This window comes from Wolffia australiana, chromosome 1 (assembly GCF_029677425.1).
Source record: "Wolffia australiana isolate 7733 chromosome 1, ASM2967742v1".
NCBI classification, from domain to species: domain Eukaryota; kingdom Viridiplantae; phylum Streptophyta; class Magnoliopsida; order Alismatales; family Araceae; genus Wolffia; species Wolffia australiana.
The window spans coordinates 25,452,303-25,596,481 of record NC_135835.1 but is presented as its reverse complement, the minus strand read 5'-3'; the positions used below and the strand labels follow the sequence as shown (position 1 = coordinate 25,596,481).

The 144,179-nt window shown below is 38.6% G+C and overlaps 3 protein-coding genes, 1 long non-coding RNA gene, 2 other non-coding genes and 1 pseudogene across 8 annotated transcripts; 4 read left to right on the top strand and 3 right to left on the bottom strand.

Annotated features, from left to right (window-relative positions):
• The first annotated feature begins 22,404 nt into the window (after window positions 1–22,404).
• Window positions 22,405–23,277, top strand: LOC144716845 (AT-hook motif nuclear-localized protein 17 pseudogene; annotated as a pseudogene).
• Window positions 23,278–63,928: 40,651 nt separating this feature from the next.
• Window positions 63,929–65,202, bottom strand: LOC144712407 (uncharacterized; the record flags this gene model as incomplete). Its single annotated transcript, XM_078586665.1, has 1 exon — window positions 63,929–65,202. A coding segment is annotated over one exon (1,179 nt), but the record flags the coding sequence as incomplete, so codon positions are not given.
• A 6,560-nt stretch (window positions 65,203–71,762) lies between these two features.
• Window positions 71,763–73,538, top strand: LOC144716839 (uncharacterized). 2 transcript variants are annotated; one of them, XR_013585008.1, is made up of 3 exons: window positions 71,763–72,107; window positions 72,176–72,413; window positions 73,228–73,538. It is a non-coding gene; the product is annotated as an uncharacterized LOC144716839 (long non-coding RNA). The 2 variants fall into 2 exon arrangements; XR_013585007.1 differs by lacking the exon at window positions 73,228–73,538 and having other exon boundaries at window positions 72,176–72,506.
• A 21,783-nt stretch (window positions 73,539–95,321) lies between these two features.
• On the top strand, window positions 95,322–95,427 carry LOC144714035 (small nucleolar RNA Z161/Z228). Its single transcript, XR_013584213.1, has one exon. It is a non-coding gene; the product is annotated as a small nucleolar RNA Z161/Z228 (small nucleolar RNA).
• Window positions 95,428–95,581: 154 nt separating this feature from the next.
• LOC144714041 (small nucleolar RNA Z162) lies at window positions 95,582–95,677 on the top strand. The gene has a single exon (XR_013584215.1). It is a non-coding gene; the product is annotated as a small nucleolar RNA Z162 (small nucleolar RNA).
• Window positions 95,678–109,336: 13,659 nt separating this feature from the next.
• LOC144712392 (ferredoxin-dependent glutamate synthase, chloroplastic-like) lies at window positions 109,337–127,307 on the bottom strand. Of its 2 annotated transcripts, XM_078586656.1 has the most exons (33): window positions 126,820–127,303; window positions 124,838–125,150; window positions 123,360–123,802; window positions 123,014–123,145; window positions 121,494–121,592; window positions 121,258–121,328; window positions 120,958–121,054; window positions 119,840–119,932; window positions 119,068–119,213; window positions 118,727–118,886; window positions 118,174–118,284; window positions 117,879–118,094; window positions 117,400–117,557; window positions 117,133–117,262; window positions 116,431–116,489; window positions 116,181–116,286; window positions 115,910–116,006; window positions 114,932–115,047; window positions 114,503–114,700; window positions 114,299–114,409; window positions 113,540–113,779; window positions 113,370–113,468; window positions 112,971–113,066; window positions 112,423–112,620; window positions 112,285–112,359; window positions 111,603–111,731; window positions 111,308–111,406; window positions 110,956–111,098; window positions 110,757–110,850; window positions 110,440–110,678; window positions 110,096–110,174; window positions 109,930–110,013; window positions 109,337–109,841 (listed from the first exon to the last, which is right to left on the bottom strand). In XM_078586656.1, exons 1-33 carry the CDS (start codon window positions 127,066–127,068, stop codon window positions 109,683–109,685), a joined length of 4,839 nt encoding a protein of 1,612 aa, XP_078442782.1. In that variant the 5' UTR covers window positions 127,069–127,303; the 3' UTR covers window positions 109,337–109,682. The 2 variants fall into 2 exon arrangements, with proteins under 2 accessions (XP_078442782.1, XP_078442778.1); XM_078586652.1 differs by having other exon boundaries at window positions 112,285–112,620; window positions 126,820–127,307.
• Window positions 127,308–139,635: 12,328 nt separating this feature from the next.
• On the bottom strand, window positions 139,636–141,249 carry LOC144710619 (pentatricopeptide repeat-containing protein At1g08070, chloroplastic-like). Its single transcript, XM_078584463.1, has one exon. It carries the CDS (start codon window positions 141,247–141,249, stop codon window positions 139,636–139,638), a length of 1,614 nt encoding a protein of 537 aa, XP_078440589.1.
• Between the last annotated feature and the right edge of the window lie 2,930 nt (window positions 141,250–144,179).

The following is a 144,179-nucleotide window of genomic DNA, read 5'->3' as shown; positions in this document are numbered from 1 at the left end:
TAAACCAATATATGTAAGAAAATATGAATATGAACTAGATATCTGATGTAGCCCAGGCTGCGTCAATATCTAATGAATTCAACTTAGAAACCAACCTAAAATACCCTGATTCAGGTGGTTGGAGCTTGGAGGCATCAATCACCACTTCCTAGCTTTGGTGTGTGTATCCTTCAACTTTCCTCTGTGCTGGTGCAGATCCGGGTGGTCCAAACCTCCTTCGTTGTTGTTCTAGGAACTATGAGCAGTCAGAGTAGTGTCACACCCCTCCTCAAGCTCTCACCGCCACTGGAAGGGTCCTCTACCATCACTTAAAATCTCGATTGAAGGATGATAAAAATTAAGGCTATGGTGCTCCTTTTAAGGCGTGGGAAGGATCTCCTAGGGATGTAGATAACATGGACTGGCCATGGGGTCCTCCTAGGCCATTCGATCACCTGTGGTGGTCCCCCTTAGCTGGAAACTGCCATTTGCTCAGAGTAGGATGATGAGCAAGGGCGGTGATAAACCAAACTGCCCCTGCCATTGGCTGTCATGTGATAAAGAGTGAACGGCTGTGATTAAATTGTATCAGTGGATAATCTTTGAATTTGGTATACCCCCAAGCCACGTCAATCCTCATCACGTCTTGTTGTCCCCATCAGCCCTTTCGGAAAATCTGATTCACTCGTCACGTCCCTGTCAGCTCCTCTTGAAATTTCTATAAAATCTTAGAAGTAGATGTGTAGTAAATAAGTTTCATTTATTTTAGCATGAAAAATTTATTTTCCATGCAGGAGATACCCCAAAATCCTGACACGCATGTGCAAAGTCAGGAGAAGATTGTTCGCTTGCTTTCTATTACATATAAGAGAAAGTGTTAACATCATTGAAAACTTATTCCAAAAAAATTATGATTGGAGGGATACAAACTCTCTTATTAGAGCTCCAAAAATGATATGGATCAGTCACACAACATCATGACATATTAGAAGATATGATATTTAACATCCATAAATATTTCCTCTTTGTTGAATTTGTTGTTACCTGCATAAAAGTTACTTAGGATCTCAATTAATATCCAATCATATCATGCGGACCATTACATTTCCCCACCATTACCATATCTGATTGGTAAAAAATCAGGATGATATTGGTATATAAAATGGAAGGGATAGGGAAACTATGACAAGGCTGATGAAATACCCAAAATGTATCCAAGGATGTAGGGTACCATAGATTAAGTGAATTTAGATATGGATGTTTAAATAAATAAAAGCTGTCATGATAAGTCCAAATTTGGGATTAAAAGGTGACATGCTAAGTCAATCTTAGGCACCTAATTCTGTAATAATAATATTATTATTTTTACAATATAGGAATTATATGTTATGCAAGGGAGTTTAGAAAACAAACTTGTACACTATTTGTTTTATAGGATTTTATTATTTTTAAGGAACTTAATAAAATTAAATTAAAATGAAATAGGATAATAACGAATAATATTTATTTTAGGTATTTTATTTTAAATTTATAATTTTTGATGTATCAAGTATAACTTTTGCGTGGAAATTCAAACTATTCTTGATTGGTTCACTGCTGCAGTTCAACAGCGAATTGCCTTCTCCTGGAGTATTTGGCAAATTTTGAGCAGGAATTTGTTAAGCCTAAATATGTTGTGCTTAATTTGCATTAATAATGTCATTAGGATTAAGACATAAAAATAATATTTTTAGGAATTATAGGATGAAAAAGGGTTGGGCAACAAGGAATCAGTAATCCAACAAATATCTTTTTTTTAACAGATGAAAGAAAAGAGAGAATGAAACAAATATTTACATCATTTTAATGTTTCGAAGCTAATATGGATTTTATATGTGTTAATTTTCTTTCAGAAAAATATTATATGAAAATTTAATAGCTTTTGTAATTTTATTTTAATTTTTCTTGAAAATTCTGGAACAAGTTCTGATCAATCTAGAGATAAACTGCAGAATGGAAATTGGTGCAATGGAGTTAGAGTAAAATTTCAAAGTGATCATTCTGAAATTTAAATAAAAAATAAGAATTAAATTCTAAATTCAGAGAGAGAAATATGGAAAGCAATCTATAGCAAGAAATTAGAGAAATATTTGAGAAAATTGGTTTCCCAGCCGAATTTATAATGGATCCATGTATGTAAAATAATGCTGCAGTTGAGGAAACTGTTATTATAATTTTATTTTTTTATCATGATTTTAAATGTTGTATGATGAGCATAATTATAAAGAATACTCCCAAGGCCCTTCCATGATGCCTAGGCCTTGGACTTTTGGTGGCATTCAAGAAATAAATCAACACATTAAGAAAAAAGTTAAAATTTGAGTCCAAGATGCAAGTAAATTTTGGTTAAGAAGCAATTGTGTGCTTCCTGACCAACTATGGTTGGTGCAAGTATCTAAGGTATTTTTCATTATGTTACCAGTATTTTATAGCAATCAAGCCATATGGACATGTAGAGGGTCAAAAGGCTCGCCTACCCTCAACATTAGAGCCTGATCCGAACCATTTGATCTCCAAATATCTTGATTTGAAATTAGATTAATTTCGGCGGCTGGATCATATTGATTTCTTCTTCATGTGTGGGATAACCTGATAAAGATTCCTAATGAGATAAAATCAATATTATTACTTAAGTCAGTAGATATTAGAATTTTTATCAATTTCAGGCAAACATCACTTGATGCACATTTTGGGGGTTTTTCAAACTAACCCTGTTTGACTTCTATGTCAAGTATTAATTATTAGTGATGAATATTTTCATGTCTAATGGATACTTTTAAAGCTATTTCTTTAGGCTATTGATATTCTTAATTTTAGGGTTAAAATTCTTCATTGGTGATTGAGATTATTCAATAAAAATATATGTTTAACCGTACTTAAAAATATGTAGTTAGTGATGAGTACGGATCGTCTCCATAGGGAAAGATGATTGATGAATTACGGTCATATACTAGTGATGATCAATGAGAGGATGATGAAAAGAATATTCGAGTACATGAGCTAGTGATATCAATTAAAAATACATAAGTTATAAGTTAATTTAATTTAAAGAGAAAAGTAAGTGCACATGACAGACATGAAGATGGATGATGGTATGAACTACGATAGTGATTGGATGTGGAGTAGTACGGTGGCGAGGATGAAAAGACGGGAAAAGAGAGTAAAATGAGAGTGGAAGTATGATTATAAACCCTAATTATTTTAACTATAGTGATGGAAAAGAGACAACGTAAAAGTCGAAGACACTTACCTTAGATCCTTACGTTCCTCCAAGATCACGATGATTTACGAGTGCCAGTAAGCTCCCCCTATTTTCAAATGCTTCTTCCCATATACTCAGGACACCAAGAACACTCTTGATCGATCTCAAAACTCACTATCTTTCAATCAGCCCACAAAAGTAGGAAGCAAGTTCAAGATGAATTTCACAATGATCCAGGACTCCATTTATAGATCAAATGTATGGATAGAAAGAGGAAGGGAAGACAAAGCAACACTGAAAATTTCAGCTCAATTGGCATTGTAGACCAGAAGTTATGGCCGTTTGAAGTTGGAGCAATCCTAGCCCTTATTTTTTCTCTCCTCATCAGCGTCCTCGTTTTTCGTGCAGGGTAAGAAGTCAAAGCACCTTATATTATGTGCTTTTTGGTCTTCTGCGTTGATAAGCCAAAAATAGGGATAAATTTTATGCAATTTTAAACCCTTGTCGCTGTCAATTTTAGCTTATATAATAAAATTTATAACAACTCTACTTAAGATGTGTAGTGATAAGTACAAGTGTCATCCAAGGGAAGCTAGTAAGGAATCCAATTGATGTTCTTCTTGAATAGTTTGAACCTAATTGGGGTTAATTTAATGTTCAATAGAGATTAAATCCACCTAATTAGATGAGAGATTTCGAAAGGGGGGTAGAAGAGATGAGAGGAGTAGATGAAATAAGGGGCTCTAAGTTGAATTAATTGATCCAATTGAAAGGATCAAAGAGTTAAATTAGAGAGATTAAGAAGAAAATTTAGAAGTGTTTTGGTTGGTTCTTTAGGTTTGACAATTCAGTAATAACTACTCTGTTGGATAATGAAATGGAAAATTTAACATCCTAGAATGTTAACCCTTTTTATAAGTTTTTTCATAGTTTTCTTTTATATGCACTTGAAATAGCTAGGAAATCTCTCAATTTCCCCTCTAAATCCTAGTCAGGGCTTGTACATTCCACTCAAGCCAAGCGATTTAGAAGTTCAGACAGGGATCAAGAAGAAAGATTTAGAAATTCAACTAACAACATCCAAAATACACCAAAAGTTCAAATACAAAGAAGGAAAAAGTACCAAATAGGTTGATCCAAGCTGGAGCTCCTCTCTGTTTTGCAGCTGTGATAGAGCACCATCAAGAATGATCCCCTCCTCTCGAAATTCGGCTTTTATACCTACGTAAAATGGTAAAATTACCATTTTACCCCTAATTAGAAATTAATTTTTATCTATCAATTTAGGCTTGATTCGATAATCATCTCAATCAGACTTTTGGATCAAAAGTTATGAATAAATGAATTTAAACCAATATTACCCATTGGATTTAAACCATTTATTTATAATTTTTTTCTTTTAACCACTTGTTGAGGTGTCGTCCTCTCATTGGCGGTGACCTTTTAACTTCTTCAGCCTGGTGCATTCTCGTTGCACCATGTACCCCCTGGCGAAAATAAAAAAGAAAGAGAAAAGGTGAGTAAATTCAGGGCTGTAAATTTTGGCGTTTGTTCGCTGCGATATCCACTTGCAGCTCGCCACATCACCGCCTGTGCGTGCGCTTTGTATGCACCACACGGGCGGTAAACTTACCGCCCAGTGGCCACTATCACTACCCGCCGTCGGATTCTCATCCGACGGCTGTGATGAGGCCACGTCGTCGTCAACGAGGGTCATCCTGTCATTTTACATATCAGTCCTTTTTAAAACATAAAATTGCCGCCCGACGCCGCCCAAAAATAATTGTGTATATACCCCTTGCGCATTCTCTCTCCTCTGGTTTTTCCTAAAACATTAAAACAAATATTAAATAATTGCAATAAAACCCTAGAATAATTTAAATGGTATCTTTACACCTGCAACCACAACTGAGAGCTGTTTTTGAGGGCATCATTGCAATAAAAAATTACGAAAAGCCCTTCAAAGATAAAAAATAATCTTAATACTCATTTTTTCCTTATAAATAAACCTTTTTTTCTTTAAAAAATGCATTTCTTCCTCAAATAAATCTCAGAAAAATCCTAGAAAATCCTAAAAAATCCTACAAAATTCTAGAAAATTCTAGAAAATTCACTGATTCATCCCGGTACTAATAAATCTCAAAATTAAATATTAAAATTTCCATTTTCATCCAAAAATAATTATTTCAAGCTCAAATAAATCCCTTAAAATTCATAGAATTAATAAAAAATTAGGGAAAAATCAGAAATCACTTGAAAACAGTATTTTCATGTAAATAGATGATAACAAATCCATTTTAAGCTCTTTAAATGCATAAAATTGTGCTAATAACATGAAATAAAGACCGAAGTTAGGGTGTTATCATGCGCCCGTTTGTCTTTTTCCATGCACGTGCTAGAGAGGAGAGAAAAGGACAAAGAAAGAGAAAAAAGAAAGAAAAAAGCTGAAAAAGGAGTTTCTTTTTGGGCTGATGTGGTGGCGCATCAGCACGCACCGCATCATCCTTTCTCTCTCTCTCTCCCTCTCTCCTTTCTTCTTCTTTTCTCTTTTTATTATTATTATTTTCAATCGTGTGGACGTGATTGCGCCATGTCACCCCTACGCCAACTAAAATAAGAGAATCATTTAATAATGACAGCAATCATCGCTTCGCAAATTGCAAAGCGATGATTGCCTTGTTAATGATTGGGTGCTGCCAATCATTAACTCAACTAATGATTGGCTGGCGCCAATCTTCATATAATGACCTGATTCGTCGCTGTTCGACAAATTAAATGGAGACACGTGGCGGCACAAAATAAAATAAAAAACTAAAAAACATTTATATAAATAAAATATGAGTCCAAAAATATATATATAACTATATACGTCGACCAGATGGTCAATATTGACCGAGCCGACTCGGTCAATATTGATCAAGTAGACCATGCTGACTCCGACAGCACGCACCGTGAGGACTTGGTTGGCCCCGTGCTCAACCGTGCCCACGTGACTCCCTTGACCGACATTGACCAAGGTGACCCCCTGGTCAAAGTTGACCAAGTTGACCAATTGGTCAACTCTAGACCAGTGTTGCCCAATGTCCCCAAGGACAAGTCCCACTCCTCCCAGACTACCCCCGGCGTCAACCTTGTGCATATTGACCACTTGGTCAACACTGCACAGATTGACCCATTGGAGTCAACTAGAGTCACTTTGACTGACTTGGTCAACTCTGAACAAGTCAAAAAAAGTGACTCGAAAGAAATGAACCGACATAACATGGGATCTCGTGACCACCCCACCCCCACTAATGAGGTCCCCCACACGCAGGTCGTAACAACCTCAACGATGACGTGGGCATCGAGAGTGGCGGGCGCCACTACTACACAACCTACTACACTTCCCAAGCCCACCCTCCCCCCTCTTTATGACGATACGATCCCCCCGAGAGGCTACATTGACTCTGATGGTGTACGCTTAGTTACCTTCTCTAAGGAGGAGGTAACGCGAATGGCCGCGCCATTCGCTTATACATTGATCGGGCGGTTCACTACGAAACGCCCGCTCATAGATGATATCATGCGAGTCTATTTAGCACCAGGGCATTTTCAGGGTCAGGTGGTCATTGGAGCACGGAACCACAAGAGCGTCTTTATTCGGTTCCAGCTTGAGGCGGATTTTAGGAAAGCATGGAGCCGCACTACATGGACAGTCAATGACTCCACGATGCACACCTACAGATGGACAACAGAGCAGACAGGGCGCTCACATGAACATTTCCCCCACTCAGTCCCAGTATAGATCGGATTTCCTGGCCTACGTCCTCACTTATTCACACCCTCTGCCTTGGAGTCTCTCGCTAGTGCGGTAGGCACTTTTATACGAGTGGACAAGGACGTCCACCTCTTCAGTCGTCCGGGCTATGCGAGAGTATGCGTTGAGATCGACTTACTCTCCCCCATACATCGCATGATACTCATCCGTAATGGGGACGAAATGATCAGTCAACCTATTGTCTACGAAAACCCCCCGCGATTTTGTACGCACTGCAGCGTATTAGGCCATACTCTTCAGACATGCCGCCAGAAGGCAACGCAGGCTCCTTCGGCCACAGAGGAGGAATACCTCCCACCTATGGATTATAACAACTACATTGTCACCACTAGCCCTACCAACCAAGGGCGACGTTCTTACAGGAAACCACCATTAGCCCCACACCCTGTAGTGACATCGGCGCATCCCTCCGTAGTATCTCCTCCCCCCCTCGAGCTACTACGACAGCTCAGCCCCAAGTGGCTAAAGCTGCCGCTCCGACTTCCCAGTGGGTGAAGAAGGGCGCTGCGAAGCACCCCAAAACCCCACAACGGGCCAGAGATGTCCCTTCTCGTAAGGGAAAAGAGGTTAGTTCCACACCATTGACCTCGAACACTTTTGCCCTTGTGGATGTACTCGAGGAGCCTCATACTAGGGACCTTATGACGGATGGACGTACCTCTCCCCCTGCCTGTCCTACCACTTCTCCTAGATCTACCACCGACCTTTCCACGTCCCTCCCTAGTATATCCTCCCAGGTTTCTCCTACCGCTTCGCCTCGCCACTCTTCCCCTCGGCCTACCTCTTCGTGTCCCTTGCCCCCTTCTCCACGTCACTCACTCCCCCGCGCCACACCCCTCGTCCACTCTACATCTCCCCCCTCTCAGTCCTCTCCACTCGCCCCATCACCTTCTCCACCTCCTCCCTCTCTCCCACCCCCCGATTCACCCCCTACTTCCCCCCCGCCCCCCCATGATCCTTCAGCACCGCCTGATGACCCACCTCCCCCCACTCCCACCCACTCACCCCATCCCCCCGCTCACACACACCCACCTCTTGATTCCATACCCATCCCCACCTCCTCCCACATACCCCCCTCGCATCACCCATCTTTACCCTCAGAACAGATGGAGAGCTTGACAAATTGTCAAGCCACTCTCACTAGTTCGGAGGACAAGTACAGCGAGACAAGTGGTCGGGATTCCACCGAAGAGGAGGACGGGGAATCCCTCTCGGAGGAATCGGATATGGGTTCACCTCCTACCCGCACATCGCCGGATGCATCATCTCCTTCACGTCAGACGTACAACACCCGCCTCGGTGCGCCACGCGAGCCGATAGACTTATGATACCAGCCTCGTTTGGAATTGTAGAGGGATTGGTAACCCTCTCACCCAAACTCACTTACTCTCTCTTATTCATAAGCACATCTTAGGCATAGTGGGGCTGCTCGAGCCGATGATTACATCGGACCAGTCCCAATTCATCGCGAGGAAGCTCGGGATGGATCATGTCTATTGCCATCCATCGAATAAGCTTTGGCTTTTCTGGAAGCAAGGCTTTTCGATTGCATTCTTGGCTGAAGGGACACAGTATGTCACCTTTGACGTGCTGCATCCCCCAAAGCCCTACCTATTTACCATTGTGTATGCTCCGCATAGACACACCGAGCAGGAGGCCCTCTGGGAGGAACTCGCTCACCATATCCACTCTCACTCGCATCTAGTTGATCTACCTTGGCTTATAGCCGGAGATTTCAACTGCATACGGGACGCTAGTGAGCGCCAAGGGGGCTGCCCTCCACGGCTGCGCTCTATGCATGCTTTCAATGACTTTATACACGACACTTCCTTAGTGGAACCGCCGACCATAGGAGAGAAGTGGACGTGGTGCAATGAACGTCAAGTGGATGCGTGTATATACGAACGGCTTGACCGCTGTTTTACTAATAGTACCGCATTGATGCATTGCAACCGCACGGTGGAGATCCTCCTGAGACTTTATTCGGACCATACACCGATCCTCCTTGTTACAGACTCGAGTCATCGAGTCGGTAGACCACCATTTCGATTCCAGACTATGTGGTTGGAACATAGTGATTTCCAGAGCTACGTATGTAGTCATTGGCACGGATCGATCTCTACATCTCCTATGGAGAACTTCAGTTATCAGCTCAGGAACCTCAATCTCCACCTCAAATGGTGGAATCGTCATGTCTTTGGAGACGTCCACTCACCCGTTGAGGAACTTAAAAAGAAACTGGTCGATGTTGCCTGACACCTACAGGAGTGCTGGACAGATGACATGGGAGACTATCAGCTCCGTCTCAGAGAGCAGCTGGAGGATGCCACACGACGTCAGGAGATTTTTTATCTCCATAAATCACGTATCCAATGGCTGCGAGAGGGCGATAGGAACACGCGTTTCTTTCACGCTTCGATCCGCCACAGAGCACGATCGAACTATACGACCCTACTCGAGACGCATGACCAGGACCTTGATCAGCTAGCAGGCGTAGGGGTGGAGTATTATCACTCCCTCCTCTCCTCGCAGCCCATTGTTATGAGCGAGGCCATTCTCTCCTCCATCCCCTCCTTGGTGACAGACCAAGAGAATGCACTTTTGCTTGCCCCCCCGACGCGACCGGAGATCAAAGAGATAGTCTTTTCCTTGGGCCGTAACAAAGCCCCAGGACCGGATGGATTCACGGCCGAATTCTATATAGCATGCTGGGATGTTGTCGGCACTGACTTGGTACTAACTATCAAGGAGGCGTTCCAACGAAAAGTCTTTGCAAGGAGTTGGAAATCCACTTTTTTGGCGCTCATTCCAAAAGTGGATACCCCAACTTCCTTCCGTGACTTTCGTCCGATCAGTCTTTGTAATGTGTGCTATAAAGTCGCATCAAAGATCATTACAAACCGACTTGGATGCTTCCTTGATAGACTTATCTCGCCTGAACAATGTGGCTTTGTCAAGGGTCGACAGATCAATGACAGCATCACACTAGTACACGAGCTAGCCCAGTCGATAGACACTCGTATTCCGGGCTCCAATGTCATCATCAAGCTTGATATGGAGAAGGCCTTTGATCGAGTTGAGTAGAAATTCCTCCTCGAAGTGTTACGGCGCTTCGGATTCACGGATGCATTCATCGCACTTGTTGATGCTTGCATTAGGGAGAATCACTTCTCCCTCTTGATGGATGGAAATTCTACTAGCTTTTTCACGGCTACGCGGGGACTCCGGCAGGGTGACCCCATTTCACCTACCCTCTTTATATTGATGGAGGAGGCCTTTAGCCGATAGCTCACACGGGCGATCAATCAGTGGGATACTTCACGAAGAGGGGCTGCCCGATTCTTTCGCACTCCTTATTTGCTGATGATGCCATCTTATTTCTTAATGGATCTAAAAAGTCCATTAAGGAATTTATGAGTGTCCTTACAGTGTACGAGCAAGCATCCGGCCAGCTCGTCAATGCTTCAAAGAGCAGCTTCATTGTGGGCCCCTCCACCACTATGAGGCGCTCGGAGATCATCCAGCATTTCACACCATACTCACGAGGACAACTTTCGTTTGACTACCTTGGATGCCCTATCTTTCTCGGCCCTACTTGACATCATTACTTTGATGCCGTGCTAGGCAAACTGAGAAAGAAATTGGAGGGATGGAAACTTCGTTTCCTATCCCCAGGAGGGCGCATCCAACTCATCCGACACGTCCTAATGAGTATCCCACTACATACCTTGGCGGTACATTCCCTGTCTCTTACGGTTCTCCGCTCTGTGGAACGCCTATGCGCGCGCTTCTTATGGTCTGGCCACCTTGAGGGAGAGAGGCGTCATCATTGGGTTTCTTGGGAGAAAGTGTGTCAACCGACGGATGAGGGGGGTCTAGGGATCAGACGCCTCTCGGACGTCCAAGACATGCTTCAAAAGAAACTTGTTTGGCGCATGCGAACCACTCACTCCCCATTGGGGACTTTTATTCTAGCCAAATATGGTGAATGGGCCCGGCGCGAGTCTGATATTAAAGGCTCCAAGAGGTGGCGGACGTGGCAGCGTCACTGGCTCGAGATGATTCATGTGACCCGTTGGCAAATCGGGCAAGGAGACATTAGCGCGTGGTATGATATTTGGCACGCCGACGCGCCACTTGCTTTCCATCCTCAGTTTGTACCACACCACGTGCACCTCACTGTAGCCCAGTTGCTTAGAAGCAACACACCCCACCTCTGGGAGCAGCACGGTCTCCCTTGGACACCTTCCTCGAGGTCCAGACAACGCCCCTCGACTCTCATTCTGATGATGCTATCTGGACTCTCACACCCCATGGGACCTACACGTGTCGCTCCTCTTGGGAGCATTACAGCGAGAAATTCCCCCCACAGGCCTGGGGTTCGCGCATCTGGCATTCAGCGATTCACACGTGAGTCTCCTTTTTCTTTTGGAGACTCATACACCGAGGCCTCCCGATGGATGATCGCGTGACTCGCATAGGCTATTCCCTTAGTTCACAGTGCCATTGCTGTCCCACCCACCCTCACGCGGAGACGGTTGACCACCTCTTCTTCCACAGTGAGACAACAGTGGCATGCTGGCGTCTCATTACCGATCGCCTTCGACCTCTTACCCCGTCTTATGGTGTTGGCAAGTTTATCCTCTCGCCAACTCGCTCTGTACGGAGCCCCATCCTCCCCATCACCATAGCTTACCTGCTATGGGAGATTTGGAAAGGGCGAAATTCCTCTCGTTTTGCAGGTACACCCATGCGTGCAGCGGACATCATGAGACGAGTTCAGTAGTGGCTTCGGCGGATTCATCCTCTTCTGCCCCCCCGAGTCGGCCGATCAGAGTTCGCGTGTAGGCTCCTCCGCTCCATTGGGATCTCGGTGACCCCCGCTGTGACCCGCATCCAGTATCGAGTTATCCATTGGCGTCCACCGTCCATAGGCTACCTCAAACTAAATGTAGATGGTGAGGTGAAAGGGAACCCGGGGCCCGCCGGAGGCGGAGGCATCCTCCGAGATCACACAGGGAGTTTCCTTTTTGCCTTCTCTTCCTTTTATGGTGTACAAACTAATACGGTAGCCGAGGCTATGGCGATACGTGACGGTCTCCTACTCTGTGAGGAACGGAACATTCATAATATCGTCGTGGAATCGGACTCACAGCTATTAGTTGATATGTTTCGTACAGGCACATGCTCTCAGTGGCGACTACATCGAGCGTGGAGAGACATCACGCGGTGCCGCTCGCGTATCGCGTGCTTTCGTCATCAGCTGAGAGAGGGCAACCAAACAGCTGATGCCCTCGCCAACCATGCGGTACAAGCTTGCACCCCCACTTCACTTTTCTATTCTTGGCAGGAGCTTCCACCCATGGCCCGAGGATGCCATCGGCTCGATCGTCTTGGCCTGCCCTCCCTCCGCACACGCCGCCTCTGCGTGAGGACAGGCCCGCGAGATTGGAGGATTGCCTGGAGCGCTGGCATACGAGGCATGGACCACGCCTGCCCCGACTAGAGCGTCACTGCGCACTACTTCCAGCACACATGACGACGGCAAAGAGCCACCCCCACTAGAGCGCCGCCAAGCGCTACAACAACCTCGTGCAGCCGCCCTAGAGAGACGCCGACGTACACTCTTCCCCTAGCGTCCGTGAGGTACCACCTATGTATCTTTTCTTTTCCCTAACTATGGGCGTGGACGAGTGGGATCCGCGTGTAATTGGGATATATATACTCGATCCACGCCCACAAACATTGAAAAACACTACACTTTATAAATAAAATCTCCCTGGGCGGCATCTAGGGCACGGCTGGATCGGACTACATGCACAACCCTAGGGTTGGCCGTACCCGGCACCGTGATTTTTGCTATATATATATATATATATATATTGACTCCAAAAAATCATATCTTTCCAATTTTAATGTCGGAAAATTCCAGAAAAATCATATTCTGTCTCAACAGTTATATTCTTTTAGAATCTATTGTTAGAAAAATCCTAGAAAAATAAAAAAATCAGAAATTCATTCTAAAAATAGATTTAATCATTTTAAGCTTGATAACATGCAAATATGAGTAATTTAATGCAGATAAATATGTATATATGGTCATATAAGGTACTAAAAATGCATGTTATCAGCTATTGAGTCAACCTGGTTTAAAAAGTATTTCTAAGTGTTCTTCCATTGCTCATCCTTTTGTTGCAGAGAAATTGCATGATATTGCGGAGATATAGAGATACAAGTTTACGAAGAGACATTTGGTGGCTCATGACACTATTAATCCACCATTTAAAGTTTCATCATCATCTCCATTCATTTCCCCAAAATATCCTTTATTTTGAATCTCTTGACTATTGTTGAGGTTTTTGTGTTTTAATGTACACTAAATTACATTAACATCATGAATTTATAATTAAGAAACTAATTTATAATTAGAGCTTAAAATATTTTAAGATTATGTTTTTTAAATGTGTTAAAACTATAAAATAAACTAGAATAATCATAAAGTACTTGGGAGGATGAAAAATGTTTTTTAAAGTTTCTCAAAATAGTTTTAAAGTATTAAAATTTTATTTTAATACTTTAAAATATTTTAAAAGGTCATTTCATATTTAACGTATGTTGAAATTATTTTCAGAAGCCTTAGAAAAATTTTTAAATGCTTTAAAAATATTATAAACATTTTTCTGAATTTTTTAAACAATTAAAAGTATTTTAAATAGTGCAAAATTGACTCCTAAATAAATTTCTGGCATTTTAGTTCATTTAAGAAGGGCCCAATAAGGCCTAAATGGGCGGAGCCCATTAGTTTAGTATGACTCGACGGCGGATTTAACCAGTTAAATCCGAGGTTGGGTCCGCTACTAAAGTTTGAATTAAAAATACATATATATATATGGGGAGAACGAGATTTGAACCCAAGACCTCCGTCTCAGTAATGAAGCGATTTACCACTGCGCCAGAAGTCATCTCTTAGTGTAGAAATAAATTATTTATATATAATGTACTTTGGACCCGAAAAATCGAATTAGGAAATTCGATTTATTCCAAAGGTCGGGTCCGATGGTTGACTTTCCAAAATCATTTCTTATTTCTAAAAATCGTATTTTTTCCGACTTTTGAAATTCCTATATTAAACCTAACTACTTTAATTAGCATTAATTACTATAATTAATTTTTTAATTAAGGAAACTTTCTATAAAACTTTGAAAAAATCATAAAAAATTAATTACAGCTCCTTTTGAGCTCAAATTTTTTTTGAAATTCTCAGAAAATTACAATCTACCCCTCTACCCTTATAAATACCCCTTCAGAGAAAGGGTTGAGGCATTCTCTTTGAAAACCATCTCTCTTGAGCTCTTTGTGTGTGAAGAAAGTGCTCCTCTTTGTGAAGTTATTCCCCTGCAATTGGTGTGGCTGTGCTTCTCTACTCATAAGGGAAGTTTTTCATTTTGATCATTCACTCATTTAGTGAAAAGGTTGATAGATTCCTTCACAATCATAGTCTTAGTGGTGATTTTTCATATAGTATTGTGAAGGATAGTGGAATTTTGATCTTGATCTTTTGAAAGAAATATTTGAAGTTGATTTCTATGATCTGAGAGAGATTTTTGATAGTAATTTGATCTGAGATTGAAAGAAGATTTGATTCTTGTGCTTGTGATATTATCATATACTCATCCATCATTGAGTGCGGTGATTGACTGTTGAATCAGTCACGGGGAGTGGCATTGTTTTCCTTTTTACTAATCTGAGCAGGTGAAGAAGATTCAGAAGGCGCGGAGGTGACGTGGGTGGCATCAAGGACGTGACGGTGACGAGAGAAGTAGGCGTACGAGGAAGTGCTCGTGACGGTCTACCCGAAGGCGTTCGGGGTTGAAGCTCGTGCACCAAGGAACGAGAAGTGCCACCGGAAGACTCCTCAGCAACTCCGTAAGTTGGGTGAGGGTACCTTACAAGGGAGGATCCTTGATAAGGATATCCTGAGTCCTAGTTTGGACTCGAAGGGGGACCTTGGATTGACTCGATCACTTAGTGGATCGAGGAACCAAGTAAACTTGGTGCCTTAGAGAAAGGAGGTGAGAGTTAAAACAAGGAATCATTAAAAGGTATTTAGATAATATAAAATCAGAAAAGCTAATTTACCCCCCCTCTTAGCTTCCAACAACTATTAATCCACCAATTTTGTACCATTTGACTGATCTATAATCAAAATATTTTCCCACAAACCCTACTCATTATCCCTAGATTCTAAACATAAAATTTAAGAAAAGTTTTTTCATTGCACTTTGTCCTGTATCATTATAAGAACTTTCCAAAATTTTTTCTAAATCAGAATTTCTCTGAGTGATTTAACCAATGCCGATCCCCTTGACCTGGTACTGTTTACGAAAAGTCTGCTTTTGCCACAACCAACTTCTAATGCTGACCACCCAAAAAGTACCTTTTGATCTTTAGATAGATTTGACGCATGTCAAAATTATGTGGTTAATACCATGTTATGTTTTATATCTAAAGTCATATCAAATGTATGAAATTTAGGGTGCAATTTTCAAATTGTCATGTCAGCAGCTCAAGAACCTGATACCCCTAGATCTATCATGAAGGGCATACCTTCTAATGATTTCAGGCTTGAATTGAATAGTATAGATTTCACATTGAAATATGAATGTGTCGGTCAGCATCTAGACCTAACATATAATCATTCAATCTGATTGAAGAGAAGAGCAAAGGCGTCAAATGCTCGATATGGTGTGGACATGGTGAGAGGCAACTTTTTATTCCTTTGAAGATTTTCAATGGCATGAATCATCTATCATATGCATTCACAATAATTTTCTTTGGGACAAAATTAGACTTATAAGGTAAAACTAGACTAGAATAGGAGGGCCGTGGATATAGAGAAGTATTGTGTGGTGTTGGGTTCTACTAGCCTTGATTTGGATGAAAACTTGGGACGATTAGAAGTGGAAGCCTTTGAACAAAATTGAGACAACATCATTAAATCAATGAATCAAATTACATGTGCACAAGTTGAGTTTCTCATATGTGAAACCTCTTGACGTATCTACGTGGTCCATGGCATGTTGAATCTCCTCCCTCACTATGAAGAGCTCTGTCCACACTCCATCGTTGTTCTTATGTCGTCCCAATTGCATTGGGAATGGAGAGGAGATAATGGGAGAAGGGAAGATGGAGGAGAGTCATGAATACTTTTGGCCTGGGAGAATTTCATTCAGGGCCTTTCCCTATATATACTAAGTGGGTACTTTTCATCAAAACCTTACACTTTACGTATATCTTTCGAGGTCTGAAGACTATTTGCATGTGACCCTTTATTGGCCTTTCAAATTAATTAAATATAGATTTGTTTATGTCCTATTGATTTAACCCAACTGCTAGGCTGAGTCTCTAGGCCCTACGTTGCTAAGCTACACATTGTGATCTAGAAGATAAAAATGAGTGTGTATCGACTCACTCATAGATCCAATTTGTCATTGGTTATTGTGTACTTATGGACCCTCATCCCCTTGAAACTCCAAGGGTGACTTTGGGTATGGTCAATTGTGAAACCCTAATTGGTCATCTGACTTAGTACTGTTTGTAAATCATCCAAGAACTGTTATCTAATATTTCACTACCCTAGCCAAGGACTTCATCACATCATCTTCTTTGAGATGTTACCACTTCTCCAGAAGGTAGATGATCCTATATTGACCACTCGACCATCTTCATAAACTTCTTGATGCACCCAAACTAAGACTGTTTAGAATCCCATGATGGGGAGCTTGTATGTCATAGACATAGTAAATTGTAAATCCCATAAGCTAGCTTTGGTGTCTCAAGTATGAGGACCACTTACACGATTGTAATGTGAAACAACCAAATCAATTCAGTGACCTATTTCCACTAAAGAGCACCCACTATATATCCTATCCCCAAACTAATGGCTATGGGACGTGCCATACTCATCATATGATTGAGACTATATACTGTTATTCTATGCCGATACTTTGATGTCCTTCTCGAGTATCCTTTGAATAGTAATATTTAAATATTTGAGATATCCTTATTATGATCTTCCTTATCCTGATCATGGATTCATGGATTTCATTATATGAATCACATGTATATTATAATGAATACATTATAGGTATGAGCATAGAATGAGGTATGAAATGTTTGATTGGTTGCTGGACGCATATTTTCTATCATGAGGAAGACATGAAAATTTTGGTGTGTACCTGATGAAAATGAAAAAGGATGGATTTAGAGATACCGGTAGACATACACATATAAATTCAAATAAAATTGATAGTATCAATTGGGGGAAAGGTAGAAAGATGATAAATGATATGTTTGTGGTTAATCCTAATGTATGGAAAGCTGGAATGACTGTGACTGGGAATGAAAAGGGTGCATATATCTAAACTTGTATAATCACTAAGTGGTGAGAGTATGATGACTATTAAAAGTTGAATTCTGCAATAGAGAATATTCAATTTCCTTTTCCTCTTCATGAACAAGATATTAAAGTGGTTGGTTTGATAAAAATTGCTTCTGTTTTTGTGAAAAGTTTGGGTTCGATAAAATTATTACCTCCAATTTTGTGACACTTAAATTTTGATGAATTTCATTCAATAGGCATGAGTGCCAACTTATTTTGATTATGTGGTGAATTCTTAGAGGACTAAGCAAAGACTACTTTTCCGTTGAGATAAATCACAGTTCATGGTGTTGGGTTCTAGAGGCCTTGACATGGATGAATAAATGAAAACGATTCATAGCGGAAGACTTGAACGAATCGAACAACATCAACAAAAACATTAAACGAAGTACCTTTCCACAGATCGCATTCGTAATTTCTTGGATCCCGGAGTGAGATGAGTCGAGCTGCTCACGTGTGCAGCCTCTAGACATATCCACACAATCCTTGACACGTTGAATCTCCTCCTTCTCCTTGACGAGCCCCGTTCTACCTCCAACATCGTCGTTACGCCATTCCGATCGCATCGGGCATGGAGAGAGGGTATGGGGAGAGTGGAGAAGAAGGGGAAGGCCCCTGAAAAATTCTGGCCTGGGTGAATTTCGTTCAGGGTAGTTTTCATAAAACCCCCAAAACTTAAGTATATCTTCCGACGTCCAAAATACCATTTGCGTGTGACCCTCTAGGCCCATGTATCAGTCTAGTTAACGAGTCCAGCGGCCCAATAACCTTTATTGGCCTTCATAATTAATTAACTATTTCAACATATAGATCAATTAATGTCGGATCAATTTATCATCATCGATAGGTCGAGTCTGCGACACGTCGGGTGCCAAGCTACACCTCGTGTCCTAGAAGATACAAAGGAGTGTGTATTGACTCACTCATGGAACCTGTTCATCATCAGTTACCGTGTATGTATAATCCCTCATCCACTTAATGCTCCTTGGACGACTTAGGGTATGGTCAACTGTCAAACCCTAATTGGTCATCCGAGTTAGTATTGACACATTCGGAAATCATTAGGGAACTCTTCTCTGATATACCGAGGGTGGACGATCCCATCTTGACCACTCATCGCCTTCATGAACTTCTTGATGCACTCGAACTAAGACCGTTTAGAACCCCATGATTAGAGAGTTGTTGGCCATAATCAAAGTACAACCATTCATCCACAAGATGTCTTTGGTGTCTCGGGTCTAAGGACCACTTACACAAGTGTGACGTGAATCAACCTGATTAATAGTTAGGTATAATACCATTCAGGGATTCGTACGGATTAATTCATTGAACTCTTTCTGCTAAAGAGCACCCACTATCTATCCTTAGTGTCTCCACACTAATGGCTACGGGACCGGCCATACTCATCATATGAGTGAGGCTAGATAGTGATATTCGATCCGGATACTTTGGTGTCCTTCTCACATATCCTTTGAATAGGAATGTTTAGAACACATGCTTAAAGACTAGCGATCTCCATATTATGATCTCATCATAATTCACTAAGTCCGATCATGTATTCATGGACCTCATCATACGCAGCACACGTGCACTATAATGAATATGTTTTATTAATGAACATGGAATGAGATGTGGAATGTTTGATTGGCTTGCCGACCACATATATTTATCCCATGGTTGGGGATCGAATATACTCGGACTCCTAGTATCCATTGAAGGCTTTGAAGCCAAAATTTAGCTTATTCAGGACCTCCCTTTATCAAACAACAAAGGCTTTGTGTGCCAACTATACATTTTCGTTGGCACATTGGATCTGATTTATTATATTAAAATAACTTATTCAGAGAGGGGAGTCCTACTTATAAAATATCTTCTCCCACGTCCCTTACAGCTTTTGGCCTTCTCATTCTGAATCATATTTATAATTTTGAGAATCATTTCCCTTCTGATTACACATATAGTTTGCATATACTAATAAGAGTTATTAAGGTTAGTCATGAACACTATTTTTACCAAAATACTTTAAGCCAAAAACTAAATAAAAAGCTAAAACTGAGTTCACCATATAAATGGAGAGTAACAACATCTGGGCACTATCACTAAGCATATGTAAATCCATATTACCAATTGAAATAAATCCAATGAATTGGAATCTCATAAAAGTAAAAAATGGAATAAAATTATTTAGAATAAACTGCTCATACCTTGTATTGTTTTACATTATTTATGTGATTCCATCTTACAAGTGTATATGATTTCAAATATTATACAAATTTTGAGCTAATCATTGCAAAACCAAAAGTATATTCAAACAATTCTCTAGCACCGTAGACTACAAAACTGTTAGCTAATGCTTTTGTTTTGTCTTATGCACTTTCAATTAACGCATTGGGTACTCTCATTCGTAGGGGACTGTTGAGAAAACATGAGGAGAAATACTCATCAATAGAACCACAATCATGACTATCATATCAATCGTAGAAGTAATCACTATCAGACCTATCATACTAATTTTTATAAACCACATATGGATTTTAATTTTGCTTATCAAAAAGTTTTTCCCCCTGCTAGAACCAATAATGGTTAATGTTGGACGTAATCTCATGGGCCCTTTTCTATTGATTAATATCACTAAAGCTCAAACCACCATTCCGATCCTAATTAAAAAATATGATATTGAGTTTACTTAGCATGATGGAAGAATATTATCTCTAACACAAGGTGAAGTTGTTTTGTGTCGCCATCAATATCCATCAACCAGATGTGCAGTAATTCTCTCTCTCTCCATTCTTTCTTTCTCCTCTCTCCTTCCTCTGTCTCATCTATTTCCTCACTATGTCTCTCTCTCCTTCCTCTCTCTCCTCTATTTCCTCTCAATGTCTCTCTATCTCCCTTCTCTCTTGTCCTTCTCCCTCCTCAATTTCCTCTCAATGCCTCTCTCTCCCTTCTCTCTTTTCCCTCTCTCCTTCTGCTCCCCTCTCTCTCTCTCTCTCTCTCTCCCTTCTCTCTTTTCCCTATCTCCTCTATTTCCTGTCCATGTCCCTCTCTGCCTCTCTCTTTCTTCTCTCTCTTCCATATTTTCTTCCTCTCTATCCTCTATTTCCTCTCTATGTCTCTCTCTCTCCCTTCTTTTTTTCCCTCTCTCCTTCCTCTCTCTCCTCTATTTCCTCTCTATGTGTCTCTCTCTGCCTCTCTCTCCCCTCTTTCCTTCCTCTCTCTCCTCTATTTCCTCACGATGTCTCTCTCTCCCTCTCTCCCCTTCTTTCTTTTCCATCTCTCCTTCCTCTCTCTCCTCTATTTCCTCTCTATGTCCCTCTCTCTCCCTTCTCTTTTTTCCCTCTCTCCTTACTCTCTCTCCTTTATTTCCTCTCTATGTCTCTCTCTCTCCGCCTCTCTCCCTTCTCTCGTTTCCCTCTCCTCTATTTCCTTTCTATGTCCTCCTTCCCTCCTCTCTTTTCACTCTCATCTCTATCTTCTCTCTTTTCTCTCTGTCCTTCCCTCCTCTTTCCTCCCTCTTGCTCTCCTCTCTTTCCTATCTCCGTTATCCTTCTCTCCTCTCTTTTCCCTCTCATCTCTCTTTTGTCTCTCTGTCCTTCTCTCCTCTTTCCTCCCTCTTGCTCTCTTCTCTTTCCTATCTCCGTTATCCTTCCCTCCTCTCTCCTCCCTCTCGCTCTCCTCTCTTTCCACTCTCCCTCATCCTTCCTTCCACTCTCCTCCCTCTCGCTCTCCTCTCTTTCATCTCTCCATCATTATTCCTTCCTCTCTCCTCCCTCTCTCTCTCGTCTCTGTGTCATCCTTCTGTCTTCTCTCCTCCCTCTATCCTCCTATCGCTCTCCTTTCTTTCCTCTCTCCATCATCCTTCCCTCCTCTCTCCTCCCTCTCGCTCTCCTTTATTTCCTCTCTCTGTCCTCCTTCCCTTATCTCTCCCTTCTTGCTTTCTCTCCTCTCTTACCCCTCTCTTTCCTTTCTAAACGCTCTCATCTCCGACTCCTTTGTTTCCTCTATCTCCTCTCTCAGGGACCTTCCCCTTCTTCTCCCTTCTCTCTATACCTCCTCTCCACTCCCGATGCGATTAGAACGGTATAACGACGACTACAGAGGGTGAACAGAGCTCGTCAAGGTGAAGGAGGAGATTCAATGTGCCATGGACTGGGTGGATACATCTAGAGGCTGCACACATGAGCAGCTAGGCTTGTCTCACTTGAGGATCCAAGCAATGATGGATGCAATCCGTGCACATGTGCTTTGTTTCATGTTTTGGGTGATGTCATTATGATTACATTATAGGTCTTCCGGTGCATGGAATCCTTATGTTCATCCAGATTAAATCCTCTAGAACCCAACACTCTCTCCTATATTTCTTCTCTCTCCTTCTCATCTCTCTACTCTATTTCTTCTCTATCTCTCTCTCATCTCTCTCATCTCTCTCATCTCTCTACTCTATTTCTTCTCTATCTCTCTCTCTCATCTCTCTACTCTATTTCTTCTCTCTCATCTCTCTACTCTATTTCTTCTCTCTCATCTCTCTACTCTATTTCTTCTCTATCTCTCTCTCTCATCTCTCTACTATATTTCTTCTCTATCTCTCTTTCAACTCCCTTCTCTATTTCTTCTCTCTCATCTCTCTACTCTATTTCTTCCCTCTCATCTCTCTCAACTCCCTCCTCTATTTCTTCCCTCTCATCTCTCTCAACTCCCTCCTCTATTTCTTCTCTCTCCTCGCTTTCCCTTCTCTCTCGCCCCCTCTCAACCAGACAGAAATTTCAATTGAGCGAGGGTTGCCCGCGCAGTAAAGAAGCAAGCACCCAAACGAACACCGCTTCCCCTGCACCCCAACACCCCCAAAGTTAACACCACACTCCTCCCCACCATCTCAACGCCTTATAAATACCGCAGCAGCCCCCTACAAAGCCAAAAAAAAAAAAAGAACGAAAAACTCCAACACCCTTTCCATGGCGGAAGAGCTCGACGGCTCGCCGGGCCTTGTCTCGCTTCGCCGGACGACAACCGACGACGACGAAGCGCTGACGCCCGCGCCGAGGAAGCCCCGCGGCCGGCCGCCCGGCTCGAAGAACAAGCCCAAACCGCCGGTCGTGGTCACGCGCGAGAGCGAGTCCGCCATGCGCCCCGTCGTGCTCGAGCTCGCCGCCGGCTCCGACGTCGTCGACTGCATCTCCGCCTTCGCCCGCCACCGCAACGTCGGCGTTTCCGTCATCAGCGGCGCCGGCGCCGTCTCCAACGTCACCCTCCGTCGTCCCTCTTCGTCCTCTCTCCCCCTCCTCGGCCGCTTCGACTTGCTCTCTCTCTCCGGCACTCTCCTCCCCTCCACTCTTTCTTCTTCTTCTTCTTCTTCCTCGCCGCCGTTTACGGTCTCTCTCGCTGGGCCACAGGGGCAAGTTATCGGAGGGGCCTTGGCTGGGGGATTGGTGGCCGCTGGGCCTGTACTGCTGTTCGTTGCCACCTTTGCCAGCCCGGAATATCAGAAACTGCCCGTTTCCGGGGAGGAGGAGGAAGAGGAGGAAGTTAGGGCACACGTGGCAGGTTCTGGGGAGAAGCCCCCATTCAAGGAGGAAGTTTTGCCCTGGCCTGGGCCTGCCATTCCTCACCCTCACCAGCATTTCTGAATTCTGAGAGAGGGAGTGAAGAGTTTTGTTGGAGAGGAGAAAGTGGAGTTGTTCTCTGATGTGAGCTTGATTGTTTCCTCTTCCTGCCAGGTGATGGGTGGTGTAGTATAAAATGAATTTATGTTCTTTGTTAGTCCTTGGGAAGAGGAGATTACATGGAGATTGTGATTGGTTTTCTTTTTTTTTTCGCAACAAAACTGATAAAGGGAGTGTGTGTGCCATGCGAAAAAGAGAGCTATTAACGCACAGCATTATCAGCTCTCAGATAACTTTAATCTAGAAAAATACATATGATTAATATGAAAACTGCATTTTAAGGAAATTAAAAACTTAAGCAGATTAGCTGATTTGCATCTCCAGTGGTACTGTTGGACTGTTATACTGCGATGGTGGCTTTATCCATCATCCTTACCTCTCTCTCTCTCTTTCTCTCTCCCTCTATCTATCTCTCGTTCTCTTTGTCGATCTCTCATTCTTTCTATCCCTCTCTCTCTATCGATCTCTCTTTCTCTATTTCTCTCTTCCTATCGATCTCTCGTTCTCACTATCGATCTCTCTTTTTCTATTTCTCTCTCTATCTATCCCACTTTCTCTATCTATCTATCTATCTCACTGTCCCTTCTGCGTATTTCAGAAAGCCCCTAAATTTCTTCACATTTTTGGACAGTTCAACATCTTCCACATGTTTTTGTTATTTTTTGCGATGAGGGAGAGAGAGAGAGTGGGAGAGAGAGAGACAAAGAATGGGAGAGAGAGAGACACACACACAGAGTGGGAGAGAGAGAGAGAGTGGGAGAGAGAAAGAGAGAGAACGAGAGTCTTACAGTTTGACAAGTGTTGCCCTTCAAATCTATTGGCATTACTCTATCTACTGTTCCAATAGCTCTCTTTTTCGCATGGGCTAACGTGTCTTGTTCAACAGTTCAACGTTGGACGTGGACAGCTGCGAGCTTCTTGCTCTAGATCCCCCAAGTGTAGTAAAAGACGGCGCCCAGGCCTTCCTTCTCGGTCTAATCCTCCGACTGTTGTCACAGTGTAGGCCTGACTCTTTCTTCTGTCAGTCGACGACTTCAGCCGCTAAGGATCTACAACAAGATACAAATATTGAGGAAGAGAAAGAAGAATTGATTGCGGGCGTTGACGAAAAGTGTCCAGTCTGGGTTTCTCGCAGTAGCTCAAGTGCTATTAAAGATAGAGTAGAACGGAGCGGAACGGCGTGTCGATAAGCATCCGTCTCAGAGTCTGCTGTTTCTTTCCGTATCTGTCTGAGGGTTGGACGGGATGGGTCTTTCGTTCAGTCACCCGTTCGTCGTTCCTTCACGAACCCTAGAAACGTAGAGAAAGACAAAGACCTCGAGATAGAAAGAGGTCGGAAGATAGAAAGACAAACACGGCGGGGATATAAAGGGGAACAGTGATTTCTATCTGGCCACGGCAACCCTTCTGATCTCTGTCCACTTCTTCTAGATCTTTCTTTCTCTTTTCATTTTTCTCTCGCCTTTCTACCTTGCCTTTTTATTTATCTCTCTCTTTCTCTCTCATTCTCTCCCTCGCTCTCACTCTCTCTCTCTCTCTCACAGTCTCACTCACTCACTCTCACTCTCTCTTTATCTCTCTCTCTCACTCTCTCTTTAGCTCTCTCACTCAGTCACTCACTCACTCTCACCTCTCTTAATCTCTATCACTCTCTCTCTCTCTCTCTCACTCTCTCTCACCTCTCTTTATCTCTATCACTCACTCTCTCTCACTCTCTTTATCTCTCTTACTCACTCTCTCTCACACTCTTTATATCTCTCACTCACTCTCTCTTTATCTCTCTCACTCACTCTCTCCATATCTCTCTCACTCATTCCCACTCTCTTTTTATCTCTCTCACTCACTCTCACTCTCTTTTTATCTCTCTCACTCACTCTCACCCTCTTATTATCTCTCCCACTCACTCTCTCTCACTCACTCTCACTCTCTTTTTATCTCTATCACTCACTCTCACTCTCTCTTTATCTCTCTCACTCACTCTCACTCTCTCTTTATCTCTCACTCACTCTCACTCTCTCTTTATCTCTCTCACTCACTCTCACTCTCTCTTTATCTCTCACTCACTCTCACTCTCTCTTTATCTCTCTCACTCACTCTCACTCCCTTTTTATCTATCTCACTCACTCTCTCTTTATCTCTCACTCTTGCTTTCTCTCTCACTCACTCACTCTCTCTCTCTCTCTATTCCCTCATCTTTCTCTCTTCCCTCCTCTCTCCCCCCTTTCTCTCCCTCTCTCTCTATCTCTCTCCCTCTGGCTCTCTCTCACTCTCTCTTCCCCCTCTCTCTCACTGGCTCTCTTCCTTTCTCTCCCTCTCTCCCCCTTTCTCTCCCTCTCTCTCACTGGCCCTCTTCCTTTCTCTCCCTCTCTCCCCCCCTCTCTCTCTCTCACTCTCTCTCTCTCCCTCTATCTCTCTCTCTCTCTCTCTTATGCGGCGACAGTCACCCGCGGAGGTTGACCAACGTAAGCAACCTCAACTTGCATTTCACATCATGCACTCTTTTTCTGTAAGATGTTAGTGCAAAACAAAATAATGAAATGAAGTGACTGCTTCCTTAGAAACCTTTCGCTTAACCGCATGAGCTGATATTTCTCCATCATATATAATGACATGAGCTAGAAAAAATGTTGAAGAACCTGGTATTTCTCCTGTTCGTTTAACCCAAATCCTGGTTCCTAGCTACTTGATGAAAAAACGACCTCTTTCGAAACGAATTCTAGTGATGGCAGAAGGCTGTTCCTTGCGTAATCTGAGGCCGTTAAAAGTTTATGAATGCCCCATACTCTGTGTTTATCCAAAGAAATATTTCTAGTCCTAGTACAGAATCTTTCCACAAATGACGACTGCTTTAATCAGAAGTATCTCTTTCCGATACCATTGTGTTCCTCAATTGACGTGATGAAGACCATCTATCTCTGATTTAGTGTGTTAACTAGTCTCATCCACTTAATATATACCTGCAGTTGTCTTGCCTTTAACTAAATCGATGGATAGATGTAAAGTATGAAGGAAAAAGAGAAAGCAGGAGAGAGAGAGAGAGGAGAGAACGAGAGCAACTTTGTTATATGGGAGCTCCAGCAAGGAGGCGTAGAAGATCCCGTGGGGAGTCCAGAACGGTCGTTGCAGTACACAAAATTATTCTGGTCTGGCCTAACGCGATATCTCACTCTCACTATGTTCCGTTGTACCTATGCCCTGAGGAAGCAAATTGAATATGATGTTGGACAATATGAACCCTTGTCCATCCCCATAAAGCATTGGGATGACATTGACATGGATTTCACCATGGGCCTTCATCCAGCAGCCAATAAATATGATACCATCTTCGTGGTTGTCTACTAATTCTAAAAAATGCACATTTTATCCCATGCCAAAAAATGATATACTCTTCTCACTGAGATGGTAAAACATATAATTTGGAATCAACCCAAAAAATCTTGTATTCAGATGAGTATAGACTCTTGATGTGGGTCAAGCAAGAAATCCGAGCAAATATTAAGTAACATCAAGTAATATTAATAAACTATTATGTGACGGTGATCTGAACGGGCTTGATCCTAAAGAACGGGCTTGAATCCAAAAGTTAGGGATTGAGCAATGACAAATAAGGGAATGACTCTGATATCCCTAATTTAATGAAAGTAGGAGGTTCAAGAACAATTACTTAAAGTGTAAAACAAAAGACCTATAAGATCACACAAACACTCAGAGAAAATCAATAATTATCGTTAACCAACATGTCTCTTAAAATTAAGGTAACACAAAGTACCTCGGAAAAGGGAGCCAATAGCTTGATTATTCTGATGTTGAATGGCCTTTATTGATGTTGATCTCCAGCTCCACAAAAGGGTTTAAAAGAAAAAAAGGGATGGAATAATATGGATAAGTTGGAATCAAAAGAATCAGGTTGATGAGAGAAGATGATTATGTGTAGCATGGAAAGGGTGGAAGAGAAGGGATGAATATGAGTTGACAAAATAAATGGGTTATGTCGAAAGTGGGGATGAAGAGTATGATAACTAACATTATCTAATTCCACTGATATGATGAATATGGCCAATCCTATCGCCATTATGTGGAAATACTAGGGATAGATAGTCGGTGCTCCTGAGGGAAGCAGCTCACTGAATTGATCCATATGAATACCTAAATGTTATTATATCTCAAGATCAATCAAATTGATTCATGGCATAGCAGTATAAGTGGCATATAGACCTGACACACCAAAGACATCTTAATTACGACTTACAAATTCTTATTCATGGAATTACAAATCATCTTATTTTGGGTGTAGTGAGAAGTTCACAAAGATAGTTGAGTGGTCAAGATGGGATAGTACACCCTCTATAGATGTGATAACGTCCTTGGCTAGGTAGTGAAATAAGGGAGAATTAGTTCTCCAATCATTTCCCAAATGCATCAGTAATAACTGAGATGACCGACTAGGGTTTGATGGTTAACCATACCCTAAGTCAAGGGGATAATAAATCATACATACTTGGGTAACTGATGAAAATAATATTCCATGAGCGAGTTATCATACTCCATTGTATCTTCAAGGGCACATGGTGCGGCTCGACATCCCACGTGCAAGTGACTTAACCGATCGATTTGGTTTAATTGATCCTTGATTAATCAAACTACAAGTGATATTTTTTACTAATGAGGTCATCCCACTAAAGCTTATTTGGCCAATGAAGTTATTAACTCGGTGGATACATGGGTATCAAGGGTCACACGCCCAAGGTTTCTAGATGTTGGTGGTTATACTTTAAGTTTGGGGGCTTTTATTATTGCCTTTACCACCAGGATGTTACTCTTCTCCAAATAAACCATTTCTTGCAATAAATATATAAAAGGTGTTCTTACAAACAAACTCGTGGCCCTTTTAAAGGAAAGAAAATATACAATTAATAAAACCAATGAAACATCAATAGTTAAAAGAGAGTGACAGAAAGAAAACATGGGAGCAATGGTAAATGTGGAAAAGGTCAGGAAGATCTTGGATGAGAGAGTGAAAGAGCAGAGAGAAAAAGAGAGAATAGGTAGAAGAGAAAAGTCAAAGAAAGTGGTTGAGTGAGTAGAGCTTAAAAAAGTAGGAAAGGGAAAACAAAAGAGAGAGAGAGAGAGGATGAGGGAGTAGAGAAGTAAAATGTTTAAGTATTTCCCATCACCTCCATTTCATAAGATTTTCATATTTCAAGTAAGTTTGTGTATTTTATATTTAAACTGACAGACCCCTCGTGTAGTAGCTAATTTTGTACTGAAGTGTTCATCTCCATGATACAAATTAACCGAACCTTTTAACATGATTTGTTTTTTTTTCCTTTTTTATTTTTTTAAATTTACCATAAAACATTATCAAAGAAGGAAATTAAATTACTCCTCACACAGAAAGGTCTGTGTCACACCTGAGAACATAAATAAATTATAATTTAGGGAGCCCTGCCCATTGTTTGATTCTACATGAGTCAGAAAGTATGGGGCCAGGCCACTTTTTGGGTCTTTAACTTTATCACCTCTTTCATAACCTTACCTCAATTGAAGAAGAAGCAGATGGAGCAAAGCTTTGGCCATTCTACTCTTCTCAAAATGAGAAATTTTCATGTGAAGATAAGTAGGGGCTTGTAGTTTTAATTGGTTGAAAGGTAACCCTCATCACAGTGATATTCTAAGTTCAAGTCCTACTAAGCCTACCATCCCTATAATGACAATTAGGGACAATATAGACTTTGGATTATATTTTACTTTGTGTGGTTGGAATTCATGCATAGGGTGAAGGGTAGACTTGGATGCAAAATCAGTAGACCATCATGTGTTCTCTTTAGCCATAGATCACATCCCTGCCTTTCAAATTGATAGTTAGGACTTATCTAATGGGTTGATTTCAATAATACCTTAATCTTGATTTGATAGAAACGGAGTTAGGACCACATGTCACATGGCACAATCCATGCCCCTTATTTTCATATCTTGGTGGCATTGAACATTCAGGGGGGCCTCCCAAAATAACATTAAATTTAATAGTTCAAATCGAACAACCAAAATGGCATCAACCAATAAGCACGAATCTGATAGAGTTGTTAATTGCAACAAGCTAGTTTTACTCGAATTGGGATTTGCCGGTTCATTCTGAGAGATTTTAAGGATGACCAAAATAATCTTTCCACTTTAGTGTTGATCAAGGGTCAAGATAATATCCACATTGTCATGGGAAGGAATGTGGATGACTCATTTAATGGTTTGACTACACGTCCCAACTCTATATGAATAATTGATTTTAAAAGCTAGCTAATTTTTTTATTTTCAATCAGGATTTATTTGGTGAACTTGATGTACTAGTTGTACTGTTGGTCCCCGTAGCTGTCACATTGGCCACATATTATTATTATTGTTATTATTATTATTATTATTGCACCAAAGCCATCAAATCAGTTAATAAAATAAGTTTATGATGGCATTGTGTCCTTCCATGTTACCTTACACCCACCACGATCTTCATCGTTGAATGCTGCATCAAGGGAATCCATGATATTAATGGAGTGGATTATGACAACAAGACATATAGGTTGGCCAAGACAATTTGGATGATTTGGCAGATATGACCTTGCCAAGTTAGCCCACTAAAGATGGTCAGCCTTATCTACCTGACCCAATGGATTGAGGTTAGGTTGATTTATGACACACAATAGACCAATACCAAGTTAATTCAGCCAACATGACCAAACCTGGCGGGTCAAGCAAATTGACCCGACCATAACTAGTTGAATTCAGCTGATGGACCTAGCCAAACTTGGTTGGGTTGAATAAGCCAACCAAACTAATCGAGTCAACCTCATTGGTCATGATATGGGTGAATAAATAGACCCAAATTATACAGTTAACTATGACCAATAGTGTTGATAGAGGTCTAGTAGAGATCTCCAATTAAGCTCAACCCAAATAGCGCACGTAGACTATGCACTTCAACTTCTCCTTCATCGGTAGAGTGAATTAGCCCAACTTAGTCCCTATCATCTCATGCTATTGACTTGATGAACCTGGAAGATGCCCTTTTTCTGCACTCACTAGTTACACATCTTATGCTAACCTATCTATCCATGGTGTTGGGCTTTGGGCTATACAATTCTTTTGTGCAATGATAGTTATGATTGATACCAAATAGATCAGTAGAACACAACACATAAAGTGTAGTTTCTGGTAAACTTCTTCTACCTTTGATTTTCTCCCTTTAGAGATTTTTCTGAAGTCATTCACGTGTTGGGCCTGTAGAAGTATCCACACAATCGAGGTGCTCCTGGATCTACACTTCTTCATCAGATCATTTTGATGCTCTTGTAGATCTTATTACCATCAAGACACTCTTGATATATGAATGTATAAAATGGGAAACAATAAGAGAAGGGGACACCCATCTGTCAGCTGTCCCTCTCGAAGTTAAACTTTACTTAAGATATTTCACAAAAATCCATTAAGTAAAACTATATCCACCAATGCACCTCTAGGCCCATGTATTATTCTAGTTAATAAATTTAGTGGACCAATACAATTATTAGCCAACTTTATATTAAATATATTAACATATTGATTAATTGACTAAGGATTGATTAAGATCATTAGATAGGTTCAGTTTCCAACATGTGGGGTGCCACGCTGCACTTTGTGCTCTAGAAGATAATGTAGTGTTTGAACTTTCTGATTAAAACTTTACTATCATATATGTATAATACTTCATCTGTGTGAGATGAAAAAATGACTTGGGGAATGCTTAATCATTAAAGCATAATCCATCATTAGGTTAGTACTTATGCATTATAGGGACCATTATAGAATGCCTCTCCAATATACTCACAACCTTACCATGGATTTAGCTGCACCATCTTCCTTGAGTCTATCTCATCTTATACTAAGGGCAAAAAAATCCTTTCTTGACAACTTAATCACCTGTGTGTGTTTCTTACTATATCCGAGCCAAAACTTGTTTGAATCCCATTGTTAGATCCTCGTAAGCCTTAGTCAACAAATAGTTGTATATCCATGACATGCCCTTAGTGTCTCAAATCAATGTATCGTGACATGAATCAACTTTATTGATGTTTAGACGTTCAAAGATTCATATGAATCAACTCAGAGAACTCTTTCTCCAAAGATAACCCACTCTCTATCCTTAGTGTATCCACACCAATGGTCATAGGATCTTCCACACTTATCGTATAAGTCACATCAGATATGTTATTTTATCTGAATAACTTGATGTCCATCTTGACTATCCATCAAATTTGAATATTTAGAATACATGTTTGAAAACTGGTGATTATTGTTTTATGATCTCATCACAATTCACTAGGCTATTCCAAGTATTCATAGAATTCACTAGAAACATCACTTGGGAATAATACATAGTAGATACTTCATTCAATTAACTTCAACAAAAACATGGTTGTATGATTGGCTTGACAGTCACATAATATTCATGACACAAACCCTTTGTCTAACAAAATCTTGCCTCATGATGTCTCATTACTTTTTTCATCAAAGTTATCTTTATGTTAGATGTGGTTAGAGGTTCACCCACAATCGAGACCTTGAATTCACACCTAACTAATGTCCTAGGGTCCTCGAGTTACAATAACTTTGAAATGACTCCTTACCACCACATTCCATGGATTACCTTAGCCCTCTCTATGCTTCAACAAGCTCCATGAGCAAATATATTAAATCTAGTAAGTTGACACATGTCTCATTGTCTAAATATGAGGTTTCACAAATGACAATGCCTTTTGACTATAACTTGGTAGGATATTTTGTCGCCAAATTTCTTCTAATCTATGGCATAGTAGATGTGCATGTAAACTCAACAAACTTTATGGGTCAAGTTGTCATAGAGTCTAACATCCAGTGAATCATATTTATCAGAATTTTTAAGAGGCTAAACTTATGTAGGCATATATCTGTCATACCTTGAAGATTACCAAAAAAATAATCTGCACTTATTATCGCAATCAGACATGTTTAGTAGCTTTTGAGACTACAAGTCACATTGTGTGATGGAGGACCATCCAGACGATCGACTCGTCACCAGCCACCTCGCAGAGTCTGAGCCAACATAAAGAACCCACACTTCCACTATCAGGTTTGAGAAGCGGCATCATCATCTGGCTTCGTGTCGAATATCTTTATGTAAATTTCTTTTTTTGTCGTCTTTGGATTGTGGGGAGGCCCCTCCTGCGTGAGTACTGGCCTCTCGCATGTGTTTTCATCTTAATTATGTTAGCTGCCATCTTTAGGGGGAGGAAATCCATGTTGGGCTTCTTCTCCCCCTAAAGAGTCCTTTTAAGGGGAAGCCAAATAGGCTTTCCCCTTAAAGGGGGCCCAATTGGGCACCTCACAACTGCCTCTCTCCCTCTATAAGTGGGGGAAGGGGTGGACATGGGAAAAGAGACTTGTCTTGTTGAAAATTCCAGATCTCATTTTGATTAGTGGTAGTTATTGTGTTGTGTTGAGGAGAAGGAAGGCTCTTCGTCATTTTCTTCATCAAGAGTTTCTTCTTCGATCGTGAAGAAGACTACGGACAAGTGGTCTTCATTTGTTTCTCATTCGTGTGAATTTCGGTGGTCAAGGATTTAATTCGACCCCCCTTATGCTCATGGAAATAGCTCCAAGAGGAGTAATCTGCGTTGAGTATTGTTCCTCTCCATGCCCCTCCATTTTGTTCAGTAATCGATCACCATTGACAACAATCGTTCCATGAAATATTGAAAGTTCTCTTACAATCACGTGGAAAGAAAGAGCATTGAATCTGGGGTCATCACGAGTGCTGAATAGTTGAATTGGCTCTCCATCAACCGTGATCCCAACAGTCTCCCAATCGACCATCATTTATTTCCCAACCGACCACCGATTTCCCAATCAACCGCTGATTCCCAATCGACAACAGGCCCTCCACTGATTTCCCAAATCAACCGTCACCGACCCAGCTAAATTGTTGCCCTTCCAGTCATTGCATTTCACACCCAGAATCTTTTTCGTGTTCCCTATTGTGAAGCCGTCGACGATTTCTCACAGTTATCTCCAGCATCTTGAAGCTCCATTACTAAGTTTGTCTATGCATTTCTCCTCATGACGTTCGACGAGAGGGACATATTATTTTGATTGTATCAGTGGCCCTCCAACGGTGTGGCACCCATGTTTCGTGAAAACTACCATCATAAGATCTCATCTGGCTTTTGTGGGATATTGCTCGAGCGATCATTCCTCGACTTATGAACTTTGCGTGTGATACATCTGTATCAACCACTGCGGTATTTCATTGCCACAATATTTTGCTTGCACACCATCGCGGTCGGCAATCCTCAAAGTTGATAGTCAAGCACTACATCGAAAATCATCTCTGTCCTCCTGTTGATCCCTACGAGTTGACCTTGTTTTGCCTATATGACTGGAGCCAAGTTGTTCAATGCTTCTTTGACCATTGCGCTGAACGTATATGGGTCTGATGTCAGGCCCCAAATCACAGGTCACTTTCTTCTCCCTTATTTTGCAGATTAATTATCTCTTTTAGTGCCGATCAACGGTTCTTTTGCCCCGAGTGAACTTAACTGTGTTAAACTTCGCCACCATTCACGTGTTAAGTAAATCTTCTTGACGGTGCTGGACTAATGTCACTCTCGGTGATAGTGCGGACGCTCATGGGTGGTGAACATCCCCTACATCGTCGTCCTCGATCCGAACAACCGGGTCATTGGGAGCTTGTCTGTGTCATAACCCGTCAAGTGCGATCCTACCGATTACATCTCGGATCGTCCGACGATCGTCATACTTCTCAATATTTGTTAAACTATACGCATCATTTCGCATGCTCATTTTGTGTTTGTGAATGATCTTTTGTTGTGTAACATGATCCGAACGAATCCGACCGTCGTGTTACATCATTATGTCCCTTTATAAATTAGGTCCCTAGGCATCTACCTACATCCCTCTCACAACTGATGTTCTCGAATCATGAGTGAAAAAAGTGTACAATTAATTCAACTACCCAAGGTATGTAAAAGTATTGGTCAACAAATATATTCAAATTCATGCATGCATTTTATCATTTTGAAGTTCATATGTTGTTTGGAACATGGAATTAGTATATATATTTCTTAATATGTGATCAATAAATTCCAGTTCATGCATCAATTCACATATTATATGAACTTTTCTATTTGCATCATGAGTAAAAATTATTGATTGTCAAAAAATAGAAAAAAAAAACAGTAGAGAAAATGTGTTGAACCCGCGAAGGAGCAGGCATGCTGCAACTTGATCCACAACCAGATTGCTAAAGGACACAATTGCAGCCAAAGCCACAACCCAGTTTGACTGTGAAGGGCTGTAACAACACCCACAGATGAACACAACAAGCACATGGGTGGAGGGTAATTATTATCAGCCCCACGTGCGCATGTGCGAGAAGGTCTTTCTTTCTTTCATTCTTTTAAATTCAAATGGTATATGGCTTTTGCTTTTATATAATAGTGATGAATTTTTAGATCTCTCGATATGGGATTGCTATAACTAGAAGTTTCAGAGGAATGCGGCTTGAGCAGAACAATCATTTAAAGTGGACTAAGCATGTGGATTGTCGCATGAAATTGGATCCACAACCTGATTGCTAAAGGGCACAATTTCAGCCAAAGCCACAACCACAGTCTGACTGTGAAGGGATGCAACAACATCCACACATGAACACAACAGGCACATGGGTGCAGGGTAATCACTATCAGCCCCATGTGCGCATACACGGGAAGGTCTTTCTTTCTTTCATTCTTTTAAATTCAAATGGTATATGGCTTTTGCAGTTATATAATAGTGATGAATTTTTAAATATTTCGATATGGAATTTCAATAAATAGAAGTTTCAGAGGAATTCTCGTTGAGCAGAAAAATCATTTAAAGTGGACTAAGCATGTGGGTTTGTCGCATGCACATATCATAGAACAAATTAAATTTTGGGCTTCGCACGAACCCCGACCAAGCCCGTGGCCGTTGATCATCTTTAATAAGATCAAACTGTCAGATTTCAATCTACTCATTATAATAACCTTCTATTTCTTTTAGGCGACAGATCAACAATGAGTGCCGACGCGGACCAAATATGCAAGCCCACGTGGAGATCAGAACTGATGTGGATAATGATGACTAGGAGAGGGCCACCAATACTTAAACGGGTCCATGTCTTCGATTTAATCGCAGCTATTGAACCCCCAAGACACAGATTGAACAATCAAGAGGCAAGATCAACTTCTTCTACCCCTCACCATTGTCTTCATCACCTGCGATCAAACTCTAGCGACAAGAAGGTGGATCTCCACTCAATCCCCACCGCAAAGCAATGGTCGTAGTCCCATATCAACCACTGATGTCTTTGGCGCATTCCTGTCCTATAAAATCAAATTTTCTTGCCCTGAACAATATCTTTCTTACCGAATTCAAATATGAAATGATGAAATTTAAAATGGGGGAAGAACCTCCTTCTCTTTTCATTTTCTCTTGGTTCGTTCATTCAGTGGTCATGACAGGCCTGTGACCTGATCTTAGGCCCCTAACTAGGCGGCATTCCCTGCCTAGAGGCATGTGTGCTTATTGGGAGGGTGTGTTCGCGTTGTAGACTCACGATATTAAAGGACCGAGTCATTATGGGTAGTGATACCCAAACCTGATCTTTTAAGCTATCGCCTATGTATGTGGTGATACACTACAGACAGTGTGCGTGCCCATCCACACCCAAGGGGGGACGGATCAGGAGAAGTCTGCGCGGGCCGATAGGCGTGAGCGCGTGCCCGCTTAGCGCCGTGCGCCAGCGCCAAGCGCCACGCGCGGGCACCATCGCTATGCGCGAGCACCAAGCGCCGCGCAGGAGCGGGAAGTGCTGTGCGCGTGCACGAGACGTGCAAGCCGGGTGGCATGCCATGGGTGTAGCGTGCGGAGTTGTGCGGGGTGCCGCATGGACAGCGCGTGCATTGCATGTGCGAGGCGCGAGGTAGGGAGACATCCCGCCAAGAGACTAAGGCATGTGGCACACTGAGAGCGCCGAGGGGGCATAGAGGGCGCGTAGCACTCATGCGGGTAGTGCTGGGAGCGCAGCCCCCAGCTTGGGGGCGTCTAATGCGGCAGTGTCGCGCAGACTGCGCGCGAAGGTGTTGACACGAGTGCTGGTGGCATTTGTGATCGTCAAGGCTGGGGTGGCATGTGTGATCGCCACGCCCGCGGGCGCGAGGTGACGGCCCGGGGCACATGTGTAGTGGCAGAGTGAGCGTGCGCGTGCAGAGCGGTGGCCTCGAGGTGTAGAGGCGACACTACCCAGGTGCAAGGCGCCACGTCTTGTTCATTTTTATCCCCCATGTAATTGTCCCAACTACGATGTAACCTTTCATGATATGAATGCAATGACCCTATTCCCTGACGGGGCTGCGTTCCCACCATCTCCTCTAACCCCTTCTATGCAATCTTAAGCATTTGCAAAGACTTTCGCTGCAAGAGATCAAGGCTGCTCAGTGTTTGGCTCCAAGCACTAAGGCCGGCACACGCCAGATTCGAGCAAGAGACCTAGTTTGGGATTTGACCGTGTGACACCTGAAGAGAGATTGGTGAGAGAGTGATAGAAGAGGAGAGACATCATGAGTGAAATACTTGGAAGAAGAGTCAGGTGGAAGAGCATCTAAATCCGTGGGCGACTTGAAACAGAAGAGTGTTCTCATATGTCAACGACTATCGGGTAGCATAGTTAAAAATTTCTAAGATTGGAGTTAAACTTAGGAAATTACTGCACACTATAAGGAGCCCAAAGTTTTGCAATTTCAGAAAAAACATATTTCTTCTATGCATTTCCTCGAACAGTTGATCCACATTAATGCCTAAACAAAACTTAATTCAAAATTTCTTACATTTCTAGATCAATAAAAAAATCTCTAAAAATACTTAACCACTATAAAAAATTACATAGCTCATTTGATTGATTTCCTAGATGTAAAATACACAAAATCATTTGTGTTTCTTACCAAACGATATAATCATTATCGTTCAGTCACGCATTTTGTCGAACACTTCATAATCCTAATCTTTTCAAAAGGTTTATTCAGAATTTTTTACTATAAATCAAAATTTAAAATTTTGAAAAAAAATTTACATTAATTCTCTAATCTAAATAAACTATCATAAAACAATTTTTTTATTTTTAAATAAAATCAATTTAATAAATTTCATTTACTAAAGCCCCTATAGATTATCTCTCTCTCCCGTAGACCTTTATACAAACACCTAGTGGTGTTTTTTTCATTTTTCTTAATTACTGCTTTGTTATCCTTGTTTCTTGCTAATCTTAATTTCCATAAACATCTCTTTATACTCTTCTTAACCATCTTTTGAGGTTTGTTTCACATTTTTCTATCTAGAATTCAAATATCAATAATCATAAAATTACTTATGGTTATTTTTATCCTGGAAATTCTTATCCCTGTCTTCTAATTAAGTATTTAATTGTATTTCTAAGAGCCAATACCTAAGTAGATGACCTTACTTCTGATATACATCTCTGAGAGAGATTAAAAATGAATGGACAACAACAACACATTTAAAATTCATTTTTTCTATATCATGAAATTGTACCTATTAATGCCTCTCCAGCTTATGATATGGGTGAGAAATTATGATGAGATGGTCCATCATCTCATTGTGTGCAGAACACACTGTATGGTGCACATTCTAGAGACTCTCCCAGTGACTATGTTTATTTTTCTCTCTCCCTTACTGATAACATGCATTTTTAGTACCTTAATGGAACAATATTTGCATGCTTATTTGCATTAAATTTATTACATATGCATGATATCAAGCTTCAAATGATTACACTATTTTTTAGAACGATGTTCTGAATTTTCTGCATTTTTATGTATTTTTGGGGATTTTTCTGACAAAAAATTATAAAATATATAATTTTTTGTTTTAAAATATGATTTATATGGAATTTTTTGACATTATATTTGGAAATATATGATTTTTCTAAGTCTAAATATATATTTATATGTATTTTTTGGACTTTAATTTTATTAGATATGAATGTTTGAATTTATTTTGAACATTTTTGTTTTGTGCCGCCACGGGTTGTTGTTTGACTCATGAAACAGTGATGAATCAGAACTAAATATAATGATTGGCGATAGACAATCATTTAACATAGAAGTCTTGTTATCGTAATTACTAAAGTCATAATTGCATTTAATGACTAAAACACTGATTTTCTGAATTTTTTGGCGGAGGGGCGACGTGGACAAATAAAAAACATACTCACCTTTTTTTGCAATAAATGTTACGTGGACCAAGGCACAAAAGGACAAAATACTATTTTGTCTTCTTCCTTACTCTCTCTCTCTCTCTTTTTGTGAAATGGTCAACATAAGCGGCTACACCTATGTGTCGCGCGACAGATGGCGCCACGTGAACACGAGGCACTCAGCTGTCACTCTCCTATTTGCTAAAAAGGGGGACCATGCTGACATGGCGCACGATGACGCATCGCCATGTCAGCTGCGAGAATGATTAAGTAAAACTATGTAAATGTTATAAATATACAATGATTCTCTTTTTTCTTTTCCCCCTACATGTACACATGGCATCTGTGAAAAGTGCGAGCATGGAAGACGAGAGGATGAGTAATCTAAAGGATTTGACAGTTCAACCAAAAACGAAAAAGATGAACCGTCAGAGACGATGAAAAGGAGAGAGAAAAATCAAGGGCTAGGATTTCTCTAATTTTAAACCGTGATTTCTGACGATCTATAGGTCCAATCGAGGAAATTTTCAGCACTGGTTTCTCTCTCCATCCTCTTTCCGTCGATATCCTCTCATCTATTATAGAGGCATAAATCACTATGAAATTCTTCTTGAACTTGCTTCCTACTTGTGTGGGTTGATTGAAAGTGAGTGAATTTTGAGATCCATCAAGTGTGTTCTTGGTGTCCTGGGTGTGTGGGAAGAAGCATTAGAGAAGAGAGGCAGCCTACCAGCACTCCTAAATCCCCGTGATCGTGGTAGAATATAAGGATCTAATATAAGCATCGTTGCCTTACGTTACTCTTTTCTCAACATCGTCGTTAGCTTAATTAGGGTTTATTATTATATTTTCACTATTATTTCACTCCCATATCGCATTCCATATCAATATCGTATATGTTACTTCCTCTACATTATTATCGTAACACATCGTGTAATTATACTTTTACCTCCTCTTTTCTTTGCTAATTTTACGTTTGAATTATAACTATTACATCCTTTGACCTGATTTCACTATTTTGCTTATTATATTCTTGTCTCTATATTTTTGCATATCATTAGTCAACATAGTAAGAAAATTAAATCCTTAATCATCGTTTCCTATGGAGACGATCCATACTCATCACTACCTTAATATTCCTTAGTAAGTTCGGTTGAATATATATTTCAGTGAATAATCTCAATTACTGATGACAAATTAAAACTCTAAATTTGAGATTATCACTTACTCTATAGTTAGTACATCCTATTGGCAAGGCATGTGGCATAAGGTCATCACCCAACTAAACTTCCTTTGGCTATCAGATAGGTGGTACCCATATCGACAATTCCCAGCTTCACCATCCCTCACTCACACCAGCCCTTGCACAGCCCTAGGTGGTTTCTACCTCTATCTTCCCCACATATAGAGATTATCAATGGGTACAAATTGCACTAATAAGCAACCCAAAACACTGAACTAAGAGCAAAGAGGCTTCACATCTTGTTCCATCTTCATGTAAGGGAAAACAGGACTTTCTCCATACCTAGACAAAAATGCATTCACACTCCTAGACTCATTAAATGAGATTGGTGGTTTAGTTTGCATAAAGGCTGAATAAGGACATAATAGGAAGACTTCCATATCCCTTTTGTGCTCATCCCCTAAAATCCCACGTCCCCACAATCCCTCTCCCGTACATCCTTATCTTGCTCAACCTGGGGCTCACATCCTCACTTCTCCCTCTCTACACCATGTCTTCAACCATTAGTTTCATGTCCACTAGCTCCCCTCAAGCTTACACCCCACTATTCAAGTCTCCTAGGGGCGCCATGAGCCTATGATCAGCTCATAGAATATCCATTTTTTAAAGAGGAAATTTTGAATAAAAAATTTCAATAGCAAGTCTTCAAAAACTTCCAGAGATTTTAGACCAGATTAATTGTTAGAGTTACTCACCTTCAATATGCTGTCTCCTCCAACTTAACACACTCACATTTTTTATGTATCTCATAAACATGTGGTGTGTGAAGGTCTATGGGAGGAATTAGATGAACTCAATTTAGGGGTGTTTAATTATTGTTGCTGTGAACCGAGTGTCAAGCAATAAATTTTTAAGCCTCACTTAGTATAGTGCTTAAGGGTTGAACCTCACGGAGCCTAGGTATTGAGATTAGGTAATTTCAATGGTGATGAGAGAGAAATATCTATGAGTATAAGAATATGATTTTAGGTGAGAGATAGATAATTGTGAAAGTTGAGACGATGACAGAATGTAGAGATTGGTTAGAAATATAATTAGGTATACTAGAAGGTGTTTTTAGGGTATTTGGAAAGAGTTTGATGAAAGGGACAAAAAACTAAGAAGAGACACAATGTGAGATAGTTTTTTTGTGTTTTAGTGATGCAATGATAAAACCAAACTAGAATAAAAATCAAATAACAAATAGAGTATGAAATAGAACTAAATAAAAGCTTAGAACAACCGAAATTGTTGCACAAATCCCGTTGTCACGTGCCAATCCTAGGCCGAGCGATGCTAGACTTGCTCCGGTTGCCTCCTTTCTTGAATCTTGCTTCCAGAGTCACTCCCAAGCATTAGAAAATATTGGGAATGGGCCTTGAACCTCTACGCCTCCTTCTGTTAGCCTGATGATGAGAAGAGAACAAAAAAATACGAAGAGAGGGAAAGAAAATAGAATGTATAGGGTTTAGAGGGCCTTTTGGTCATTATATTTTTTGTGAAATATTTTAGAAGTCAAATTCATGATCGAACTATATCAAATGAAAGATAATGTCATAGGGAAACTCTCATAAAAATTTCATGTCAATCGGATAAGTAGCAAAATATATTAACATTTTAATTAGAGTTAATGTAGGTCGTTTGATCATTTTTTTTATCAAAGGTCCACCGATAATGACAGGTGTCGCACCCTGATTGGGAGCAACAATGTCCCTCTTCTTCAAGGTCAATGGCGGCTTTAACGTGGACCGTCTGATCATAATGATCGCGATCGGATGGTCCACAATTGTCCGACTTAAAATTTTGTAAGTTTAACTAAGCGGGAGGGGCGCGTATGACTATGGCCATCCGATGACGGTCAGATGGCATGGGCTGTTGACATGTGTCATGTGAGAATAGAGAGAAAAAAAGATAGTATCATAAAGAAAATTGGAGTTTCAACATTGATAAAGTCAGAGGGACTTTGCTTAAATATTTGTCACAAATCTTCCAGCAAAACGGCTCTCGGTCGGTCGTTGTAGGCGCAAATGTCCAATTAAAATAGTTGTAAAGTCCAAATAGTAACTACCATTTAAAGAAGTATGGGCAATGTATGGTCGATTTAATCCCATATGGAAAAAAACTAAAACCTCGATAATATTATAATATGGAGTCTGTTTTACTATTCGAAAACTTTGAAAACTCTGGCATGCTCAAAGTGCCCTTCTCACTCTCACATGATCACTCATGTGCACCACAGGTGCACACAAGTGTGCACCATCTTCGCCACCTGCAAGTCCACATGGCATACCTGGATGCTGACAAGGCTTCAATATTTTAAAACCTTTCATGGAAAATTACATAAAACCCCCCATTCACTAAAATCATCATAACTTTCTCATTTTTAACTCCTTTTGACTTCAAAATTTTTTCATTGGATCGAGAATTTGATTCTCTATCTATCTGAATCATCAAAATTCTCAAATCATGAACAAAATACTGATATTTTTATTTTTCATCAAATCCTATCTTTGGAGACTTAATCATTGGTCCGAATACATAAAATGCACCGAATTGGATAGGATCGACTCCCTAAATTTACGGATCATTCTAATATGAAAAGATGATCCTGAATTATGTGCAAACCTGATTAGGCAATGTGCCAAAGTCAATGGCATTTCTGATTGGGCAATGTGCCGGTACGGTTGCATTCGTACCATGAGCCATTTTCATGTTCCCTTGCGTTCAAATACTCATGAAAAGAGTGAGGAAGTTTACCACTTGACTTCTGAGATGTCAAGTGGGGTAAGTTTCACAAAATAAGTTTATAATTGCATTAAATCATGTATTTTAGGGTCAGGATGCAAAATTCACATGAATTCAGTTTTTCATCTTAGAATTGGTATAATTCTATGATTTCAGGATGAATTACTACCTTAATATGACATTTTGATGCATGTATGCAATGACAGATTCGTGCTTATCAGAACTCACAATAGCAAATTCAGGATTGCCATCAGCTCAATGTATTCAATGCTCTATGAGACTTCAACTGCATATATTTAGTTAGAGAACACCAAGTTTGTCCATCCCATAGGGCTTGATACATGCATGTATTCAATTACTTTATACACTAGACATCATTACTTGAGCCACCTACTGCTAGTGGGATCTATAAACGGTGAAACTAGCCCTCGGTTGAAAATCATATGTACAAGGCTCTAGATAGTTGTTTTATTAATAGCATTGCCCAGATAAAACAATATATTATATTTATGCTTCTACCTCATTATTACTTAAGTGAATTACCTCCTTTTGGAGAAAATCTTAAGTCCCTAAACCTCATTTCTAGTTCTAGACAATGTAGCTTTAGCATGAAACATTAACACCTTTGTGCATCATCATTATTTATTAACATAAGAAACCTCAAACTCCAACTGAATTAGTGGAATATGTATTTATTTGGAAATGGAGACGCGCATGCACAGGTAAATGACCTAAAGAAAGAGCTTCGTATGATTTAAAAATAAGTTTAAGACTCTTGGTCTAATACATATCGATGACATGATGCAATGACATAAATTTTAGTATCTCAAAATCACATATTTATTGACTTAGAGAGAGTGATGGAAATATAGGTTTCTTACACATTAATCAGACATAGTTAGGATCTCAATTTATTGTGCATTTTAGAACTAATAATGCAGCCTTATTTGAGAAATAATTAGGATCACAATTGACTGTTAGAGGTTGGCACTGATTCCTTCCATAGCCTACTTACCTTGAAAATGAAGGTGACGATGAAGGAAATATTCTCATATGTTCCACACATGGGGATATTTAAAGGAAACACAACCCGCAGGATCATTCCTATTTGAGTGGAGATCAAGGGAAAACTCTTTTCACTCAGGATGATTATGGCCTTGAGCATGATGGCTTCTCATCAGACTTTTAATATATTTGTGGATATCATTGGCAATGACTTTAATCGATCAACAAAGTATTCAAACAAAGTCTTTCAAAGAAGATGGAATTCCAATTTACTTTTAATTATCTTGATTTGGTTAACCATATTCAAATTTTGATATTTTTTATCCACCACTCCTTGAAATCTATGATATAGAGTTTTGAATAGAATTATCACCAAATGGTTTGGGATTTTCTTGGATGGACAAATTTCTTTTCAGGAGAATGTTTTGGTCAAGGGTCCCAAATCTATGACAATATTATAGTAGTATAGAAACTAGCATAAACGCTAGATTGCCACATTCCTAGATCAATTTTCGTAAGCCAACTTGACATAGAAAAGACCTTTAACATAGTCAACTAAATACTCCATTAACCTTTGATGAATTAAAAACCAGCCAGTTCTTCATTTCCACACGAGGGTGATCCTATCTCAACCATGCTTTTCATCTTGATGGCAGAAGTTCCTTGTGTATCACCAAAAAGAGTGATCAATCAATGCCTTATACAGCCATATAATTCAAGGATTTACCTCATTATATCACACTATCTTCCTCATTGGATATACGCAATACATTACGTGGCTTATGAGTATGAATATTGTGTATGAGGAGTCCTCACGTTGGCTGATCCTTTGGAAAGTAGTTTTATCCTCTCATCTATCTATCTATCAATCTATCTATCTATCTATCTATATATGATTAATCAATCACTACGATCCATCTTATTCTTACTCCCTTTTTCTATGTCTGTTTCTTTGTATATCTTTCTAAAAATAATTTGCATTTATCGACTATATTCCAACATCATAATTTCCTTCAATAACCGTATCGAGCTCTCATATCTTACATCAATTAAACTTTAACTTTTCTAACTGAAGATATATCATACTAAGAATAGTCTCTTAACTAGTATCTCTCTAAATTATTACTCTTACAGTTTAATAAGAATCTAAAAATACTTATTTCGCTACCTATCTTAATATTTCATTATATTAATGTAAGTGGATTTCATCACCCTAAGTATTTACTACCTCTAATATCTATAAAAAAGTATAATAACCATAGTGATAGTATAAAAGTATCTTATCTTAAAGATGTCGTACATTTACCTTTCTCTAGTTCTTCCTAACTCTACTTATCACTTTATATTATATTAATTTCTATTTAACTCTATTTACATCATTATAATTATTACCTATATTTTCACCTTTTAATATCTTATTTATTATTACTTCATCCATTTTTTATTGTACTATATAACAAGTTTCTTTAACTATTTGTATTATCATCTTATTCTTCTTAATCCTAAATCAAGCATTGGATCTATTTCTTAAGGCCAATCACCACCCATCACATTGACTTGTTGAAGTTTGGGACTTATTAGTGTATCAGCCACCGTTTACGAACTCACCAACTAGAAAGTACATTTTCACGTTTTCTCTCAGTTCACCACATAGTAGGACTTACCTTATCAAGCATGTGTTAAACAGCACGTTGAGAACCTCCAAAAGTGTTAAACACATCCTCATCTTCGATGGACCCTGTGAGTAGTGCATAACATGGGGTTTTTGATAATTGGATGCGGATAGATCAGGATAGGTGTTGTCTACATAATTGGATGCAATGCCGTTCAAACTAGGTGAGGATGGAAACTCTTCTCCTACATGCACCAGCGCCTCTAATAGAGGATCATCTGTTTCAGGCATATGAGGTCTACTCCATGAGCTCCTAAGGTATGGCTGTTGTATGCCTTTTTACTTCATTGTGAACTAAACAATTGGGGTCTGTGTGAATTGTAATATTTACACTCACTGCACACCTACAACTCTTGCAAAGATTAAACCATAACATATTTAAAACCCTTTTTTGACACATATAGGTCATGGATTAATAGGTTTATCAGCACCACCCTAGGGTCAGCCATAGTCGACATTGGGCTTTTGACAGTTGAAAAATGTAATTTATTTTTATATCTATTAAATTTACAGATATAATATATTTTATTTCTTCAATACATGTTTACATCCTTAAATTATAGGCATATTAATTCATCTATGAAATATTATGTTTTCAATAAAAAAATATTCTATATTTTGCATAAAATGAAGTCAAACCTCATCTCAAGATGCATTAGTGTCCTGCCTAAAAATGTAACATTAGGAACTAAGTAAGGTATGTTGGGTTTCCTCCTTCTTGATCAACACTACCAGAGATCTGAGAAGATCTTCTCACCGCTCTAGTCACATTAGGAAGTGAGGGTTATGGAGTAGAAGAAAATGAAAGGGCACCAAATGAGAATGTAATATGGGTATTTTCATTTTTCAACTCTTTTCCTTCGTGTTGAACATATGTTTTTCATTACATATCTCATCCATCATCCAATCACTCCTATGCCTCATTTGAATGATGAGTAAGGAAAAATTTTAAGATAGGGGCTGACTTGGCATTTTTTGGAATTTATACTTCTCTCTAATATTTTTAAAGTTGGTTTTTTAGTTTTTGATTAACACCCACCACTCTCTATATGTGTCTCCCTCTTTCTCTTGGTCTCCTTTTCACTCTCCAAGTTTCTCTCCATCCTCGCTCCCTCGGTGTCTCAATCTCAATATCTCAGTATCTCTTTGTTAAATATGAGAAGACACCTCCACCTACTAATCCTCCAGCACAATCATGGAGTACAATGTCATGATGTTGAAGTATGGTGGCAATGCCGCCAATGTTTTTCTCATCTTCAAGAACCTTCCCGCATGGAGGTTGGAAGCTCAAATATTGATTTTTTATAGAATAACTATTGGGAACCCATCTTTATACCTGGGACCCAAGTGTATCACTCGATTCATGGAAGTCTTATGCAATTAATTTCTATCCTCTTACTTTTGTCATCCTTCTATGTTATCATGTACTCATGGTCTTCTGATATTTCCTCTCCATATTCCCTCACTCTTGTGGTCTCTACTGCTCTTAGTATTTCCATTTTCTGACATGTTATTAGAGCCACTCCTCTTGGAGACCCAAGAGGACTATGAATTAGATGATGCAATTGTGCAATGACCCCAACGACAAAGAACAAGGTCACTAGAGGGAGTTGTTAAAACAGTTCTCAGCCATATCTCACCGTGAGGTCTGATATAGTGCACACGACAAAAGTTAGAAATGCTACTTCCTGCTGTGACACATTGTCTACATTTTGTGAGATGCATTTTTTATGAATAAAAGTTTCCATGTAGTAGTAATGCTATCACTTTTAACCACCCTCTCTCCCTCCCCTTCTCTCACATACCTCCCACTCTCTTGTTTATCTGTCTCTTTGCCTTTATTTATCCATCTCTCTCTCCCTCTTCTATCTCTCTCTTGGCCTCTCTTTATCTCTTGGTCTCTCTGTGTCATCATTTAAAATCCATCATCATCATCATCCATGATGACAATCCCATCACATCGCCCTTGTAATACCCTCTATCATGATTACGCCATCTGCCACTAGCACCTCACCATGGCTTATGTCATGTCCTTATTAAATGTCTCCTGTTATTGTGATGAATGATGTGACAGATGATGTCTGGATTTCCCTAATTGGAAGTATCGTATGATAATCCAAAGGCCCAAATCTTCTTTGACGACTCAAAGGCAAAGGGCCCAACCACATGTGTTATGTAGCAACACTTTTTGGTGGTATGCCACAACCTCAATTGTGAATTTTCACTGAAATAAATGTGTGGCCCAGAATATTTGAATTATTATTATCCTATTAAGCTCTCATATATCTTCTCTTCGTAGCAAAAGCACCCGCACTGACTATAGTAAATAATGTAGTCATTTTTGTTTATTCTTATTTAATTGACTCTCATTTAGACTTGGTAATTTTCATCTTGGTGAGGATGGCAGATTTTCACTGACAAGCCAAAAAGCACCAAAAGTGTAGGATGCAATAAGGAACATGCTAGAAACTTGATTTAAACCCTAATGTTCCTAGATTTAGACTTAGAGAGGTGTACTTCTAAGAGTTTCTCATCTAGATGTATTGGACCAAATCATCACTATTTTCCCAATTTCTCTTTGTTGTTTGTGTGTCACATTTCTCCATAGATTTATCCTTCAATGCTTAACCAAATATCATGATTTTTTATTTAAAAATATCTTCCTTAAGTTTTGATTATTTTCTTTTATATGACACCAGTGAATTTTCGTGGTTTGATCCCCTATAAATCTTCATTAGACAATCATATTTGCATCAGAGTCGTGATCTTTTACCCTTTTCTTTCTAGGATCATATTTTGACACTTGATAATAGGAAATTAAGGATTTTCTTACATTATCTATCTATACTCTTTCACTTCATTCTTGAGTAATTCTTTGACATTTATGGGAATTCGTAAAATGCGTAATTTTTTCAATGCTAACTTTGCCAATTCCTATAATTTATTATCTTGTCTGAGAGTTCTGATCATTATATAATAATTATCCTTTCTTTTTTTATTTTAAAATATAATTTTAGTATATTTATATTTCCATTCCTTCATTAATGTACTAAAGGACAACTGCCAGGTCAACATTAAAGCTTTCATTTTTCCATTGATTTTCTTCTTATTTCAAATCGCGAAAACCATTATCATTTTTATAAAGTGTTATGGAACTTTAGTTCAGGAAATGTAAATATTTTAAATTCTCCCTAAAAAACTAATGAGCCGACTTTGTATATGAACTCATGTTAGTATATTTTTGCATTGATTTTCTGTCCTGATTTTAAATATGATTTGATATGTTTTGACTTACTTATATCATAATAGATTACAATTTAATGATTGCCAATTTTATATAGTTTGAAAAAGTCAAATAAATTCACAAAGACAACCTTTATCATTTGTGGATTTGACACATATAATTCTACTGAATATTAAATACCTTTTAGTCTGTTTGTAATATTAGTTTTTAACGATAAATTTGGGAGCTAAATTAATGCACATCTTATATTTAATAACTTTAATGGCCTGATAGTTTTCTTGGCCCACTTATTAGTTAAATATACCTGTGTGTATTAATTAATCAATGATCAATTTAGTCTGATAAGTAGGTTGAATTTCCTACCAGTGGTGTACCAAGCTACACCTTATGCTATAGAAGAGAATGAGCACTGAGTTAAATCTCTCATGCAACTTCATTAAATTGGTAAACGTATATGTATAAACTTTCATCCATGCGAGACTCTTTTATGACTTAAGTATGGTGAATTATTAAACCTTAGTCAATCACTCATGTTAGTACTGATGCATAATTGAGATCATTTAAGAATATCATCTCTAATATCTCTAATATCTCTACTAACCAAGCCAGGGATTCCATCCATCTTCTCCTTGTGTCAATATCTTCAGTCCTCACCTTGTGCCAATCTTCTCATGGTGTCAATATTATACCAATGGGGATAATCTCATCATAACTACTTAATCACCTTCGTGTATGTCTTGCTATAGATGAGCTAAAACTAGTTTGAATCTCATGATTTCTCTAAGGCTTCATGTATGTCATGATGAGCACTGAGTAGGCAAAGCATAGCCCTTTGAGCACAAAATGTCTTTGGTATATCAAGCCTTAGATCTACTTACATGACCGAACATGAATCCATCTATTTTCCATTTAGATATCACATCATTCACGGATTTGTACTGATCAATTCAGTGAACTCTTTCCTAAATCCTTGAATTAATCTGGGAAATGGGGATACCATGTTGTCAGTGAATTTGACTGTTTCCATTATAATATATCCTATAAAAATGATCTCCATAATCAAGAAAAGTTACCTTAAAATGTGTTTTGACTTCTGATGATAACATAGCTCGTTCAATAAAACAATTGCATCATTCTTCTCAAACAACAAATGAATATATTTTGGGATACAAAGAAAAAGGCCAAGTAAAGTGATGAATTTATCCAACTACAATGCTTCATTAGCGGCTTCAGCTATTCCAATATATTTAGATTTTGTTTTAGAGTCTTCCATAGTGCTTTACCTAGAACTCTTAATGCACACTATTTCTCCTTCAATGTGAACCAGAATTCAGATTTGAATTTACTATCATCTTGGTCTGATTGGAAACTTGAGGTATTGTAACCCTAAAAATTAAATCTTCTCCACCATCAATTAGAAAAAAAATCCTTAGCCCATCTGAAGTATTTGATGATACACTTTATTTTTCTAATGTGTTATTATCCTAGATATGCCTATAATTTACTTACGAAGAAAATATACTACATCACTAGTTTATAATATTGAATTTTTATGAATTAAATTTTCAAAGTATAAGGCAATTTATCCATCATCCCTATATTTTCAAGAGTCTTAGGTGCACACTCATTAGATTAAACCACATGTCTCATTGGTATAAGACTTCTCTTGGAGTTCATGCCCCAACTTTTTTATAATTGTGTGTATGTACAACTATTGGGATAATACTAGTGACCTAATCCATCTATCTCTATAGATACATATTCCCAGATACTTCATGGAGATGTTCTTGTACATACACTCCTTTATGAATCAAAATATTTGGAATATAATCCACATATAAAATCAATAAAGTGATTTCACTGATCTTTTTGTACTCAGATATTTATTCTTCTTCCTTAAGGGCTAGCGTATAGACTTTACCTGTAGAAATATGTCAAACGTATCAATCCGGATGTCCTACCTTTGAGTGATTTACAAGGCTTGTTTGTGTCTCCTTGATCATGTTATGGAATTGGTCCCTCAACAAATGAGGTACTATTTGTGTTTGGATTTAGAATTTCTTATAATATAATTTTCCTTCCACTATTTTCTTATTGTAAATATTCATCCTCTAAGAAGACTGTCTTATTTTAAAAAACACCATTGATTCCAAAGGGTGATAAAAGTAATATCCAGATGTTTCTTTTGGCTATCTTACAAATATACATATTTAAATCCTGAGTTCTAACGTGTTTAGGTTGTATCTTTTTATATGGACTGGACACCCACATACTTTAATAAACGTAAAGTTGGGATCTAAAATAGGGGTCCCCTATTTTTATTTTCATGAGGCGCAATTTAGGTACCTGAGCCAACAAAATATGGAAGCCCCCCCATTTTCTCCCTGTACTATCACTAGGTGGTTAGGAAATCAACCAGTTCTCCTAGAAGAGTTGAAGACGAATTTCAAGAGAAGATTCATCATTCAAGCTGTCTTGTTGATGTACATGAAGGGCTTGAAGATACTCTTCCAAGGAACCAAGTGAGAGTGGAATTTATTTCACACACGGTGATATGATCATTGTTTATTTTATAGATTAACTGTGCTTTTTTCATACAGTTCATAAAGTATCATTTATAATGGTCAATCAGTCCCATACAATCCACACAAAATACTTGGATGTGGGATAAGTATACCATCTAGAATCATGGGAAGGTTTTGTGATGGGTTCCTACAGATAACAAAAATACAGGTGAAGAAAAAAGGAATGATAGAATAAGGCATGAAGAGGATTAAAATATAGCGTGGAACAAGAAAAAATGATTTTCTGCTCAGGGCTTCAACAATTTCCTACCTTTCAAGTGATCAGGATTTAAATGAATGAAATATGCGCTCAAAGTAACATCTAATATCTATCTAACATTCACTCACCCTCATCACTCCTTCACATAGTGTTTTCACCTTTTCATTTTTCAACCTGTAACGTCTACTAGATATCCTCATTATTTCGGAAATATCATTCTTACTATATATTGTCAGGGTTGGTATCATCTTGAAAGGCTCATGATGCACTCAAAGTGTCTTGAATTCACTCACAGTAGACCACTAGTCAAATGAATTTATGAAGATGGAGTTCTTATCTTTTATCATTATCACCAAAAATAGTAGCTCCCAAATAAACATGATGTAAGAATTTTCTAAGCAAGTATCGCAAGAATTTCACCCCCTTTAGAAAATTTAGATGTTCTTTAGTGCATTTATCAAGTAAATAAAAATTTCTGAATACATAAAATAAAGGTTACTATTTTTCATCGGGCATCGTTTATAATTTATTCATAGTCGTGATCTGCAGCTCAATACCACTCACCAGGAGCTTAACATCTGGAAAAATAACACTGATAAAATAATGGGAAAGCATAACAATTGTATGATAAAAAATAAAATTTGAAAAATAGTTTCAGTATATTATATTCAGTAATCATTAAAAGGAAACAAAATAAACAATAAAGAATAGTTACTTCATGGCTTTAGACATACAGCTAAGAGATTGTCACTAGCCATACGACAAAATTATATTTTAAATATGGTTTCCAAAATACCTTTCTCCAGAATAAACTTTTAGTATTCCATGCTAGAACACTAGCATGGAATATTGATAAATAAATTTCAAAAAAAATCTTAAAGCTAATTAATGGATTGATATAACTTGTCATTAAAATTGTATCTCATTAATCAAATTCAATTTGACTTTCATGTCTATGAAGTGATTATCATTATTATTATTGGTTAACAAATTAGGTATATATTAAATAAATTATAATCCAAATTAAGCTTTCGTCAAGCATCAAATGGAAAAATATGCTTCCAAAACTAAAATTTGCATTTTTAAAACAGCAGCATCATTTCTTTATTCAATAATTAAATTAATGTCACAAACTATTTCATCATATCATTCCAAAGATATTATGTATTTATTTTTTCCTCCAAATATGATGTGGACCATGATAGTAATTATGATAAGGGTGCATGATGATTTAAAGGAATAATTTTAAGAATATTTGTAGAATTTTGAATGAAATTTATTTATTAGTTGTCCGTTTAATTTTATTCATTCTCAGTTTAAATTTTAAAGAGGGAATTTTCTTGTCCACTTGTCCTTCTTTCAGCTTGCCCATGTCTTGCTTACTTGTTGGAGATTGAAAACACACAGCTTTTGTTGACAATCTGGCTAAGAATCTCCACAGTTTTCCCTTCAAAACAGCAAAACTATACATAGTTCTTCTTCTTGATCATCTTTACAACATATGTAGAAAAAATCTGGAATTTTAACAAATCTCTACTCTTATTTCATGATTTGTTTGGGTGTTCATGTCATTCCCCTCTTCTTTATCTTTCATAAGTTCTCCATCCAAATAATGGTCACTGAAACATGCATGGATGGATTCAAATTTCAATCTCCTTCTTTATATTATTCATATTTTTTACTTTATTTTCAGCCTTAAATCTATCATTAATTTACAAAAAAAAAATTTAATGTCCACATTTTTTAATTCGAAAGATATTTTCTTAAAGTGGTTACATTTGCTAAAGTACTAGGGATAAAGAGAAAATATCCTCCAGATGATCAGATATTTTTGAAAAACATTCTCATGTATGGAAATTACTAGAGTCAGGATATACATGTCTAATACAAAATTGAAGTTATTGGATTACTAAAGAAATTTTACTTGATATCCTTTCTATGCCTATGATCATACTTTTTAAAGTAATAGTGACTTTAAGGAGAATCATAGAATATCACTTTCTATTATTAATAATATGAAAACAGTTTATTTATATTTAGTAGATTTTTTCCATTTTTTAATTTTTTAATTTTTTAATTTTTTAATTTTTTAGAAATTTTCTTTAATAAAAAAATAAATTAAATTAAAGTTAATTTAATAATTCTTAGTCTTTCAATAAATTTCTACGGAAATTGGGGGTTATATGTCTTATAATACAGCCTTGATCGTTGTTTTTAGTTTTCCTCCAATATGAAAGGAAATTCCAAATCATGGAGCTAGATCCACAAATCATGCCTCAGTTTGACTGTCTCTGGAGAGGGTTAAGTTGGGCCTTGTTCCTCCTTCAATACTAGGCCTGCTATTTGACCCATGTTGTGGATTACACTTCTCCTTATTTCCCATAGGCATCCCGTCAAAGATACATTGGATAAATTTAATACATAATGAACCTAATCATGTGTTTCAATATAAATCAAACAATCCTGTATGAATAATCCATTTTCTTCAAGAAAATCAAGTGGGGTAGGTCTCATGAACCAATAAATTAAAAAATTATCACTCAATAGGTAATTAATGTTTTTTCCCCTCATTTTTCATAAAAATGTATAAGATGTATATAGAAATAAAACTAGATGATTATATAAACATATATTATCACCACTATATATTTGATGTTACTCAGTATTTTTAAAAATAAATATAATATTCCAAATGGGTTGAAGTTTGGCCTTTGAGTTGAATTTTTTGATAGAAAATTTTAATTATCCTTCATGAATCAAAACCACTATTGGGAGTAAATAAATATTTGATGACTATTAATTTTAATCAAAATATCTGAAGTGTTGAGGAAGATTTTAAACTTTAGAGCATGAAAGAGGGAGGCAGATCTATCTTTGAAGCTAATCATGGTATTGGTATATATGATAAGTGAGAATAGATGATAATATCTTAAAGGGTCTTCCATTTTCTTTCAAAAGTCTCAGGATACAGTTACAGCATATTTTGAGCAAACTTTTATACGCACAATTTCCTAGGCAAAAAGGATCGAGTTTGAGTTGTAAATTTGAACAAGGATGAAGTTTATATGTTTTAAGCCTCCTTGTTAAGTTAAGCTCAATTAGTAATAAATTTAATTGTAAGTCTTGGTATAAAGTGCTTTAGCAGCCAACCTGGTGAAACCCTACCTTTGGTCTTCTCAGATAGATGTCGTCACCCAATTTTTCCAAAGGGATGAGCTAATATTGTTGAAGTCCAATGTTGGAACAGTCCATTTCTTTACCCCTTGTATCTTACCACTATTAATGTCTAGACATTCCATTATGATAAGCCACTTAATATAAGTATTATTCATAAAATTATTAATAAACCTCATTCAATGGATAGTGTCATTGAATTGTACATCATACTTCAAAACATATTCAAAATTAAAATGTTTTATTTATAATTTTTCCCCATTATTGGTCATAATGATGATGGCAAAAATTATAAGTGGCCATCATACATCAAATTTGACCACTTATAATTTTGACTATCAAATAAAAATCTGAAAAAGAGTGAAATTTAAAATATATCATTATTTTATAAACATGAAATGGCAGGATAGTATTTTATACGTGCCGAATGAAAAACCAGGGATTAGCATATCTTATGATGGATGAACAGTCATTAATGAGGCAAATGATTTCATCATTATGTCATGGGGATGCCTTCCTGTAATGAAGTTTCCATATCATTTTAGATGTCATTTGGAATTTCCCTTCCAATCGCATATACGGGATCTTTTCAAGGAACATCATTCGTTGATTCTAACATCATTTAGGGTCCCCATTAATTCCACAATGATAGTCAAAATCCCTGCCAATATCATATAATGAGTTGCATTCTATGATAACTTTACAATGTAGTTTAAATTTTTCTGAATGAAGTGTTATTCATGCAATTTAATATAAAATTAAATTTATTATCCTAAATTCATTAAGTATCAGAAATTTATGAAATAATACATCAGGATTACAGATAGACTTTTGGCTTAAAGTTATGGTATGAAAGTCAATCAGTGATTTCTACCATAGATTTAATTTTCTGTATTTCAGCTTTCAAACAATCACAAAAACTTTCTCAGGCCTGAAGTAGAATTTTCAAAAGTTTTTAAAGAACTGGTATCTATCGCAGTTCAAGAAATTAAAGGTGAAGCTGTACAAGATATATATAAATAAATATTTCCATTAAATGTCTAACATTGTAGATCTTTCCATTTTCAATATCCCAAAGACATATCGCCATAATATTTTTCTAATACCCTACTTCTTATGTATTTTCAGATGGGTTGAGTTAACCTGGTTGATTTGAAGCCCACAAAACCTAGTCTGCCAACCAGCTAAGACTGGCTAGTGATCCATAAGCCACCAAGGTCATCAACAACCGTCTATATTGATTCATAAGCTGATAAATCACCAAGTGAATAAAAATTAAGCATTTCATATATTTATGGTTTTAATAATTTAATTATTAAAAAGTATACAAATCAATAAAATATTTAAAATAAAAAAGAAATCATAAGTCATTGTAAAATACAGAATAGTTTTAAACTTCATTTAAATGCATATTTCTATTTAACAATGTAATGATAGAACTTATAAAAAAATTATAATGGTTTATCTAATTACTTACAACATGCATGAAATCAATAAAATCAAGTCATAAATGGTTGGAAATAAAATTTGAACGCATATATGATTATAATCTGGCCATCCCCATGGAATGGACCATTGAATCTTCGTTTGTAGATATTCACAGATTGCAAAAGCATTTCCTGGTCATGATACCAAAGACCATTCTTCAAGATCCAGATACAGATATAGGGGCTACTAGTGGCTCATAACTATAGGGCACATAGGTTATATACCCATAAGTATTGTGTCTATTACTGATGATGGGAGCCAGGACTGAAAAGGTTCAATAAAAGTCTAGAAAAAGATGAGAATGATAGGAAAATTAATATCGTTAAGTTTAAAATGCATTTTGGGAAGATAAATGCTTGCCACAAATATATTTTCCACTTATCTATCTCCCCACACCAACAAGGGATAGGGATTACCTGCCTACATGGGAATATTTAAAATTTTGTATGGAAAGTATAGATTAAGCACCATTACAACTATCCAATAAGTTATTCAAAATGGGGCATTAAGGGGTAAATAGTTGGTTGGCAAGGACTTCTCTATCTTACATTACATTTACATATCATATTTTCTATGGTTTTCTTATTTGTTATGTACTTAAGAGTACAATTATATATTATTTCATTGTTTCAAAGTCTTAATGGTCATAAATATAAGTTCTTTATTTTTCAAATTTATTTCATTAAAGTTTTAGATGGCGGAGTGGGGTGAAGAGAGTTTGGGTTGAGGTGAGGGGATGGGATGGGTACGGTAAATGAGATGAGTGTGGGCTGGGATAAGGATGGGGTTGTTCGGGGTTTTGGTGGCGAGATGTGATCATAAGGTGTATAGGGGGAGTCGCAGGGGCTGAGGGTGGGTTGAGGTCAGGGTAGTGGGATGAAAAGTTGATGGCATAGGATGGGGATGCGGTGGATTGGAGTGAAAGTGGTGGGATGCAAAGTTGATGACATAGTATGTGGATAGGGTGGATTGAAGTGAAAGTGGTGGGGATGCAAACTTGATGACATAATATGTGGATGGGGTGGATTGGAGTGAAGGTGATGGGATGGGGTGTGCCTAGATTGGGTGTTGGGGTGGTGGGATTTGATGACATGATAAATGTTCCCATAACTCCATGCATTTGAAATCAATTTAATCATATATAATAACTTATGTTTCAAATTATTAACTAGATATTTTAATATTTATGAATTTCATATTAATCTCATTTAATACATATTTTGGTAAATTTCAACTATCCCTTCTTCAGTTTTAATTCAAAATTTTTTATTAATAATGAATATTTTCAAGAATCATCTGTGCCTATATTTTCAAGAATTAAATGGGATTATTATAAATAATCTAGAGCATTAAATATGATCAATTCCAAGTCCTAGATTGCTTTTCTAATCCCGCTAACTTGTATATTGAATAAGATTGAAATTCAAATGATGGAGCTCTTAAATAATGAAACAAGATGAATAAGTGTCATGGAAAAAGGGAAATTGTAGAAGGTAATTTAAGCAATCATTCCCATGTATGAATATTATATTCTTCTCTCTCTCAGTACTTTATTCTGGATGGGCTCTAGAAGTGGCTAGCAAGAAGGACACGAATTATGTTTGTCCAGCCCGATTGGCATAAGTGTTTTGAAGTATTTATCATTTTATCATCATTTTATTGTAGAGAAAAATGCATGATCTTAGAAAGACACAGGGAACCAAGTTTAGGAATAGGCATTGGGGGACAACACATGAGAAAAATCACTTTAGTAACCTTTAATTACATTTTTACCATCATCCCCATCCATTTATCTCCTTTTCTTTCATTTTAATTGACCTTCTCTCTCTATGGATCTGTTTTCCTCCATTCTCTCACTCAAATTTAACTTGATCTCTCTCTAGAGTATGAATTACAACTATAGTTTATGGGATTAAAATTTTATTAAAATCTTGTATATTTTCTCACACATATATGGCATTGTCACGCTACTATTGTCTATGTGTGCTTATCACTAGAGTTGCGTGTCCACTGCACCCTAAAGCTGCACTTATAAAAATCAGGAATTGGGGATAAGTACAGATTTATGCTAAATTTTTTTCTGATTTTCCGAACAAGCATATAGTAAGTTTGTATCCATATGTATTCAAAAAACTGAACTTTGCTTGATTCGTATTTTTTAGGATTTATAGTTATTTTTTTATAACTTTACCTTACTAATGAAAGAAAATCACTGAAAATTATAAAAATAATTCTAGAATGCTGCAGAAATAATTATTGACTTATACCAATTCTTATGAAAATTTGATTGAATAATTTTAGGAATTTTGTGAAATTTAGATTAAGAAATCCTAATGAATTAAAAAAAAACCTTATTTGACACTTAAGCAGTGTGAGCTTATGGTATATAATGGTGCACATGTCAGTTTGAGTGAAGTGAGAGTTTCAGATATATGTATGCGAGTCGTAGTGTGGAACAAGAGAAGAGATTACGCCACTTGGAAGTAGAACTGCATGAGCATATGGTCAAGTGGTAACTTTCCTTCTTCTTAATCAGAACATAGATCTGTCAATCGTTTGCTCTTGAACTTCAAGGATGGACCCAACTGGTAGTTTGAACAAGAAAATCACTATGTTAATTTTAATTAAAAACAAAATCCTAGGGTGCCTTTTTAGAAACATGGGAGTTATATTCATATATCCAAGGCTGTGAGTGTATAGAAAAATATAAATGGAATTTACATTAAATTTTTTAGCCCAACTCCTATATCTTAAGTTATTGTGTTGGAAGTAGGGGAAATTTGGGCTCTCTATTATTTATCCCTCCTCCTCAATCCACGTCACAGATTTCTGCCTTGGTGGGAGAATCCCCAACATTTTTAAAGATTTCCTGTTGGAATATGTGTTTAAAATTATGCTTTGATCACAAGCTGACATGTGCCCTTAATTTCATATCAAAGTGCTACTGATTCACATAAAATGTGCATATTTAATGATCTGCTAACACATGTCCTTGAATTCAATAAAAAGGTGTTGATTCTAGGCCTTGGTTGAGAGGAATCTTAAATAAATCATGTAGTGGAATCATTAAGGCCATTAAAACACAATGATAAAATTATTCTAGTGTTGTTCAAATTCTACATTTCCTAGTTCCTTGAGGGAGACGTGTTGAGTCGATCCTATGTCTAGCATGTATACATATCCATGCAGTTCTAGGCATAATTAATCTTATAATTCATCTCAATAGTTACTATTATTTTGCCACCATTATTGTAATGGCATTATAATAACGTTCAGAGTGAGATGTCAAGGGGGAAGGCGGAAGAGGGGTGAACACATGAACAATTTTGGTATGGGTGAATTTTGTTCAAGGCTTTCTCACACTTATACTTTGGAAATTTTCATTAAAAAATCAATTACGTTCAAGCTAGGATAGTTTGGAATCCCCTGAGTTGAGACTCATAGGTTGTATTCAAAACACAACCGTCCATCTACAAGATATCTTTCATTTCCAGGTGTGAGGACTACTTACACAAATATGACGTGAATCAATCTGATTGATGATAGTTATAATACCATTCAAGGATTCATTAAGATCAATTCAGTGAACTCTTTCCAAAGAGCACTAACAGTATGTCCTCAATATCTACATATTAATGGCTACATGATTGGCTACACTCATCATACGAGCAACACTAGATGATGTTATCCTATTGGTATATTTTGATATCATTATTGAGTATGCTTCCACCAGGAATGTTTAGAACACGTTTAAATTCTAGTGATATCTGTATTATGATCTTATCATAATTAGTTATTGCATCTGTTTATGTACTCAATTATAAGCAATGCATCCACATTATAATGAATATGGAATGTGTCATTGGATTGTAGGCCATGTATATTTCCAACATCATGACATTACCATAATTCACTAAGCTAGATCAACATGAGTATCACACCTCCATTATAAAATATATACATATATATATATTAATCATGAATATGGAATAAGACATATAATGTATTATTGGCTTGGCAGCCACATATATATTCATCAAAAAGTGCAAATGACTGGCATGAAAATATTTTCTTCAGCCATGTAGCCAATCATGTTCTACCATGGGTCCGAGAAAAGGATAAAAAAATAAAAGATTCAATGTTTGTAATTATAACATGTGAATGGTCATATTAAATATGCTAGGTGCATTCATTAGAAAACAAGGAAATTTTCAAAACAATGAATGTGTTTATGTGTTAAATTGTATTTGTTTGAATTTTTCTACATGCTATGCATTATTTTCTGTATAAGGAGATTTGAGTGATGTGTTATAATCTTTGACTATAAATATGATTAGCAGGTGCAATCATTCACATCACCCAATGATTAGCCTCTGATATGGTCAAACTTGATTAATAAAATTATGCCTTTATACTTGTTTTTTACAACACATATTTAGATTTTCACTAGCATTATTCACCATTCAAGGATAAAATGAGAAATTTATGATTTACTCTCCTATGCTCTATTTTTGTATATTTTTTATTGATTTTTTATACTAACCCCACTTAGAGTTCTTAGAGTCATGTGGATTTCTCACATGTTCTTGGAGTTTTATTTTTAAAAAAGGACTTGGCTAAATACAATGGCAGATTTGGGATACAAATGGGAGGAAAGGAGATAATAAGAATATGCCCAATGCACAAGAAGCCTACTTTAGAAGCCCATTGAAATCTCCTAAAGGACTAGGTCAACTAACCCACAATTTGATTTTAAAGGCATGTTTTCAAATATGGAAAGGAGAGAACGTGGGTCCAGGCTGGAAATCAAGAAATCCTAGCCCTCAAAATCCTTGGAATTAAATCCAATGGTTGGGAGAGTTAGGGCACTTCTATTTATTCTCCTCTTGAGCGCCATATGCTCTCTTGCCAACAACTGGCTTAAGAGCTGTTGTGCCTAGCTCAACTGCTTGGCTCGCTTTAAAACCATTTTTTCTTTCTTCTCGCCCCCTTTTATATATTTTTTAATTAAATTTTGATTTCATCAGTACAAAAAATAAACTAACATACTAGTGAGAAGAATTAGACTCATTAAATTAAATAATGTTTTCAATAAGAGTTAATGGGCTTGTAAATTATGCAGAAATAAAATTAAAATGAACCATTTAATGCATGAAATAAAAATCCATATAAAATTATAAGCAAAATGATCTTAAGATAAGTATGCCTTTATGACTACTCATGGAGGGGAATTCATGTTATCATGATTGATCATTAAGATTTCATGTTAGGAGACGTTTCATTCCATCATCACCTTGCATATGAAGTAAAAACAACTATTTTGTGTACATCCTTTTGAACACAATCCACCTTTGAATTCAAGAGAAATTGTTATTTTTGTCGTCATGTACTATTATATGACAATCAATTCTTCAAATGTGATTATTGTAAATGACACATATCTATTTCAGATAATATATGGCGTAAGTGTTAGCTGTGGAGATTAGTATTCATGTTTTTTTTGTACATTGATAATGTTGTTATTTTTAACGGGAGACTACAATTTCACTTCTTAAGATTAGATGAAAATTAGTTTATTAATACTCATGTTTCAGTCTTGTATGTGTGACTCAAAGTGCGTTGACTTGTATAGGATTTTTTATGTAACTTGCTAAAAATAAGAGTATTTATAATCTAATCTGTATCTAAAATAAGAAGTGAAATTTGGAGTCTCTTTAAAAAATAATAACATTACCAACGTAGACAAAACCACATTTTCTTGGACAATCGACTCTTATGTGTGTTTATTTTGAATTCTGGTGACTTTCATTTGATGTTTGATTTTGGTGATCAGGTCTCGATACACTATTTGATTTAACAAGATGTTCTTGATAAAACTGTGTAAAATAAATTATATTCGGGATTTCAAATGAAATATGCCGCTAGGTATGTTTCTAGTTTCTACGACAATTTTCACTTGGAATGTTTTGTTCGAGAAGTACACCCTCTTGCAAAGAGTGATATAGATATCGAAAGGCTATGAATTTCACAATCTTTTGACATCAGATCCTTCCATTCAAGAGTTAACTTAATTGAACAGACCGATCCAGATTACATATCAATCCAGCAAAGCATTAAAACCAATTTTATGTACTTCAATTCATTCGAATTAAGCATTTAATGCCTTACAATATCTCAAATAGGGTATGATTTATATTCACCTTCAAGTCTCTGAAGCATAGATGTACCTTATCCTGTAGTAGTTAGCCGACAACTTCATTGAATGACTAGGCTTGAAATCTAGGTGTCGCCCGAAAAAAAAGAGCGAGATTTCCGCATTAACAGTAAGTGAATTTTAGAGCTTCTGATTAAGCTCATCTGAATTCCTCTTTGAAAGTTAAATCACGTCAATTGTCATTCAAATTGTAGGAAGCCCAGGACGCAAACTGTAGAAATTCAAGTAATGCGACAAATGATAGATTCAGAAGAAGAAATAGCGAGGTTCAGAGGCACCAAACTGATACGTCACGGTTTGAACCAGCCATATTCTGCCCACGGACGGAAGAGACTTGGAAATTCACAAGTCTGAAGTTTTGAGAAAGTCAGAAATGAAGTAAACAAGAACGCTGGAAGGGACTCAGATACGACTAAGACTCCTGTGGAGAGAACCTATAAGATGGGCTCTTCCCTTGTTAGGAAATCGTTTCCCTTGATTTATAGTTAATGCCGAAGATTTAATATTACGACTTGATAGTTCATCATATAACTAGTTAATAAGATCAAATAGACGTTCCAAATTATTCTCTCATAAAACTGGTTTGCTTCGGGGATTTTAACTTCAGAAAATTCTCAATCACAACCAGCATATTATGTTATCACCTTCGGGAGATATATTAAACAAATACTTGAGGCATACCTTTCGGCGACTTTAGATATTCATGTCAAACGATAAATGAGAGACTCCGAAAAGAAATAGCGCGGTTCAACGAGACCAACTGATGAGTTTTCTCTGCTCAGCGTAAAGAAGAAATATGGAGATTTCAAAATCCAAATGATTGAACGCAACAATGCTGTCAGATAGGATTTAAACTCATGTTGAGAAAACCTATTGAATGGGTTATTCCCCATTTCGTGAATCATTTCCCCAGTAAGTAAACATTTTTTTGTTTACAGCTCATTATCATATGATATCTACAATCCTTGTTTGACCTTCGAAGGCGTTTAGCAGCAGATACCATACTTTTAGTAAGAAGTAACTTGTTCTACTGTACAGTGGAATTGAGTACTCAAAAATGGGAAAGAAAGTATATGCAACACCGACTAGAGAAAAAATCCAAGAATTTCATGAACAGATCATGATAAGAAATTCGTCACTTAGGCACAGGATCAACTGTACGTATTTCTGAAAAAAAGCCAAGAAAACTTCGATCATACTGAAACCATCAGCAATATTTTCTGATTCGATGGCCAATTTTCGCCCCCCCAAAATGGTTACCATGTCCCTGGGAGAATTATATTATGACAAAGAAGTCGAGGAGAAAACTATTTACCTCAATTCGGATTGCCCAAAAAAATCAACAGATTTTTGTAGAGCCTGGTGGCCTATCCTGTAGAAAAAAACTGCAATAGAAAACGGAAGAAGATATTACTGAGATATCAGTGAAGAGCGGCGATTCATATGACGTGGACAGACAGAGAGCAAGTATTTTCTCACCGTCGTTGGAAGATCACCAACTTTCATCGATCCCCCGAGCTCTGCACTAAATGTTATAATCTACCGAGAGTCAGTAGTTCAAATAGCGTGACGATGGAAACGAGCAGAAGTCTCGCATGGATACGGAGATATAATATTGTAAGCAGTGAACAGTGAACAGTAGACATAAAATAAGAGAGCAAGGCAGAATGCGTAGAAAAAAAGATAGATGGCCCGACTAAAATAAAAACATAGAGCAAAGAAGAAAAAGGTCGAGGTCCGTGTATAATACGCAATCCAGTGAAAACGAGACGAAGACCCAACAAGAATCGCACTGTAGTGTGAAGCCAAGTTGCACTCTCCGGATCAAGGCGAAAGAGATTGACAGAGATAGGAAGATAGAGAAAGGCGACGCTTGCGTATGTCTTTGAAAGCAGATGATAAAGTGTGTTGGGGGGGGTAACCAAGGAGAAATCGGGAAGACGGGTTTTTACTTCAATTTCCGCGCAGCATCTGACGATAACGAGAAGATACAGTACGATGATGAATGAGGGCCATGCAGTTGATCAGTTGATGGGTTTTCCGTAGGGCGCGGTGCCTCCCACGACAGACCCGCCAATGCCCGCGGAGTACAAGTCGGCGCCGCCCCGCCCGTAGCCGCCGAGGTGCAACTCCGAGATGTTGGGAATTGCCCCGCCGGCGACGTCGTCGTCGTTGCCGGCGTCCTCGCCGGGGCCCTGGTCGTAGAGAAAGCCCTTGAAAACGTGGCCGCTGATCTTAACCACGGCCTGGTAGGCGAACTCGTCGACGCCGTCGTCCATGTTGGTCACGCGAACGCACTTGAACACGGCCGGCGCGGTCACCTGGCCGGGCATCCGCTCGAAGTTAGCGCGCTGGCTCGAAGCGGTCTCGAAGCTCCGCGGGGGGGTGGCGGTGTTGGACGTGGAGCCGGTGGCGGTGCCCGGCTCGGCGGCTGAGATTAAGCGCGGCTTCTTGGCCGTGGAGGTCGAGCCGGAGGACATCTGGCGGTCCCTACGCTGCGCGGCGGAGACCCAAGTGCTCCTCACATGAGTGGCGCAGTCGAAGCCGCGGCTCTTGCAGCAGGTCCTGCACCGTCGAAAGGCGCAGTCTTTCTTGGCCTTGTTCCCGCAGTCCTGGCACGTAACGACGGAGGAAAGCGCGGGAGGGTCGAGAAGGCCGGCTGGCTTGGGGAGAGAATAGTCGGGGACGTTGTCTAGGAAGAAGGGCGGGGGAGGGAGGATGGCCTCGTTAGGGTTCTGGGCCACGACGAGGATGTCGGCGAGGCCATAATTGAGGGGAGGGGGGAGCCTGGGGGCGGCGGCGGAGGACCATAGCGCGCCGCCTGCCCCCTCGCCGCCGCCCCCGCCATTGAATCCGAGGCGGAGGCCCTCACCGCGCGCGGCGGCGGAGGACGCGACCCAGTCCGCGAACGCCCCGCTATCTGATGGAAGCCTCCTTCCGGAAGCCACAATGCCGGGGCGCTTCTCTCTTCTTCTTCTTCGTTTTCTTCTTCTTGTGTAGCTTCTCTGATTTATTCTCTCAAGTTTGCGCAGGGAAGAGGGAGAGGAGGGGAGAGAGAGAGAGAGGGGGAGGTCATTTATGCTGAAACTGATATTGGGCGTCTCTCCGACAGCGGAGAAGGCTGCCTCCGTCGAGTAAATTCCTTGTTCCCCGTCTAGTGAGAGAAGCTCGCAGACAAGGGGCCTTCTGAAATTCCCTCTCTGTTAAATCTTCACGATCCCTAGAGACTCATCCGTATTCTCTCTCATCTATCACTGGATCTGTTCTGTGCATGTGTCTCTCTAACTTGATCTCTGGGCCAGTTCAGCTCTCCAGGCGGCATGCCCTTCCCCGCCCCCCTGCAGCCGCTGCCGGCTGACCGGGCGGCTTCCTCCTGCTTACTCCTGCCGCGCTGCCCTTGCCGCTAAAACTTCTGCCCTTAACGCCATAAGAGCTACGAAATTTATTTCTCTTCTGGCCTCCTCAATCTCTCTCTCTCTCCTCTCCTCCCCCCTCTCTCTACTTCTCTATCTCCCTCTCTCTCCATTCCTATTGACTTCTCTCTCTCCGTCCCTACCGATTTCTCTCTCCCCTTCCCTATCGACTTGCCTCTCTCATTCCTTGTCTACTTCTCTCTCTCCTTGCTCATCAACTCCTCTCTTCCCTCTCTCTCCTTCCATATCTATTTCTCTATCTCTACTTCTCTCTCTCTCCTTCTCACTCTCCTTCACAATCTACTTCTCTCTCTCTCCCGCTCTCTCTCTCCTTCACAATCTACTTCTCTCTCTCTCCCGCTCTCTCTCTCCTTCACAATCTACTTCTCTCTCTCTCCCGCTCTCTCTCCTTCACAATCTACTTCTCTCTCTCTCCCGCTCTCTCTCCTTCACAATCTACTTCTCTCTCTCTCTCCCGCTCTCTCTCCTTCACAATCTACTTCTCTCTCTCTCCCTCTCTCTCTCCCGCTCTCTCTCGTTCATAATCTACTTCTCTCTCTCCCGCTCTCTCTCTCCTTCATAATCTACCTTTCTCTCTCTCCTTTCCTTCACAATCAACTTCTCTCCCCCCCCCCTCTCTCCCCTTCACAGTCTACTTTTCTCTCTCTCCCTCTCTCTCTCTTTCACTTTCTACTTCTCTCTCTCCTTCACAATCTACTTTTCTCTCTCTCTATCACTATCTACTTCTCTCTCCCTCTCTCTCTCCTTCACAATCTACTTTTCTCGCTATCCCTCTCTCCTTCACTTTCTGCTTCTCTCTCTCTCTTTCTCTCCTTCACTGTCTACTTCTCTCTCTCTCCCTATCTCTCTCCCTCAATCACTCTCCTTCTCTATCTACTTCTCTCTCTCCGTCGATCTTACTATCTACTTGTCTCTCTATGTCTCTCTCTCTCACTAGTCCCCACCAGCCACCAACTTGCTTGCTTCGCCCGCCACTGAACATGGCCAATGCACCAATTATCTCCACAAATCTTGTGGTTTAGGAGAAACTTCGCTCTCTCTTCCCTAAACCTTACCCAGCTCAGCTTTCTATGAGGCTAGAGTGAGAAAATATCGATAACTCAAAACTTGGATTTTCATCTTTTACTTCGTTTACACTACTACAAGCTAATCCAGTATCCACCACTGATAGTTGGGTTTATGCAAAAAGGTGAAATGATTATCGGTACGAGGATAAAATATGTCAATACAATCCATTTGACATGACCCATATCAAGATTCCAGCTAGGACTCTACGAACATTAACTGCCGCGTGGAGGAGTATAAAGTACAAACCATCATTTAAAGTCCCGTAGCGTAACCATGAAGCAGGAAGGATAACGAAGAAAGAGATGAAGTGTCATTTTATGTCATGTTGCATCACCAATATGAACCATCGAAAGAGAGGTATGACTAGAAACCATGTAGGGGATCTTCATGGGAGGAGAGATAGATAAGACCAGGCGTAGAGAAATAGGAAGTGGGAAGCGTCTGGTTAGAGAGACGATGGAAGAGAGAGAGATAGATAAGAGCCAGGCGTAGAGAGAGATGGGAAGTGGGAAGCGTCTGGTTAGAGAGACGATGGAAGATAGAGAGATAGAAAATAGCCAGGCGTAGAGAGAGAGATGGGAAGTGGGAAGCGTCGGGTTAGAGAGACGATGGAAGAGAGAGAGATAGATAAGAGCCAGGCGTAGAGAGAGATGGGAAGTGGGAAGCGTCGCGTCGGACGATGGAAGAGAGAGAGAAAGATTGAGAAAAAGATAAACCATGAATGGATTGTTATCTTTTCATTGAAGGAGAGAGACGTAGAGAGAGATATAAGGGGTGGGAAGAGTCGGGCGGTGGAAGATAGAGAGACTGAGATGATGATTATTCATTGACGGATTGTTATCTCTTTATCGACTGAGAGAGACGTAGAAAGAGAGATAAGGGATGGGAAGAGTCGCGTTGGAAAGACGGTGGAGGAGAGAGAGAGATTGAGATGACGATTAACCGGGGACGGATTGTTACCTCTTCATCTGAGGAGAGACGTCGAGAGAGAGATAAGGGGTGGAAAGAGTCGGGCGGTGGAAGAGAGAGAGATTGAGATGATAATGATTCATGGACGGATTGTTGTCTCGTTAGTCGTTACCGAAGGAGAGAGACGTAGAGAGAGAGATGAGGGTGGGGAAGACTCGGATTAGTGAGACGCTGATAGAAAGAGAGAAACAGGTACACAGAGAGAGAGAGAGAGAGAGACTGGGGCTTCTAAGAAGACCCTCCGACTTGGCCCGTCTGGGCCGTCCTTTTGGATGGATGAACATCAATCGGTCTTTCCTGACCGTCAATCTAACGTCAGATCCCGGAGAAATATTCTTCCTCCAGAATCAAAGATCTTCGCGTTAATGGTGGGATCGAGTCGCCATCCAAACGCCGCAATTAGCGGACTTCACGGCGGAGGGTGGCGGCGGAGAAATAATATTATAATGTAGCAATAAATAATATCGATAGTATATACGATATAGTTGGGGGACGTTTCATAGTATTCAGATCCGAAACGTGCCATGGGCGCGCTGCTCGAGAGGGAACACCGAGGCGCCTCGAGCCCACCAAAAAAGATAAGAGAATTCAATGCCTGATCTAGTATTACGCAATGCTATGATATGGGGTCCATGTACGATATCAACTGTCAACTTAGGTCTATCGCCGGGAATAGTCATAACTCAAAACTTGGTTCATTCGCAGAGTTGACTGTTGTTTGGGGCCCTCCGGGGTTTGCCAGATGAGTTATCGTCGAGGTGAAGGAAGCGTCAGAGCATCAAATCTGACATTTTGCCAACTGAGGAATCGACAAGGCATGGTCAGTTCTCTGAAAAGATTATCTCCTATTCTACCGCGAGAAGAGATAGAGAGAAAGGAGGGAGTTGGATGAAAGTATGTAGATATGGAGAGCATGAGCGACAAAGAGGATTAAGAGATGATTAGGAACTTGTAGTAAAAGAAAGAGTGATAGAGATAAAGGGTAAAAGGGACAGGAAGAAAGAGGAAAAGACGGGCAAGAGAGAGAAAGATATGGGTACAAGGGGTAGAGATTAGAGAAAGAGAGGGAGATAAGAGGGTACAAGCGACAGCTGATATAGAAAGAGAGATAAAAGATTCATTGTTGTAAGCGACTGTTTTGGGAGAAAATAAAAGGACTGTCTTTTTGGAAGGGCCTCAAGGAAAGATGAATCTTAGGTCACCGATCATCTTAGATTTTTCAGCCCTATCCCCAGAAAGCAATCTAAATTTACAATTTATATCTTCCCTTCTCTCCTCACACTCTCTATATTCCTCCGTTCCTCTACTAACAAGCGTTATTCGGCCGTATTTCTAGCTTGTGCCCTCAAGCCCCTCACAACCCAAGTTGAAGTTTTATTCCTTGTACATTTCTAGTGGATGATTTGATTAAACCCATCACCAGCTGAAATAATTATTTTTTCCATTGGCTACGAGACAACGATGAATGGGGGTGCGAAACGTACTCAACTCCAGATCGCGTGTGTCACGCTCGAGTGCATTAAAAGCCGTTTCAAGAGCGTGGTCACGGCCGATCAACTTGAAGTTGCAGTTAAAGCAGTTTCCATTATGAACAATGACGTGCAGCGGATCAACCATGTTGTTAAGTATCGTGAGGTTGACGAGCCAAGCCGTAAATATTTGCAAGAGCGCGAGAATCAAGAACTGAGGCCTCTCCGTATAAAAATACAGGGTTAGAGAGAAAGGGGGCTACTAGCCTGCTAGAGAGAGAAAAAAGCCGCTGATTGATGGTGGCATAACATGTTCTGCTTCTCAACTGGATACGGAGAGAGTATATTTTCTGCTTTAGAGACACGCCAAGAACGCAATCGACAGAGAGTAAAAAGATTTGTCGTCCCACAGAGATGGGTATACTAAGCTGTAGGAATTTTCATTGATGATAATTTAAGAAATGATTAAAGGGATTTAAATTGAATAATACACATTGATACGCTTACCTTTTAGAACATACATAATCTATTGTTCCAACAAATCGTTCAAGACATCATATCACAAAAGAAATATTGATATACTGAACGTTTTGATATGGGGAAAACTTGTTTATATTGTTCAGATAAAGGAGAAGAGAAGGAATAGAGAAACTTTCATAAATTGATAAGTAATCAGTATTTTTTATTAAATAGCTCTTTTATTTTTCAAAAACTCTTATTTTGCTCAGATAGTGTAGAAGAGAAGGAAGAGAGAAACTACGACATACTGATAAGTAATTTGTGTTTTTTTAGTAAATGCCATTTTTGTGTTTTAAAAAACTCTTCTTTTGATCAAAAATCACATTCTACGTGATGGATGGTCCAGCTCAATTCGATGTGAATAGAAAGTAGAAGGGTTTTCCGTCTTCATCAAACCATTTTTTTTTCTTTCTTTCCTCTTATTTATCTTACTTTGTAAGATCTAATCTCCACCGAAGGATAAGAAGAGTTATAACGGTAGACAAGGATCCGCGCGACTCGTTTGTGGAAGCAATTTACAAACCCTTCATTAATTGGGAACGATTCTTGATTGTTCTTCATTGATGATTGAAACTTCTCTCGCTCTCCCCTGGTCGAGGTTTGGTTTGGGCAATTTCTTGTCGTCACTACGATTCCAAGAACGAACCTTTCTCGTCTCTAAGATCAACCTGATAAATTTCAGTTTAGAAGAATAAAGAGAAAGATAGCGAGAGAGAGAGAGAGAGAGAAGAGGAGATGGAGAGAGAAAGAGAGATAGGGCTGACGTTTGAGGGCTACATTACCTGCTCAACGGCGTTTATGCTCACGTGTGTAATCTTCCTCATCTCTCGTTCGAACTTCATCGCCGGGGCGGGTTGCTTCAAGAGGTTCTTTACAGTCTGTTACTGCTTCCTCTCACCTTGACAAATCTGCGCTGGCATCTGCTTCTCTTCGCCTCCCCCTACCCTGACACGCCTATGGGTTACTCGCCAGTCTATGATTTATTGTCGCCTTCGGGGCTTCGCATCCCGTCGACACCTCTGCGGAGCTCTAAAGACTCCCCGGAGGTTGCACAGGACCACGGACGACGTCATTCAAGTAACAGCGTCGCAGAGAAGCTCTCTCTCTCTCTCTCTCTTCCTGTGTTCCGTATCTCTCTCTCTACCTTCTTTATATAGCTTCTATCTATCTCTCCCATGCACATACACACACTTTGTCTCCTCTTGTCTGTCTTTCTCTCGCTCGTTGTCTAGATATATGTTATCTATCCTTATATCTCTAAGTACATCTCTATCTCACCTCGCACATTCTCTCTCTCTATCTCTCTCGCTCTCTCTCTCTCGCTCTCTCTCTCTCTCTCTCTCTCTCTCTCTCTCTCTCTCTCTCTCTCTCTCTCTCTCTCTCGATGTTCTTTATCTCGCTCTACCTATCTCTCGATGTTTTTTACATACACACACACTTTGTCTCCATCTGTCTGTCTCTTTCTCTGGCTAGCTCTCTACATATATGTTATCTATCCTTATATCTCTAAGTACATCTCTATACCTCACCTCTCACATTCTCTCATTCTCTCTATCTATCCGTCTATCTATCTATCTATATATATATCTCTCTCTCTCGATGTTCTTTATATCGCTCCATCTGTCTCTCCCATGCACATACACACACATTTTGTCTCCATCTGTCTCTCTCTCTCTCGCCTCTCTATACATATTTGTTATCTCTGGGTACATCTCTCTCGCTCTACATTATTCTTTTTTTTTCTTCTCTCTCTCTCTCTCTCTCTCTCTCTCTGTGGGTAGTGATCTTTATTCTTTTGGGTGTTCGGAGAAGTAAATTTGTATCAAAAAGACTAAAAGAACTAGAAGGCTGAGATAGTCGCAGAATAAAACCTTCTAGAAAGCAAGGATGTGCAAGAGAAAGAGTTCAGAGAGACGGAAATTGAGTGTTGACAAGACTAAGAGTAAAAGCGGCAAAACGGTGGCGTACCAAGGGGAACTGGCCCCCACTCTTCTTTTCTTCTCTTATGCCTTCTTGGAGGACGGGGCCAAAGGTATTTCACTCCTTGAAACTTGTCTATCTGCTTTGGGAATGCATGGTACGACCGGAATGGTATTGACGTCAGTGAAATATTTAATGTTAAATGTGCAGATTTATTTTCATTGATGGCATAGTAGCACTATGAGAGAAACAAAGACACTTGTACCTAGGCTCTGGACACAATGTTTACAATACATAATTTTTATATTTTCTTCATTGTTTTTCTTCGTTGTGCTTTCCAAACACATTGGATGAGCTATGTGTAGGCATGGTCGTTCAGTTTGTTCTGTGCGAATTGTTATCCGAACAGAACAAAATTAAATTCTCACAGATCCGCGTGCGGTTCAGATTGTGTGAATTGTGCAATTTATTTAAGTTTTTTAATAAAATAAAAATCACACTCCATTCTTCCCTCTCCCTAAGACTCTCAGCATCGCGTCGGCCTCTAGTCTCTCTCTGTCTCTAGACACAGTAAAGACTCTCAGCTACCCCATTCCCGTCTCTCTCTGTCTCTCTACACTCTAGTCTCTACTCTAAGCCTGGAGTCTTTACTGTGTCTGTTTCCAGACTCGCTGCTCCGGCGCCGTATTCAGATGAGGAGCGTAGTTTTTTCGGATTTACAAGGTTTTGGTACGTTTTTTTAATTTTTGATTTCAGTTCGTACCTGAATGTAATTTGCAGTCCTTTCTTTCAAACAGGCTGAGATGCTGAAGTACTCAGAAATATGTGAACCTAGATCATATCTCCACATTGCACTGTGAATCCAGAAATTTGGGAACCCAGGATTTGTCCCCTATAAATGCAATGAACTAGAGTCGAAAGAACCAATGGCTTCTTCAGATTGTTTATATATGAGAGGCACATAGAACAATTTTTTTTATCTTGATCAAAGGGAACGCGAGCAAACTCATGATCGACTTCATCATTTGATTCAAGGTCTAGTGGTCAAACATTCACATTCACATCATTTTCAAACTCTTTCCAACTGTAATTTGTGTGCTTTTGAGATGGAAATCATATAACTCTATCTGATCTGACTCATTTTCTTTTCTTGTTCCTGAAATTCAGTCTCCCTCCCTCTGCTTTTGTGTTTAAGTTCTACATAAAGATCAAACAAGCATTTGGTCTTCCCCTTTTATCCAAGCATTGATATAGACAGTATTTTGCGTGGTTTGTGAAGAGGAAGAGCATAAAAATCTATCTAATCCGGCCCATTCTTTCTTCGTTTCCAAATTCTACGGTCTTTATTTAAAATAAGGAGTTCCTTCTTAAAGATCATTAAGCTTTCGTTGTTCCAGCGACCTCAGCATAAATCTTCTAATTTCAATTTCGTTTAAACATTCTTTAGACATGCACATGATTTTTCCATATGTAAAACTTCAATTGATTTCTTCGATTGATTTTTTGTTTTTAGTTTGGCAGTCACTGCGCATGAATTTTAACTTATTTGCTGTAAACCATAAATATGTTATTATAATGCATCGAAAACACAAGATCTGTGAGTGATGAGAATGTATGTTTCCCTCATGGCTGATATTTTCTGTTTGTTTCTCCATGAAATACTGATAAAAACCATCCATTCATAAATCTTCCTGTTCAAATCTAAATTTCTTCCATTATACACGAATTTCCATTTTTGCAAATGTTTGTCCTCCCGTGTACTGTGCAGAGACACGCAATGTGTGTCCTAAAATTTTATTTTATGATTTATTATCAAATTTTAAAACTTCTCTGAATTGGACGGTTCTAGATGGGACAGGACGAATTAGAGATGACCCCTGAAAATGGGACGTGGACGGGAGGAACACCGTACCAAACCATCCTCATCCCGGCAATTTGCTTATACACCTTGGGAGGGATTTTTGTGCAAATTTCAATAACTTGGGGAGAGGGTACAACTGATAGAATAGAGAAGGGCATTTTCACAAATTCTCAATCGTGCACTATATTCGCGTGCAGTAGACACATGACTGGGGTTTTTATGGGAATTCTGATAAATTCTGTTTACAGGAACTTGTGTTATTTGTTTCAATGTGAATGCCATTAAAAAATTGATCCATGTCCAACAAGTTTAAGATTCTGAGGTTTTTCCTTTTATATATAAAGTATAATTGTTTACCTCGTTTTTAATTTTTTTATCATTACTTGTTGTTTCTCCATGATCTGTATTTAAAATGAAAATTTGTAAGTCAATTCACATTAATAATTTTATTGGTTACATGTCATCAACTTGATTGAACTGAAGCAGATGTAGTCTTGGTACTAGTTTTTAGTTCTGTGTAAATAAATATTTATTATCATGAAGACTAATGAGAAAAGGTGGCATCGCTTAATGATACCTGGGCTGCAAATAACCTAGTCTTCTGAAGGCTGAAATGGATAAAATTGGGGCTTCCTTTTGGATATTGGTAGTGGAATTTCAAGGCCAACGATCCCCTGAATACCCAATTTTTATTATAATTTAAGCCATAAATTAGAAATCTACAATTACTTCAATAAGATGAAATCATTGCAAGGAAAAAAGAAGAATCTTCTTTATGGAAAGGACTCCCTGAAAAGATCTGGCGTGCAATGATCAAGAATAAGAGGGATGAGAAAGAAGGAGAGAGCGAGATACCAGAAGTTATTTGATTAATATTTTTAAAATTCTTAAATTATATGATTACACATACGTTCATGTTTATAACTGTACATTAGTTGTAACAATATACATACAATTTTTATCAATCTTTGCCTTATAACCCATTGTAATGGCTAGGTTTGATGGAATCCTAGCTGTATATATGTCGCCTATTTATAGTGTAATCATGACCTTCTATAGTTGCTCCCATCCATCTTTAAACTTAGATTTGATCCGAGGCGCTAATTCTCTTAGCGAGTTTAGGGTATATGTCACATTATAAATAGATGTTTGAAATTAAAATCCTATTGTTCCTCATTGCTGCTGACTTGGAGGTGAGTTGTTGAATCCTCTTTCTAATGCTCCCCTATCAATCATAGTAGTGGGGGAGAGAAGTTGAGCTTGTTCTTTGGTAAATTGAAGCACATTTTGAGCACAAGCTTTGTGAGTGCTTCAGCGAGCAGTCCTTTCCATGATATGAACTGAATTGGCAGAGATTTAGCTACAACCTACACTTAAATGAAGTGAAAGTTGATTTCTATGTGCAAAATTGGATTTGCGGCCAAGAATGTGGCACCTATTGATGGAAATATATGTGGCCGGCAAGCCAATCACACATTTCACATCTTGTCCCATGTTCATTAATAGAACATATTCATTATAGTGCACGTGTGATGCTCATAATGAAGTCCATGAATACATGATCATACTTAGAGAATTATGATGAGATCCTGATACGGAGATCACTAGTCTTTAAGGATGTGGTCTAAACATTCCTATTCGAATGATACGCGAGAAGGACATCGAAGTATCTAGATAGAATAGTATTATCTAGCCTCACTAGTATGATGAGTATGGTCGGTCCCATAGCCATTACTGTGGAGACACTAAGGATAGATAGTGGGTGCTTTTTAGTGAAAATAGTTCACTGAATTGATCCGTCTAAATATGTTCATAATCCCTGAATGGTATTATACCGAAGTGTCAATCAGGTTGATTCACGTCAAGGTTGTGTATGTGGTCCTTAAACCAGAGACACCAAATACGTCTTATGGACAGACGGTTATACTTTGACTATGTCCAATGAGTCTCTAATCATGGGATTCTAAACGGTCTTAGTTCAGGTATGTCAAGAAGTTCACGTAGAAATTTGAGTGGAAAGATGGGATCGATCACCCTTAGTATAAAAGTGACAGCTCAAGGAAGGCGATCCGATGAAGTCCTAGGCCAAGGCAGTGAAATATGGGAAAAGAGTTCTCCAACGATTTCCGAATGCATTAGTACTAACTCAAATGACTAATTAGGGTTTGACAGTTGACCATACCCTAAGTCTTCCAAGGAGCGTCAAGTGGATGAGGGACTATGCATACATAGTAACCAATGATGAACAGGTTCCGTGAAGTGAGTCGATAAACACTCCTTTGTATCTTCTAGAACACGAGGTGTAGCGTGGCACCCCACGTGTTGGAGATTCGACCTATCGATACGGTTAAATTGATTAGACATTAATCAATCTATATGATGATATAGTTAATTAATATGGAAGGCCAATAAAGCTTCTTGAGCCTCTGGAGTCATTAACTATACTGATACATGGGCCTAGAGGGTCACATGCAAATGCTCTTTTGGACATTGGAAGATATACTTAAGTGCTGGGGTTTTATGAAAAATACCCACTTAGTATAAATAGGGGAAGGCCCTAAACGAGATTCACCCAGGGCCAGAATTGTTTAGGGCCCTTCCCCTTCTTCTCCCATCTCCCCACACCCCTCTCCAATCCCGAGGCGATTGGGACAACGAAACGACGACGACAGAGAAAGAACGGGGCTCGTCAAGGGGAAGGAGGAAATCCAATATGCCAATGATCACGTGGATAAATCTAGAGGCTGCACATTTGAGTAGCTCGACTCGGCTCACTTCATGATCCATGAAATCACAGATGCAGTCCGTGTAAGGGTACTTTATTATATGGCTTTAGTTCGATTTCGTTCAAGTCTTCCACTGTGGAATATTTTGTCTTATTCATCCATATTAAGGCCTCTAGAACCCAACACCTATGTTGTCACATCACAGGATTAGAGTTAAGGAAAGGTGAACTTGGATATCTTTCAAGAGAGATTGAATCTATTACTCTTGAGCAGCTGTATTTGGGAATGCTTTGTGTTTGGCTTCGGTGCTTGATTTGGTGACTATTGGCTGCATCTTGGAGAACCAGATGATCATGTGGATCACGTGCTATTCAGATTTGAAAGCTCATGTAGATCACATGCTACATTGATCCCAATCTGCATCATTAAATGCTTTGACAGTGAGATCCAATTTGTTATGAATTAGTAGTACATAGAGAACGGTTCACTTTAGGCAATGGAGAAAGTATTTTAAAGCTTTTAAATCTCCCAAAACTAGGGAAATGCATCTTTTGACACACTTTATTAACCTCAAAGGCTGTATGGTGATGTTCAGGTAAGGCATTGGAGAGATCCTGCAACCTTCATATACTCAGTATGCTCAAGTGAGTCACATGTACATGTTGATATTATTGACAAAGCACAACGAGGGATGAAAGCTTATTATGCTCCATTTTTTGAATTGAGATAAAAAAATATGAAAGATGTATTTGGCTTGGGATAAACATATCCTTTATCATGCTTGATAAATTCAATTGCTGGAAAATTATTAGTAGATCCATGATCTTTAATTACAAATTCAAAATTCAAATGGGCTAGTAGAAAGGTGATTTCTAAAGAGGAAGGATCAAAATAACATTCGTCCACATATATCAAAATAAATATGGGATAGTCAGACAAAGATTCATACAATAAAGAGGTGTGAGTTTTTGTATTGATAAACTAAGAATGAGAAAAAATATATTCAACCTTGTAAACTATGCTCTTGGTGACTGCTTAAGGCTGTACATGATTAGGATACATGATTTGAACAGTTTGTGTTTTTAAACGCAAGTGTTTGTTCCATATATACTTTCATTGAGATACCCATGCAATAATGCATTTGACACATCCAATTAATGGATATTACAGTTATTTCTATTGACATCAATAATCTTATTGTGTTGTGTTTAATGACTGGCCTGATTTTTCTTTGAGGTTGAAGCCTTCTTGCTAATTAAAGCCCATTGCATCCAGTCTGGGTTTATAATTTCAACTTCAAAATTGGGTTTTTGTTTTAATCTACAAAACCAATTGCATCCAATAATATGAAAATTTGCATTTTCCAGAACCAGATCCCATGTTTCGTTATGCAATAAGGCATGAGAATCAGAAGTCATGGCATGCACCCAATAATTAGTTATGAACACAGTAGTTAATGATGTAAGTTCTTCAAGTTCTTCTTTGTTGACTATGTTGGTAGTTAAGTTGCATGGAAGAGGGTTCTTAACAACAGAGTATTATAATATCTTGGGTTTTGGCTGCCTTGATATTTTTAGATTTAGATTTACACCCTGTTCTACGAAAATATCTCAAAGATTTTGAGTTTTAAATCCATTGCATGGTTGCAGAGCATTATATCAGATTATTATTGATTTTTGGGATTAAATACAATAATATTTTGAGATATTTTAGATATGGGAATCTTCTCATGTAAAGGACCTTGATCAGGTAGCACTAAAGAAAAATTTGAGACATCTAGTGTATTTTTCACATGATCGTGAGTTACTAATGAATCATGGTTTAACTGAAGTGAGATTACTGGTGCTGAGTTAACAGTTTAAACATTAGCTTTACTCCTTTAAGCAGCATGGAAATATCCAACGAGTTTTTCGTCAGATGTTTTAGACATAGAGTATATAGGAAAAGATTTCTCAAAGAAAATTACAAGGCATGAGACAAAGAACTTACCTGTGAGTAGTGAGAGACATCAATAGCCATTATGTAGAGGACTTTACCCAAAGAATACTCATTTTTTCTAAATTTGTCTCTAGTTTATGATTTTTGTATGGTCTCAGAAATAGATAACAATTTCAGCTGAACGTCTTGAGAAAATAATTCTTAAATTCACACTTGAATAGAACTTTGTAGGGTGACTTATTACTCATAGTTGGGCTTGTTAATCTGTCGATGGTATAAGCTGCAATTATAACTACTACATCTTAAAAGTGCTTAGGTATTTTTTCATTATGAGGAAGAGTAACTGCATTCTCAACCAGATGTACCTGTTTTATTTCGGCATTTATATTTTGTTTTGGTGTGTGCGGACAAGAGACTCGGTGAATGAAGCAATGATATTTGAGATGTGTGTGGATATATTGATAATATACACCCCAATCAGACGGTAGATATTTATACTGGAGGAAAATTGGTTTTCCAATTGTTTCTGGAAATATATGAATGTTTTTAGTAAATCACTTTTCTTCTTTATGGTATAAAGACATGAGTATTTCCTAAAGCCATCTAAAAAATCAACATAGTAGTAACATCCTGAATGTGATAGAATTAGTGATGACCCACACAAATATGAGAGGACAATTTTTAAGTAGTGATGAGAACAATGTTGAGCAGAAGAGAAAGGTAGTCTATGTGTTTTCATAATTTTGCACGAAACACAGACAAAATAGCTTTGAAGATGTAGAGTAACAAGGCCAAACTTTTGGATGTTGTTTTTCAAAGTTTGAAATTGTGGGTAACCAAGCTTTAATGACACATCCTTGAATAGGTGGTTTGTCCAACATATGCTTATTTGGTGGAGGGGGATACCAGTAGTATAATGCATTTCTAGTTGTTACTTGGTGGAGAATTTGGTTGGCTAATTTGTCCTTTGCAAGAAAATGGGAAGCATGAAAGTTAACACATGCGTGATTATCAGATGTTAGTTTATTTATGGAGAACAATTTTTTTAATTTCAGGAACATGTAAAACATTTTCAAGAGAAATGACATTATCTCCTTGGGTAATTTTGGATGAAGCAATATCCAAGATATTAAAAATTCTTCCATTACACATTTGAAGATGGTCGTTATATTGGTAGATTTATTGTATCATGTTATGATCAGCTATGATTTGGTACGAGGTTCTACCATCTTGATAAAATCCTTGGGTGTTCTAGGGATCATGCCTGAGGTATGATGATGGTTCTACCTTGTGAATGAGGTTGTGAACCCTTAGCGCTTTGAGAGAATTTGATGAGATATTGACATTCACTTGCCAAATGTCCGAAGTGGTAGCAAAGCTGATAATGGGGCTGGGAGTATTGATTTATTCCTTTACCTCATTTGTGACTGTGACTTTTGGGGTAACTGATATGGTAGTAGCCTCTTTTGGGGTAAAAAATCATTAGAAGTGGGAGTCGATGCATGTGTTTTGTGCAGTGTTGGCCATCAGATGGACTCCGTTTCCACTCTCCTTTTGATGATGCATCAAATATGTGTAATGAGCCATTAGATTTGGAACGATTTGCTCAAAACTCATACGACCAATAATTGATTTTTTATTATCACTAATTGAGAGTATTATGTGCCAAATTCCCTTAGGAGGGTAGACATAATGGAAGTTTCACTTGATGTCCAACATCCTCTGGAGCCTCTACAATGGATCTGAAGTGTTTATGTACTCATATGTAGTCATTGTACCTTTGTGCATGTTGTAGAATTGTACGTGTGATTTCATAATTCTTGATTGATTTATGTTGGCAAAGGTGCTTTCCATATTTTCCCTAGCTTCGCTAAAGGATCTTGCTTTGGTGACGTAAGGCAGATATGGTTGAATGGAGGAAACCAAGGACTTACTGGCTGATCCCCAACCCACTCTCGAACTCAGGGCTATCCGCCATATTTCCCTATTGATATGTAATTGAAATAGGTGATATTCCCTCTATAAACTTGTTTAGATCATATCCATTAAGAAGTGGTAGGATGATGCTCTCTCAAGACTGATAGTTGTTGGAGTTTGGCTTCATTGAGACCTTCATTGATAGCAGAATTACAACTATTATTTACCCAATGGTAGCCATGCTCATCATGCTGGAAGGGCTGGCAATGACGGCGGCGAGCTTTCCTTTGGCCATATCAGCCATAGGTTGGCTTTATACCATGAAAAGATCTTGTGCGCAGCGATCAAGAACAATAATAAGAAGAGAGAGATGAGGAGATAGAAGGATAGAGAGATGCTAGCAAATTAGATGATTACATATATGTTCATATTTATAAGACTGAATATTTGTTGTTGTATTTGAAAAATATATTTTTTAATCCTTGGCATTATTACAGATTGTAATGGCTAGATCTGAATGAATCCTAGCTGTCTATATGTTGCCTATCTGTGGTATAATCCGGTCCTCCTACATTTTATCCTAGCTGTTTATGCTCTTAGCCTATTAGAATACATGTCATATCATTACTACATGTTCTTTAATTAAAATCATATTGTTCCGTATTGGTGTTGACTTGGGGCCAAGTTACTGACTCTTCATCTTCCATACTCTCCACTTTTAAATCTATGTTTGTCTTTTTCTCACACATATTCTGCATCAATTCAGCTGTGGCTATTCGTGACTTTGAATTTTTACGTTTGACTTTGAATTTTGAATATTTTTTTTGACTTGGAGAATGTCACAGGGTGTAAAATTCGTGGTATTATGACTTATAAATATCCAACGTTATGCCTCTTATCAAATGGATACCTTTATTTATTCAGGTTTAGGCTTCCTCTTACACCATAGAAAAATTCCAAAAATTCAAGTTCCAATCTTGATGTTTCCTGATTAATTCAACATCCTTAGTTAAAATTTCTACGTTTCTGGTGTCTCAAAAGTATATGTACGATTATGGGTTATTATTTCACCCTCAAACTGATTTCACAACTAGAAATATGAAGAAAACTTATATGATAGAAAATAACTATATTAATGAAATTTATAAATAGCCCATATTACTAATGAGGAATTCGTCGAGGACAACATTATGTTTTTTAAATTTCTATTTGAAGCTTGATGAAAATTTTAAAATATTAAAGTAAATCTTTTCATACACTAAACATATATTTTGCATATTATCTTACAAGTGAATATTATTATCCAACTCCATCTAATTACTTATTTCTCAAAAAAGTACAAGTATTTATTCATCACAACCTTCTATCTTAGAAAGCAGAATTTTTATGAGGGAAGAGATGCATGAAGAAGAACAAATGGAGAATATAAAATTTTCCCATTTTTTAATTTTATGCACTTAATTTTTTGTTCAACTTTTGATGATTCATGTCATTATTATATAGAAATTATAACCATTTCATGATTTCTTAGTGATAGATCTGAAATTTTAAGCATTATATTTTTATGAGAATAGGATAAGACAAAGGAAAATATAATAATTATACTAAAAATAATATTTTGAATGATTATTATACTTATGGAATTATTAAAATTTTGAAGTATATTTGATTTATGATATAACATTTTATTCTAATTCCATCCTAATTTAACGTTGTAATACATTTACTCTTGAAAAACCCATTTTTTAATATTTTAATTCCATCCCATTCTCTCTTGAAAATTTTATTTTATATAATTTAAGTTTCTTGATTTTCCATTTATGTCACACTTTCAAAAAGTTTAAAAGAGGGTTCAAATTAAGATTTACATAAATATTAAAAGTGGGTCAAATTAAAAATTAAAAGTTGTCAAATATCAGCAACTTCCATGCAGGATGGCTTTTTATATACTCAGTCAATTATGTGGACTTGTCAGTTCAATAAATTTCCTATGCCCAAGTATTGTTTTCATTATCATTATCGCATATAGTAGACAAATAAAAATATAAATAATGAAATCAATAGTGGATTATAGTCACTTTCAATCTTCCAAGTTTTCTGATTTATGGCTTAACCAATTTGATCTATATTTTTGTCAAAATTTTCACACCTTAAAAAAATAGATTGGAAGTAACTCTTAAAGATTATAAAAGTACTAAAATTTTAATGAAGTGTAATTATCGGCAACATGTTCATATAGTCCTTACAAATCAAGTATGTTGTTCTGATTAAGGTGGATTCAAACATGCCTGAAACTTTAATAGATCTGGATGATTCTCTAGGATCTTTTAAAACATATGATACGACTTTTTTCCATTTAATATTTTCTCATGTCTTAGGATATGAAATCAAATGATGAGCACATTCAAAAAACATTTCCATGAAGTATGTTCCAACATGAACGTAAATGCACACATATATAATGTATATATATATACTAGGATAAACACAACCACAAAGGGAATATTCATAAGGTTCTAAATGTTGACATCTTTCCCACTTGGAATACACCTGTTATTTTCTTCAAGTGAAGTAAGTTATTGTGATTTAAAATTTAACCTATATTATTGAAAAAATATTGATTTAATTAAAAATACCATTAATATGGCATGGCTTATGAACATTAATATCATATCAAGATGATATGATATCTTGAATTCCGAACCTATTGTGATAAATATATGATCCAACAGTTTTCAAGGCCATTTATGCATATAATATTAAAACTCTACCACGACATAATAAATCCTTTTATTTTGAAAAAATGAAGTATTACAATAATTCAATCCACACCATAGATGCTTTACTAGATTTCTTATGAATAGTTAATGAAAATATCATAATGAAAAATAAATACAGTGACATTTAAGTGAGGAAAATATATTTTTAGCAAACTGATAACAGGTTATTGTATGCACATATTGATGGCGCACGCCATCAAGGATCATCGACGACGCCATCCGCGCCGCCCACCACCGTCATCGAAGACAGGGTGAAGATGCTCGTTACCGCCTTTTGATTTTCTTCATTTCTTACTCGTTAGTGTTTCTTGGTATTAATCATTTTGTTTTCGCCACACTGCGACACGTCCTGTGTCCACGTTTTGTTCTCTTCGAGGATGGGTCCTTAGTCATTTTGGACCCCATCCCTTCTCTTTTTTTCTTTTCTTTTATGTTTGTAATTTTCCTTTTCTTCTTGTACTGGGGGCCCATTATATAAGGGCCCCATAATGGACCAGATTCCCCTTTGTTGACCCACTAAGGGGCCCATTTAACCTCTTCCCCTTTATAAGGGAAGAGGGGGGCCACCCTAGGTCCTTAGACCAGGAGAAATCGAAGAAGAGGTTGTCATTTTTTTTTATGGTCTCATCTCCCCCTTGCAGGAAAGGAAGAACAAGAGGAGAAGAGGGGAAGGGCGAGTGGAGGTAACGAGTCGCACTTGAAGGTCTGGGGAGGTTTCCATCTTCCCCAGTCACTTGCCGTGATTGCTCTGGCGAGGAGTCTCAACGCCCATCCATAGCGCTCACCGTTGACCACAGCTTGTGTGTGTGACGTAGAGAATCCTCGTCGGGTGCTTCCTATCAATCAAGAGGCTCAGAGAGTCGCACCCCGAGGTCCAGCACCCTTAAGGGATCCACCAACAACCGGGATTCCCCATCTGGTCGCCTGGTGCGTTCCACGACATTGACCCGGCCGTTCAACGACGCTCACTGGTGCACTGGTCCCCTATACTGCCCGCGCTGATGGGTTGGTCGGCCCGCCGGAACCCAGGATGACCATACTCATCCAATCAGCATAGGGCACTCCAGGCATGGGAATTGAACCCTAGGGCCTTAGCGCTTCAGCGTGAGAGACTCGTGATCGGGATTCCTCCTTGGTTGTCTGTCACTCTCTCTGAACGCAGGACTCGTCGCTCGACGCCGCTCCTGGGCGTGCCGTCATCCCTTGACTCGGCTTGTCGGGGCCGCCTGGGTGCTCGACACCTGCTTGATGAAAGCTCCAACATCCCTCTGGCACCCAATTGGTTGTGCTCTACGTCGCAAATCCATGTTCCCTTGCACTTTGGGGCCCAGATTCTGAGATCCTCCTTGCTGATTGGGTCGGCAAGGCCGCGAACGCCTACAGTCGCAACTGCCGTCACTGTGCATCGTGGACGCATCTCCACCAACTTAGAGTACGCTACTACCGACAAATTCTGACCGCACCAGACTCAACCCAAGGTTGTGCCTGCCAAGCTTGGTTCGTTGTCCGAGCACGTAGCCATTGCTCGCCCTTGCTCTCTTCCCTCAACTGCTCCTGCGCCGATGCTAGTTGAGCCACCATTGCTCTCCGGCGTCTCTTCATCACACCCGTTCCAAGCGCCACGATCGTCGACGACACCCTACACGACGAGCCACATGCCGTCCTCTCGCGTCGCTCGTGTGATTATCCTTTGCAGTATAGTTTCATCTTGACTCCACCGCGCTCAGGCTAGGTAGGTGAGCGAGGTAATTGAGAGATATTACGATACAATTGAGCATCTTACTGGTACGGGCGAGTCCGTCCATTATTTGCCAGCCCTACGGATTGATTTTGTTCAACCGTAGACGTCCTCTTCACTCTGATGAAATTTGAGAGGCCACCATCACCGTCACTCGGTGACCTCGTCACAGCTTGGAGCTCGGTGCCTCCCTCGAGTTAGAGCCTGCACGTACAACACTTAGGACGCATCTTGCATTGCATCGTAGTTACATCAACCTGTTAGGGTTTATCCGTCAAACAATGACACCTTCGATGTTCGATACCACTATCCACTACCTATTATCGATACCGAGCCATCATACTCGGTGCTGACCGAACGACGTCCTCGACGACGTCTGGTATCACATATAATGTTTTTTCCTTAAAAAATACTCAATTCTTGGTCATGCCACATTCTATTGGATTCTTATCCTCGCTTTGGCATGTATAATACTAAAAGCAAATCAAAGCATCATAAATTATTTCGAAATAGATTAGTTGATTAGGAGATTTAAATAAAAGCATTGATGATGTCGGACGTCGTCTGGTCGGCACGGAGCACGATGGCTTGATGCCGATAAAGGATGATGGTATCGAACGTTAACGCTGTCATTGTCCGACGGGTTAACCCGAAAGGGTCAATGTAACTATGATGCAATAAATGAGTTTCCTACATGTCGTACATGCAGGCTCCGACTCGAGGGAGGTGCCAAGCTCCTAGCTTGGGTGGGTCACCGAGTGATGCGATGATGGCCTTTCGAACCTCGTCGGGGCGACGAAGTCGTCTACGGCCGAATGGATTCAATCCATAGGGCTCGCACATAACGAACGGTCTCGTCCGTACCGAGAAGACACTCAAAATCATTCGTAGTTTTCCCTCAATTTTCCTCTCTCACCTACCTAGCCGGAGCGTGGTGGAGTCGAGACGAAAATATAGTACAAAAGGTAAATAAACGAGCGACGGGAGAGGACGGCGTACCTCGTCCGTGTGGCTTGCGATGCAGAGTTTCATCGATGTCTGCGGTGATTCAAAGCGGGTGGAGCGAAGAGACGCCAGAGGGCTCACGGCGGCTCGACAAGAAAGGGTGATGCTGGAGCTATAATTAAAGGTCGAAGGAAGGAGCGAGAGCCAATGGGCAAAGACTGGGTAGCTCAAGCGTTCGACCAAACTTTGCTAGCACGTCCCGAAAGGGGAGCGCCGTAAGACAAGGTGGTAGGAGCGAGCGGCAGTGCAAAATGTCAGAGATCCCAACACACAGATCTACTGGTACGGGAGTCGATACGATCCGGACGGCCACTTGACCAAGCAGGTGGAGTGCACTGACGGGCATCCCTGATCGCAATGATCTGCTCGTGAGTAGCCAATATCTGGCCAGCTACCAGTGATTCTTTAGTGCCTCGGAAGGGAGAATTCCGTGCGTAGGATGGATCGACATAGTCGTGGGATGTCCAGGTGAGCGAGAATAACGCCTTCAAAAGTCCCTTCTTCGTGGCCGCAGGGGTGCAGAAGAACTCCAAGGAACGATCGCCTTCGAAAGGAATTTGTGGAATTTGAGGATACGGCAACCAAGTTTTGTGTGTTGAATTCCGGCGCCTGAGCTTGCTACACAATTGAACGCTCGGCGAGAAAATCAGCAAGGGGGTCGAAATCAGCTCGCCTCGGTGATGAATCACTGAGCAGAATCCAGGGGGCTGGCGAGGACAAACTCAAGTCCCGTAAATCCCAAGTATACCCGATGGACGATCGACGGACGTGAAATTTCCGCGCGTCTGCCGGCGATACACGAGTACGAGATCCGCTTAGGAAGACACACGCCCTCCCTCTTCTTCTTCTCCACGATCCTTCGATTTCCCCTTCAGCTTGCTCTCCTTCCTTCCTCCCGATTTCCTTCTTCGATCGACAGTGGAGACCAAGAGATTTCAATGATAATACTTCAATTTTAGAAAAATCCTGGTCTAAGAGATTATGGCGCCCCCCTTTTCCCTTTATAAAGGGGGAAGAGGTCAATAGGCCCTCTTAAGTCGGTCAACAGGAAAAAGGGGTCATATAAGGGCCCCCTATTACAATTAGAGTGAAATTGGAATGTAAGAAGGAAGAAAAGGAGAGCAAAACAACAAGCACAAGGGAGGGGGTTCCAAATTGGCTAAGAATCCCTCCCGTGATGACGACGAAGGACGTAGTGACACGTCGCTGACGCGACAAAAATACAATGACGAGATGAGAAAAAAAAATGCGAAAAAGAATGACGAATAAAAAAACAAAATGCAGTATCCGAGCAATTTCACCCGATCTTCGACGACGGTGTCTGGCGGCGCAGATGATGTTGTCGGCGATCCTTGATGGCCTGCGCCATCAATTGATATCAAGGAATACTTTGTTATCGTAAAGGCATTATAAATTTTGCCATAAATAACCCTACTAATATGTTTCATAAAAATTTTTGATGAAATATTGGAATATTTATGATTTTTTAATAAAATACTGATATGATCCTGCACGACCTCTGAAAACAACTAGATGATTTATTATAAAGATATTTATTTTAAAATTAAACTTTTATTTTTTACCTCTTTTCATTATTGCTAACTTTTTTGTATTATACCCGCTTCCACAATGAAAGGAGACATTCCCCAGATTATGGAAATATTCTTTTGTGCATTTCGCTAAATTTTAGCTACGTACATATGAGTCAATTTGTGACCTAAAACTGAAATTCATCCATATATATTTGTAGACACTTACCTAGTAACTCAGAATATTTTACCCAAACATTCTAAAAATGTCTATGTAAATTTTTTAATCTATCAAAATTATGATTTAGAACCCAAATTCATGTGGTCTTTAACCCAAACTTGTGTTAAATATAAAATGGACTCTAAAAATTTTCCTTTATGCATATTATATTATATTTATTTTTGGAAATGTATGGCAATATTTCTGCCTCATAGAAACTATATTTCATAACTTCAGACTTTCCAACTAGTATCTTCTATGGTTGGTACTTCTTCATATTTTTTTATTAAATCTGTAATATTTTTTTATAAAAAATTACACAAGTATATTATCCTTGAAGCATTTTGATACATATACTTTTTCATGTGTATTTAATATGGGGTTTGAATCTATATTAATCTCATTTCTATGATCGAAAAATTCATTTTAAAATTATCTGTCCAAAAATATGCCATATAATGACTAGTATTTGAACTTCAATAAAACATTTGAGCTTATTCTTGTTTTAAATAGGTTTATATGAAATGATAACCTAAAAGTATCACCAATGCCTTCAGGTTAATTTTTAACTTAATCAAAAAAATATAAAATTATCGATTGTCAATGTTATTCAGAATATTTAGTTCTATTTCCATTTAATCCTACCGCTATTTAAAAATTCACAAAATGAGATAGATAAAATTCTGTTTTACCTAATTTTGACTAAATCAAACCCTTATCCCAGCCAGGTGTAGCTTTAGCATTCATGAAGTAGGATCTTCCAGAAACAGTTTGAGTTTCGCTCAGGTTAAGATTATGGTAGCATTCATTTTATATATTGTATTATGGGATTTTTCAATCTTATAAAATAAACTGGAAAATTGGAGTTTCCAATCTTAAGATTATTATCCACTAATATCCCAAATTTCTGCACATCATAAATCCTTAACATTTTATCGTTGATTATCAATCATTGTACCTTATTTAAAATCTTCTAACTTAACTAATTTAATAAGACTTTATTCCTCAGTTATTCTCAAGGTTTCTTTTCTACATTCTATTGGATCTCAATGTCTCTAAATACACAACAATGGTACACTAAAGAATGGAAGAATAGATCATGTTTATATATGAAGTATGTAACATTTGAAACAATACGTAATAACGCATCATAATTGAATCATAAATCATGTTTATATATGAAGTATGTAACATTTGAAACAATACGTAATAACGCATCATAATTGAATCATAAATTAACTATGATACATTATATTTTCACTTTGATAGGATTGGCCCAAAATTTCAGAATTTCACGTCAGCACATTAACTTGACTCAATTCATATGAAGTATTTCTTAAATCATATTTCTTAAATCATGTTTATATATGAAGTATATAACATTTGAAACAATATGTAATAACGCATCATAATTGAATCATAAATTAACTATGATACATTATATCTTCACTTTGATAGGATTGGCCCAAATTTTCAGAATTTCACATCAGCACACTAATTTGACTCAATTCAAACTTACTGTATATATATTCTATAATTCAATTTGCAAACTTCTTAAAATCTTACAATCAAACTTGGTTATATTTCTTCTTCAGGTTTTTATGTGTATAAAGCGCACATAATTTTTATTAAAATATATCGAGCCACTAACAAGCTGCCTAATTAGGGTTAACGGGCTTTGGACCACAAAGCCCTTATATACTTTTTCATTGATGTAAAAATAACAAAATTTATTTCAACTTATGATAATATATCAAGTGGTAACTTAAAACACAGTTTTCTAGGTTTAATATTATGTCACTTTCATGTTTATTTATACTAAAGTGATTTCATGCGTGTGTTATCAACCAAAATGACAAAATTTATTTTTAAAAACATAACTTAATTATTAATTTATATGAACTTATGTTATAAAATAAACTTTTTTGTCAAATATAATTTAACTGTATTTTTCTACATTATATTCATAAGGATATGATTTTTGGAAGTCAGAGAATATAGTTATTTATATCTTGAACCTTTTATTTAACTTTATATGAATTAATTAAGGCATCTTTGGGATTAATCCTCAATCGCAGCACATGGGACAATCTGAACCATTGAACATTGACAAATCATTGTTTTCCATAATAATTAAGCCACAAATCATTGCCCAAAGTGTTAGTATAAAATTACAAATCTCGAAGCCATAACGGGAAATAATTGATCACGGTTGTTTTTATTTTTTCCTTCTTTAATTGCAGTGACTGCAATATCTAATCAGAAAAAAGAGCGACTTAACTTGTAGTGAATGTGATTTTGGAGATTAAGGAAGAGGAATAAAATAACATTTACAGTTATCTTGTTTATTACTTTTCGCTAGAGAAAAGTTGCAACGCCAACCAGAGTGGTCAAGAAACATGTGGCACTGATGTATAGAATAATCACAGCACACGCTGACATGTCACCATTTCACACACATTTCTCTCATTATTAAAGTGGGGACAAATATGAAGCCACCATTAGTATTTCAGCTTGATCGATCCTTTGGATAGTTAAAAATCAAGGATCAAATTTTGTGCAATCTAGCTAGTTGATTTAATTTCAATATTCTCTCTCCTTTTGAGTGCCACATCAGCATCTTTTTTTGGATCTTCCATTTCTATGAAGATCCCAACAGAAAAATAGTACAAAACAAGATATGGCGGCACATTAATGCATGTCCTGATTTCCACCAATTTAAGTGTGCCACATGTGCACAAGTCATTCTTATTTTTAGAGCAGTTAATTTATAATCAAGTGATGATTTTTTTAGAGTTCCATATGTTCCGTTGTCTCATCCACTAGGCACAAACGAGTTTATCTACTCAAATCTGTACTTAGAAAATTACTTGATCAATATTCTCAATGAATGTGCATGAATAAGAATGTACCATGAAAATGACTTTTTCCACTCTTCTAACCAATGCTAGGATGATGTTGATAAGCCAGAAAAAGGGTGCACATCATTGTTAAATAACAATTTTATAATGTTTACTTACTATGTATAGATTTGAGTAAGGGTTAAACCACATAGAGCCACAAATCAAATTAGAATATTTTTCCATTTGATTATATAGATATAGTTTTTTTAATAAAATAAAAACTAACTCTCGGAGAAACAATAATTTCTCTTTTTTAAGCAAATTCAATGAAGGGAAACCTAAATTATGTTGATAATAACTTTAAAGATATTTTTGAGAAATTGTATTTACATATTTTACTGTCAAGAAATCAAAGAATGACTACTTAAAATAATTTATGGTACTTTTTCCCCAGAGGATGCTAGGGTTTGACCACCGGAGCACCCTGAACTTGACATGGCGGCACCGAAAAAGTGCGGCAGATCTCCAATTTTCTGATTCAGTAAAATGTAATAACATGATTTGTAGAGTGAAATTTTTAGCACTGTTTACATCGTTGGAAAGCCCTGGGTCTTGGCTATCATGTCCTATAATATCACTCATAAAAATTGAGTGTAGAAGGTTGGAACCTCTGAGAATGCACAAAAATTTAGAGGTCAGTACCTTTAAGACGAAAGATGCATTCAATAGTTTCCTCCAAATCTGATGATCTGATTCCAGTCTTCACTCAAACTGACACTCTCATAGAGTGGATCCATGAAACATTGCCTGTAATCAAGGCTGCCAAAACAGAGTTTCGAGCAGAAATTCAAGGATATTTACAATGAGGGAGAAAAGGGGTATAAATTGGGATCCCAAATTCTCAAATGTGAGAAACCTAGAATGTGGGGCCAGTCAATTTTGTGCCCCTTTTATAGGAAATAAATAATAACCACCCACTTGAATTTCTCCTAAAAAATAGGCCTCTCCTTTGATTGGGCTTAAGCTCCTTTTGGGATCTGGATTGGGCCTGCTCCATAGTGGACTTCATTGTGCTTTAGGTCTCTCTCTTCTCTACCCTTGATATATCATTAATATTCCAATTATCTATGTCTTGTCAAACAATAAAGCTCCATGTAAATCATGAGAAAAATAGATCACTTGATTCAAGGAAAGCAAGTGGCGTTAGTTCATAAATCATTAAACCCCATCAGTTTGGACAAATTGCAAAACTAAATGTTAATTTCATTTTCAACATGAATAAGTGATAATTTTGTGCTTATTCTTGATATAAATAGTAATACAAATTATAAAACACATATTTCTCACTACATATTTGATGTCATCAGATCGTCAAAAGCAAGTTGTACAACTAAGGAAAAGAGGATTTAAATAAGGGTCTTCATTCCTCCATATGATTAAGATGCATCAATATGCCCCTCAAATCCACATTACTACTCCCTATATATCTAGTGATAATATCAATATTGGAGTTTGATTTAGATCCTCAAAAGGTGGCATCGTCTGGCCATGCGTTGGATTCCTACATCCAGCATTTTAATGCCAGTTTTTTTGACCTAGCTCAATATATTGGCTTATCTTTTTCTCTTCCTCAAATTTAATTTTCTTCATAAACTCACTTAAGTTGTTCCATTCAATTAAACCCCAAGAAACCTAGGAGAAAGTGGCCACTAGACACTGACAAAGTCAAATGAGGTAATATTTTAAATATAATTAATCTAAACAACAAAGCATATTAACTGAAGCAGCAAAATCACGATTTCACAATATTTTATTCATAAAATTAGGTTTATCTTATAATTCTTAAATTAGTGCAATAATGCATTTCATAGTTTCATCTTATTAAAATTAAAATATGTTAAATATATAATTACCTGAATATTAGATGGAGAATCAAGTTGGTCTCCCCAAATTCAGGATGTCACAACTCTAATTTTTTGCTTCACTCTTTGCACCAAGTCTAGTGAATATAATTATTATGGACCCATAATTTAACTGATAAAAAATATATCTCTTCAATATATTCATATTGAATAACTGTATACATCATGTTTTTTTAAGCTCATAAAACTAAGACTAGTTTTATGATAGAATAAATATCAACATTTTATTATATTTTCATAATCATAGAATACTAAATGTATTCTATTTTATCCATTCTACACGAAACAAAAAATTATTGATTAATGAATTTACAGTCACATGATCAGATTTAAAATCGACCTAGATAATTAACTCAAGTTTCTTAAATTTCATGAATGTAAGTTTTTACTCATTGTTTTGTATCTTTGGACATCGCTTTCATACATCCACAAATATAAATTTTACAAGTCAAATTTTATGTTTTTTCAAAAAACAAATCCGACTTAAGCTTTTTATATATATATATATATTGGACCTTATATTGATTTAAAACTAATTTCACTGGTCAGAAAATATTACATTTGAATTGCTAAATGTGTTCATTAATTTTTATAGATTTTTTCATATTTTTACAGGATTATGTGGCTATTCAGGCATTCAGACATTAATGTTAAAGCCAAACAATATAAGTAATGCTTATTGAATTCATTTAATACATATATTTATGTGTTTAAGTCACCATATCTGGCCTACCACATTTTGTCATTTATATTGGCCAATATTCAGCCAATGATTGACTTTGCAAATCATTGGAAAGAGATAATTATGGCATCTCGATTCATGATTTCTGTTGCACATTTCAAAATTTTATTTTTTAGTTAAATTTAATGATGCCTGTCTGATGTGGACGCATGAAAAGTTGCCCCTTTTTCATAAAATGTATCATGTATTGCTAAAAATCATGAAATTAACACACCAAAGAGTAATTTTGTTTTCACCCCTATGCCTACAGGGCACATTATTAGTTGCCCAATGAGGACAAATGTTTTGGGGCTGAAATCAGTGCCAAAAAAGGACAAATGTTTTCCTTTGTGCTGGAGTATTCTATTTTGTGCCCAGGACAGCTGGCGCCACATCATTTGTTGGTGGAAAAAACAAGGAAATCATCTCTAGCGAATCGAATTGTGTATATTGACACAGCTGGCACCAGTGTGGAAAAAAAAGAAAAAATATTTAAGGGTGGAGATTAAAGACAAAAATCAAATATTTAAGGGTGTAAGTTTCTTATTGATTTCTTGATTTCCTTCTTTATTATTGCCAAAATGCAAAGGCATGGGTGACATATATTATGAAGGTTAAGACCACTTTTTTGCATTCAAAATCAGGATGCAAGTCATAAAAACCTCATCTGTGATGTGTGTCATCCAATTCCCCATCTTACATTCATAAATCTACATCGAGCCATCATAAAATTCCATTTCCCCCAATTTTTCCCTACTTTATCTCCCTATAAAATTCTTTTAATTTATATTTCTAGATGTGCAATTTAATTGTATCGATTCAATTCCTATATAGCTTAACCCTCCCTAAATTTACACAAAACAATTCATTGATCTTTATCCCCAATTTGAATTTATAATTTTCTTCTTTCACAAACACGAAAAATTAAACCTAGCACAATGATTTATGCAAATTGACTTCAATTTTTTACTGAAAAATTTGACATCAAATTGCAATTCTGTAGTTCTGTAACATAAATTTAAAAATCAATAAAATTCTACTAATAATCAGAAAATCATATAAGTAGTTCCTAATTCCTAACTTGTTCAATCATGTAAATCAAGATATAAAATCATAATTTTACAGACTGTTGCTTCCCTGATAATCGACCGCATATTCAACCTATACCTTCGACACTTTGTAAAGAGAATTATAAACTCTATTGCATAAACTTAATCACCAATGAAACAATTGGTTCCCGTTTTAGCCTTATCAGTATGTAGATGACAAATGGATGCAAACTCATGTGGTCAAATGTTTTTTTCACATAGAATTGTAGAAATATCTCTAAAAGTTTTGGAAAAAAGTGGATTAATAGTTAAATAGCTCATCACATCTACTGAAAATATAAATGTTTGTGTGAAGTATAGAAATGCAATGACACTCTCTCTATAATTATCCTTTTGTGAAATTTAACAAAGCCATTTCACTCATCAAAAGCATTTAGATAAATCCAAGTTTTTTTCCACTTACATGCCATTTTATTCCACTCGTATTTCTTTTTTAACTAGATGATGGCCTAAGGTCTTTTGGATCTGTATCCATGGCTGAACTCAGGTTAATTCAGATCACACTTTTCTAATCATTATTTAAGTAGTCTTTTAATGATTTAGGCGATAAAGCCTAACTTTGGATAATTGTTATATTCATTAATCTAATCGTTAGTGTTTTGTTTCTACTTAAGATGGGCAACTTTTCTTTTTTTTAAATTAAAATTATATGTTCAGAAACATTTTGAATCATAATCACCTCTTTGAGGTTAGTCAGAACTCAAAACTGAAGTATGAAAACCTTGTTTTCCCTCTGAAATCTCACATCATGAGCATCCATAAGGAGGGTTTGTCAGCAATGAAGATAATGGAAAAATGAAGATACTTTCAATAAAATATATTTTTTATATAATCAAATAAAATTACTCACAATATTATTAGATAAAATGAAGAATTATATGCCTAATCGTATTTGTGTGAGAAAGAAAGCCAAGGATGTGCCTTTTATCGATGCTTACAAATTCAAACATACACCATTCACAAACATAAACCCATAATGGTTGGCAAGCATGCTATTATACAAAATTTTAGCAATGCCATTCCACATTTTATCGATTTCAAATATTTTGCATCCATACCCATAGAAATCAACAGAAGTGTGGACCAGCTAACATGGAGTAATTAATAATACGAAATTCTGGGTAAGCTCTCATTATTAATTCATTGATGAGAGGCATCAATTCCTGCTGTGCCACTCTAGGTTTTGTTGTAGGATGAACTTTATTTTAGTATAACCTTTCCACTTTCCAATATAACCAGAGTTTACAGAGTCTGCCTTTCATTTTTTGGTTTTCAAAAAAATAAAAAACAGTTTACAAAATCAACTCCACAGTCAAACCCTACCATCTCCAACTGGTGGCAATTCTGTAAATAACTGCGTTATAAATCAGTATATAAATGAACACTAACTTTGGCTTTTGATAAAACGAGACGGCCCTTTTTCTCTCTGATGTTCTTCGTTGCTACAAATTTCATTCTCGCTGATTCGAATCGGCTACATTTTCTATTCAGAAGCTGTAATCTTGATCGTGTTTAAGCCATGGGCGGATCTCTATATTCATTCGTTGGTGGTATTTCTGTTTTCTTTTAATTCGAACTTCAGTGTTTCTCATTCTTTTCTTCATTGTTCTTGCGTTATTCTTCGATGGGAGAGCGAGCCAGCTGATGAAAACTGTCTACAATCTCACGACGGTCGTCTGAGACGTTACTTCGCAGTAGATGTGAAGTGCTAGTGCTGATACATTTAAATCACTGATGGTCTGCGCTCTTTAACATTCTTTTTCTGATTCGATTCGGTCTTGCTTTTTCGGAAAATTTTCGTATTTTTTTCTCAAAGAACGATTGTTTTAATGATTTTTTCCCAAAGTCATCGTTAGGATCCTTAAATAGAATTCTATTCATACTTCATGAATCATCTGGCGCAATGAGGTTAAATCTCAGAAGTTTTTGGTGAGGTTTTATAGACCTATGATTCCACCCAAATCAAAGTCCTTTTCATTCTGAGCGCCTATGGTGAAGAACAAGCATAGGAACCAGAGATGGGGGAAACCCTTACGGAATTGAAAATCTGTATTTAGCCATACCCCTTCACCCTGAAAATTTCTTCAGTTTTTCTCTTGTGGTGAATTTTGAATTTCTTCTCGAAAATCCTTTTGGTCCAAAAATTGTATTGGATTTTCAAGGAATAGAATTTTGTATACATTTTCCTCTTTGTCCTGACATCAAATGCTTCAATTAAACTTCAATAGGAACTAAAGATCTTAAGAGAAGTGTATAGAATTGAATATTTTAGTGTCCTTCTCGAATCTCGATTGAAGTTATACCTTTGGTTTATTCCAGTTAGTCATTTTTCTATTCATTGAAGCGATGTAAAGCAGACGATTGTATACAGTTAAATATATCTAAGGAAGAATATAGAAATTCCAAGTGAGTATTTGATGTGGCTGTAAAAAACTAGTACTAACTACAACTCAAAAAAAGAACATAGTTATCTTTCAGTGAAGTTTGCAATGAAATTTGAATATCTGAGTGAACCTGCAATTTCCATGACATGACCAAAATAAGATTATTTATCTTGCCATTTACTTTGACACCATATCATGTTCCATTGAAGCAAAAAGATAGTTGAGCAAGTTCTAGTGTGGCATATTTTTATAAACTCATTAATATTCAAGCTTCATATTCAACATGGTCACTATCATGGGCTCAGCCATCAACGAAATAACTAGAATATTTGACAGTTCTATTGACATTCTCAGAAGAGTGAATTGTTTGTGTGCAAATGTCAACTAAATGTCAAGAGGTTGAGGACATTTCCTGATAATCATTTGATATGGTACTCCATGTGATATGTTCTAGTTTTGATACTTTGGGTGAAAATTGAATAAATGGGCTTTTATTTCAAACAACAAAAGGCTCATGAACTTCTATAAGTTTCATGAACTTATAGAAGTTTCATCTTTTAAGTGGAATTTATAGAAGATTAAAATTTCATGAACTTTTCTTGATGTCTTTATTCAGAATGCTTTTCAAATCCTACTATGTTCCAGATAGTGTTTGCCCATCTCGATACTGGTGCTAGATGCCGGTTCGGTACGGATGCTGTGTCGGATACCAGAAAGGCAATATTCGGTATCCTTTCTTTTTGATATCCAGGTAATGGGTATCGGATATCAGTTGCTACAGTGCCGATATCCGATACCAATATCCGTCTCGATGTCGGCATCCGTCTCTATCTCAGGGGGGAAGATGACGGTATCGGATATCGGGTGTGGATATCTGTTTTTGATATCCACATCAAAAGGATACTTAAAAATATTTTTAACTGATAAATATTCAGCGATCAGAATGGTTTAACGTGGGCAAGAGAGTAATAAGAGAGCTTTCTAAGTGATTATACATCTTGTTTAATATATATAGCCAAATATTATCAATTTTTTTCATATGGGATAACAGGATTCAGGTTTGGTGATAGACTCCAAATCCCTATATCCCATATGGGAGAAAATACAACTTTTTACTTCTATTTATTGGACGCTGTGATATTAAATTAAATAATAAACAAATATAAGGGCCATTAATAAAATAAAATATAATAATATATACAGAATAAAATATAATTTTAAAATTTAATGTATTGTCGGATTCATTTAATATATACAGAGAAAGATTTCTAATTTCTTCCATGTGGGATAACGGGATTCTGAGTTTACATTAAACTTCGAATCCTGTTATCCCATATGGAAGAAAATAAAAATTCTGCACTCTATATATGAACTAAGATTGAAAATAGAATAAAATCATTTGATGCTAACATAAGTAAGTCATAGATTGATATGTATATTGTATTTTTTACTGTCCATACCAGTTCCGATATCCGGCTACCGGTTCCGGTATCCGGATATTGAAAACCGATATTCGGCGTCCGATATCCGTCACGTCCCTCTACCTACGGTATCTAGTACTGATATCCGTCTACCCCTCAGAGACGGATATCGTCCGATATCCGATATCCAGCACCATCCCATTTTTTTCCGGATATCGGATATCGGTTGCCTGATACCGGATGACGGATGGATATCGGTTGAGCGAACCCTAGTTCCAGATGCTAAACATTACTAATGAAAGGTTTAAGAGAAATTATCTTTAGTTCATTGTTGGGACAGGAATATGTTGGAAACCCTGACAGCCTTGGAGCACCGTCAATCTTAAGAATGCAGGTTAGGGCATCAAACAAAGAGAGGGAGAGACTCTCTTAAAGATAGAGTCTCCCTTCAATCTTAAGATGGGATATACAGTTACTTAAAATGGTGAACAATAAAACATGTGTTACAAAAGAATATAAACGAAATGCGAGAATGATGGGGATAAAAATGCAAATAAACATTGAAAAATGACTATATGACTTCTAACCCTCCCCTTAAGCTGGGGGAGAATATTTTTCATTCCTAGCTTGAAATCTAGTTTCTTCAATAGTATGTCATAGACCCCTTTAGCTAAAAGATTGGCACATTATTTCGGGGTTAATAGCACGGCATGTCCTAAAATTTTTCAAAAATCTGAGATATAATCCAAACTTTTTTTTTGGCAACGGCGCCAAATGATAAGCTCAAAAATTATGTTTATATATGTCGTTATTTTAGGGATTTTTTCGAGCTTAATCAATAAATTTGTTTTTCCCTTAATGCATGAGTAAGGGGTCGAACCCTAGGGAGGCGATAGGAAAATTCTGTTTTCTTTAAATTGGACTTTAATTCTCAAGTTTGAACAGCTATGATTATCTTACTTTTAATAGAGTTTATGATTAGTTAGCAATCCTTGATGAGAGTTACTAACTAATCCCCTAATGACTTGTTTAAGTAACCAATGAATCTTAGATTCTTCGGATATCAGTGTAACTCATGTCTAGATCATCAGTTCACTGGAAATATGCTCAACTTGTTTTTTAACCTCGATACTGACTTTGGTTTGGATGTTATTATTTTTTTTCTTTTTAGTCAATTAGAAACTAGTTAGAGAACAAAATCCATCAAAAGGATGCATTAAAATTTCTCATGGACTAGCAAGCCTAAGATAAAATTTTCTATTAGCTTGTATTTTATTTTGACTGATTTCTCACGGATATAGGGTTTTAAGAATTGCTATTATTATTCATTTTATACTAATTGATTTAAAATTGTATACATGTCCTGAAACAACAAATCGTAAATTGGATTCACGATTTGCTGAATTTCCGAAGCGAGAGATTGAAATTTTTTTGATTTGATCGAACGAAAGTGATTAAAAATAGGATGTTGGTAATCGATCTAGGTAGAATAATCTGAAAACGAACTCAAAATTTACAAGCCAAATGAGTAACATTGGAACATGAAAACGAACGACGGCAAGCATGAGATGAATGAAAATTTCAGAAAATTAACGATGAAATACGGTGCAAAAATTAAAGACAGATAGACCTAGATGTACCAGAAGCTATCTGGGAGTCAATCTGAGACAATCCCGAGCAACGAACGCCAAGGTTTTCCCCCAATTTTTGGTTTGAACTCGATGAAGAACGCGGGCGCCGGATCTGCGGGATTCTGCTCCAATCTGTCTCCAAATCGCTCCTGGCGATTCTTGAGTCTTGAGGGAGGCTAGGCGATCCTTCCTTCAGCTTGAACAATCAAGAATGATGAATAATTTCTCCATGTTTCTCCTTTATCGCCGCGGAATCGGAAGAACTTGTTCTTCCGATTCCGTTACGTTTTCTTTCTTGCACGCGTTGCATGCAGGACGTACAACGCATCGTTATTCGATAGAATGGTATCGCGTATGGGTTATCTTCCGTGCATACGACGTCGCTTGTGCGCGCTTCGCACGAAAGATAACTCGCCTAAAGCCATATATTCACTTAACTCGCTACGTGCGCTGCACGCGATTGGCCGTCGAATGTTTGTGTGTCATGCGTGTAGTGCGCGACACGCACGGCGCGGCGCATGTGCATGTAGCACACCGAAAATACAGCACTTCCTTACGATTGGGCCGCGCTTGTCCTGAATGCCTGCGCTATGTAACACTCGCATGAGCGCCAAAACTGGCCCAATAAGGGCCAGTTTAAATTAAAAAAATCCTTTGTAATTAGAAAGTAATTGGAATAAATCCCAAATTTTTTTTATTCACGCCTAAAATGATTTTATTAATTTCTAAATTTTATTTAATTTGTTTCTTTTATTCTTATTTATAGAAATGAGTCGATTGATTATCTAATTTTGTTTAAAAATTCATCTTAGAAGCATTTTAAGTGTAAGAACTAACCAAAATATTGATTAAAAGTATTCTTTAACTTGCAATTCAAGAAATTTATTATTTAAACCTAGAATCATGATAACATGCTTGAAAACTAATGTTCCTATGCATTAAAAACCCAAAAATATGATGAAATGTGCACTTATTTTAGCTTCTATTTGCATGTTATCAGTATACCCCAAACTCTCTAAGTGGATTTCGACATATCCTGGTTATGATGTGGAATCCATCGTGGCTGCCAGGTGGATTTCCAGCGGAATCCACCTAGGCAGAATCCACCTGGCAGCCACAATGGATTCCACGTCATAAACGGGATAGAGAGAGAGAGACGTTCTATTAACCCGTCCGAATCGAATCGCCCGGGAGAGAGGAGGCACAGAACCGAGACATAGACAGAGAGAGAGGGGAAGGTGGCCCACGAACGGAGTCGTCGCCACGAATGTCTTCCTCTTCCTTGAGCACACCTGCACGGCCAGGGCGGATCCGAGGCCCGCCACGGCGATGGGGCCGAACTTGTCGGCCTCGTCCCCGTGCCCGAGCGCGCCGCAGCACCCGCGGCCCCACGTGTGGACCTGCACAGAGCGACGAAGAAGGTCAAACAAACCCCAGGACGGGACGACCGATGGTAGGGGCTGGCTGGAGGGCTCACGTGGCCGGCGGAGTCGACGCTGATGGCGTGCTCGTCGGGCGGCAGAGACGCCGGCAACGTGAACGCCGGTCCGGCGGAGGGAGTGGATGGCGCGGGGGGGAGAGCTGGTCGCAGGGATCACCGTGGGCGACGCAGAAGTTGGCACTGGAGCTAAAGGAGAAGAGGGACCTATCGCGGGCCACGGCTGGGGTGTAGTTCGAGCCGGCGGCGATCTAGGCCACCTTCCCCTCTCTCTCTGTCTATGTCTTGGTTCTGTGCCTCCTCTCTCTCCTAGGCGATTCGATTCGGACGAGTTAATAGAACGTCTCTCTCTCTATCCCGTTTATGATGTGGAATCCACCGTGGCTGCTAGGTGGATTCTGCCCAGGTGGATTCCGCCGGAAATCCACCTGGCAGCCACGGTGGATTCCACGTCATAACCAGGATATGTCGAAATCCACTTGGAGAGTTTGGGGTATACCGTGCCAAAAAAAAAGTTTGGGTTATATCTCATATTTTCAAAAAAGTTTGGGACATACCGTGCTATTAACCCTGTGAGGACATGAGAGGTTCAGGCGATGTCATTTGCCGAGTTCTCTTGGATGTAGTCTCAATGAACATCCACGTGCTTGGTCCGGAAATGGTGTACTGGATTGTGATCAAGAGCATGATTGGTTGAGCATGAGAGATTTTGAGGTCCTCCTATATGTGTTGTTGTATCCATAGGGATTCATAGACACAGAGCTAATGTTTAAAGTTCTACTTCACCACTTGACCCTAACGCCACAACCTACTTTTTTTTCCAAGAGATGAGATTGCCCCTAAGAATGGCACAATAACCAGTCATGGATATTCTATAAATATAATCAGCATTATTATAATTTCTATGTTAGTAATAGTAGTGGGTTTACAAACTAATCTGAGTATGGGGGAACCTTTCAGGTATCTGATTATGTGACACATCATCGCATTCATTTATTGCTCTTGGATCCTACATAAACTTCATAGGTGAGTGTGAGCAAGATGATTGGTTTACCAACCAGTTTTTGGTATCACCCTCTATCAACTAAAGCACTATCTTGTCCAACGACTAGTTTGTGGCCTGGGTCTAGGACTTTGGGGCTAGTTTACAACCCAACAAGTAGTTACATTCTGTGAATTCAGAGGCTATTTCAATTTAGAAAGTACAATTTCCTGAGGGGAGTAGGCAGTTTCAATCCCTAAGTACTTTGTCAGCAGGTGCTTTCCTCTTTCTTTTATATGTTTTTTGTTAGTAAACCCTGTGTTATACTTTATTGCGTAAGTACCCTTACGAGGTCGGATCCACCATGTTGGGCCTGAATGGACCCAATAGATGTAAGCCAGTATAAGTACTGGCTGACTCTTTTTCATTAAGACAAGTCATATTTTCGAATTGTCTCGTCTCTCTTGGCAGCTAGGGTTAGAACGGGTGAAGAAGACAACAAGGAGAAGATCCATTCTCCTCATTGATCAGCTGGAAGACTGATATGGTATCAGAGCATCGTGTGGAGTGAATCAGCATCTCTGCGCAGTCGATCCACCATCAAACCCTAAGCATCGTTCTCGTTTCCTTCCACTCTGTTGTACCCAAGCAGAGTAGGGTTAGTCAAAGGAAAAGAGTGAAGGGCCAACCTTGTTTAACATATGGCCGACTTTGAAGATTGGAGCAGCTCTGCAACAACGCAGGGAACCAGAATAAATCCGGACCCTATTCAAGAATATGACCGATCAACTCAGATTATTTTCCATGGAGCACTAGAACAGCTGCGATATGATGGGCTCAATATATTGCATTGGGGACAATATGTTGAGCTTATCTTAGAAGGTATGGATCTTTCTGAACACCTATTTGTTTCTAGGAATCAAACAGATCTCGGATATAATGTCTGGAAACGAGAAGATGCTTTGACTCGTGCATGGCTCCTGAGGAGTATGGCTGGGGAGGAGTTTAAGAATTTCTTGATGTTGAAGAAACGAAGGCTATATGGGATCATGCACATACAGGAAGCTCCAAAGGCAGGGACCGGAGAATATATCGCTTGGTGACCAGGGCAGCAAATCTGGTCCAAGGGGAGAGAAATGTGACATCCTACATAAACGGATTGCAATCTATATAGAGAGAAATAGACCACTATCGACCTGTAAGAAACCCAAACTTTGAGGAGTGGGCCTCTGTATTAAAGGATAGATTGTACAAATTTCTTGTGTGTCTGAACAGTGATTATGAGTCAGTGAGGAGTCAGATTCTGAACTGAGAAAAAGTCCCAGACCTGGAGGAAGCAATTCGACTCATTCGAGAAGGAGAAGAGAGGTTTGGAGTAGCTTTAGAGCTACTTGCTCATGTCCAAAGCAGTGCCACAAAAACCTCAGACAACCCAGAACAATCAGAAGAATCAGAAGACATAGTCAAGAGATAGTTTATTTTGCAAATACTGTAAGAAGCGCAATCATAACATCGATCAATGCTGGAAACTTCATGGCAGACCAGCTCGTCCAAGTCAGGCACATAATACAACTTCTCAGGAAGATACCAAGGATGATTTTGAAGAAGCACACCAAGAAGAATATAAGTGCCTGCAGCTACTAACGGGGGAGAATTAACCAGCCTGCGGGAAGAAGTTGAACGACTCAAGAGTATGCTTGGCTCTACTCCATGGTGAAATCAGGTGATCATCTAATTACAAATGTTTTCTACTCATCCCAATCGAAGCTAGATTGGGTAGTCGACTCTCGGGCAACATATCATATGACCCCAAATCAACTTATGTTCACCACTTATTCTTTGTGTCACATCCCGAGAAAGGTGATTACTGTTGGAGGAGAAATACTTTCGGTTACCGAGATCGGCACGGTCTTCATTAACCACTTGGGAAGCCTCAAGGAAGTACTACACATACCAAAATTGAGAGCTCAACTTATCTCTCCACAACGATTGGTGAAAGATACGAAGTGTACTTTGATCTTTAACTCTGATGAGTGTTTTTTATTTGACAAGGTACTCAATCGAAGGCTTGGATCTTTTAAAATGAAGAAAAAACTCATTCAAGTGGAAGATGATCATGGAGATGCTCTGATGGTGGGGAACCAGGACTATATGCTAGGAGGTGACGTTGAAGAGGAATCTGAGAAGCTGAAGAACATCAAGATTTTACCTTCTAGAATTGGACATCCATCTTTTGATATTTTGGGGAAACTGTTCCCAGTTTATGTTAAAAACAGTGGTGTTTCAAATTTCTTTTGCGATGCATGTCAATTTGGAAAACACAAAAGAGCTTCATTTTCTGGCACTAGTACGAGACAGAGTCATCCATTCAAAAGATGCATGTCAGAGTACACAATGATATTTGGGGACCGTGCAGAACCCCATCTATTACAGAGAAGAGGTGGTTCCTAGTTCTTGTTGATGACTGCACCAGAGTAACATGGATACATTTGTTTAAGTACAAGTCAGAAGTATCCAAGATCATTCAGGATTTCTGTACTTTGATTAAAAATCAATATGTTGTTACCGTTAAGAAATTCAGAATTGATAATGCCAAAGATTATTTTAATAATACATTGACCAAATTCTTTTGTGATCAGGGTATTATTCATGAGTCCTCCTGTGTAAATACTCCCCAACAAAACGGGATAGCAGAGAGGAAAATTGGGCACATTGTCTCCACTACTAGGACATTACTTTTCCAAGGTCAGGTCCCTAGCCGATTCTGGGTAGATGCACTACTTACAGCTGTGTATTTAATCAACCGACTTCCATCAAAGAAGCTGGAATATCAAAGTCCCCTGGAATTGATGTCAAAGCACTTCCCTGAAATAAAGGTGTATTCTCCTATTCCATTGAAGGTCTTTGGATGTACAGCGTTCGTTCACATCCACAACCCCATTAGTAAACTCACTCCAAGAGCGATCACGTGTCTATTTCTGGGTTATTCGCCTACACAGAAAGGCTATAAATGCTACAGTCCAACCATGAAGAAGTTCTTCATATCAGCCGATGTAACCTTCAATGAAGAGAAAATGTACTACAACTCGTCAAATGACAACAATGGGGAAAATATGGAATTCAACCGAGACATTCCAAAGTCTACTATTATGAAGAATGGTGCAGAGGAAGACAATAGCTGCACATCACCGAAATTGGTTCAGAGAAGTCACTGGAAAGATGAAGTTCAAGCCCCAAGAAAAACACCCATTCATGTCCTAAGGGAAGACGGAAATGCAGAAATTCCCACAGATAATGCAAGACGAGAAAAAGGAGAAGTAGAGACCTCTGTCACTGATGAAGACAGACCAGCTGAAGGACTCGATGATGAAGACCTGGGATGGCCAATTGCCCTAAGAAAAGGGAAGAGAACATGTACACAACAAGGAAGGTACCCACTATCCCATGTTGTTGATTATGCAAGAATATCTCCTAGCTATCGTGCACTTCTTGCCAAAATCGACAGTGACTTTATACCAAAAAAAGTGGAGGAGGCAATGAAAATATCAAGGTGGAGAGAGGCAATGGAGACACAAATGGAAGCCTTATTAAAGAACAAAACATGGGAGGTGGTATCGGCACCAAGTGATCAAAAAGTAATCGGCTGTAGGTGGCTATATATCATAAAATACAATTCAGATGGCTCAATTCAACGCTATAAAGCTAGATTTGTTGCCAAAGGGTATACTCAATCCTATGGAATCGATTACAAGGAGACTTTTGCCCCAGTTACAAAACTGAATACTGTACGAATACTGATAGCTGTAGCCGCAAAATTGGGATGGCAGATGCATCAGTTTGACGTTATAAATGCATTTCTACATGGTGACCTAGAGGAAGAAGTGTTTATGTAATTACCTCCTGGATATAGTGTTGAACAAGGGGGAAATAAAGTATGCAAATTAAAGAAGGCTGTATATGGGTTAAAGTAGTCACCCAGGGCATGGTTTGGAAAGTTTTCTCTTTCAATGAAGGAAATGGGATACAGACAAAGTAACTGGGATCATACTCTGTTCATCAAACATTCCAGTACAGGGGGGGTTGTGATCCTCTTAGTGTATGTTGATGATATTATAATATCAGGTAATGATGAACAAGAAATGCATCATCTGAGCATTCATTTGGGTAAGCTATTCAACATTAAGTCAATGGGTCTTCTTCGTTACTTCCTGGGAATCAAAATTTCCTATTCTGAGGAAGGAATTTTCATTTCACAACGGAAGTATACTCTAGATCTTCTACAGGAGACAAAAATGACATAATGCAAGCCGGCAATGGTGCCGATTGATCCAAATAAAAAGCTAGGAGTATGTGAAGATGAAGCTCCAGTAAACACAGATCAGTATCAACGGTTGGTCGGTAAGCTGATATACCTAAGTCACACAGGGTCAGATATAGCATTTGCAGTGGGAACGCTAAGTCAGTTCATGCACAACCCAAAGGAATATCATATGAATGCAGCCCTTGGAGTTCTGGCCTATTTGAAGGGGACAGCTGGACAAGGCCTACTCTTCGTCAGAGAGGGAAATACTTCCCTAGAAGTGTATACGGATGCAGACTATGGTGGGTCAATTTCAGACAGAAGATCAACATCAGGTTATTGTTCCTTTATTAGAGGAATCTTGTTACATGGAGAAGCAAAAAAAAAGGCGTAGTGACACGTTCTAGCTCTGAAGCCGAGTTCAGTGCATTGGCTAAGGGGATATGTGAAGCACTATGGATGAGAGGAATACTTGAAGACTTGAGAGTTCCTCAAGACAATCCAGTTATACTTTACTGTGACAACAAGTCAGCAATCGACATCGCACATAATCCAGTTCAGCATGATCTTACAAAGCATGTGGAAATTGACAAGCATTTTATCTGAGAGAAAATAGATAAAGGCATAATCCAGATGAGATATGTCCGGTCAACTGATCAAGTAGCAGATATTCTCACGAAAGGCTTTCCAGGAAGTACATTTCAAAGATTAATGAGCAAGCTGGGCATGAAGAATATATATCTCCCAGCTTGAGGGAGGGTGTCAGCAAGCTCTTTCCTCTTTCTTTTATATGTTTTTTGTTAGTAAACCCTGTGTTATACTTTATTGCGTAAGTACCCTTACGAGGTTGGATCCACCATGTTGGGCCTGAATGGACCCAATGGATGTAAGCCAGTATAAGTACTGGCTGACTCTTTTTCATTAAGACAAGTCATATTTTCGAATTGTCTCGTCTCTCTTGGCAGCTAGGGTTAGAACAGGTGAAGAAGACAACAAGTAGAAGATCCATTCTCCTCATTGATCAGCTGGAAGGCTGACATACTTTAGTGTGCCTAACCTTTTAATCTCAAATCTATGGAGAGGCATTTATCAACCTTCTGAGTTTCTTCGTGATTGTCCCCTAACAGAATCCTCCCATCCACATATACTAGTAATTTGATGATGCCCTTAGGGATATGTTTTCAGATGAAGAGATAGGCAAGCCAATGAAGAGTTGGGAGAAAATATCATGGATGGAGAAACTGTGACAAAGTTCTATCATTAATGGTGCAGAGACTCATGGAAACCCCAAGAAGAGAGGAACATCCTCAACATCAATATATTATTTTCACTTGGTATCCTGTCAACAATCAGGTATGCAGTGTTATTATTGAAGGTGGTAGTAGTGAGAATATTGTTTATCTTAACATGGGGAAGAAGCTGGCGCACAAGACATAGCCTCATGTGAAACGATATGAGATTGGCTAAATTAATGATCATATTGGGATCAAAGTTTAGGAAACTTCCTTCTGTTGTAGGAAAATATGAGGATCAAGTGTAGTATGATGTTGTCGAGATTAATACATGTTGTATCAGCCTTGGGGAGTCATGGAAGGTAGAAATAACTATTTTACCTTGTTCAAGCATGCTCATATATTTGTGCTTAATCCCATGACAAACAGGCCTTCTCCTAGCCAGAAAAAAGCAAGGAATAATGTCAACTCGTAGAAAGGAGTTCTTTTGTAAGATTTGTTCTACCGCAGAACAAAATGAGGCATATTGGTTAAAATGCAGCCCTCACATTTTACTATTAAGTGCAATCCTAAATCAGCTAGTATAAATCAGCCACCAATATCTTCTCGAGATTGATGTCATTCAAAGTTAGACTTATTTTTAATTTTCTTATGTTAAAGAATGAAATTCACAAAATATCTTTATAAATATTATAAATTATAAAAATTCTAGAAGGCTAACGAAATATTTATAATATCCCTAAGATGAACCTGAAAAAATCCCATGTAAATATGAAATTAATAGTTATGATAAATGATAAGGAAAATTTTAAAAAGTATTAATTATTCTATAATTTTAAATCTGATGCCTTTCTTTATGACCTAGGTATATCAGCCACCTTCCACTTGCTGCCCTTCATTTCTTTCTCTGAGTCTTCCTATGAAACTCTCTTTAATGTTTTTTCTGTATGTCCATTCCTTGTTCTTTATATATCCCTACATCAGAACAACTCAGACAGGCCTTCCCTTTGGAAAATTTTATGCTTACACATTTTAATTTTCTTTTCCTTGATATAATTATTCTCTCTTCAACTATTTAAAATTTCAAACTTTCACAAAATCAACTTTTATTTAATCATATATTATTACTTAATCTTAAATGTATTATACACATTGATCAAATAGCCACTTGATGAATTAAGCATGAAAATTTAGAAAATAGGCCAAAGGTAGTTGTTTTAAAAAATCTAAGTCTTGAAAGGTATCTTGTTTTTGAATAAATGAATGTTTGGTATGATTTTAAACCATGCACGCAGTAATGTTTCAATTCTAGTAAGACAACTCATATAAATCACAACTTATTTGATGATAAATTTTTTCACTTAGACATCAGCTATTTTGTTGTGCAGTACCTTTTACAAATATAGGATTCAAATGACCAGTGAAAAAAAATATTATTGAAAAAAAGAGGATGGAAAGAATCGTGCCATCAAAAATGGAAAAAAATTAAGAAAAAGATATCCAAAAATTGGGCTGAACCCCAGTTTTTTACCACAGAGTCAGATGCAAAGCATCAACAGTACTTTTAAATTCTCAAAAGATTAAATTGAGCGTCAAAATATTGAATTCAGACATTAAATAGTAAATTTTGAGATAAAATAGAATTATAAATTGAAGTGAACTTTATTGAGTGTCCTGCTGCTAACTGTTTAGCAAAGGCCGAATCTTAAGAGAAGGGACACCTTCAAGAACTTGGTGGTTGAAGACCAATCAAGAGGATAAAAATCAAATTGTGGAAACCTGGATAATGTAGGTATATGACAACATGTTCAAAGCATTTTTTTTCTAAAGGCAACATGTGAGCCATCCCTGCAAAGTTATAGCCCCTCAGATCAAAGGAACATTGAGTATAGATTTCCAATGATCACATGGGGGACTGTGGACAACCGGCTCCCAGACGGAGTGTGTCCACAAACAAAACACAAAAATAATAATTTTAAATGATTTTACATTGGACATAAGCTTTGGCAGCCTAAAACGATTCTATCTATTTTACCACTTTGTTTATTGGACTTGCACTTTGGCAGCCTAACCTTCCGAGAGGGTAATAGTCTTAAGTTTAAGAATGAGATATAATGTCGGTCCCCATCCTCCATACCGATTCCTGAGATGCGATTAGACTGAGTTAATAAACATCTATCCAAATAGGTATTTAGTACCCGAGATAAAACCCTTAAAAAACCTAATTCACCTGTCTCTTAGGAACCAACAAAGACAGAAAATGCAGCAAGGAGTCCACTAGTCCAGTCCCAGTGCTTATCATTTTCAATGAGATGGATGAATAATTGTTCTAACAATAAGCCTTCCACTGCCATAATTTGATTGGGTCGCGACCCAATCAAAGAGAGAAAAAAACCAGATGAAAATCTGCTTACTGCACGGTGCAGTGGACCCGCTCGTCGTGAAGCCAACCGCCGCCCGCCATCCATTCATTGAGTTCCGTGCGCGGAACTCCTGCAGAGGAAGTTAAGATATTTTATTCGCCCTGCTGTACAAACACAACACCCACCCAATCACAGGAGATTTCCATTCTTGGAAATTTTTTCCCGGTTTTCGTGGTCCCCACTTTCAAGCTGACTGCATCATCTGATTGGTGGGCACAATCTCTGCGTCTGCGCTGGCCTCGGGCGTGTCCTCCTCGCTGGGAGGCACGATCTGCCAGAACAATGGCAGGTAAGTGTCCCAGTCCTTAAGTATGGCCGCGCCCTTCTCGCTCCCGGTTTTCTCCTGAGACCCACGGGCGATTTCCATAAGTTCAATTAAACCCAGATTACGAAAAAACAATAGAAAAATGATTTTTAATCATTCTTCTTACCACATGGGCCTCAATCAAGTTCTTCAGCTGCATCTGCCCCACCGGCGCCACCACCCTCTGCATCCTCACAATCTCCTTGTTCACCTGTTTCAAAGTTCTCTCAACTCTCAGCAACCTGAAAATAAAGAAGAAATAAAAAAATGAAAAAACCGGGTTTGCCGCCGACCTTAGGAAGAAGGGTGTCATCCTCGTCGAGAATGTAGGCCAAGCCTCCGGTCATGCCTGCCGCCACATTTCTCCCCACCCTGAGAAGAAGAATAACTTTAATTAGATTTTTTGAGCTTATTATAAACCTTTCGGTTATTTTATGAGAAACAGACTTTTTTTGAAGAAGATAATTAGGAATTTTCATTATTTGAGCTATAATTGCAAGAAGATAACGATAAAAAATATTACTTGAACTTCTCTGCCTAGAGACCAAATTAAAAGTAAAAACACATGGTCTAGATGAAATCATTGGTTAGAGAAAACTTTAGAAAAAAGAGGGGGAAATGAAAAAAATGCACTCACTTTCCAAGGATGACGACGCAGCCACCAGTCATGTACTCCAAGCAGTGGTCACCAGTGCCCTCGACGACGGCTTCGGCGAGGGAGTTGCGCACGGCGAAACGCTCACCGGCTTTACCCCTTGCAAAGACCTGCCCGCCCGTGGCACCATATAGACATGTGTTCCCCACTATCGTTGCGTCTTCTGGGCAGAAGCCAAAGTTCTCCGGCGGTGTCAGCACCAGCTCCCCTCCCGCCATCCCCTGGATGAATCTGATCAGTTCGGGTTTATGATTTAAAAAAAAATTGAGTTTTTCTTAGTGTTTATGTTGGAAAAAAACCTTGCCCACGTAGTCATTGGCCTCACCGACCAGGCGGATGTTCATGCCAGGGGTGAGGAAGCAACCGAAGGATTGACCGGCACTGCCCATGAAGCTGACAGCAAGAAGAAACATAGAACACATTATCAAGAAAGAGAGAGAGAGAGAGAGAGAGAGAGAGAGAGAGAGAGAGAGATAGAGAGAGGGGTTGAGATATTACGTGATGTTGAGCTGCCCAGCAAAGCCTGTGTCACCGTATCTTTTGGCGATCACACCAGCGATGCGGCCGCAGACTGCACGGTCAACGTTGTAGATTTTCACTGTTTTGTTCACCACCTTCTCCTTCTCAATGGCCTCCTTTATCTGAAACAAAGTCAAAATTTTGGTCATGAACTACCAGATATAAGCAATGCACCCTAGCTTGATTAGAACAACTATAATATTGTAGTTAAAAATATGAAGAATTATCTTACAACTCTCACTCTAGTTCTTTTTGATAATTTTTATTATACGCTTAGTTAGGAAAATAATTTTGATAATTTTGATTATACATTTAGTTATATAATGCGAACCTCTGGATCAGACAGGAGGACATCGTCGAGGACTGGGCCATTGGTGTGGACAGGCTGTCTTCTGATCTCAGTGCTGCTCCACTTGGGCACGCCAACGTTCTGAGGGCAAAAGAAGAAGGATAAGTTTGAAGATTTTCTCAAATTGTGGGTCATGCACGAATCTTTTTTATTTTTTAATTTTTAATTTATGCAGTTTCTTTATACCTTTATCTTGCTTCTCTCTAATTTTTTTATTCTTCTTTTATTTTAAACTTATATGTCCTTTTTTTGTTTTTTTAACTCGAATGAAACTTACGGATAAGAGATAGCTGAGATTGAGCTGTTGGGTCTTCAGCAGGGAGACAGCCCTCGGACGTAATACTTCCGTGCGCCCAATTATATCGTCCATCTTTTCGTAGCCCAGCTGTGCTAAAATCCCACGTACCTGGTTAACACAAATCCATTGATTTATTAACTAAAGAAATATTTTTAAAAAGTACCCTGCTATTAAAGCTTTTTCATGTCCCAAAAAAATAAATTAAATAAAATTCAGAGGGCATATCTTTATGCCAAACAACGAACTGAGATGAACGTAGAGAAAATAAGAAAAAAGGAAAATATAAACTGTTCAGATTCCAAGATTCAACGAGGAAAGTAAAACTAAAATTTATAATTTCTTTTTTTACCATACTAGGCTTTTGCACGTCCGATTAACAACTAAAAAATAGAAGGAAATGTACCAGGTCAGGTTTCACCGTATCCGATATGGAGGAAAATAAAGCAAATGTCCAAAATTGAACATTCATCCAAACAACTATTATGTATCATGATAAATTCCAAAGCTATTATGTACCACTTATTTAAACATAAATTCTCAAAAACTTGATTTAATGCCTCATATCTGCGAAAGCACACTAAAGTCTTGACTTGTAAAACATCTAACTAAACCCTTAAGAACCTGAAAAGAAAAATCTTAGAGGGGCAGGAAGATGTCTAACCTCCTCAGCAACATACAAGAAGTAATTCACAAGATCTCCAGGAACACCAGGGAAACGAGCACGGAGTTCTTCTCTCTGCATGGTCCCACGTATTAGAGAGAATCTCTTAGTGACATAGAAGAAGGATTGCGATTTTACCTGACTGGCAACACCCACAGGGCAGTTGTTCGTGTGGCAGACGCGTGCCATCACACAACCTGTGGCAATCATAGCCACAGAGCCAAAGCCATACTCGTCTGCTCCCATGGCAGCGGCCATCAATACATCGACCCCACTCTTCAACCCTCCGTCAACTCTGAGAATGACCCTTTCTCTCAAACCATTTTCGATAAGAGTCTGCATAAAATGTCTCACATTAATCAGTTTAGAATCAATAACTGCAGCCAGCAGAAATGAGTCCTGTGAAAAAGCCATCTGCAGCTGAGAGGACAATCAGGGATCCTCAATTTCAAAAAAAACCTAGACCCAGAAACCCACAAACCTACAGTCTAAATCCTAATCCTTAGACCCTAAATCTTAAATGTGAAACCTTAGCACTAAACTATAACCCCTAAACAATTATACTAATTACAAAACCCTTAATGGACAAGCTTAAACCCCAAGCAGTGAACCCTTATTTGTAGACTTTAAACCCATAGTTTCAGGAAATGATTAAATTTAAGCACGAATGCCAACAGGGCTCGGACCTGGTGAGTCTCAGCGAGTCCAAGCTCCCACGGACCACCCGCATGCTTGATGGAACTCACGGGACTCGCTCCAGTACCTCCATCATGACCAGAAATCTGTCATGCAACAAAAAGCCATTCAGAATGATATCTGAGTAAAAAATCCGCTTACAAGAATTATGTCATAGGTTTGGAGTACGTTGGTAGTTATAGAAAAGATATATATCTGATTATCCCTTGAATGCTTACCATCCAATGATTAAGAAACCCTAACCCAATATAAAATTGATAGGTGACTTTACAGCCGTATTTACAAGATTTCAATTAGGAAATATTGTATACGAATAAAAGGAATAGGAATTAATTTAATGCTCTAACGACAAAGAACAAAGATTAGGACTAAAGATGATCGTTCTATACCTGGATTATGTCAGCGTTGCCCTTGGCAACACCAGAGGCCACCGTTCCAATTCCAGCTTCAGCGACAAGCTTCACAGATACTTTGGCATTGGGATTGACCTTGAAACAGAAAAATCAATTTTAGACAGATTGTCTAGGAAAGAAGAGATACTATCAGAGGAGGAACTTACCTGGTGGAGATCATATATCAGCTGAGCCAGATCTTCAATTGAATAAATATCATGATGAGGAGGCGGGGAGATAAGAGGAACTCCAGGTTTGGAATTCCTCAGTCTAGCGATGTATGCGCTGACTTTTTTGCCAGGCAATTGACCGCCTTCCCCCGGCTTAGCCCCTTGGGCAATCTTAATCTCTAGCTGATCAGCATTTACAAGAAAAGTTGGTGTGACACCAAACCGCCCCGAAGCCACCTGGATTAAAAAAAAAACACGAGAGCCTTAGTACAGACAGGCTAGTAAATAAGACCATTTTTTAATCTTTTTTCAGAGGAAGACGCAAAAAGCTATCACTTTTTTTCGAGATCAACTTTCTGAATCCTCAGGATATAGGTGGAACTGTCTGAGTATCAGGTATTCAAGATTGGAAATTTTTAGACGGAACATTATGGTCCATAAGTTATATTGCTGGTCTAAATAGTAATATAAAAAAGAAAATCGTTTAATTTTAAAAATGTTTGTCATCTCAAATTGTTGCCTATAGAGGATGAAACTCAACTTACCGATAAATCACAAAGTACAAAGGTTATATTACACGTAATTTTGGAATTCATTCAAACTGAAATCGTTGATTTGATCGGAATCAATTATTTCTTCTGATGCATTTATGAATAATATAAAATAGAAAATATCTAAGGAATAAAATATGCAGGAATTCCTCGAATGTCACTGGCAGACGCATGAAATAAATTTAAGTAAAACAAAACCCCCCACCTGTTTGATTGCGCTTGTGGCAGTATCTCCATTTTGAAGGCCTTTAAGATGAGGAAGTGTCGGAGAGTACCCATCCGTCACATCTGTGAGTGGATTCCAACGGATGGGATCCTGGAAAAAGGAAACCAGATAAATTAAACTTAATAGATAATATAACTATCACTTTATTTTCAAAAGACAATAAAGTTATAGAACTCTACCCACCTCCCCTCCTTCTCCAGAATTGGACTTCCCACCCAATCTGTTCATGGCAATAGCAATAGCCTCATGGGTCTCCCTTGAAATGGCGCCCAGTGACATACCCCCAGTGCAGAAGCGTTGAACTATTGCGGAGGCGGGTTCAACCTTCCCAACAGGGATCGGCGGTCGGTCACTCTTAAAATCCAGAAGATCTCTCAAAACCTGCAGCAGTTACACATTATTTATTAATAATATGTTATTCCGTTAGGGAAACTGTTGGACGACAGGGGGAGAATGTTTATTCTCTGTTTTATTATGGTGTTTCAGGCCAAACTGTAATATCCTAATTGCCTTTTTAAGGCATATAGAATGTAATGAAAAAGCATGTAATTTTTACTTATCTCTCCTATCTCCCTCCACGTTCTCAAAATCGAACTGAAATAATTGACTTACGCTGACAGGACGATTGGCAAGGTGCTGTTGGTAGACTGCATAGGCACTCTCACTCTTTTCACGAACTGCTTTGTGAAGCAGCTTCGACATCTGGGGATTGTTTCCATGGTATTCACCTGTTTGAATATTGTGGCCCTTCCATTTTAACATAATCATGAAGAATAAAATCTAGAACAGAAAAAATGAAATGACATTGGATGAGTATAGAGAAGAAACTATTAGGTTGGTTTTGTAGTTGTCATTTGCAATCATAGTTCAAAAAAAAAGTAGTCATTTGCAACGCACGCCCTTTCTTCTCAAATATCTGAAAATTTGTGTGGTTTCTATGTACTCATGCTGGGATTCTAAGTAAATCATTTCTCTAGTCTTTTATCGCTGGCTTTGGTTCTAACAAAGGTCAATCATTGCCACACGATCTTCATTCTTTCAAAAAACAATTGCCACAATATCTTCCAACCCCATGTTGCGAAGCAGATAAATAACCACTGTTAACTTTAGACCCCCATTGTTATTTCAACGGGGCTCTACCAGACCTCTATTTTTTCCCCAGTATCCTTCATACAATCCCCAACCTCTACTAGGGGTATTTCGTCATTTCTCCCATGAGAGCAGTCGAGAATTTTTTGTATTGGATGGGAGATCTTCCAGAGGAGATTCAGGCACTGATCCAGGCCTGTGACCATCATTACAAAGTTATCTCTCTCTGCCTTTGCCAGATCTTTCATCCACAAAGACCCACCCAAGGTCTCTGCAAATGGCCCTGTGCTATATTCCTAAACGACAGATGAGATGGCAAAGTTCTTATAGAAACGATTAGAGGCCAACAAAATTGCCAGCGGAAAAGAATGATTTTGTCGATGAACTTTCCAACATGAGGTCTCTCATTGAAGAAAAAAACATAGTCAAAAGAAGTTTCACAATCGCATATCAATAGCTGGAAATAGATTATCAGTAAATTAGAGCTCAGAAATACCATACCTCCTGGCCTGAATTGGATGAACCCAAAGTTTTCTAGTCTCTTTGCCGTGTCCTCTGAAAAGGCCTTCAACCAGAAGGACATGGTTTCTCTTGCCAACTTCATGGGAGACAAAGGAAACGGATTTGAAGGCATTAGAAACATGAGAGTGCCTACGTTACCAAAAAAGCACTAGGTTACCCCTCTCGGGGGCAAGGAATGAAATATCAACAATTTGTACCTTGACTTACAATCAATAATAATCCTACTAAAATTATCGAAAAATGCAATTACCTCATCTAAGTTGAGACCGCCAATCTTTGAGACGCTTCCACAGAAAGCATAATCAACAACATCCTGGCCTAGTCCATAAATTTCGAAGATTTGAGCTCCACAATAACTGTTAAAGAGATTACAGGCCAAAAACATGTGAATAAATGCTGAGATCACTTGTCAGAAAAGGAATATCCCATGTAAAGCTATCATCATACAAAATTAAATCAAGGAGCGACCACAAGTTTTATCAGATAGTGAAGTTGCAAACCTCGAAAGCAAGGAGATGCCCATCTTTGAGAGAATCTTAAGAAGGCCTGATTTAACAGCCTGATGATTAAAAAAAGATGCTTCAGACTATGTGACAAAGATAATGAAGATAAGAGCGTAGAGAACATTAAAAAATTAGAAAACTACAGAAAAACCACAAATCTTCAAGTAAATGCACAAGGACATAAGTAAATGGAGTTTGAAGTGTCCCAGACGGGGAACGCGGGACAGGTCAGGACAAGGCATGTCCCGTCCGGAGACCAGGCCTAGCAGACCCGTCCCCCATGGGACCCAATAACACATAACAAAATTATGATATATAATAAATATTCTGAAAAAACACTTATTTCAACATGTGGTTCAGAAATAAGTAACAAAGCAGTATAACATCACATGTAGAAGGGACACGTCCCTATGTCCCATCCTGTCCCATCTTCTGTTCAGTACCCTGGACAGGACACAGGACAGGATGGACAGAGTGTCTATCCCATACATCAAACTCTAAAAGTAAAAATGAAAGACTATTGAAGTAACAGCAGTTAACTGTACAAAAAATAACACAAGACAGGTATTCCATCGACTGGCTGAAGAATTGAGACAGCAGTGAGCCGTGTGGTAAGACCGACAACAGCGAATGCACTGTAAGTGAATATTCTAAGATAATAATTTTCAAGAAAAAAATTCTCCCGACGGGAGTACTAACCTTTGAAAAGTTCTTCTGGCACTGCTCCAAAGTCACAGTGGGCATCTTTCCGTTCTTCATCAGATTAACAGTTTTTGTACTTAATCTCCACTGGCGACACGTTTCAAATGCCAAGTATGGGGATATGGCACTGAATTTGATTGCATCAAGCATTAATCATTGCCGCAGTTCATGAAAATATGATAAAACATTCGAGATAAGCTATCATATCACACATAAGATAATCCTTGAAAATTACGAGGATCGAACTGCCAAATGAGAACAGACCTGGCGCCATATCCAATCAAGCAAGCAAAGTGATGAGTGCTGAAGCACTGGGCAGTGTCAGCCACGATGGAAGCTGACATACGCAGACCGTTTTGGATTAAGTGTTGGTGAACAGCACCAACAGCCAGAAGGATGGGGATTGCTGGACGAGTAGGTTCCTGGAAAAGGGAAGAAGAAAATCGTTTAAATTTTCATCCAGGATCCATTAAGAACCACAATTTAAAATGCAGATCACCAAAATTCAAGCTGCGGAGTAAAGGGTAGTGCGGAGACGGAAAAGTTAGATCAATTGCTAGACATAGGCGTTTACTGTGTCACTTATATACCTTATATTGGACCGTCCTCTAGTGTCCCTTATCAGATCGTTATTTCTACTTTAACTCCTTCCACTGTAGCTGGTACTTAAACCAGCCACTCCTTTGTGATTATTAAAGAATTGACTTCTACAAACCTCAGTGTAATAATAGTAGTTCACTTACCAACTCTTCGGCGCGATCAGATAGTATGAGTAGCTGTGATCCTCCACGAACAGCTTCATCAGCAGCCTCGCAAAGCTCCCCCAGGGCACGTTCCAGAGAGCCATCAATTCCTTTCCCAATGTCAAAGAAGGTAGGAAGCACTTGGGGCTTCAGAGCAGTGTCTTTCATCAATGTCTCAAGCTCGCCTTCGTTAAGCACAGGGCTGGAGAGGGCAACCTTCTCGAAATAACAAACGAGGATAAAAATAAAGTCCAGGTAAACCATCACATCCCTGCAAGAAGAAAACTCAACAAACCTGAGAGGCATTTTGTGGTCCAGTCTCAAGAATGTTCCCACGCTTTCCAAGATTCACCTCTAGTGACATCACCAAACCCTCTCTGAGAGGATCAATAGGGGGATTCGTTACCTGATCATAAAGGTATGGATAAGTGTACAGCCGTATTTACCATCTAAAAAATATTTTTAGAAAAAATGCAACAACAAAAAAGTACAAAATGCAACCTGAGAGGCATGAGAAAGGTTCGAAAACAAGGATCAATAGAAGCATGACATTCTATACGACTGGAAAACACACACGATCAACTGTACAAGGATTTATTTGAAAAATATCCCACCCTCTAAAAGTTACGTATGCCCAGACAACTCAAACAGAAAACCAACGACAGAATCTTCTTTCTACAGTTCAACCCGTATGCCCTTAAAGAACAAAGAGATCTCGATCAATTATACCATGAATATATGTTACAACATGTGAATTACTCCTAATCACCATCAAATCAATTACAAAACCAATCGACAAATAGATCAATTTAGTTGAAAAAACAAGGAAGAGATTAGGATGTGAAAACCTGGGCAAATCGTTGTTTGAAGTAGTCATAAATCATGTGAGGTTTCTGCGATAGTGCAGCCAACGGGATATCATCTCCCATGCAAAAAGTGGGTTCCTTCCCCTGTGAAGCCATTGTTTCAATAACCATCTGAACATCCTCACTCGAGTAACCAAAAGCCCTAGAGACATCACAGGAATAATTAGCGATTGACATTTGGAAAACGAAATTGTAACGAAGAAAGAAAAAAAGCCTGGTCTTTGGTAGAGAGAATATGAAATTGGAAGAACAGAAAAATGACTGACGATTCTCTAACGAAGGCAATAAGAGAAGGACGCAGAGTAGTAAATCGAAGCACTTACTGTTGGTGTTTCAAAACCAAACCCTCCTCCATAACAGGGGAAGAAAGGAAGTTGACGGGTTTCAATTGTCGCATATTTTCACTCAGCCATTCGCCATAGGGTAGTGCAGATGCCACTTTCTTCTTCACTTCTGTGTTTTCGTACACCTATGGGCCAACATATTACTATTTGAGAGAAATGCATATAAAGATGAAGTGCAACTTAGTGACTTATTTTCTTTTCTTTTTTTGAAAAGTACCTTATTTTCGAATTTGACTTCGTAACCATATTTTTCTACATCATCGATATTAAGATAGATCTATCATCACACTCAACATCAACTTCCTCAATCATCCTTGGCGATGACATGGGCATTGATGTTGATAAGTTTTAGGGTTCGGGATAATGGCGGACCTTGACAAGGTTACAGTTCACATTGACATGGTATCACGGATAGTGGACACCATCTGTCAACGTCAATATCAACAACAGTGGTTGACGACCATATCATCATCAACATAGTCAGGGCACGACAAACCCCAGACAGAACTATATGTATGTTAGAAGCATTCACAAATAGTGAAAACAGTCTCATATGAACTGCCACATGTCGCTTCAAAAGAATATGGTGACAATGCAAATCTCTCATTGTGTGAGCGAAGTATAACGCTTGATCAATATGTAAAAAAGAACCAGGCGGAGGAGCATGTCTCCATCTTTGCATAAATATTAATTAAATCATTTAACTTTGACCGGAAGAAACATAAAGAACACCCAATTAATTAAAACGGACCTGGCCACTTTGCAGGTCAACAGTGATCATCATTCCTGGTCCAAGACGACCCTTCATTGTGACTTTCGATTCATCCATTGGAAGAACACCGACCTTCAACAGACATTCATAAATTCATTAGTCAACACATTCTTCGCGCAAGGTTGAAAATGCAAAGCCACTGTTGAAGATGTCACGCGGAAAATTAAAAGCAGACGAATTATCCTTTTTCATTGTAAGCCTCATCTTAGTCGCAGTCAAGTCAATCAGAACTAACTTCTTTGTTCTTATGACAAAACTATAGAGATAACTAACTTTGCCCTCGAGATAGGATTTCCATGATAAAATGAGTTTTAAATAAATTAACATCAAGAAAGGGCACATCCATTTAGTCATGATTATGCCTTAATCTGCAAGCTGTAAATTATGTAAAAGCAATTCAACGGCTTACAGCCCAGAGCTCCTTCATCATTAGATGCAACACATCCAAGTAGTCCTCAGCAATGTCATTTGAGTCGCAACAGAATCAACGGACCACTAGAAATTCGATGGGACTTTGGAAAGAAATAATGTGCAAGTCGTGCATTTTCTGTCGCATGATACTGGCAGAGACATGATCATATGATGTCTCAAGGATTCAAGATCATAGCGTGTTAGCTATGCCAGAGGAAGAATCAACAAGTAAAATATTAAGTCACGCAACGGGTAATGCAATGTAAAGAGCAATAACTAATGACCGAGTGATATTGGACCAGCGTGGATAGTGAATGATTGGAACTAAATGTCTATCTACTAAGACGACTGGTAATCTTTGCAATTCTACGTGAATGTAGACTTAAACAATGCTTTTTCTAGAATATTATATTTATGCACACACTGCCCGGAAATAAGAGCTAAGAATATGACGCAAGGTTTTCATCTCTGTAATATTGACAAAGAACGTTCCAATTGAAGAATTTATTTGCTCTTAAAGTGAAATTTACTCATTGAAAATAAAAAATGAGCTTATCAACAAAGACTTAAAAAAGAACGTTCCAATTGAAGAATTTATTTGCTCTTAAAGTGAAATTTACTCATTGAAAATAAAAAATGAGCTTATCAACAAAGACTTAAATAGATATTCATGATGTAATGTATACCTCAGATGCAACGTACACAACATCATCTGCTGTGCGCCAGTATCGAGCAGGACGAAGACCATTTCTATCGAGACACGCACCAACTGTTTTCCCATCACTAGTAGAAAAGAAGGTTATATAAGAATCTAAAATTTACAAAACCATACCCCAATTCAAATGATATTGAGATGACAAAAGAAAGCTTATCACATGTTCAGATCAAAATCACGAATAGGCCAGCCGTGTCAAAATTTTTCCTTAATTCTAGACCAAATAATATCAGCCAGGTTGAACAGCTCGAAAATATCAATTTTCATTCACCTGAACAAGAGTAGTGCTGGCCCATCCCATGCCTCCATTTGGCCTTTGTAGTATTCATAGAAATCAATGACCTGAAAGAATAACAACAGTGCTTCAAGCAGGAATCCATGATGCTGATCTTGAATGATGGAAGAACGGGATTCTTTTATAATACATTCCAATAAACAAAATAACAAAACTATCCGTCCAAGCGGATATCAGTAAACTCAAATCAGATTTTTGCCTTTGGAACTTACCTCGGGATATTTTATTGATAGTGTTGGATGTTTCTTGTATGCCTCTGGTACAAGAATCATAAGAGCTTCAGCAGGACTGCGGCCACTTCTTAGCAACAACTGAAAGCATGCAATAACCATTAACCATACTTGAAAGATCGAATGACCTGTCCAGGACGAAATGATAAAAGAAAACAGAATTCCAAGATACTATAATTAAATCTATTTTTTCTTCTGTGTTGCGAGAGAATAAACAAAACCCAATGAGACCAAGTCACGAGGACGTTAAACTAGCAAAGTTAATAAAGAGATGGTACCGAACAGGCATCACTGTCTTGTAGAATCAAAAGAAAACTAAAGATTGTGCACTTTCAAGTGACTTGCACTTGCAAAACTTATAACAAATGTTTCTAGCAGGTCTTTCCTTGCGGAAAGAAATCCATTGAAAAAAAATTCCCCTCACTCTCATTCACAGCATATACTCATATCACTCACTGCAATGTCTTTCATAAAAAGAAATTGACGGAAGACGCGAGATCAATCTACAGCTTATAATTGCTTTTTCCTTACTAAATGAATTCTCCAATAATAATTATGCAATTTCATGGCTTCCACTAAATATCCATGATTGAGATAGCATTATCATGTTCTTCTGAACAAGGGACGCCATTTGGGTTTTCATCCATTTTTCTTTTGTTCCTGTTCTGGCTTCTAAAAGAAGAGAATATATTTGTTCTTGACAGTCATTTTTTTAATCAGTGCATAGGAGCATACTCTATCAATGGAGTTAAATGTCATCTTTGATTTATAGTATGTATAAACACTGCTAAATGGGCCCTGTCAATGGAGTTAAATGGTCTTGGTCAATGACACACAATTTGATGTACTAGCTGTTAGATTAAACGTTAGACACATATTGGGCTCCAAGTAGCTTTCGGCCCAATACCATCTTGTATATATTATTGAACACTAAACGGTAGAGAGTATGGGTTCTTTGTTGAGTTTTTCCTTCGCGCCTTCTTCTCTACTCTTTGGAATGGTCCTCGTTCATGACAAACACTTCTATTGTTTTTGAGATATTACGTAAGATTCTGATCTTACGTAATATCTATTGTCTTTAACGTAAGATTCTGATATATTGTCTTCGGAATGGTCCTTGTTCATGACAAACACTTCTATTGTTTTTGAGATATTACGTAAGATTCTGATATATTGTCTTCGGAATGGTCCTTGTTCATGACAAACACTTCTATTGTTTTTGAGATATTACGTAAGAGAGTATGGATTCTTTGTCGAGTTCTTCCTTGGCGCCTTCTTCTCCACTGTTTGGAATGGTCCTCTGTTCTTGGCAAACACTTCTATTGTTTTTGCGATATTACGTAATCTCTATTACTAATCTATTGTACATCCTGTTGTTCCTACCTTTCCACTCGATTTAGTATTGATCTCTCATATTGTAACCAAGGTTATACTGCTGGCAGATTATACTTTAGCACAAAATTAAAATAAGAGTAATGAAAAAAGAAACAAAATGAACTTACTTCTGCCGCACTATCCAAATTGGCCGAGTCTGATCCCTTGGGATTACCATAAGGTCGAATTTCATTCTCACGACCCCGCCATACAGGGGACTTGATTGTCGCTTCCCGAGATTGCATCCAGTTCAGGTTACCCTGAAAGAGATCATATTTCCAGAGATATTACAGAAATTGTTGACCAACAGGCACAGTTGAAGTCAACACCCAGACAAGAATGATTTAAGAGGAAGAGTAGAGGCCCAGCTATTAGCTATAGCTTAACAGGTCATGAAGCATTTTGCCATTTGAATCTTAACAGGTACAGTGAAGCATGGAATAAACGATCACCAAAATAAAACCCAAAAATCACCTGTATTGTGTTGATTTCACCGTTGTGGCCGAGCAATCTCATTGGTTGCGCCAGGGGCCATCTAGGGCTAGTATTTGTGCTGTATCGCCGATGATAGATAGCAAATGGGGATGTAAATAGGTCGCTTTGTAAGTCCAAGTAGAACTGGCCCAGAACCTCGGACCGTAGCATGCCTTTGTACACTACAGTCTGATTTGAGAAAGAGCAGAAATAAAGATCACTGCTCCATTTTTCCGATGAAGCTGCCTTTTCAATCAACTTCCGGCAGATGTAAAGCTCTCTCTCAAGATCATCGACATTATCCTCCTTCACGACCTTAACTAATAGCTGTTGAATATTAGGCATGGTTTCCTTTGCAAAGAAACCAACTACAGACTCGTTTACAGGAACTGGCCTCCACCCAATTACTTCCAGACCTTCCTTCGTACATATGTTGACAATAACTGGAGGAAAAAGAAAACTCGAATTATCAACGATGTGAAATGACGAAAATTCAAGGAAATACCAGAGCACAAACTAAAAAGAAAATACATAGGGAATCCGCTCTATAGAATCGTCAACATCAAACTTTGCAATGGAAAATCCACCATTGATTGTTCGGAGTTCGCAACACAGACAATGTTTAAAAAACATCTGATTCTTTTTGAGGTGCAAATTTTGCCTTCATCGGACCACTTTCATTAAGTTTTTCTTAGCTAATATCAGGACCAACTGTTATGGAAGCAGGAAAAAGATGAGATAATGAGGAAAAACAAACATGACATGGGAAGAATGGATGACAGGTAGATCCATCGTTTTAAATCAACTAAAATGCCACTATAATCCATTATCAATATAATTTATCGTGAACATTTATCATCGTTTTAAATCAACTAAATTTTTCTTTCAAAAAAAAATTTTATCATGAACATTTTCATGCCATGAGCCGAAACCATGACTGCAAAGACTGCGAGAAATACAAGACGATCACTTTTTGTTTTCATGCAAATTTATTCCACAAAATGTGATAGAAGCCTGGTGGTTCTCTATCGAGAACTGAGAAAGGGCAGGGAGAAGTAGGAAAGAGAGGAAAGAAGCAAGAGAAGAGGATGATTGAGAACTTGCAGGATGCAACGATATTGATTCTCCTGTCATTCGTTTTTTTTTGGGAGAAAGAGAGGAGAGATCACACAAAATCGGTGACCTTGTGGGGTATTTACATGTGGTGCGTTTATAATCGCATTGTGTTCAAGAACATCAGGGAACGATTTCCCAACCAAATGTTTAATGGTCCCTTGTGAAGCCTGTTTGGACCTTATGTGATAAGTCCTTAGGACGACTATATAAAAATACCAAGCCAACCCAACAGTAACTATCCGAAGATTAACCGCAAAATTGAGGAAATCATTTTGTGTATAATAAAGAAACAATTGATCAGCAAAACCCCAATAATAACCAAATGAAGTAATCTGAGAGTCTAGCTTTAGTTAGCTGATCACCTTTTTTTGCCTCTTCTGAGGCTTTGTCATTCTTTGGAAGGAAAACCATGGCAACTCCGGTCTTCTCTTTTTCCAAGGATGGAAGTCCTTGTTTATTGGCCCAATTGTTGAACAGGTCCCATGGAACTGAAGTCATCACTCCAGAACCGTCCCCAGAATCATTGTCAGCACCACATCCGCCTCGGTGTTCCATGCATCCCAGAGCTGTAAGAGCATCTTCTACAATCTTGTGTGATGACTTATTTTTTAAATTGGCTATGAATCCGACTCCACAAGCTCCTCTTTCTGATAAAATTTCGTTTAAATCTGCAACCTGATGTTGTGACCCATTAGAATAGAGGAATTCTTAGAAAGATGTTCATAGAAAAACTGGGAATAAATTAGTTTTTGGCTTAATTCAAGTAATGGGAGAAACATTGTCTTGTTTGGCTGACATAGTTTCCATGATTTCCAGAGCACACGTAAGATCACAGAATGCCCAACATGTGAAAAAAAATCCTTTTTTTGTAAAACAAAAGATTTCTTAGAGATTTAAGATGCTTTTAGTTGAGCACGAAGCTCAAGATTCCACGTGTAATCACATGTATCTCTCTATCAATTAAAATTTCAGCACGCTGAATAATTATGCAGGAAAATCACGAGCAATTATGTCTGCAAAACCTGTCTTGTTTTTCGACGATTTTAGATTTGAAATGAATTTCGTGATCATAAAGTGGACTTATTTCAGGCAGTCAACGGCTGTTTGCCTTATCTCTCCAGTTAACTCGTTCAGTAATGATTCTGTCAGACTGATCGGTAAAAATGCAAATTTTCAACAAGTTAAGTAAATGTAATCTGATAGAATAATTACACCGCTGTACTTTAGTGTTTTAGAGCACATTTTCTCTCATAATTCCTCATTCATCAAAACAATCCAGTCTAGGACGAACCCAAAAACATTAAACGCCAAGAGCATTCGCAAACTGAAAGACAGATCTTGGAGAAAAATCCGACTCTAGTGCAACTCTGTCTCCTTCAAGCAGACTTTTTTCTACTGATCGTTGAAACTACAAATAAAATGGTCTACAATGAAAAAACCGCATCTTTCTGCGTACCTTTGGAACGATAAACTCTCCCAAACTCAAAGACGAATTCTGGAGAAAAATTCCTACTCTAGTGCAACTCTGTCTTCTTTAAGTAGTAATATTTCTACTGATCATCAAATCCACACATAGAATGTTCAACGATGAAACCTCAACTTTCTGCGCACTTTTGGAACAATAAACTCTCCCAAACTCAAAACAGACATCCAGGAGAAAAATTCCTACTCAAGCGCAACTCTGTCTTCTCCATGCAGTCTTTTACTACTGATCATCAAATCCACACAAAGAATGTTCAATAATGAAGAAACCGCATCTTTCTGAGCACTTTTAGAACGATAAACTCTCCCAAACTCAAAACAGACATCCAGGAGAAAAATTCCTACTCGAGCGCAACTCTGTCTTCTTCATGCAGTCTTCTACTACTGATCATCAAATCCACACAAAGAATGTTCACTAATGAAGAAACCGCATCTTTCTGAGCACTTTTAGAACGATAAATTCTCCCAAACTCAAAACAGACAAATCCTGGAGAAGAACTCCTACTCTAGCGCAACTCCGTCTTCTTCGTGTAGTCTTTTTACTACTGATCATCAAATCCACACATAGAATGTTCAACAACGAAGAAACCGCATCTTCCTGCGCACTTTTAGAACGATAAACTCTCCCAAACTCAAAACAGACAAATCCTGGAGAAGAACTCCTACTGTAGTGCAACTCCGTGTCCTTCAAGCAGACTTTCTCCAACCGATCATCAAATCCACAAAAAGACACTTCCAAAAAACGAAGAAAAATCCTACTACAGCCGCATCCGTCTCCATCAAACCAAACTTCTTCAACCGATCATCGAATCCGCACTCAAAACCGTCCAAAAAACAAAGAAAAACTTCCAGTTTCAATTACCTTGGTGCGATTCGCCTTCCCCGAGGTCTTCTGGATCGCCGATCCGCGCTCTCTCCGAGGCGCCTCCGCCCTGACCGATTCAGCGGCCCGCGGCACCAACCTGCTCCCCTTCGCGGCGCCTCTCAACCGCCGATGAACAACGACGCTCCTCCGCCCTAGCAGCGCGCTTCGATTCCTCAGCGAGAATGCAGCGTCGGAATTGGAAGCGGCGGACGGCAGGAGCACTCGCGGCGCCACGGACGCCGCCATGGCAGAGCGAGAAGAGCGATCTCGAGAGGTTGTTGGAGAGGCGGGGAACGGCGGAGGAGAAGAGAGGAGGGGGTTTATATACGGGGAGGAGAGAGAAAGAGAGTGTGGAGGAGAGAGAGTGGGCGCGGGTTTGTGCGGAGAGGAACGCCCCCCTGCTGGATAATGCGACGACGAGGGGCGGAGATAGAGAGAGAGAGAGAGGAGATAGAGAGAGAGAGAGAGGAGAGATATCAGCCACTCGCCTCCTCTCGTCCAGTCCCAGACAACAAAGAGCACTAGTTGCTCTCTCTCTCTCTCTCTCTCTCTTCTCTCTCTATGTCTCTCTCTGGAGGGGAGGAAGGACTGTTTGCCTCCCTACTGTCTTTTATTCTTTATCGTCTTTATCTCCTGCAGAGAGCTCTTTCTCTCTCTATCTCTATAGGGGAGGAAGGGAAGAAGGGACCGTCTCCCTATTCTCTCTCTTCTTTCTCTTCTTTCTCTTCTCCCTCTTCTCTATCTTCGCTCTCTCTATCTCTCTCTTATATCTTCTATCTTCTCTCTCTTCTCTGTCTTCTCTATATTCTATCTTCTATCTCCTGTCTCTCCTCTCTCTTCTCTCTCTATCTCTCATTCTCTCTCTCTTCTTATTCCTCTCTTTTCTCTATCTTCTCTCTCTTCCCTCTCTTCTCTCTCTTCCCTCTCTTCTCTCTCTTCTCTGTCTTCTCTATACTCTATATTCTATCTCCTGTCTCTCCTCTCTCTCTCTTTCTCCTCTCTTTTCTCTATCTTCTCTCTCTTCTCTCTTTTCTCTCTTTTTTATATCTTCCCTCTCTTCTCTCTTCGCTCTTCTCTCTTCTCTCTTTTCTCAGTCTTCTCTGTTGTCTCCCTCTTTTCTCAATCTTCTCTCTCTTTATCTTCGCTCTCTCTATCTCTCATTCTCTCTCGTCTCTCTTCTCTCTTCTCTTTATCTCATTCTTTATCTTCTCTATCTTCTCTATCTTCTCTCTTTCTCTCTTGCAATGGTTTTTTGTCTCCCTCTTTAGAAGAAAGAAGAACGGACCCTCGTACACTTCCCACTCTGTAAATGGATATTTCTCTCTCTATGTCTAGAGGGAAGAAGGCACCGTCTCCCTCTTCTCTCTCCTCTCTCAGGGGTTCTTTTCTCTCTATCTCTAGAGGGAAGGAGAAGGGATCGCCTTCCTCTTGTCTTTAATTCTTTATCACCTCTCTCATGCAGAGGTTTTTTGTCTCTCTAGCTCTATAGAAAAGAAGGGACCTGTCCTTATTTTTTTATCACCTCTCTCCTCTAGGGGTTATTTCTCTCTCTATCTCTAGAGAAAAGAAGAAGATACTTGTCTTAATTCTTTATCACCTTTCTCATGCAGGGTTTTTTCTCTCCCTATAGAATAGAGGAAAGAATGAATCTTTACCCACTTGCCTCTCTCTAATCTCTCTCAGGGGTTATTTCTCTCTCTATCTCTAGAGAAAAGAAGAAGAGACTTGTCTTCAATTCTTTATTACCTTTCTCATGCAGGGCCTTTTTCTCTCTCTATTTAATAGATGGAAGAAGGAATCTTAACCCATTTGTTTCTCTCTAATCTCTCTCTGGGGTTGTTTCTCTCTCTATCTCTAGAGAAAAGAAGAAGAGCTTGTCTTGACTTGGCTTTTTCTCTCTCTATTTTACAGATGAAAGAAGGAATCTTATCCGAATTGTCTCTCTCTAATCTCTCTCAGGGTTGTTTCTCTCTCTATCTCTAGAGGAAAGAAAAAGGGACTTTCTTCAATTCTTTAACACTTCTCCCCTCTAGGGCGTATTTCTCTATCTATATCATAGAGGAAAGAAAGAACCTCCACCCTCTTGTCTCTGTCTTCTCCCTCTTCTCTTTCTCTCTCCCTCTAGGGGTTTTTTCTCTCTCTAGAGAGAACAAGAAGGAACTGCCTCCCTCTTGTCTTTAATTCTTTATCACTTCTCTCTCTCCTCTGCAGAGGCTATTTCTCTTTCTATATAATAGAAGAAAGAAGGAACCTCCACCCTCTTTTCTCTCTCTTCTCTCTTCTCTCTCCTCTCTCTATCTCTAGAAGATATAAGAAGGTACTTCAATTTAATTATTTATCGCCTCTCTCCTGCGGAGGTTATTTCTCTATCTATATGATAGAGGAAAGAAGGCACCTCTATCTTATCTTTCTCTTCTCTCTCTCTTCCTCTCTCCTGCAGGGCTGTTTCTCTCTCTATCTCTAGAAGAAAGAAGGAAATTCCTCCCTCTTCTCTCTCTCTCTATTATTTCTTGAAGAAATTAGAAGGAAATTCCTCCCTCTAGTCCGTCCTATCTCTCTTACGAGGGTCCTCTCTCTTATCTTCATCATCTCTCTCTCCTACCGGGCCCCTTTCTCTCTCTATCTCTAGAGTAGAGCTGCGTTCATCATCTCTCAAGTTCTCTCTTCTACTACTCTCAAAAGTGGTGAATCTCTCTCTACCTTCTCTCTCTTCTCTTTACCATATCTCTTCCCTGCCGGGCTCTTTCTCTCTCTATCTCTAGAGGAAAGCTTTGTTTATCATCCCTCTCTAGTCTGTCTCCTCTGTAAATGGCAAAAAGGGAATATCTCTCTCTCTAGCTCCCTACAAGATATGGAGCCTTTCTCTCTCTATCTCTGAAGGACAGCCGCGTTTATCATCCCTCTCTCTAATCTCTCTCTTCTATAAGTGGCAAAAACTATGTATCTCTCTCTATAGCTCCCTACAAAACAATGGCGCCTTTCTCTCTCTATCTCTAGAGGAAAGCCGTGTCATCATCCCTCTCTCCTCTGTAATTGGCAAAAACGGAGTATCTCTCTCTTAACTCCTTACAAAACCATCGGGTCTTTCTCTCTCTCCTCGCTATATCATCTCTCTTTATAGCCTCTCCTGAAATAAGTCGCAAAAATGGTGTATCTCTCTCTCTCTAGATCCCTATAAAACTATGGGGCCTTTCTCTCTCTATCTCTAGAGAAAGGAAACCGGCATTTATCATCCCTCTCTCTAGTCTCTCTCCTCTATAAGTAGCAAAAACGGTGTACCTCTCTCTCTAACTCCCTACAAAACCATGGGGTTTTCTCTCTCTTCGCTTTCTCTCTCTTACGAGTCCCGCTCAATCAGAGACAACTTGCAAGTTTTCTCCCTGTAAATTTTGCTTAAACAACCCTTCTCGGAGTAACATTTGCTTTTCGACCCCGTCAGATGATAATTTACTCCGGATATTTCATTTGAATATTCACTGAAATGATACTTAACGGGATTCTCTCGGAGTGCCACGTCAGCTCTTTTTTCTGGCTTTGTGATAAGAGGAAGTGAAAGAAGACAGTAAAGCGCGTCAGGCACTCACAACGCGCCACGTGGCAGCCACGGGAACCTTATCTTCACTTAGCCACTTGAGCGAATTGAGAGGCCATGAGAGCAAAGGCACTAAAAGTCAACTCTCTCTTCTGTCTAGAATGAATAAATTTATACAAAAAATTATCAAATGGCATGGAAAGAGAGAAATTTAAGTTGATAAGGTTCTTCAACACCAATTATTTGGGGTTGAATGAATATTGTTATTGCAATGATTAGTTCAACTTTTGTATAGAATATTAAGTGTTGTTCAAATATAGTTAAATTCCACTTCTCCAACTATTAGTCAGACTTAAAGAGGAAAACTCAAGGTTAACCACACAACTCTAGCACAGACAAAATATCACCCATTGTAGAGTGATGTTGTATAAGGAGTGAGAAGGGTTATGCATTGTCAAAGGCCTAGATTCAGCCAGCTTAAATTAGACCCGGGACCTGGCCTCTTAGGTCTGGCCAACTGAGCCCATACGATAAAATTCAATGAAACACTAGCTTAAATTGCATAAATACTTAACTAAGTGTTGTTCTACGCATATAAATTATTATTGGTAGACTAGATAATGTGAATTAATTCAGACAACTTTAAAGGATAAATCAGCTTAGTGGGTCAGCTAGGTCAGTTAAGTTGGCTGACCCATGGACCCCAACTGAGCTAACTTCTGAGCGCAGATGGTCTAATCATGATTGTTGGGCAGTTGAATGGCGGGTGTGTGGTGCGGTTGGAATTCTTGAACGGCCCTTAGCGTCACACACTAATCATTCACCCCACGTACCGTGAAGAGTTTGGGAAGAGTGCATGTACAGTTTTGGTTGTTTTTTTATAATAAAAAAAGTGATGATGAAAGAAAAGATTCATTCGGGTGGTTGGTCAGTTAATGTCTACATTATGATTATTGAAGTCATGGCTTTCAAACATTAAAAAAAACATTGTTTACATTAAATTTAACATAATAAGGTCATCAATGAGATACCATGTGGGGCCCCATGCATCAATACAGTCTTGCAGGGCTGGAAAATTTTGGGTGGTGGGCGGCTCAAATTTTCAACCAAAATTTTATCCATGCACTTTCATATGAGTGAGGAGCAATCAAAATTTTGACCAAAGTTTGCACCGCATCCCACAACCATCCCTACTACCAAGCCAATCAGGAGGGAGGCGGGTTGGTGGTCTGATCTGCCCAGGGTTTGGTCAGCCAACCTATTTTAACACTAAAACCCTAGCCGTATGGGAACATTTAACATGAGAATTTGGTCAACTAAGTATAAGTTAACTTGCATCGGGCCCTTATAATATTTCTTATTTGCATTATAATGTACTATATGTAGCTAAATGGTCTTATGAAAGAAATTTAATTTTAGTGATAATGATTCTATTTTTTATGGAGCTACAATTATTAGTCTACAAGTTGTTTCCTACATGTGAATGCTTATTTTATAGGTTAATCTCTTTGATATGGACTCAATATTAGGTCTTCCATTCCAGCGTGTGGAAATAAAATTCCTCATTCCTACATCACCCAGTCATATTCAAAAGCAGTGAAAAGATAGACAAAGCAGTTTTCATACTAGCCCAATCTCTTGTCGAATTATCTTTATATCTCTTGATAGGATAAATATTTCTACATATCATGACCATATTTAAACTGCAACAGTTCCGGTTCTTAATATGATTGTTTCTGTTTCAGTTGTCAGTGATATTAACTCACCATTTGAATGTTTATAATACTTACATAAACCTTTCTAAAAATTCAAATGAAATTGATTTTCAAACAATTACGTAACTCTGCTTCTAGAAGAAATATATTCCTCCCATAAATCATCCACATTTCAATCAAATTTAGGTCCATTGCACATCATTCATCCTTAGACATCAATATATATATATAATTTTTAAATTTTGTATTACTTAATGGAGTATTATACAGTTTTTTTATCCCAACAAGATTTCCTTCATTTAAACTAGCTTGATTCAAAGCAGATGTCACCTAATTGTATATGGTGATTTGATAATTAATATTTCAGAGGCTCTGATCTAAGTAACTGATTTATTCTTAAATTTAGAGAATAATAATTACAAAATGATTTGTTTAATATTTATATACATATAATGTGAAGTTTTGTAATAACTTAAGTGATTGTTTTTATTCGAAAAGTAGTATTCCCTATGAGATTTTATTAGTAATTTTAATCCTCTGTTTTGATAAAGTACATTGATATTTTATTTTTAAATTTTCTATGTACTTCATTTTACATAAATTTTTATTTCAAATGTCACAATTCGGTCAAAGTTTTACTGCAAAATTAGTTACATTGCATTATGCAAATTTTGTAACATATTGATACTCATGATTCATCGTATCCATGAGCTTTCCTGATATTCTGAATATGGTTGGAATGAAAATAATACTTTTTTTATTCAGTCATCTAATTCAGAATATTTGAAAAATTAAATTTCAAAATTCTTTGATTACTGATGATATGCCAATATGCCATCTAGAAATTTTTGTTGCGATGACATTATGCATAAAGATGTCAATGTTATATAAGGTTTGTTGCGATGACATTATGCTCCTTAAGGTTGGATCTTGGCACACATGAAAATTTTATTTAAATTACAATTATCTGTATAGAATTTACGAGAAATAAATTCAAGGGAAATGATGCCAGCTTTTGGGGAATCAGATGAAACCAACACCCCTTGGTGCACCTCTCAATAAAAACCATTTGGCCCTCAATGTTCTCCTCATTGTTCCAAATCATTTTCTCCCCATGTGTCTTTTTGTGACGATCAATTTTATAAACAGTTTTATGGAACTTATCATAGAAATAGAGGAATAGAAGACAAGCTGGCAAAGGTCAACAACATGCCTGCATTGGAAGAAAAAATGCACTATTGTAGGAGATTAAGATGAGGATTGAAAAGGATGAAAATAGGAAAATGAATGCAGAAGCTCCATATCACCCCATAAGAAGCAATGTGATAGTGAGTTCCAAAGATGTTCATTCCCCACTGAAGCCTTAGTAAATCCTGATAAATTATTTCATGTGGAAATGATATCATCTTTCATGCCGCCTATTTTTGAAACCATTAGGATATTTATTTCATAGATTGTGTGAAAATTTTAAAACAATAATCTGATATTTTGGAAAAATTTATATTGAATCCATTTCATTTTGATATTAAATCATACTCTTAAATGACGACTGTTAATACAAACCATGAGGATAATTATTTCTTACTGTGAGTGAAATTTGAAAACAATTATCTGATTTCTTTGATAGTTTTTTCTAGAATCCATTTCATTTTGAGATTAAATAATCATCTTTAATGACATCTCTTAATAAAAATCATAAGGATATTCATACAATATGTAGAGTAATACTTGTAATCTGATATTTTTTATTAAATTCCTGAGGATAAAATTTAAGGAGATGAGGAGGAAGGTCTTGTTGGAGAACCAAGGAGATAAGTACCAATGATTTGGTTAAAAAATTATGCCCTGACGAGATACGGTGATGGGGGACTGTAAGATGACAGTGCTTGTTAGATTTATCTGTAAATAGCACAGTTGGGTAGCACTTGATAAGAAATTGTGCATCCTCAGTTTGACACCTAAGTGGTTGAACATACAAGGCTTAACTCTCAGAAATATCTATCCCAAAGTGACTTGTTAGATGAGTCATTCAATGGGTTTATAAATATTTAAAGCATGAATATAATTAAAATATTACACAATCAACCCCTGTGAGTTTACATTACCACAACTTAAGCTTCAACATATCGTGTTCTAAGAGCTTATCCATTTCATATATTAATGTTTGTGTAAACCATGCATTATATGAGGAATTTATTTTAAAAATAATAATAATAAAATAATGATGAAGGCATGTAATGTAAAACAAGAAACCTGGGATCTAGGATGACAATCTTTAATGTGTGAGCTAAAATTTTCACACCTATTGAAAAAGTCACATAACTTTAATGTTTTTTTATCTCTAATACAAAAAATCCTCTAATAAATAATATGGGTTTCTCTACTAAAGTATTTTAAAACCAGGCGGAATCAATTATGGGCCAACTTATTATAAAATGAGGAAAAATATAAGATGTAATGATATTTAATATTTATTGCATTTTTATACAAAAAAATGATGATAAACATGAGAAATCAAAAAATATTTTTTATCCATCATATGCCATTTCTCATTTTCTCTCACAGCTTTAAAAAAAGGAAAATATGTGATTTATCATGCGATGTATCAAGATCAATTACAAACTACCTACACATCACCATAGCTTACCTACTGTGGGAGATATGGAAAGGGTGAAATTCTTCTCGTTTTGCAGGGACCCCCATGCGAGCGTTGGATATCATGCGATGAGTCAAGCAATGGATACAGCACACCCATCATCTCCTATCGCCCCTTGCATGCAATTCCGGCATTATATGTGATCTTCTTCTCGCTTGGGGCATTCCGGTGACCCTAAGCCCCATCACCACTCGACTATAGATTGTCTATTGCATCCGCCGCCAATAGGCATTCTCAAGCGGAATGTGGATGGTGCGGTTAAAGGGATCCCAGGACTGGCTAGAGGAGGTGGTATTCTCCAAGATCATACAGAGAGTATTTGTGTCACTTTCTCAACTTTTTATGGCATACAAACTAACACAACAGCCGAGGCTATGGCGATATATGATGGCTTGCTTCTTTGCGAGGAGCAAAACATTTACAATATCGTCACATAATCAGACTCATAGGTGTTAGTCAAAATTCTTCGTGCAGGTACATGCTTCTAGTGGCGCCTGTAGAGCGTGTGGGAGGACATCATGCAGTGGCGCCCCTACTTGACTAGTATCTATCTGATAAATACAAAATGATAGTAATATATATATGTGCAATTCTAGCTAATTTATCTACTTCTTTATCTTTATCTGGATATATTATCAACATTTATGTTAAGTTGTGAAAAATCATGAAATAAAATCACCTTTTTCTAATTTGGAGTTAATTATTGTCATTTGTGGGACTAACCCCACTTAACTCAATGAGTTAAGTGGAATGAATCTCACTCTCTTCTTAGTTTATGTGGAAGATGCAGGAATTAGGTGAAACTTTCATGAATAAAGGGGATAATTAAATGAAGCGGAAGCTATTTGGACCATAGGAGCAGGCTCAGCCACAACCCTGGGCCAAGAAAGAAGGCCCAAAGCAAGACAGTTGGCTCTAGTCTAAAGGCCCACTAAGGAAGCTCCACTAAGCCCACTATGAGAGGCATGTTGGGCCAAAGAAAGGAGGGCAAGGGGAAGGTACAGTCATGATTATTTATGAACATTTCAGGGGCTTGGATGCTGATTTGAGGACAACCTTGGACGTGGATCCAAGCCAGAGTAAAAGATCTAGCCATTCAATCCATAAAACATCCAAGGGTGGAGACTTAAAGATAGCACCTTTAAGTCTTGAACGTCCATGGGGTATTTCAAAGGCCTCAATGCTGATTGGAGGACCATAATGGACGTGGATCATGACCCTGAAAAGAATATCTGGCCATCCATTGTATTAAAAATCTAATGACTCTCATTTGCTCTCTCTCCTTATATAAACCCCTTCACCCTATTGTAATATTCATCTTGTGATTCAATCCAAAGTAATGTTTGGTGGCCTAAGTACAATTGAGTCATAGATCCATTCACCTCAGTGAGTGCCAGGCTGAGCGGGAAGCATCCAGGGCTGAAGCTGGTGGAAAGGAGAAGAAGAAGTCCCTTGGGCCTTGGAGGGTGTGACAAAGAGGTTACCTTCTTATTTCTCCTTTTTCACTCTTTTCTGTTCCTCTTTTCTTTTGGAGTCTTAGATCAGCTAGCCAATATCCAAACGGTTCCAATGCATCCAACCACTCTCTAAAATTCATTCTAGAACTCATTATAGAGTGAATTTAGTGCAGTCCATTTTTTCTCTCTCCTCCACCAAGCCACTTTCCCCATTTGGCATCCGGACTTAGCCAAATTTTGACTAAGTCTAGAGTGCCAGACTGTTTCATTTTCTATTTTGTTTTGGCTTTAAAATACTCCTAAAAAATCCCAAAAAAAATTATTTTCTGTCTACCAATATTATTATAATATTATAATAATATTTTAACTTTCTTTGTTTTATATTTCTATTTAATTAGTTATTTATCTTCATATGTAGTAAACCTACTTCTAAAATTATTTAAAAATATATAGTAAAGCAAAAATTCTTAAGGAAAAACCCTTGCTCCCTGTGGATCGACCCTTATTGTCCCTACGCTAGTAAGGTTATTATAAATTTTTGTTGTTTTAATTCGGATAAACCAACGACACTAATTAGTGAAGTTAGCTCATCACTAATTACCCCCAAAATCTGAATTATCACTTCCACCAACTGCACGAGGGAAACCAGACAACGGATGCCCTTGCCAACCATGCAATATGCACTCAAGCCCCTTCCTCTCTTTACCTCTCTTGGCAAGACCTTCCTCGGGAAGCTCGGGGATGCCACCACGTAGAGCGCCTTTGAGTGCTGACTCTATGTACGCGTCCCTCCCTACCAAAAGATGGCCCCCGCGACTAGCATATTGCATGGAGCACTAGAGGCGGGAGTGCTTGCCCTCTCGCCTGATTGATGTACCTGTTGTGCACCTCCATGCTGACACCTAATGAAAGAGGGAAGAGCTCCGCACACTCTACGCACCACCACTACGGCCGGGGTCCAACACACTACTGGCACGAACGAACTTCTCCGGGCACTTCCAAGGTATCACTCATGTATTTTTTCTTTTACTGCTCCATGTCTATAAAAGCATATGAACAATCCACTAATAAACCCCCCTAGGTGGCGTCCAAGGCACAACTGGATCGGTCTGTGGGCACAACCTTGGGGTTGGCCGTACCCGACACAGTGTTTTTTGCCAATAATAGTAATAATAAAAGATCAATCACAACTAATCAAATGTTGATCAGTTTGAAAGTAAAGTGCATTCTCTCATCTGCAAACACAAGATTCTTCAGTTAAAATGTCAGACATTAGTTATCCCCATTGACATACCTGCATGTTGTTTTGGAAAATATGTGAAACTGCTTGGGTATGGGAGATAGTAGAATTTAATAAAAAGTAAATATCTTATGTTTTCTCATTAAAATCTTCCTCACTCACTCACTCGTTCACGCGCACACACACACTCTCTCTCTCTATACTTCTCTCTCACTCTCTATGTGTAGGAAATAAAATTCTGTTGCCACTCATACTCAATATATATTATTTCTGCCATACACTTGCAGTGAAAAAATCAAGGGTCTCAGCTCAACCTCTCCATTATAATAATTATCCTACTCACTCTCATACTCTCTCATGTTCACATGAAAATTGTGTGCCTCTCTATTATGAGATATGGTGTTTTTTCATGAAAAAGCGATTAGACCACCAAAAATTTAATGGATTTATTCATTTAAATTTGGAATTTTTATCCATATATTATTAATTCAGTAATTTAACTTCTCCTTTTTTATCGTACATCTTCCAACCTTGAAGATTCGTTGATGTCCCCACATCTCAATCATTTTTTTGGCCACTTTAACATCAATTTACCTTAAATTAACAACTAACTTCTCCTTTATTTTTTGCCACATGATCAACATGTTATAAACATGGTTGGTTGTGACATTTTCATGTATAATTAATTGAAAATTAATTCATATAATCCACTTGTATCACACTCTTGGGAAATAAGATATAATTGTTTATAGTTTTAATAAAACAACAAAGACTTTTATTATCTTTCTAATCATGTGGTAAAGTCATGACTAATTTTTTTGTTGAAATTTATAATTTTTTTATCCATTGAGAATAACAGAACAGTTATACAGTTTCTTTCCTAATATCTTTTTTTACTAGTGAAATGGTAGATCATTAGATCTGTGCACGTACTTACTCAAATTTCCTCTTTCTTAATCTATGTAAATGTTTAAATATAATAGTTATCAATTCCACTTTAGGAATTGATATCTCAATCAAGTTAATATCTCTTTGTCTCTGTTTCCAGTCACTTGCTTCAGTGTATGATAAATTCAAGTGATGAAAATATTGCATACTCTGCCAACTTTTTACATTTTTTTGTAAACATAATATAATTAGCTGAAGGATCACATAATTATTCATCCATCGTGATGGCTGAGGTTTAAGGGCACATACACATTTGTTAAACTTTGGAAGTCAGTTCATTTGTGACGTGTCCAATCAGAAACCTCATACTCATAGTTATCATCAAAAGGAACACTCAATGTAGCACGAACACCATCTGATGCATTTTTGTACATAATAATTAGGATTGATATAATGACAAGAACGATATCGATATTAATTGAATAAAACCAACCTGTTTATTATTGCATCGTAAAGCAATGATGGGATATTACATGTGGACTTCAACTACAAAAAGAAAAAGAAACTTTAACTAGTTCATCTCAACACTTTTGATGTGTTCTATGGATCACTTCCTATCATTAGACTGTCACACATTAGCTCATCTCTACATGTTTGATGTCTTCTATGGATCACTCCCTATCATGAGGCTGCCACACATTAATTTCATTAATTTCTCAAGAAAACAAGCACATAACAGTATCAAATATTACTTCTATGCATGCAAGTAGTAAGCGATGGATTTGACTCATAGTTAGATAAATTTTATTTTTATTGTTTTTAATAATAGATATCATTTGATGAATTCTTAGTGTACTCAAAGATGTATTTACTTTTGGGTGTTCTGAAACCATATAGCAATATGAAAAACATATGTGGTATTTAACCTGCTCAATTTAGACCACCAACACACAATCAATGTGACATATCAAATGGGATCATGAACTTTGTCTAGGAGCATGCAAAATAGTTTGTAGACCAGGAAAATGAAACAATGCACACCAAAATGGACCCAAAAATGGTGCAGGTTGCACAGCGAAGATTGGACTGATTGTGACCATTCAGTTGGATGAATCATTGTTGATCCGATCTGCTGGTCTTACTCTATGAAATTGTTCAAAGTTAATTGGCATGATATATTTTCCTTTATCAGTTTAGTGGGCCTTCTCCAGTAGAATTAAGTTGAAACCAGATTAATCTGTCCGGTTTAGCAGGATCATTCATCCACATCAAGTAAGATCGTCATTCAATCAATGATCATTTTACATACATCTGGATCACAGTAATTAAAGAGATATCTGTTCCCAAATCTCCATGTCCACCACATTCATCAGAGCCTGAAGCATATCATAAATCTCTGCACAAGCCTCATGGCTGGTGTCCTCCACAAGAAACCTGTGGATGGCGCCGCCCACTTCCACCCAGCTACACCCAGAGACCTTCCTGGCACCCCTCTCCTTGAGCATCCTCCTCACCCTCACCACACCCTCCCACTGCCCTTTGCTGGCAAAGACATTGGCCAAAAGCATGGAGCACCCCAAACTAGCCTCCTCCCCTTTCTCCAGAACCTCCCCACTAATCCTCTCAGCCAAATTGACAAACCCATGGATCATGCAGCTGTTCAAAATAGACCCCCAGATGACACAGTCAGGCTCCACCTCCATCCCCTTCACCAGAGACAAGGCCTCCTCAACATGCCCAGCCCTGCCCAGAAGATCCACCATGCAAGTATAATGCTCCAGACAGGGCTCCAACCCATGAACCCTCCTCATCTCCTCAAACAACTCCCTCCCCAGCTGAACAAGCCCGCCATGGCTGCAAGCAGAAAGAACCCCGACAAAGCTCACTTCATTAGGGGAAACCCTAGCCAAGCCCATCTCTCTGAACAAGGCCAGAGCTTCCTGAGCACGGCCATGGGCTGCAAGCCCCCCCACCATGGCGTTCCAAAGGCCAACATCTCTCCAACCCGCCTTCACAAACACCAAACAAGCCAGCGATATCTCCCCTCCCTTGGAGTACATACCGACGATAGCGGTATTCAGGAAAACGCTACTTATCGGGGCTATCCTGGAGAGTTTAACGTGGGCGCGCTTCCCGAGCTCTATCGCGCCCATGCAGGATAAAGCGGAGAAGAGTAGAACCCAGGATCTATCGTCGGGGTAAGGGACGAGGGAGAAGAGCTCCACGGTCGACTCTGGCTCGCCCCGGCCGACGAGCCCGCCGAGCAGCGCGTTCCAAGCCGCGGTCGGGGGGCGAGCCAGGCGGTCGAGCCGGCGGCGAGCCTCCCGGGCCAGCCCGCACCGGGAGAAGGCGTGAACGAGCGCGGTGGTTAAGACGGGCCCGGGGGGGGGCGCGTTGAGGTCCACCACGGCCGCGGCCCAGCGGACCGCGGCTCGGTCGCCGGCGCAGGCGGAGAGGAGCGCGACCGCGGTGGCGGCGTTGGGGCGGGCCGCGCCGGGGGAGAGGAGCATGCGCCGGAAGAAGGTCAGCGCGTCGCCGGGCCGGCCGGCTCGAGCCAGGGCCGAGAGCGCCGCGGACCAGGACACGACGGAGGGCGACGGGGTGCGGGCGAAGAGGCGGAGGGCGCGGTCGGCGCGGCCGAGCGCGGCGTGGGCGGAGATGAGCGCGTTGAAGGAGACGGTGTCGGGGCGGGGCATATCGTCGAACGCGCGCTGCGCGAGGGGGAGGAGAGAGAGGCGGGCGTACGTGGAGATGAGGGCGTTGGCGATGAAGGGGTGGAAGAGAAGGCCGAGCTTGATGGCGTGGGCGTGGAGCTGGCTCGCTGGGTTCGCGCTGGGGAGGGCTGACGCGGCCCTCAGGAGCCGCGGGAAGGCCCGGTGGCTCGCTCCCGGCTCGCCCCTGGCTAGCTCTTCCTTGTACTCGTACACGGCCCGGGCCATGATCACAGTCTTTTCAATCCGAACGACTGATCATATTTCAAGTCTCCATCATCCCCTTTGATAGGGAGGGGTGAGAGAGAGAGAGAGAGAGAGAGAGAGAGAGAGAGAGAGAGAGAGAGAGAGAGAGAGAGAGAGAGAGAGAGAGAGAGAGAGAGAGAGAGAGAGAGAGGGAGAGAGAGAGAGAGAGAGAGAGAGAGAGAAAGAGAGAGAGAGAGAGAGAGAGAGAGAGAGAGAGAGAGAGAGAGAGAGAGAGAGAGAGAGAGACTTGCAGCCAATGTTAAGGGGAAACTAGCGTCATCCCGTGTGTGCCCTTCTAGACGACCGATCTCTGTTATGGGGATGAAATTGAGGATACTAATGTACTAAAGCTGCTATGTGTCATGATGAAATACAAATGGCAGTCTGAGAGAAAGAGGAGAAACACGACTAGAGTGGAAACCAACAATATAGACATACAAATATATGTATAGCTTTTTCCCTGTCATCCAATTTGGCTCCAAAATGGAGTTATGACAATTTTTTTCATGGTTTTTCATGTGTTATATGACATTGAGGAGCTCAAACTTTCAAGTTTACAAAAGTCAGAGACCATAGACCTGGGGTTCTGACTGATAACATGCAAATAAGAGCTGATAAACTGTTAATTTCATCATATTTTTGTGGATTTTAATGCTTAAAAACATTAATTTTTAATGTATGTTATCATGTTTTTAGGTTAAAAGAAGAATTTCCTTGAATTTCATGTGAAACAATACTTTGGAAGAATAATAGGTCAATTTATACATTTTAAATGGTTTTAAAATGAGGATTATAAGAATTTAAATGTTTTTAATGGACCTATTCTATTACTGAAAAGAAATTAGACAATAAAACTTAGTCTAGAATCAATAAAATATTTTTTCGACGTATTAATGAATAGTTTTTAGGATTTATTTCGATTTTTTTTCAATACATAATCGTTTTTCTTATAAAACTGGCCGTTATTGGGCCAGTTCAAGCGCTAATTGGTTGATTACTTGTGCAGGATGCGCACAAGGACGCCGGGAGCCAATCAAAGGCCGTGATAGTGCCTTCCGTGCGCGACACGCACGCACACATCGTCGTGCGTGTCGCGCACCACACGTGGCATTCGCGCGACCAATCACGTGCAGCTTAACTCACTGCGTGCGACACAGCGAGTTAAGCGCGTGCACAGTGCTACGTGCACCAAGACGATTGAGCAATTCAAAAATGCCTGCAAATTTTGGTCCGTGCAAATCTCACGCACGTAGCCCCGTGCGTACGAAAGAAAAAGCTGTACACGACACTGTGCAGCTAATCACGCTGCATTGTACGCCCAACGTACAACGCGAAAAGAAGAAACAAAATAACGGAATCGGAAGAAGCTGTTCTTCCGATTCTGCGGCAATAAAAGGGGGAAAAAGAGAAATTTGAGTTTCATTCTTGATTTTTAAGCTCGAGGATTGATCGCCTAGCCTCCTCGAAGACTCAAGATTCAACCAGGAAGGTTTTGGAGCTCGATTTGGGGAAGAAATTTGCAGATCCGTCGCCGCAATTTTCAGCAATTTCAAGTCAGATCCGTGGAAAATCTTCGGTGTTCATTGCTCAAAGTTTTCCCAGGTCGATACTCTAGCATTCCTGGTACTTCTAGGTTTATTCTGAACGCATTTTACAATTAATTTTACATTCAATTTTTCTCAATTTCGCAATCCTGTTCACGTTCATCGTTTTTCCGAATTCTGATTTTAATCATCTTAATTCATAAATTTTTGTTCGTTTTCAAATTAATTAGCATTGATTCATTATCGATTTCCTATTTTGAATCATATTTGTCCCTTAAATCATCAAATTCAATCTCGTACTTCTTAAAATTAGCAAATCGTGAATCGTATTCACGTTTTGCTATTTTAGGACATTTTTACAATTTTGAACTAATTAGGACAAAATAAAAATATAACAAAAATACTCTTAACATTCTAAAATCCGTGAGAACAAAATAAAATAAAATGCAAAACATTAGAAAATATTACCTTAGGGTTTCTAGTCCATAAGAAATTCAGATCAACCCTTATAAAAATATTGGTAATAACAACTGGGATCAATTTTCTTCTCTAAATAATTTCTAATTGACTTACTTCTCTAAAAAAATTATTCAAGCTGAATTAAGTATTTGGGTTAAATAAACAAGTAAAGCATGCTTAATGGAACTGTTGATCTAGATTTTTGTCACACTCACATCCTAAAAATCTAAGATCCATTGGATACTTAAACAATCTAGTAGGGGATTAGTTAGTAATTCTTATCAAGAATTGCTAACTAATCATAAAATCTGTTAAAATCTAAAAAAAATCATAGCTTTTAAAACCTAGAGTGCTAATCCCTAATTTGAGGAAAACTGAATTTCCCTATCGCCTCCCTAGGGTTTGACCCCTTAAACACTAAGGGATAAAATAATCTCAATGGTATTTCGTGATGGTATTTCATTCCGTATGACACGCAAGCACCAAGTGTACAAGCAGGCCACATTTACACATGGTGGCATGTCTTGCATCCACGTGCCCGCCTTTATTTCCAAGAAAGAGAAAAGAAAAAGTTCATTTTGTCATTTTCTTCCTCGGCCAACGTGCGCATATATTGGAAAAAAAGCCTCCTTTTTTTTTATGCGTCTGCGCCACCCTTCCCTTGAAAAATCCGGAAATCAATTCGTTAGTCATAAATGCAATCCTGTCTTCGCGAATCACAAAGCCATGATTGCACAGTTAAATGATTGGATATTGCCAATTTTTATCGATAGCTGTGATTTGTCACCGTTCAACAAATCGAACGGCGACATGTGGTGGCATGAGATAAAATAAAGGCTAAAAAATCATCTAAAATTCACATTAAATAAAATAAAAGCCCAAAAAATACAAATAACTGTATATTCTGAC

Excerpts from the sequence above, each read along its gene's own strand:
- LOC144712392 (XM_078586652.1), bottom strand. The coding sequence starts at position 127,068 with ATGGCGGCGTCCGTGGCGCCGCGAGTGCTCCTGCCGTCCGCCGCTTCC. Across the intron at positions 123,146-123,359 it reads GTGAAATCAACACAATACAG|GGTAACCTGAACTGGATGCA; the intron begins GTGATTTTTGGG and ends GATCTCTTTCAG. Across the intron at positions 110,851-110,955 it reads GCTGGGCAGCTCAACATCAC|CTTCATGGGCAGTGCCGGTC; the intron begins GTAATATCTCAA and ends TCTTGCTGTCAG.
- LOC144710619 (XM_078584463.1), bottom strand. The coding sequence starts at position 141,249 with ATGGCCCGGGCCGTGTACGAGTACAAGGAAGAGCTAGCCAGGGGCGAG.